Source organism: Passer domesticus, chromosome Z (assembly GCF_036417665.1).
Source record: "Passer domesticus isolate bPasDom1 chromosome Z, bPasDom1.hap1, whole genome shotgun sequence".
Taxonomy (NCBI): domain Eukaryota; kingdom Metazoa; phylum Chordata; class Aves; order Passeriformes; family Passeridae; genus Passer; species Passer domesticus.
Window position 1 is genome coordinate 57,966,129 of NC_087512.1, and position 134,768 is coordinate 58,100,896.

At 39.0% G+C, this 134,768-nt stretch overlaps 3 protein-coding genes and 2 long non-coding RNA genes across 15 annotated transcripts; 3 read left to right on the forward strand and 2 right to left on the reverse strand.

Moving 5' to 3' along the window:
• Window positions 1–31,648: 31,648 nt before the first annotated feature.
• On the reverse strand, window positions 31,649–36,243 carry LOC135290495 (uncharacterized). The gene is made up of 3 exons (XR_010353267.1): window positions 36,123–36,243; window positions 34,679–34,843; window positions 31,649–31,901 (listed from the first exon to the last, which is right to left on the reverse strand). It is a non-coding gene; the product is annotated as an uncharacterized LOC135290495 (long non-coding RNA).
• Window positions 36,244–36,320: 77 nt separating this feature from the next.
• Window positions 36,321–83,014, forward strand: RASA1 (RAS p21 protein activator 1). Of its 5 annotated transcripts, XM_064404423.1 has the most exons (26): window positions 36,321–36,894; window positions 46,601–46,750; window positions 48,001–48,136; window positions 48,618–48,688; window positions 51,506–51,623; window positions 52,500–52,531; window positions 54,820–54,872; window positions 54,992–55,066; window positions 55,504–55,654; window positions 58,587–58,665; window positions 60,395–60,515; window positions 62,587–62,743; window positions 64,336–64,423; window positions 66,497–66,574; window positions 67,735–67,892; window positions 68,180–68,256; window positions 72,169–72,341; window positions 72,558–72,717; window positions 72,900–73,042; window positions 73,779–73,894; window positions 75,070–75,156; window positions 77,511–77,578; window positions 79,200–79,288; window positions 80,098–80,175; window positions 81,360–81,494; window positions 82,138–83,014. In XM_064404423.1, exons 1-26 carry the CDS (start codon window positions 36,518–36,520, stop codon window positions 82,219–82,221), a joined length of 3,054 nt encoding a protein of 1,017 aa, XP_064260493.1. In that variant the 5' UTR covers window positions 36,321–36,517; the 3' UTR covers window positions 82,222–83,014. The 5 variants fall into 5 exon arrangements, 2 of the variants coding, with proteins under 2 accessions (XP_064260493.1, XP_064260494.1); XR_010353265.1 differs by lacking the exon at window positions 77,511–77,578; XR_010353264.1 differs by lacking the exons at window positions 81,360–81,494; window positions 82,138–83,014 and adding an exon at window positions 75,823–75,901 and having other exon boundaries at window positions 80,098–80,146.
• CCNH (cyclin H) lies at window positions 80,478–93,345 on the reverse strand. 4 transcript variants are annotated; one of them, XM_064404426.1, is made up of 10 exons: window positions 93,159–93,345; window positions 92,959–93,072; window positions 91,736–91,809; window positions 91,263–91,473; window positions 90,805–90,968; window positions 88,988–89,058; window positions 86,389–86,500; window positions 85,811–85,871; window positions 82,233–82,344; window positions 80,478–81,245 (listed from the first exon to the last, which is right to left on the reverse strand). In XM_064404426.1, the coding sequence occupies exons 1-10, from the start codon at window positions 93,273–93,275 to the stop codon at window positions 81,166–81,168; spliced, it is 1,116 nt and encodes a 371-aa protein (XP_064260496.1). In that variant the 5' UTR covers window positions 93,276–93,345; the 3' UTR covers window positions 80,478–81,165. The 4 variants fall into 4 exon arrangements, with proteins under 4 accessions (XP_064260496.1, XP_064260495.1, XP_064260498.1 ...); XM_064404425.1 differs by having other exon boundaries at window positions 92,959–93,081; window positions 93,159–93,343; XM_064404428.1 differs by lacking the exon at window positions 82,233–82,344 and having other exon boundaries at window positions 92,959–93,081; window positions 93,159–93,341.
• A 15,627-nt stretch (window positions 93,346–108,972) lies between these two features.
• Window positions 108,973–110,858, forward strand: LOC135290319 (E3 ubiquitin-protein ligase Topors-like). The gene is made up of 2 exons (XM_064404248.1): window positions 108,973–108,991; window positions 109,725–110,858. The coding sequence occupies exon 2, from the start codon at window positions 109,766–109,768 to the stop codon at window positions 110,795–110,797; it is 1,032 nt and encodes a 343-aa protein (XP_064260318.1). The 5' UTR covers window positions 108,973–108,991; window positions 109,725–109,765; the 3' UTR covers window positions 110,798–110,858.
• A 200-nt stretch (window positions 110,859–111,058) lies between these two features.
• On the forward strand, window positions 111,059–126,062 carry LOC135290320 (uncharacterized). Of its 4 annotated transcripts, none has more exons than XR_010353063.1 (4): window positions 111,059–111,550; window positions 119,310–119,400; window positions 125,114–125,200; window positions 125,821–126,062. It is a non-coding gene; the product is annotated as an uncharacterized LOC135290320 (long non-coding RNA). The 4 variants fall into 4 exon arrangements; XR_010353064.1 differs by lacking the exon at window positions 111,059–111,550 and adding an exon at window positions 117,141–117,304; XR_010353065.1 differs by lacking the exon at window positions 119,310–119,400 and having other exon boundaries at window positions 111,068–111,550.
• The last annotated feature ends 8,706 nt before the right edge of the window (window positions 126,063–134,768 follow it).

The following is a 134,768-nucleotide window of genomic DNA, read 5'->3' on the forward strand; positions in this document are numbered from 1 at the left end:
GTCTAACCTTTCATAGAAAAGGAAACATACATGAGATTGTCTAGCACCCTGTCTACATCTGGAAAGCCTCTTGTGATGGAGATTCTTCAGTCTTACCATCTTCTCCAACCCTTTGACACATCATGGCTTAGCTCATATGCACCAAACAGCACAGCAAAGGCAGGCTTAGTGTATGTCACCATCATGGCTGAAGGCAAGACAGTCCCATGAGTGACACAGCTGTCATCCTTTGATTGCAAACCTGGGCATTTAGGTGGCTGATAGAATATCACAGATGTTCTATCAATTGAAATTCAAATATTTGAAAATTAAATATAAGTAAACTGCTACATTTTATGGCTCATAAAATTACTGAGACATGATGTGTGTACAACTTCAAAGTTTTCACTTTTCCTCCTCAAAATATGTTTCTAGAGTTGTTACCCCATGGCTCTAGGGATTCTGTTTAGTGTATGGTTGTCCACAGGCTGCAAATACTCAGAACAAATTTTTTGAGTAGTAACTTTTAACAGTGAAAGCACATCCTGCTTATCAACTGGTTGAGGCTTCAGAACAGGACAAGGGTAAACACAGGAATGCATTGCAGAGCTCTGGCCAGAAGATAAAATATTCATATCCTGATTTTTATGACATTTGTTGGATTATGCCCTTTTTGATTTAGAGATGGGGTAACTGAGAAGTGTTTTAAAAATTATTATATTTTCAGTGTCCTATGAAGAGTGAGACAATACAAGTGTTAAAATTCATGCTATTACAATTAGAAGTTATTTTTTATTACAATCCTTTATAAGCTTTTCTTAACTTATCAACCTTTACTACACTATACTGTAAATGTCTTAAAGCTAATAATCTAAAATTATCCCTCATAAGTCTTACTGCAATCTATCTTTCATAGTTTTATTTTTCTAAAGTATTTAGTCTTATTTCTAAAACTATCTTTTAAAACTTATTTCTACTTCCATTTATCTTTCAATAATATCTTATTCCATAACATTCCTAAATTAACATTTCTTATCTCAAAGCTTATATACAAATACATACTATATAAGCCTTCCATTAAAGTTTAAAAATTCTCTACAAATCCATTTCCCACAAAACAAAGCAGATATTTATTTATTCTTTGCAGATTACTTTGGTAACTCAGCTCTTATCATGTGGGTGTATTCAATACTTACACTAGCATTGCTATGTTCATATAACTCTGAAAGCAAGTCCTAATGCACAATATAGCATCAGAAACCATATGATTTCCTTTTCTTACATACATATCTAAACATTACATACATATCTAAACAGAAATAACTCCTCTTATTTTTTTTAAACTTTTTTTGTGTCTTGTGAGGGAATTAAAATGTTTTCGAAAGGACTCAGAGTTCTCCATACTGTGAATTGACTTTAATTCTTCCTCCTTCTTAAAAGCAGCTTTGTAAATTACGAAAAATGAGATCTTCCTGTCCACATATACAACAAACCAAAAAAATATTTTTCAATTATTGCAACTTGTAGCATCAGGAACTGAGGTTGTGAATATATATGTGTACAATGTGTACATGTGGATGTACCTAACTTGAAAATTCCACTTCATTTGCAATTTGCTTTTGCTGTGTACAGCAAACTGCTGTATTGGGATAAAAAACATGCATATCAAATGTTGTAATAATCTTTCATAGATGATAGATTTGTCAGTTGTCAGGTAAATAAAAAGCAGTTGTAACTTTTCTCCACTAAAAGGCCACATTGACTTCCTTCTCAGGGTCAGTAATGAATAGAACAATAAAAAAAGAAAAAATTTTTTTTTTCCCCCTGAGTTTTTGACAGGGTTCCAGATAGAATTAAAAAAGGATGAAAAATACAACAAATTTGAAATATCCAGGTCCTTCAAAGAAGGGAAACTATAGGTTGGGCATTGCAAATTTACCAGTTGAATTAAAGTAATTAAAAGACTCCAGGCAGTAGTGGAGATTGTTTCAAACCACACTTAAAACTATCTATCAACATGGAATTAAAAGTATCTGCTGTTTGAATAGAAATGTTCTGTGATAATTTGTTCAGCTTATTGTGAGTGAAGCCTCTTTAAAATTTTTCTAGTATATTCTTTGGATAGTAATTCTCTCCCGTCTGGCAATTTCCACTTACCTTCCTCTAGTCTTCCCCCGATCTTCTCATACGCCTAGATTTCTTTCTGAGAGGGTCATGGGGAAATTCTCGTACCTCCCCACCTTCGACTTCTGGGGTGCTTACCTGCAGCAATACCGCATTTCTACTCCACAGGCCGTATGGTTACTCACGTCCACAAATAGCTGAAATGGTCTGTCTGGGAGACTCAACACCGGAGCTGTCATAAGCATTTCTTTTAGCTCTTTGAATCTCTTCTCATCTTGCTTGGTCCACTTTTGTTTATCCATGGTGAGCTTTTCATAAAGAAATTTTACCTTTTTACTATGTTCCTCATTCCACTGTCTACAAAACCCCACAAGCCCCAGTACCTGTCTTACTTCCCTCTTCAACTGAGGAGGCGGTAAGGCAATTATTCTGGCTACTCTATCTGGGTCTAATTTCTTCTTGCCTTTTGTGAGCCAGTGCCCCAAGCACTAGACTTCAGGTTCCGTGAATTGTAATTTAGATTTTGAAACTTTCAAACCCTTGTCTCCCAAGAAGCTGAGGAGGGTTATAGTGCTTACCCTTACCAGTTCTTCTTGGGGACCCACCACCAGCAAATCATCAACATATTGTAGTAGTTTGGTCCCTTAACAGGAACAAACTCACTCAATACCTGCTCAAGAGCTTGGCCGAAGAGGTTTGGTGAATCTACAAACCCCTGAGGCAGGGAAGTCCACCTTAGTTTTTGTTTATGATTAGTGTCAGGATCTTCCCATTGAAATGCAAAATAATCCCGACTTTCCCTTGCTAGTGGGCAAGTCCAAAAAGCGTCTTTTAAATCTATTACACTGTACCAGGTATTCTCTGGAGAAATGTTATTTAATAGTGTAGAAGGATTTGAGACTGTAGGAAATAGTGTTTTAGTCCTTTGATTAACCCCCTTAAATCTTGCACCAACCTGTAACTCCCATCTGGTTTTCGTACCACTAGGATGGGAGTGTTGTGCCTGGACATACAAGGTTCCAGTGTGCCCTTTTTAATTAAATCCTTGATTATTGGTTTCAGCCCTCTCCTTCCTTCCGTCGGTATGGGGTACATCGGTATGGTTTGATCTGGATGGGATCTTCGGTTCTCTCAATTTCAATATAGATTGGTTCCATTTCTAATTTCCCTGCTTCTCCCTTTGAATGCCAGACCTTGGGATTGATTTTTCCCTCATCCTCCATGGTCAATTGGTACAAACTTACCATAAACTGTGAATCCTGAGCGATCAGGCTAATTCCTAGATCTACCATCAAATCCCGTCCCAGCAAATTATAATCTGCTTCTTCCCCTAAGAGGATGTTTCCCACACAAAACTTAGTTTCTGATTCAATTACCACAACCTTTATAACTGGTACCTTAAAGGGCTCTTCTTTTGCTCCAATAACAATAATGGAATCTTTACTTTTGGAACATCCACTAGGTAATTGTTGCACTATACTCCGCTCAGCTCCTAAATCCACCAAGGGTACCAACTCTTGCTTACAGGGTCCTATTTTTAATTTTATCAAGGGCTCTGTGGGTGTTGTGGACCCCAAATTAAAAAGCCCTGATACATCTAGTCCTCCTGAAAGATCCTTTCATCCCTCAGCCTTTTCTTACACTCCCTCTTAAAATGACCTCTTTGCTTGCAGTAATAGCACTCCAGTCCCTCCCCCTGCCTTTGGGGGTTGCTTAGTTTTCTCTTGAGGCTTGTGTGCCTGACTAGTCTTACCTGTGTTCATGTCTTTCTCTTGCTTCTGAGCCTCCCTTACTGCTGCCACCAAAACTTTTGCCTGTGCCTTCTGCTTTTCATCCTCCCTCCTCATATAAACCTTCTGTGCTTCCCTTAGCAATTCCTGCAGAATTCTTTCTTGCCAATTCTCCATCTTTTCTAGTTTTCGATGTATATGGTCCCATGATTTGGCTACAAACTCGGTTTTTAGCAAGACTGCCCCCACTGGGGACTCTGGATCTGTCCCACAGTACATGAGACTTTTTCTTAACCTCTCCAGCCACTCAGTGGGAATGTCATCCCTCCCCTGGCATTCTTCCAGTGCCTTGCTCAAATTTTGTCCTTTTGGAACTGCCCCCCTGATATCTTTTATGACCATATTCCTTAATTCTATCATTTTGCATCTATCCTCTTCCATCTGCGCATTCCAAGAAGGCCTTTGGTTAGGCCATTTGGCCTCCTCACTTGCCCCTTGAGGGTTTCTATGCTCCCAGTGCTTTATCGCTACTGGCCTAATCTCCCTTTCCTCTGCATTAAACAATGACCTTAGTATGGCACTAATATCATCATAGGAGTATATGCTGTTCCCCAGAAATTCATCCAGCCTCTCTGCCACCTCCAGTGGATCATCCATTATCTTTCCCATCTCCTTCTTGAATGCCTGTACATCCCCAGAGTTTATCAGCACGTTAACATATCTGATGACTCCCGGAGCTGTTGGAACCTCCCTTAGTGGAAAAAGACCTTGTTGACCATCCTTGTACTCACTATCCTCAAAGTTTACCTTCCAAGTCCGCCATCTTGTTCCACTAGCAGGCAGGAATCCGTTCCTGCCAGTGGGAACAGTGGGCCTGGTGGTTTCTATTTGTTGTGAGGGAGGAATGGACGGGGATGGTTCTTAAGAATGTTGCACCACTGAAGCTGATCCTTGTACAGGTAAGGCTTCCACTGGCGGTGCTTGGGGTACTGCGGGTTGTTGCGCAGGATTTACTGGTGCGGGGAGAGGGAGAAGGTCTTGTGGCATTGGGTAAGGCAGTGGGAGATTATCTAAAGGTTCCCATGTTTCCCCAGGGTTTGCCTGATTTCTGTAGGTTCTAACTGGGAATAGTCCTCTGCTGGCATATTCCCACAGTCAGGCATATTCTCTTTCCTCACTGGTTGGCCCCACCTCCTCAGAAGCTAACTCATCCAAGGCTCGGCATGTCTCCTTTTCAAAGGTGCTGAACATAGGCCAGAACAAATATTTCTTTACCTCTGCGTTTGCCCATTTCTCCATGCAATAATGAATAATTTTCTCCCTTGACCCCCTCCACCTTTGCTGGGCACTCATCCCAGTGCTCTAATATCCACCCCAAGGGACTATTCCTAGGTATGTTCAGCAAACAGTACTTTTCTCCTTTTTCTGTCTTACCTTGGGTTTTCCCTAAGATTTTGCACTTTCTTTGCCCCATTCTGCTAAATTTAGCAAATTCCCTTTTACGTATCTTTTCTGTAAAGGAAAGATACTAGAAGAACAAAAAAATTCCCTAATACCCCTGGTCTTCCAGGGGGGCCTTTCAATCACACAGTGAACCGGTCTGTGCATTTTTGCCTGTAAATGAGCTCTCGTACTTATCTTTTCCTGGATTCAATGGAGTTACCAATTCCCTAATGTCAGAGGTTTGTCATACCCCTTCCTTTTCCTGCCCATGATCGATGCCCTCCCCTTCCAAATTTTCCTGGGTTTTCAGGGTTTTGGTGTGTGTGCAGAAACGAGTTTCTCAACCGCTTCCCCCTTGACAGACCACTTTCCTCACGGAAGAGTGGAACTGCGATCTTGGGGTCCACACTTGCTTCGTGATGGCGTCATGTTTCACACACCCCACTCAACCACACGATACTTACGGTCCTTTTTCCCGTGTGGATTCTTTGTGCACGTCGCTTTTATGAGTGAAAAAATTCCACGGTCTTGGAGGGTCCACTCTGATTTTGAGAGCTCTGGGGCCCGTTTTTATCTTTTTGATTGTGGCTTTGGCTTTTAGTTCATGGTTCTGATTGGTTCCATCGGGTTTCCCAATCTCACCCAGCAGCTGAAATCAGCAGGGCGCCACCTGGGCGGAGAGAAATGTCCCTAGTATACTGGATCAGATCATGTCGGGGTCACCAAGATTGCTATAGGTAAAAATTGATCCAGCCAATTAGATCAAAAATAAAAATTAAATTTATTCACAACTGATATACAGTCCCGATCACCAACAATCAAAAAGTAGTGCCAGCCTCGGGATCGGAGTGGGTGAACTATGATCTGGCCTCTGTCACAGCGAATCCCTGTTCACCACCGAGGCCTGGCAGAGTTTGAGTTTTATACTCTTTTTCTTGCCCGCAGCAGAGTCCCTTTGTCCCCTCCTGGAGTCCTCCATATTCATGCAGTGTCTATTCTCTGTCCTGTGCTGGACAAAGCCACATGTGGGAATTGATGTGTATCTGTCTCCAGTTCCCAGAGTCCTTCACTCAGATGTATGTCCATCTACATGGGCCATCATTGCTGGGCGTTTTCTCGTTCATGCCACTGGGGAGTGCCCATCTCCTGTGTGGGCTAGGTTTTCTTTGTATGTTAATGATGCACCTCCTATTTGGCTGCAAGCTGTCCTGTGTGGCAATCACCCTTTCCCCTTTGCTGGCATGATCTTAAGGCTTTATTTTATATTACATTAATAATCTTACATTTCCAGCACGAATTACCCCCTTATTAATAACAAACATCAATATTTGTATTCATTTGGATTTTTCCCATTTTAGACAACAGATAATTATATATTTTTTATTACAGTGCTAGTTTATGAAATGTACACTGTACATTGGGGATTTGAAGCGGCTTCCAGGCCTTAGAATTAGATTTTTCCTAATTTTCCATTGCCTTTAACTCCATTCTTCAAATTTCTAGCATTCAACACTGAAAGACACTTTTCTTTCACTGAGAAGCCCTAATACTGCTAGATGAAAAAACTTAAAGTATAAAAAACCTAGAGTATATATTAGGTCTGGTAAAGCTGAATCAGATGATTTTTAATGAAAGTTTAAAATTTTAAGTTATTAATTGTCCCTAGGTTAGCAATCAGGATGTTTTTGTAATAGCCTTCAACTCTGACATCAATATCTGTGGACCTTGCACAAAATTTAAATTGGATTACAATATAAAGCTATGATTTAACTGAATAATACTGAATAAATTACACCTTATCCTAAACAGTTTCCCTCTGTGCTATTTATATAGTTCTTGGGATGTATTTTTGTTTAGAGTTTGAGGGATTTTGTGTGTGTTTTTTCTTTAAAATAATACATTGCTTCTAGCTCACCTCGGAGTAAGGTAACTAAATTTAAAAGCATCCTCTTGCAAAAGTAATGAACTTGCTTTGCAATTTATCCTTCCTCACTACTAAGAAAATTAACTTTGTTTCAGAAGAAATAAAGATTTGCTGAAATCTTCCACAAAAAGATATTACTTGCAGTTGCCCCACACAAAGTGGATGGAATATATTTTCATTATTTAAAAAAAAATTAAATGACACATCACTAAAAAATAAATTGTATGGCTCTACATAGTTTCCTCTTCTCCCCTATAGTAAGTGATTTTTCATTATTACTGATTGGCTGGGACGGAGATTATTATCTTCATAGGAACCCATAAAGTCATGTGCTTTGGATTTCAGGCTAAAGGAGCTTTGATAGCAGAACAGTGTTAACAGCACTCACAGTATACTCATGCTTTCTCTGTTTACCCGTCTGCCCCACAACAAACAATCTGGCATGGGGCACAGCCACCACAGCTGACCCAATGTGACCAAAGTGATATCTCCGCACCATATGACATCATGACAGCATTAAAAATGCTTTAGCTCAGGCAAGAGAGAACACTTTCTGAGATGGTTGCATACCTGAAAACATGACTGATCCCAATGATCACCTAGCCTTACTAATCCCCTTCAAACAAACATTTTGTAGAAAAGCAGAGGGTAGACACTTGAGTCTATCAATTAATTATTTCATTGATTTCTTTTGCTAAATATTATCATGACTGTACTTAATAAATAAATATAAAGGGAGGAAGATAAATACAGGCAGAGCTCTTACACTGAAAAATGTTAAGATGTGGAAAGTAATGCTCTTTAAAAGAATAAGACCATGTTAACCTCAAGAACCTCACCACTTTTAGTTGGTGACTCTGATAGCTTCAGGAATACTTTCAGAGATATCTGTAGAGGACAAATGTTGCATCAGCAAAATCACTACAAGAGGCAAATATTTTTTGAGGTTAATAAATAAATAGTGGAAGTCAAAGCCTGAGAAGAAATGATTAGTGAAATATTAGGAAAGCAAGGGTTGCCTAAAGAAAGAGAATTTCATCTCAGTAACTGCTAAATAACACTTTCAAAGTGAAGAAAATGGCCAAAAGGTCCAGGACCATCTGATGAGCTTGTGGAATTTTTTTCCTACTTGATTACAGAAGTTTATTCCAGAGGTACTTGCATTTGAAAGTATTGGGAAAGGTCCAATGAATCTGCAACTTGTTTTGTCAGAGCTGCGTGCAGGCAGGGTATTTAAATGCCAAGGTGTTCTTTCCTGCCAGTCTTGTAAAACAAATAGTATTGTAAATCAACATTAGTATGACTAGACAGTCACATGAATGTCTGCTACATTCCAACTTAAGGCTTAATATCTTCTTTTGAAAACAGAACCCAAACCCCAGAATTGTAAGGAGCAATGACAGCCGAAATGTCTTGTAGTCAGTCCCAGAAGCACTGCTGTAGTAAGCCCAATGGGGTTTACTTGCCACACTAAAAAAAACACCAACAAACTCAAAGCCACAACTATCCCACAGTTCTTATCCAAATAAATCTCTTATATAACTCAGAGTTTGGTTGATAAGTGGTAAAGTATTGATAAACCAAATTTACAGTAAGAATAGCATCACAGAGAAGAAAGAAGTCTTCTGGTTGTTGGTTCTGTTTTTTTTTTTTTTTTTTAACTGCGTTCTATTAGAGCTAGTCTAGAAATATTACTGGTTCTTCTACAGAAAAAAAAAAATAGCGCAAGGTCTACAGGACTGCCAGATAGTTATGGCTCTGAAGAGCCATCCAGGCTGAAGAAGAAAAGAGGTAAATGAGTTGTGTATATATGCTACAAATGTACAAGAAAACAAGATCAGATTTCATAGAATAGGTTGGGTTGGAAGGGACCTTAAAGATAATTTTGTTCCAAAGCATATGTCATGGTAAGGGACACCTTCCACTAGGTGTGCACTTATTTCCAGTTAGTATAAAATAAATAAAATTAAAATCATACCATAATTCTGCATTGTGAAAGACACTGAATAGGAGAGATTGAATCTAACAGCATTACTAAAAAGTATGCAAGGCTGCATGTCAGGTTTGGAGCAAAGAAAAACACTCTCATTTTAGAAGAAGATGAAACATATCTTAAGGTTGCATACCTAAGGGATGTTATTGTCTGCTTCTTGACTTTGGTTCTTTTTAAAATACAAATATTTCTGATGTCTTTACAAAAAAAGTGAAGGAAGGATTGCTTGCTTTACATTTATTACTCTACTGTACACAGACAGCTCCTCGGTGACTAACAGACATTATTTGATTCAGCTTCACCCAGAGGAACATTTCCTCTTTTGCTGGAATATGACATTCTACTGTTCAAGCAATCTCACAAACCCCAAAACAAAAAGTCTCAGAGACAAATTATGTGATGAGAAGAAGCATTCACAAATCTTGTATAGTGAGTGCTAGCTACTTGACATTGTCAATACATCTATGCACATGGTGAACTCCTTTGGTAAAATCTGAAGACAAGATTCAAAGCCTGCTGAAGTCAATGTACATATCTCGTTTTTCTGCATTTTGTTGCAGTTATAAAATCCTAATTCCTACTTAGTTTTAAAAAAAAGTTGCTTTTTCTCTTTTCCTAGCATCAAAACATCTTGGCAGTAAGTGGTTTAGTGCTTCTGAATGAAAACAAATGAAGTTCATATTACAGCAAGCTAGAAGTTGACATTACATTACAGTGGTGCCCCGTATTGTCACTAGATAATCTCCAACGGGTGATTCACCCCCTCTTTAACATCTATCTCATGACACACTGGAGGTTCTTATGTGCCTGTATTGATTTTATAAAGAATTCCCCCAACTGCAGTGGACGGGATAACAGTCTTCTCTTTTCTGCCATTCAATTACAATATCATCTGTATACTTATATTTTAAATACATGTGTGATTACAATCTATGATCTTTCCTTCAGAGAACACAAGGGTGCAAAAGTCATACAGATGTGAAAGTTGCACATTCTGGTGTAGCATATGGGGTGAACAAAACCTGGACACTGGTCACAAGTAGTTTATGGGAATCTTACTCTGGCCACTCTGACGCAAGTCGTTCTGCATTTTATCTTACAAGTTTTAAACTAATGATATACTTTTAAGTCTTCCAGCATACACTGTGCATTTGAACTTAGATGATTTAAAATATGTAAATAGAAACAGCTGAATGAAAGTCACCAGAGAAAGATCAACCATGAGAACTTTGCTGCATAAAAATTATGCATATGAAAGGCAGAGATTTTTCTACTATAAATGTAATGGGTTCCTTTGAACAAATACAAATAGGCAAGAGTAATTACAAAGTAATTAATTAAATAGTGCCTTAAAAGTGGAAGTCACATAGCACTCCTCTGCATGGTACCTTTCCACTAGCTGGAAACTAAAAGAACATGATTTTAGTTTTGAAAGAAATCATTAATAGTCTAGGGCAGTTGGTTCATTCTCATCATAATGAGAAGCGACATCATGCACATACTGCTTCAATCTTCAGATTTTTTTTTTAACAAAAGAATCTAATAATATATTATTGCATTGCTTTAATACCACCTGATTTACTTGTTAGTTCTTCTTAATTCATAAGTGATAGATGTGTGGATCACAATAAGCTCATGCTTACAACTGCTGCTGTTCACAGACAATCTCTCTAAGTGCTAATGCCCTTATGAATAGGAAAAAGCAGTAAAAAAAATTAATGCATCTTTTTGCAAAACCCAAAAAGGCATAAATAAAAGGAGACTGCCAGCACATGTGGCCTCCCATAAATGCCTTGGAAGGCAGGTGAGGACAGAGATCATCCTTCAGTTATGACTGTCTAAAATGGCTGCTGTATGGGAAATCAGAAGCTGAATGGGATGCTAGCTTGAAGTTTGCATTAAACTGACAAGGGGGTAGGTTTACATTAAATATTAGGAAAAAGTTCTTCCCTGTGAGGGTGGTAAGGTCCTGGCACTGGTTGCCAAGAAAAACTGTGCCTGCCCCATCCTTTGAAGTGCTGAAGACAGGTTACACAGGGCTTAGAGCAACGTGGTCCAGTGGAAAGTGTCCCGTGGCAGGTGGGTGGAACTGGATGATCTGTAAGGACCCTTCCAACCCAAATCAGTCCATGATTTTATGTACACAAAACACTGAAATAGGAATTCTGACATGAGTCAGATAAAGACCTGCACTACTGAAAGATGCTAACACAGATTCCGAGATTTAAACAAAAGGACTTCCCTTCAAGGTCTGTTAGATATGGTTGTGCTCAAAGATATATCATGATAGATGTAAATATACTTGTATGCATAAACACACACACACACACACACACACACTCACACACACGCACACACACACAGAGAGTAGGACTCATTTTATTTAGTTGTAGCTATTTATGAATTTATGACATGGCATGGATGTCTTCCAGTAGACCAGGTTGCTCCAAACCTCATCCAACTGGTCTTGAGCACTTCCAGTATAACTCAATACACCACTGATGCAAAATACTATGTCTGTAAAATGGAGAAAGTCAAAACACCAGTTATTGTACTTTTTTCACACTTTTTTCCCTGGATATATCTCAGGGCTTTAATGTTTTTAACTATGCACTCAAAACACACAAACAATAGCCCAGGACATGCTAATGATTACTGCTGTCATGCATTTATAAAAACTTAAAGGCTTGTTAGTAAAATATTTTTGTTTCCTATGACATAGGTGAACTGAAGCTCCAAATGAGCTGAGAGTAATTAAAGCTTAAGGTATCTTAAGGAAACTCTGGACACCTGTTCAGCTCACTAGGATTTGAATAAAAGCATCAAAACTTTCTTTCATCTGGAACAAAGAAATAAATATCATTACTGAAGTATATGAGAGAAAAAGGAGGGAGGGGTGCAACATACAGCCCTGGAATAACAAAATACAAAAAGAAAAGAGCAGTACCTCAAGAATATTTCACACAAAGAGAAAAGTTAAACTAACTTCATTTCAGCACAAGTGGCAGGAAGAAATTATTGCTTTGCTCTTCCTCATCCTTTCTGTTTCAGAAACCCTAAATAAACTGAGAATGAGTTATTCAGGCTTCAAGCTCTAACTCATTAGCTGTAACAAAAAAAAATCTCAGATAATATGTCGCTACAGGACACAAGACAACACGACGCAGACACGCTGCTGCTCTCAGACAGGGAAAAGAGAGAGTTTATTTTCTGACTCCTACATTTATAGATTTCCAAAGGTGACAGAGGATTGGAAGGTGAAAGTGCCACCTGTGAAAGGGACACTGGACAAACCAACAGTCCATCAAATTTCTCCTCCTCCATAAAAGAATGCAAACAATAAGTTGTTTACAGAAAAGTGTGTGAGAAAGTTTCATACAAGAATGCAAACATCAGAAGGCTGTAGAAAGTCTTAAAAAATCAGGGCGACATCTCACCCTTCTCAGTTTTAAAAAGAAAGGAAAAAATAAACAACGTGAAAAGAAAGAAACCCATGAACAAAATTCAGCATCCATCCATGGAGGAATCATCGAAGTGATCACTCGTGTCATCTGCATCCGAATCATCACTCCATGATTCACCCACTTGACGCCTTTCAGGCTGGTCACGGCTTCTGTTTTGCCTGTCAGTCGGATTCTGTCTCTGCGGTTGCACATCAGGGCGAACACACTGTGAAGGTACCTAGTGCATCCCGGTATCTGTGGATACACAAGCATACCCACGCCCCGAAGCGATAAGATCATAGGGACCTTCCCACTCTTTGGTGACTAAATTCTGCACCCGAACCTTCGCTCGAGGCTGATGTGCTTCGTCCGCAGCCTGCAACGAGAGATGGTGATTCAAAACAACAGGGTTATTTGAGTTCTGCGGCACCGTAAGATGATTGATGGTGTACAATGCTTTTGCCAACCGACTGTGCGGGGTTTCACCCTGCATTCCCCGTTTTTGTTTTTGAAGAACCCACTTCAGAGTACCATGAGCACGTTCTACAATAGCTTGGCCAGTCGGAGAATGAGGGATACCAAACTTGTGTGACACACCCCACAGCTGCAGGAACTGCTGCACCTTTTGCGATGCGTAAGCAGGACCATTGTTGGTCTTCACAGCAGAAGGTATGCCCAGAACGGCAAAGGCCTGCCTCCAGTGGGCAAGGACATCACGGGCCTTTTCTCTGGTGTGAGCAGAAGCCCACATTGCAGAGGAGAATGTGTCCACCGTGACATGCACATACTTGAGCCGGCCAAACTCGGCAATCTGGGTGACATCGGTTTGCCAAAGCTCCAAGGCCCTAAGGCCCCTGGGGTTTAGCCCTGCCAGTAAAGGCGGAGCCAGTGCATGGCAGTCATCACATGACTCAACAATGTCACGAGCCTCAGTTGGCGTCAGCTGAAACTGCTTCTGCAGAGTATGTGCGTTCTGGTGGAAAAACCCATGAGATGCCTTGGCCTGCGCGAGTGTATCAGGTTGAGGGGCTACCCACGCTGGGTTAGCTAACTTGTCAGCCCTCGCGTTACCTTCCACTATAAAGCCTGGCAAATTGGTGTGACTCCTTACATGCAGAACGTAGAAAGGATGAACCCGAGCCTGAATGGCACACCACAAGGTCTTCAGCAAATGAAACAAGGCAGGGTTACTGACCTCTTTCAAGACCGAGTGACCCAACCGCTGTGCAATGTCGGCCACATAGGCAGAATCCGTGACCAAGTTGAAAGGTTCCTGGGAAAATTTCTCAAATGCCATGACAGCAGCCTTCAATTCAACCAATTGGGCTGACCCATCCTCATGACCTTCCAGAACCTGCCACTCAGATCCGTCCCTCCAGGTGACAATGGCCTTTCCTGTCCTCCCTGAACCGTCGGTAAAGACGGTGGGTCCTTGCACAGGTTCCTGACTATTTTTGGGCCGCAAAGAGATTTGTGTGGACTTTGCCATATGCAACAGCCTATGGCTGGGCAGATGGTAAGTGATCTGCCCTGAAAAATTTTCCAGAGCACTCTGCAGGGACACACTGTTTGCAAAGTTCCAGTCAAAATCCTCCCGCTGTACTGGGAGTATGATCTTTGCGGGATCTGCACCCATCAATTGCAAGCACTGTTGCCGGCATTTGATTATCAAACAAGCAAAAAGCTCAGACAATGGGGTCGCCGTCTTTTGCGGCTGATGGGGCAGGAAAACCCATTCCAAAACGTGCAAGGAATCGGACCATTTGTCACTTCATTGGCCAATGATGCCTGTGGGATGTGAATCTGGAGCAGTGATGAACACAGTGACATCAATGGAGGGATCAATGCGGTAAACTTGGCAAGCCAAAATGGACTGCTGAACCACCTCCAGCACCTGACGTGCCTCAGGGGTCAATGAGCGAGGCGACTTTAGATCAGAGTCTCCTTTTAGTAAATCATACAATGGAGACAGTTGTGCATCGGTTAGTCCCAGGTATGGACGTAACCAAGTGATGACACCTACCAACTTTTGGGCATCATTCAGTGTCTTCACAGAATGCACAAATTGCACCTCCTGGTGACAGATTGTCTGTTCCAGAATTTTGACCCCCAAATACTTCCAAGGCGGTTGTTGCTGGACCTTTTCTGGAGCCACCTGCAGTCCATGTGCATTTAAAGCATCGAGCAACCGAGGCTGAATTCTCAGCAGCTCATCCTGGGTGGGCGCAGCCACCAAAATGTCGTCCATATAATGATACAGACGTGCACCAGGAAACTGCTCATGAACTCCAGACAAGGCACGGGCCACATACCACTGGCATATGGCTGGAGAATTGCGCATGCCCTGAGGAAGGGTCCTCCATTGATACCTCTGTGCGGGCTCAGCGTTGTTAATTGCTGGCACTGAGAAGGCAAATTTTGGTCTGTCATTGGGATGCAAAGGAATAGTGAAGAAACAATCCTTCAGACCCACAATGAGGACCGGCCAATCGGCAGGGAGCATGGCAGGCGATGGCATGCCCGCCTGCAATGTTCCCATGCCTTCCATCACAGCATTGACCTTTCGGAGGTCTTGCAACAACCTCCATTTCCCAGATTTTTTCTTGATGCAGAAGACAGGAGTGTTCCAGGGACTGGTAGAAGGCTCCAAATGACCCTGGTCCAACTGCTCCTGCACCAGATTCCGAAGGGCGACCAATTTATCTCAAGGGAGGGGCCACTGGTTCTCCCAAACAGGTTTGTCCACCAACCACCGTATAGGAGGCGTAGGACAGTCCGCGCCCTTCATCGCAGTGGCCCCCATCAAAAACCCGTCCTGATGCGCACCCCCCACGCTGACAGAACATCCCTCCCCCAGAGGTTAACAGGAGTAGAAGTAACATGCGGCCTGATCCAGGCCGTCTGTCCCTCTGGGTTCGTGACCAGCACGGACTGCTGGCTCACGTAACACTGCGCCGTTCCCCCCAGCCCCCTGACAGGCGTCTCCACCGGATCCAGGGGCCAGTCCGGAGGCCAGGCAGCAAGAGAGAGAATCGTGATGTCAGTGCCGCTGTCAAGAAGCCCGCGAAGGCGAGTCTCCGACGGCGTCACACCAGGAATGGACAGGGCACACATCATCTCAGGACGTTCCTTGGTCAGGACAGCAGGCCACAAGCTCCCAGCAGGGAAGGGGGCAAACGGCACAATCTCACCCGACAGCCCGAACTCTCTGCCTCCAGCCTAGGCTTCAGTACACTTCGGCGGTCACCAGATGTCGCTACAGGACACAAGACAACACGACGCAGACACGCTGCTGCTCTCAGACAGGGAAAAGAGAGAGTTTATTTTCTGACTCCTACATTTATAGATTTCCAAAGGTGACAGAGGATTGGAAGGTGAAAGTGCCACCTGTGAAAGGGACACTGGACAAACCAACAGTCCATCAAATTTCTCCTCCTCCATAAAAGAATGCAAACAATAAGTTGTTTACAGAAAAGTGTGTGAGAAAGTTTCATACAAGAATGCAAACATCAGAAGGCTGTAGAAAGTCTTAAAAAATCAGGGCGACAATAATAGATAATTTAAAATAAATATATAAATAGGATCAGGTGCATGTTAGTCTTACAGATCTTGACCTGACAGTGGCAAGAAGAGGAACAACTAAATTTAATTTTTTAGTTTGTGTGTTATATTTGGTCCCATTATTAAAGCAGATTCATAGGAAAGCCTAAATATGAGTGCCATAACTTACATTTATAAAAAAATCCCAGACTTTACAGTGCACCACACACAGAGATTTGGTATTTAGTAAAACATAAAACCAATATTCCTTCAGCCCCCCCCCCCCCACCAAAAAAGAAAAAAAGATTGAAAAAAAAGAAAAATAAAAGAAAAAAAGGAAAAAGAGGGGGAAAAGGGAAAAAAGAAGAAAAAAGAAAAGCACCTTATTAATTTCAGGAAGTTATTACTAAGATTATTTTTACTCATTATAATCAAATTCAATGCAAGCTGGGTTTTTTCTTCTCTCTGAAGGCCATTAATAGAGTTTGAAATATGTTTTCATTGTACAGCAGCTGTATCAGCTCTTTGTGCTTTTTCTTTTGGTGTACTGTTTCTACATTTGAGGATTGTGAGTAAAAGCAGAAATGAAGTAAACAGAGTGCAATGTGTCACATTCTGCTTCACAAAGAAATGAGCTGCTGTATTTAACTCTTTGGGATTGTTCCTGGAATTTGTTTTGAGCAACATATACCTCTGGAAGTTGCTTCCATGGATTTTCAGCAGAGGTACTGTGCCTAAGTTTAGCTACTTGTATTAAGGCATACAGTAGTATTTGTGGAGAATAATTTACTTATGGAGATCTAACATGTTTGTTTCAGAGTGGAATTGCCCTTTCACTCTTTGATGCATTGCACCACTTTCTGCTGCCTTTAGAAGTCTATTACATTTCCAGATCTTGATTCAAGTTTAGCTACAGTTTGCCTGTCCTGAATCTGTCCTAAAATGAGTGCATGGTCATGGGATATATGCCTCAATGGCAGAGAGTCTATACTTGTACTTCTTATAACTTAAGGCTAAAAAATTTAAGGTTATACTATAAGTATTGGGGAGTTATGCTTTCAAAAAAATTCTCTTGTAATGTTATCTTGCACAGAAAATACAGCAATATAATTATAATCACACAAACTGAAATAACAAAGAGAAATGAGACAACTTTAACACCTGTTGACTTGTAGGTGGGCAAATGTTTAAGTAAAACATGAGATAAGGATCAGATCTTAAGCAGCTGAGTTATGTAACAAAGTGCAAAACACTTTCCTGGAAGTTGTTATAATCCTAAATGGAAGGTAGGGCAGGAAGTAATATAGAGAGAGGATTCAATGGCTGCACTACTTGTTTGTTTAATTGTTTTGGGCCTTTGATATGAAAAAGACAGCAAGGACACTGAACTCATGATAGGGGAAGGGAGAGAAAGGTTACTGGAGGAAATTAAAGGCAGTTTGGTACTATTAAGGCACATGTAATTTTTTGTTTCTATTATTATTATTGATAATTTATTATATAGTTAATAATGATGATGAGATTTTGATGATGATAGTGATGATGTTGTCAGTGATTATGTTGTCAGTACTAAAGAAGTTTAACTAGTAGTGCTAATTAAATCTATTTAAAATGAAATTATGCTAGTTGATTTGCTCAGTAGGTTTCGTGGATTATTTAAGATTACCTTCACAGTTTTTGTAGAGAACAGCCTCCTCCTCACCAGTCATTTGGTGAGAAAGCCAGATAACAATACTGGGGAGTGGAGGCAGGTGGGAAGAGAACAAATATCTACAATAATTCATAATATATTTTATTGAGTTTGGTCACATCCTGAATATTATGTTCACTTCTGATCTTCAGAGTACAAGAAAGAAAAGGAATTACTGAAGATGGTCCAGATGGGTCACCACAAAAGATGATGAGGAGTCTGGAGCATCTCTCATGGGGAGAGACTGTAGGATCTGAGCCTATTTAGTCTAAAGAAGAGAAGACTGAGAGGGAAGCTTGTGAATGCACACAAATATCCTTAAGTCAGGTGCTGAGAGGAAGGTGACAGACACTTTTCAGTGATGCCCAGTAACAGGATGAGGAATAATGGCCATGAAACACAAGAACATCTCATCACATCTCAACATAAGGAAGAACTTCTTTACAATGTGGGTACCAGAGCACTGGGAAAGACTGCCCAAAAAAGATGTAGAGTCTCTGGAGGTATTCAAAACTCACCACTGCCTTGCGTTGTCAGGGGGGTTGGACCAGGAGAGATCCCTTCTAACCCTAAATATTCTGTGAGTTTTACGGTATTTTGTTTCAAAATATTATCTTCTTCTTTTCCTCTAGAGATGACAAGGGCATGAATATAAAACTGAAGGAAAGCTAGTGTAGATAACTCACATGTTAGGCAAAGCACAAAAACAGTAACATGGTGGAAATAGCACTCTCAGACAGACCCTTAATGACTCAGACATTCTGAATTACTTTTAAAAAGGAAGTGGTTATTTCTGTATTGGGGGAAAAGATATCAACTGTTGCATGACACTTCACCATACTTGTACTCAGGGCTCTAAGGAAATCACCTATGGTTGCCTAATTATAAGCACAAAGTACTTAACACATTTCTTAATACTGCCATTACAGGAGTGGGAGAAAAACCCTTAAATTTAATTTAATCTTAGTTCTCCTGCAATAAAGACGTTATGTCTTCCCTTGTTTGTTTGGCACTGCCCCTCAAAGTTATAAAATCCTGGCTTTAAAAAAGAAGTGCCAAATTCTTCTGATGAAAAATAATTCTTCCCCCTAACCATTTGCTTGGAGAAAACCAGGATCAATGGATACAGCAATGGGACAGAGTTTACCTTGTTCAGTTGAATCTCCAGTCTGGTGGGTTTCAAATGTTTAAGCTCATAGTTTCGAATTAGATGGAGGACTTGCTGAATTCCCTTTTACACATAGACTTGGAGAAGTCAGGCTTTCACTCCCTATCATTGGACTGTGAGGGAAGACCATAGTAAGGTAACATTCTTATATAATTTTGTACATCAGACATTTGTAACATATTTTACTATTTGTAAAATTTGTACAATTAGTACATCAACAATTTTATATACAAACTATTGGAATTTACCAATATTGCTGAAGGGGATGTGTCTTGTCTTGTCTGGCCCTGCTCCTGAACCAAATAGTGGCAACTGTGGTGTTTCACTCAGAGACACCTTTGGCTAGCTGTGAGCTGCAGCTGAGCATGTGGAGACAAGTCCAGGCATGCTGGAAGTCCAGTGGTTGCAGGATGGAGCTTACTCTTGTAGAGGGTCGCTCCCCAGGTTTTCCTGTGCCCGGAGAAGCTTTAAGGCAATAGTGAAAGAAGGAGTCAGTTCTGATGGAGGGTTTCAATTCAGAGTATTTATTCTGGCCCACAGTTCCAACAGAACTCCTCAACTGCATACTCTGCTCACGCTTTTATTCTGGGGCAGAAGATGCGGGGAGGGAATTCAGGGACCACCAACCAGGTATGGGGGAGGAGGACTCAGGGGAAAAGGACGCCTGGATCCAATGCCTTCTAAAGGGTGGGGGGCATCTTTTGAATCTGCCCAATCACTTGATGCTCTCCTGGAATTCCTGGGTTGATAGACAGTACTTGGCAAAGGTCAGGGTGGGGGAAAGCAGAGGTTATTGACACAACTGGGGAAGGAAACTTAAGGGGAGGGACCTGGGATTCTGAGGTAAACCATGACATCACACCGCAACGACACACATCTTGTCAAACCAGCTATTTGTTATTCTTATATGACTTTATTTTTATGCCTGACCTCTTATAAAACAGGTAATAACTCATGAATTCAGTGCTTTCCTACCCTCAAATCATATGACACGAGTTAAAATATTTGCAAACTGGTGGTGGAAAGTGCACCCTCAATTTTCTGCTGATATGACACTGTGAGGATCGGCAGATAGTAGGAGGATATCCCGAGGGTTGTGCTATCATCCAGAGGGATGGAGAAATGGGTTGACATAAAGATTGTGTAGTTCAAGAAATGCAAAGTCCTGAAGATGGGAATAACAAGCCCAGGCACCAGTATATACTGGGACCACGCAGCTGGAAAGCAGCTCTGATAGAAGTCCTGTTGGACTAGAAGGTAACCATCAGTGAGGTTGCTGAAGTAAGCACCTAAGAGTAATAGAATGATAAAATGGCAGCATTTGGAGTATTGGTACAAACTTTTAAATTCTTTTGGGGGGGAAGGTGTGTGTGTGTATGATATGAGGTTGGTATTATTAAATACATTATACAGTTTCTTCCCTACCCCTTCTGGGATTTTATACATGAAAGCTACATTGCAGCATTTTTTGCTCAGATTTGTAAAATCCACTGATAACATTTGAAATAAAGAAAAACTTTTAATGATTACTTATAAATACATAGCTCTAAATACAAGAAACTATGGGATTGGTCTTGTAAACAAATAAATATAAGCTCTAATGCTACAGTACTTCTGCATTTTTTATTCCCTTGACAGCTCTTTCCTTTTCAGGTTAATCTCCCAAAACAGTCTGACAACCCTGTATTTCACTAGAAGCATTTGGTTTTCCCTTGCATTTGTTAAAAGCTGGATATATTTCACTCAGAATGACTAGATTTGCTATTTGTAGGAACTGATATTTCAAATTTATAGGACAAAACTCAAGGTTGAAACATGTACTTAGGAAAGAAAATGTAATCCACATAATAAGAGAGGACCTCCTTTTCTGCTTCCTTTTTTGCTTTTCATTTAAAAAGTAATGAGATAGATCAAACCAAGCCCATGAAACACAAAAAATTGAAAGAAAAATCTCTATATTGTTAGATTAGCAATCAAACAGTTATATTCATAAGTATATCCCTGAACAAATCTCTCCCTTTTCTATAGTACTAGATCTTATTGAACAAAAAAAAAAGCTTAAGTAATGACCCAGTACTGTAGTAAATGTAAAATACAGACAAACACATAAAAGCTGTGGTCTTTCATGGGCAAATGTTAAGCCTTTACAGTTGCCTCTAGAACTAAATGGGAGAGGAAACTTTGAATACAAAACTCACTAATTCTCTCATCAGTGAGACAGAGTGGCATTTTTTCTGGAAGATAAGCAAAAAAAAAAAGATACTGAGGTTTTCAGTGAAAAATAATACTTTTGTTCAATAGCATAATACCTAATAAATGACAGTTATGTAGAACATCAAGAATACTTTGTGTTTTTACTGAAAATTAAAAAGCTGATATAAGAGTATTCCCAAATAAGGGATGAGCTAATACATTAACTTTAGTGATGGTTTCTGTTTTGAATAGAAAATTGTATTTTTTTTAAGTTTCAGAGTTAAAAAGAAAAAAAAGGTCTAACCGGTCAGACTTCTTTGGGTGTGCTGCCAAAGAAAAAGTTCCTAATTACCTGTTAATGGCCGGTGATTAACTATTGTTCCTCTGATGCTGGCCATTTGCCAAAAAGCTACCAAGGGAAACCCTCCAGGGTAAAGAGAATGGGCAGTGACACCAGAGACAACATGCAAATGAGAAATGCATTGCACCCTGGGTTTTTACAGTTTTACAGTTTTTACAAGAAAAACCCCTAAAATCACGAGCCAACAAGTGACTTAAGTGACATCTAAGGATGGGAGCATAGTCCCGTACCTGCTTGGACCTTTTTGTTTTCTCACCCTAACCTGAAAAGAAACTGATTAAAGAGACACCCCGGGTTTTTAAACAAACAAGCTAAGGACTCCACGACTCTCCCGTGAGGACAGAGTCCCCAGCTCTGTCTGCAGACCAGTGGACAAAGCTGCATCATCCTCCTTCTTTGTGCCACGCCTGGGAGCAACGGCGGTGTGGGTGCAACCCGTCGATTTCTCCCCACTTGAGCTGATTCTTCTTAATAAAGGCATTAAAAAGGAGAAAGATCTCCTGCCCATTTATTTCAGTTTCCTCTACCAACAGACAGTGTGGGATATGGTTCTGTCAGAAAAATGCTGGAGGGGCAGCAGAAAAAAGTCTTAAACACTTTTATTATCAGTCTATTTTTCAGTCCACTCACCTTCTACACAAGAAAACTTCACATGCCTCCCATTTTAACTTTAATATAACTGAGTAGTTATATTGAAGTATAGCCATGTACAAGTTTATATATGAAGTGTGTCTATATATATAGATATATAAACATAAAGTATGTATAGCAAAGAGCTAAAGAGAAGAGATACAATCTTTCTTTTGTGTAATGTGATTTTGTCTGAGTGAGAATGCTTAAAACCCCAATTCCATGTATCTGTTATCATCTATATTAAGTAATTGCAATAACACTTTTTAATTTAAAAAATTATTCACACCTTTTGTTATAGGTAAAAAATTGATATAGCCAATATAATAAAAATAAAAATAGAATTTATTCGCAACCAATATACAGTCCTGACAGCCAACAATCAAGGAACAGCACCGACCCCAGGATCAGAGCTGGGTGAACACGGAATCCAAGCTCACTAGCAGCAAATCCCCAATGTTCACAAAGACAGCCTGGTAAAGCTGGCTTAAATACAATTTTTCTAGCCCGAGGCAGAGTCTCTTGTCTTCCATTAAGGACTCTTGTCTTTTTTCAGGTTTTCCCATAGCTCATGTAGTTTCATGTAGTTTCTTTTCTCTGTTCAGAAGTCCAAAAAAGCTCATCCAGAATTGATGTATTTTGGCTGCAGAGTTCCTGGAATACATCTTTCAGATGTAAATTTCTGATGGCACAGATTATCTAGGTCAGAAATCTTAATGGGCCATCATCACTGAGTGGCTCCTGGTTCATTCCAGAGATAACACCCATCTCCACTTTTTTTTGTGTGTTAATTCAGATTCCTTTCCTCTGCTGCCAGCCATGGTTTCGTCACTCCCTGCAGCAATCCCTTGTCTCTGCCTAGTGTGCCCTTCATGATTTGTTTTATTAGAAATATATAATATATATATAATACTCATACCACATCTCACAGAATACTCATAATGTATGAATTATCAATATACACATACGCATACAGTCTCAATCAGCACAAATTACCAAAATACACATAACACCTTTCAATGATGAAACTTTAAACATCCTCTTATGCAACCAGAACTAAGTCTTAAATGTCCAAAGCAGAAAATTAACTTGATGTTAGTCATTCAATATATATAATTTTGCTGTTGTTGTTCTAATAGCAGGACATAGATTTAAAGCACTTTATCCAGCCTCTTCTTCGTCCTTCTCAGTTACCTCCTTTTTATGTTCATCTCACAGCTATTCAAACAACCATTGTTTTTCATATTGGTTTTAGGGAATCTAGCTTGCTTTTAGAGGAACAATTTCAATAGACTTTAGTGCCATGTTTCACTGCACAGGATTTGAATGCTTTCACATAAATTAATTGAGATTTTTGTTTGTTTGTTTAAATAGGTACTTGCACTCAAATAATTTAGTTTTTTAAAGGAAAGACTGCAATATGGTAGTTCAGATGGAGTATCTGTAAAATTTTTCTTCCAGGCAGTATTTAGGATTATTACAATCTCTGCTCTTACAACTATCTCTTCTTTTGTTTCTATGTAAATGCCAGCCGATATGACATGTGGGGAGACATATTCATGGCATACTACTGTTATAGATATGGGTAGTAATTCGTGGGAATAAAAGGTGTATCAAAATATATATGTATAAAATAAACTACTGGTGTACAAGAGGGGAGGAGATTCTTCCCCAGGATGGTGAAACCACGGCAGATGGACAAAGAGGCACCACCTCATTTGCATTCGAAGAAAACTCTGGCTGCACAGGAGATGGGCATTCACAAGGACCTGCACCCAGTGACGCCCAAGTGATGATGGCCCAGACAAGATACCTATCTGAGAGGACCAGGGTCATCAACACCTTCCATCTGAATGCCAGATTATGGGAATCGGGGAAGCATATTATTCTATTCCTGGACAAAGGCTTTGTGCAGCCTGGGCCAGAGAAAGAAACCAACTTGAATATGAAGAACTCAGAAAGAAACAAAGACATCCTGCTGAGGGCAAAGTAAACTGTATAAGAACTGCTGCCTTGGAGCAGCCAGTGTAGATGGGGTAGAATTGGTACTAGCAAGGCCAATCTCACGTTCACCCACAACACCTTCTGGGGGTGGTATGCTGTCCGATTTGGTTGGTGGCTATTGAGACTGTATTACGGTTGCGAAATAAATTTTGGTTTTTATATTTTTATTAAAATTGGCTATTTTTAGTTTTTCATCTATAACAGTACCAAGCAGTTTGCATACTATGAAAAAAAGACACACTGATCTTCATTGAAAAAAAACCAAACAAACCAAAATCAAAAAGCATAATTATACATTCAGAGGGCATTAACAATTGTGCAACACATACTCTCTAAGTGTGAGTCAAACTGCATGTGGTTTTCACTACAGAGAGCCTGTAGAAAATAGGATCCTATTTGAAAGCAAAGTTGTAAAAGCAGCTTATATCAGGATGAGACTAAAATGCCATTTTTGTGTACATTGAGTGGTGTTAGGGATATAGCTAGTAATTCGTGAAGATAAAATATAGACTTCTAAAAAGTATATGAACCAAACCAGATGTACATAGTGGAGGCGCTAGGAATTTCATTCTCAGAATGACGAAACTGTGGCAGACTGGCAAGGAGATACCATAACATTTATATACAAAGAAAACTTCGGCTGCACATGTCGTTCACGGAGGCATGTATCCAGTGACGCCCAAAGATGATGGCCCGAAAAGATACCCATCTGAGATAACCAGAACCATCAACACCTGCCACCTGAATACAAGATTCCAGGAATTGAGGAAATGCATTAATCAATTCCTGGATGAAGGCTTTGGGCAGTTCAGACTGAAGAAAAGAACCAACTTGAATATGAAGAACTCTGAAAGGAGACCAAGGGACTCTGCTGCGGGCAAAATAAAGAGGATAAGAACTGCTCCCTCGGAGCAGCCAAGGTGGACGAAGGGGGATTTGGTACGATAGAGGCCAGATCTACGTCCACCCAGCCTATCTCCCGGGTGTGTTGCGCTGCCAGTTTGATTGTTGACTGTCAGGACTGTATCATGGTCGTGAATAAATTCTTTTTTGTTTTTATCAGAATTGGGCATATTTCATTTTTACCTATAACAGGTGGAAATCAGAAAAGGTTGAAATGTTTCTTAAAATATATAGAGGCTTTGGCATTTGGCTTTGCTCTGTGTTACCCTCTCAAAATATCTGAAAAAGAAAATTCAAGGGACTGAATTAACCTTGTTATAGGTAAAAATTGATCCAGCCAATTAGATCAAAAATTAAAATTAAATTTATTCACAACTGATATACAGTCCCGACCGCCAACAATCAAAAAAGCAGCGCCGACCCCAGGATCGCAGGATCGAAGCTGGTGAATGATGATCCAGCCTCTATCACACCTAATTCCCCTGTTCACCACCGAGGCTTGTCAGAGTTCAATTTTTATCTCTTTTTCTTGCCCGCAGCAGAGTCCCTTTGTCCCCTCCTGGAGTCCTGCATATTTATGTAGTGTCTATACTCTGTCCTGTGCTGGATAAAGCCTCATCCGAGAATTAATGTGTATCTGTCTCCAGTTCCTGGAATCTATCTGAGATGGACATCTACATGGGCCATCATCGCTGGGTGTTTTCTCGTTCATGTTATCAGGGGTGCCCATCTCCTGTGTGGCCTAGGTTTTCTTTGTATGTTAATGATGCACCTCCTCCTCAGCTGTGAGTTGTGGCTTTCGTCATTCTGTGTGGCAATCTCTGTCTCCCCTTTGCTGGCATGATCTTAATGCTTTATTTTATATTACATTAATAATCTTACGTTTCCAGCATGAATTACAACCTTATTCATAACAACCTTTTTAATTATGACAAAGTTATAATGTGGCTTTTGGGACTTTCGGGGTCTCCCCGACCCTGGCTGCCCTGGGTGTCCAGGACAGAGAAGTCCAGTTAAGCACAACCTGTCCAGCCCCTCAGGTAGGCTCCCAGCTGCAGGCAGTCTTAACAAGCTCAGCTCTTAAGTGAGATCAGCTCTTAGTGATTATCAGCTCATTAGCGATTTCAGCTCTTTAGCTTGCTAAGTGCCTTTGGCAGATGCCAGGAGAGAGAGGAGAAGGCTGTATGAGGTTCCACAGAGATGTCCGTTATTGATGTCTTCTGCAAAGGTTCCAGTGACAGCTCTTCTAGCAAACTGAGCAGAAGTAGGAGTTTATATAGGGTAAAGGAGTTTTAGAAAACAGTCCAATAGTAAGGGTCGAGGTGAAAGTGACCTATCCTCTTACAGAGAGATAACAAGGGTCTGAAGGCAGAAGAGAAGCTTCTTAGTCATTATGACTCAGCATTTCTCAGCTGCTAAATGCCATGGAGGCATTGCAGGCCCTGTGCCTGCTACACAACGTTTTGTACTTACTATGCATCATGAAAATCAGAACAGAACGAAACTATTTCAAATTAACACAAACATTTATTTCCCAAAGCAAGAGTCTCTTAAGCAAACAAAACAACGGTGAATTGATATTCCTCCTTTGTTCCATATCTTGAAAATGTGATGCTCCCACAAGCTTTTAAAATATTCAGTATTGACTTCTTTGCATTACTCTGATGTTCCATTGAAATGACTCTTCCAAAATGAGCGGGTCTGTACAGGAACGCTGTTAGCAGGCTTTGTTCCTTATCTTACCTAAATAAGTTTTAAGGAATGACACATTCCATCTGGATTTCTTAGGTTTCTTTCACCTTTCATCCTCCATGTCTATGTGCAGAGGCAATCAGTTCTTGAAAAATGAGATTGTTTAGAATAGGTTAAAAAAAAAAAAACTTCCCGCTCTGTGCTGGTGAGATCCTGCCTGTAGTACTGTGTTCAGCTCTAGAGTCCTTATTATAAAAAGGATGTGGATCTGTTGGAGCAAGTCCAGAGGAGGTGACAATGAGGGTCAGAGGGCTAGAGCTCCTCTGCTATGGAAACGGGTTGAGAAAGTTGAGGGTGTTCAGCCTGGAAAAGAGAAGGGGAAACCTTAAAGCCCCTTCCAGCATATAAAGGGGCTCCCAAGAGCTGGAGAGGAAGTATTGGTAGGGGCATGGAGTGACCGGACTAGGGAGAATGGCTTTAAATTGTCAGAAGACAGGGTTAGGTTAAATATTAGGAAAATATTCTTCTGTGCAAGGGTGGTGAGACCCTGGCACAGGTTGCCCAGGGAAGCTGTGATTTCCCCATCCCTGGCAATGTTCAAGGCCAGGTTGAACAGGCCTTGAAGCTACCTGGGATAGTGGAAGATGTCCTTGCCCATGGCAGAGGGGTGGAATTAGATGATCTTTGAGTTCCCTTTTAACCCAAACCATTTTGTAGTTCTATGATTACATGAACTGCTGAGTAAACTTTCCATGTTCTTAACAATTTTCAGAATTTCTGTTGGCCTTTTCTTTCATGCTTTTTAAAAACAAAATAAAGCAGCGAGCTGCAGTTAATATCAGTGACTTTCTGGATTTGGAGAACAGTCTGCAATATTAAATTTCCATAACACTAAAGGGTCTGGAGAATGTTAGTACAACTTCTGTCTTCCCAGAATGCTATTTGTGTAGTTCAGTTCTTTGGTTTGTTTTTAAATATTTGAGGGGTACATCCCTTTCTTCCTCTCTTTCTGTGTACTTTAAAGCATGCTGTGGAACCATTCATCTCCGAGATAACCTCCATTGGCAGAATACAGCCTATTGGATACACTTGATTATAGATGAGCTATTTTTCATTGAAAATAAGGATACAGAAAGATGGCATAGGTCTCTGAGTGCTATCTTTCAATTTAAAAATAATTACAGCATGGTATTGCATTAAGAGACGTTTTCCTTTTGAGGCTTGTTTAATTCATCATTATACATTATTCTTAATATCAAAAGATATTTTGCTAATCTGTGCAACAAAACAGCAAAGGAAAATGTAACTCTTCATGAAGGCAGAGGAAGACATGAAAAAAAAAAAAAAACCAACTGAAGATACAACATACACAAGCAAAGCTACAAAAATAAAACTAAGAGAACATGTTTCCCATCTCCCTTCCTCTTCCAATGGAAGAAAGTGTGAAAATGGGTTTCATGACACATCTGAGCAACCCTCCTTCCAGGTGTGGGCATCTTGGCCCTTCATACAAATTGCTATTACCCTGGAAGGTATTTGAGAAAGCAAGATGAAGATTGGCAGTTCCTACTACTTTAATATAGCAATTTTTACATCTTAAACATGGTATCTTGTACCCTGTGGCTGGATTAAAGTCTATGTTAACAGGATTGCTGTTTTTCAATGAGTCTCAGCAATTTAAGATCTTAAGCAGTTGGCAACGTGTAAGACTCTTGATGTTACACTGATAATAAAGTTTTCATATTGCTGCTTATGGAATTGTTGGTACAGTACTCTCATTATAGCACTGCAGATCAATTAATGTGAGACCTTGCTTCTCCACTGACATGATATTACTCTCAAATATGCCATATTTTCTGTACCTGAGAGGTAGGATTTACTTTAATTTCTTCCTAGAGTCTCATATCCATAATCTTAAGTTAGGTGATGAGGCGTGGTAAAGCTCTAAAAAAATAGTGTATATTCTTGCTATGCTGGCATCCAAAGTGAGGGATAGAAAAGGCAGAATATTGTGTCAATATGGCCAAATGCTGGTATTGACACAAGGAGATAATGTCAGCATTCCTCTTGTCCAGGTACTCTATTCCCTGGGAAACAGAGGTGATGCCAATAAGTGGATTGGCTGGTTTCGACAGTAGAATGGAAGAGTGAGAAAGCAAAGGAGGAAGGCAAATGCAGAATTACTAGATAGTTTGGCACAGATGTAACTAAACAAATTTATGTTGATGCAAATTTTCATTCCCACAAGAATACATTATCCAGAAGAAATGTGAGTTACAGATATGCGAGTTCATTTGTAGACTGGAACAGTATCATGTGCACTGCTGTAAATCACATACACAAGCCCATAACTTTTTCAATTATATGCTTTAATTGAGGCATGGAATACCCAGGCTTTAAAGGCAAGCCCAATTGAGACTAGTACCATAGGAGGTGATCTGTCAGTCCTCCACTCCCCTCCTAATACACTAAACCTCAGAAGCACCAATACTAAGAAGCATCCTTTCTGAGTGTGAAGGGACGCTGTCTTTTATGCAGAAGAAACATGAGCTAATCTGCTGGTGTAGACAGATCTCTCTCTACAGTGAAAACCAGATTTAAAAGATGGAGCAGTAGGCTCAAATACCTACATAGTGAAGACCAGTGAAGACCACTGCCAGCTCTAAATCCATCCAAAAGGCACTGTAACCTTGTCTGAAATCTGCCAGTCTGCCTTTGTATCTCTGGGAATTGCTGACCACCATCTGGCATGAATTTAAGCTGAAGCCAGAACCCTTTATTCCCATCATGGTGGCCCTATGCCTGTCTCCTGTAGGGACTAGATGTGCCTATTCCTTTTGTACACTGCAATTTCTCATTAGTTAGAAGGATACTAGTATTTAGTCTTCCCTAATTTTCTATTCACTGTGCTAAAACCTGCTACTGTTATAAGCACATATACTGGTGTTTACACAGTACAATTTCCAAAATACAGCCAAAGCCTCGTGTATTCATATTATATACCCTGTGATTGATATACTTCTCCAAACAGCTCATCTTTCATGGTTTTACAGAAATAAAGTTAGAAAAATCTGTGCCATTGCTCATTATGAGGAAATGGGTATCCCTGCAAATTGTGCAATATCAGTGAAGGCTGCAAAGCTTTGCTGAAAAAGCAGCAAATGAACAACTATATCCCAGCACATCTTGGAAAATCTTAGATTAAATTTCATCAGTGTTAATGAGTTACCATTTAAATGTCAAATGAAACTAGTATTATTTGTAGCTAACTGCTGCTACAATAATTGCCCCTATATAGCAGGTGCCATACATCAGATGCAATGTTTGAACTTCCCCTTTTTCCTAATCATCATGAATGTTATATTGAAGCATATATATAATACTTCTATACCTTTCAAAGTATTATCACCATTAAATATTTAGGTACCTCGGATTTAAATAGAACAGTGAAATGACAGCTAGTTTAATTGTTTAATACCTTTTAGAATTCAATCCACAGTAAGTTAAAATTGAATAATCACTGTGTAAGTATGTTTAGGTTATTCTAGAATGAGTTACATCACTCCTCAAAAATATAGACTACATATGTTCCTACTCCTAGTAGTTTCATCTTCTGGAAGTGATTTCAAAATCAACAACAGAAATACAACCAGCTTAAACAAATTGTTTCATACAAGTAAATTCTATCACAAGAAAAAACACAATAGTAATGGAAAAAGTGATAAATAGACTATGTGAGAAGTAAATGTTTAAATTAACACATTATAAGGTCAAGAAGTTTAGGTGTCTGGGCAGTTACATAATACAAATCACAGCTTTTTACCTATTAAATCTTGCAGTTAGATTTAGTGTCTTAAGTCATAGAATTCTAAAACAAAAATTTTAAGAATTGGAGTTAGCATATTGGACTTTAACAATTAATTTCTTCTTTCTAATTGAGAAACATGTCTTGATGGAAAAAATCACCCCATGATGGAAGACATGTAGAAAATAAAGTGTAAATAGAACAATAGGACACCTAAACTATCCCAGAGTAAAATATAAGGGAACTTGTTCCATGTGAGTATATACATAAGGAAATATATATATATACATACATATTCAGAATGGATGGTTTAGATGTGTAAATATGACCTTAGAAAGTTACTAATTTTGCAAATACATTTTGTAAGTCTCACATGCAAATACTAGTTTCTGTACAGTCAGTAAGTGCATACAGAAAATTTGATGGCACCACATGAGCAGACATTTTAAAATTTAATTGGCTTCATATAGATCTGATGTCCAGGAAATTAGATCTAGCTACACCTTAGATAAAAAAAGTCTGTTACATGAATCAGTATTTTCTCTCCTTACTTTTCAGTTTTCAGTAACACAATTCATAGAGACAGTAATTTAAAAATGTAGGTCAAAAAGATTTTTTTTTCCTGGTAAATGACATTAATTTTTTCCCCCCGGAAACTTACATGAAAATTTTAAATTCAAAATAACTTCCACTATTATAATTTTATAAGCTTCGTTATATAAACACTCCTTGAAAAGACCAATCTATAGTTTATATATTACACTACATTTTATTGCATCTACATCTAGAGTTTTACTCTTTAATTGTTCTATTAAGCAGGACATAAATTTCTACCATCAAGATAGAATATGATTAATACATGCATTAAAGAATTTTGTTGATTTTTATATGTTATACATATAGCTATGCCTGACAGAAATATTCTTTATTTAAATACAAAATATAGGTAGACTCTTTATATTAAGTCATTGGAATGAATAACCACAAACTGAGAAATTATTTTATTGAAATTATGAGACTGATGCATTCTTCAACGGTGTTATTAATTGTTTATTTAAAGAGTTCAGAGTAAACAGCACAAAAAATTAGCCAAATTTGAAATGAAAGACAGTCCTCCATGCAACAGCTGGGTTTATCCTGCGCAGGTTACATCACTGTTCTCAGAGGAAGTTCTGTAGGTATTAAGAGTGTAGTTATATTTTCCTGTTTGTTCATTCTTATAATGTGTTTGCCTTTCCCTAGCTTCTGTAGAAGCACCATCCAAAGGATACCTAAGCAGCTGCAAAAACATGAAGATGTTTGTCAACATGTAACTTTTGTCCATCAACAGCCAGAAATATACTGTAGAAACCTAAGCTCCATCATTACTGAGAACCCTTATGGAAGTTAGACATAATTAACTAAACGTGGAAATTATTACATGCAAATACCGTCACATTTAAAATTGAAAAAAAAAAGCTGTCCTTTGCAACTCAGTTTTTAATTTCTTCATACAGAAAAAAAACACCAAAAACTCAATAACAAATCAGCTTCCAAAGATGAGGATAATTTTAGTGTTTCTTAAAACCTAACATAATTGTTCAGTGTATCTATATTTCGAGTCAGTATACACAGGCTCATGGGAGAATGCAAACACGCTTTTTATAAAGGCATAAATTATAAATATAGCTAAGTATAAATAGTAAGGTTTCTCTTGCATTTAAACACAAACAATAATATGGAATTTTAGTAAAAAGATCACAGCCACTAAAAAAACTGATAGAGCAATCATATAGCACTTTTTTCTATGCTACTACAGTTAAAGAGGTGTTGAGTTGACAGGGCATCATGGTTTAAAAGCCCAGCCAGAAGCCAAGCCCTAAGCAGATGCTTGCTTACTGCCCCACCAGTAGGACTAGGGAGAGGATTGAAATGGTAAATCCAGAAAACTTATGGGCTGAGATACAGTTTAAGAGGGAAAGCAAAACTCATGCCCACAGGCAAAACTCATGCTCACAGGCAAAACAAGGAATCAATCCACTGCTTCCCAAGGGAACACAGTTGTTCAACCATCTCCAGGAAAGAGGGCCCCATCACATGTAACGGTGACTTGGGAAAAAAAAATGTCATCACTCCCAATGTTCTCACTTCTCCTCTTATCTCTATATATTGAGCATGATGTCATATGTTCTGGAATACACATTTAGTCAGTTAGGGTTACCTGTCCTGGCTGTGTCTCCTCCCAGCCCCCATAACCCACAACTTCCTTGCTAGCATGGCAAGTGTACGAAAAGTGGAAAAGCAATATATGTAGCATGACAGCTATGCAGGTAGGGAGAAGCAACACTCTCTGTAACTGTTAATTTTATACCTGTGGGAGTACAAGGGGAAGAACTGGAATAGTTGGAGCATTCCAGGTTCTTCAGTACAGGAAAGCTGCTTTTTTATCACTCCATCCTATGACAGAAAGACTGAAATTCCTGTGCTGCTATTAATTTCTGAAATGGGACAAAACTTTAGAAAGGCAGAAATAAATTGTGCTCAGGCAGAAGAGAGAAGCAGGAAATAAGGAGTGAAAGGAATGTTTTGTGGTATCTGTATCTACTATAAAAGTAACACCTTCCCTTTTAATAACTGAAAGCCACTTTATGTAGCTTTACACCTAATAATTAGGGTGTTTAACAGCTTTCAAATTTTGTAAAAAAACCTAATTGATCCTCTGACATATCTGTGAAATAGATTTCACTGATGGAGAAAGAATAACCTTGCTGAAATTACTTGCACAATGCCACACAAAACAGTGACAACCCCAGCCCAAACACCTGAGCTCCTAATCAGGCATACATCTGCCTGGAATGCCCCACCCCATCGCCACTATTCTCACAATATGTACTATTATAACATGTTCAAATGTTATAACATAGCTCAAACTAGAGAACATGAAAATGTACTTTTCAGGGAATCTAGCCTGACACCATTCCAGCACAGCAGGGATGAAGGACTGACTATCCTAGTGTCATTTATACCAGGGATTTTAGAATAAGACATATTTACAGAAGCTCAAGAAGTATCAAGAAAAATATCGTTATGCTTGCCCCTTCATCAAAAAACATCTATTTATGAAAAAGTCCCATGAAGGCTTGTAACTGTAGTTTTGAGTAGTCCTGAGAGGAACAGGGAGTTGGACTCAATGATCCTTATAGATCACTTCCAAGCCGAGATATTTCATGATTCTAAATAGGCAATTTGGCTTGTAAAGTGAATAGAAAAGGTATGTCAGGTGCACACAGAGATAACAGCTCAGCTGATATTACTAGGAACTCTTTCTCTGCAGAATCCTTTTCAAATTTAAAACTGTTCTCACCAAAATAAACCTCCTGAAAGAGTGTTGCAGACACATTACCCCCTCCTGAGTAAAATTCTTAGCACAGCTGTCCGTCCAATCCCCATGTCCCCACACACATGCTGCTTCCCTGGAAGGCACTTAGAAAAGCTTGCCTCATAAAGGGAATCTTTAAAATATTAACACTGCATTTCTATATTTAGGCTTATTGCTACTGCTACAGTGACAAGGTTAAAATTATTTTGTTTAGAAATCTGTGAGGGAAGCAAGAAGCAGTAAAGGGAAATCCACAGAGAGAGCAGCCTACAATATTCCTTGAAATAACAATTTCTTAAAGCAGAAAACCAGCAGTAAATGGGTGTATTATCATGATATAGACTGAGGGCTAGAGCCAGCTTCTCTTTTCACTGTGATCCTGGGCACAAAACTGAAATAAACAGGGCAGGAGATCTTTCTCCTTTTTTAATGCCTTTATTAAAAATCAGCTTGGGTGGAGAGAACCGATGGGTCGCGTCCATGCTGTCGCTGCTCTGCAGGAGTGACAGGGAGGAGGAGGATGAATGCAGCTGTGTCTGCTGGTATGTAGGCAGAGCTGGGGCCCCCATCCTCACAAGAGCAGCAGGAGATTCCGATTTTTCAGTTTGACATTTGAGGTCCTCTTTCTAGCCAACATCCTTTTGGGTTAGGGTGAAAGGTAAAAAGGATCTTAGCGGATACTGAATTCAGTTCCTCACCTTTAGACATCACTTAGATCTCTTAATTCCATGGTGGCACGTTATTTTAGGGGTTTTCTTGCAAGATTTGGTGAGGTGCTTCCTCATGTGCATACCAGCCCTGATGTCACTCCTGCCCGCAGTCTCAGGTGTCATCCTCCAGGAAGCAGCTGGGAGACACTTGAGCTGATTTCCAACCATCAACAGGTAATTGAAAAAAACTATTAACAACAGGTGATTACAACACGAAGTTATTAACAACAAATAGCTAAAACTCTAACTTAGCAGCAATTGGTTTAACTTGTTAACTCTGCAACTTGAAAAACAGGACAACTTTTCTACTCATAATAAAAACCAGCATAATTCCACATGTCTTAGTAGTGTAAGTTGGAAGCAGAGTTTGCCCTCAGAAGGAAAGATATGAAAGAATTTCAGTAGATAAAAAGAACGTGAGAGCTGCAAAAATGGAAGCAGTAGTTTGTTTTAGTGGCCTCAGGAAAAATTCACTTAATACTTTTGGGTAACACAAAGATTTGAAAACCTCGGTGTTTAGATGCCTTTGGAGAACTGTAGAGAAACATGCAAGTGTAAGTGTGCTGCTATTTGTAAGCTCTTTTAACACTGTGAGGAAAAAAAAAATATCTAAAATATCTACATACTGTACTGCCTGGTAATGGCAATCACATGACATCTTCTGAATCCCAAACGTCTTTAGGTATGAAGCGAAGTTGTTGTACCAAATAAACACTTTAGTTTAGGAGGAGAAAAATGGTTGATGTTGAAGGTAGGTATAGGTTTGCATAAGGTGGGACTGAGAGCTTGCAAGCTTGAGTAACATGACAAAAATACAGTTTCAGGGAAGTACAGAGTAAAGTAGACACACAGTCACAGTTCTTACAAGGTAAACAGTACCACCAGGATGTATTTTTAAAATTTATTGTTAGAATTTAATCAGAATCATTAATGTTGGAAAATACCACCAAGATTATCGAATCTAACCATCAACCTAACACTGACAGGTCCACCATGAAACCATGGCAAGTCCACTGTTTCCCCAGGAGCCTGTTCCAGTGCTTAACCACCCTTCCAGTGAAATATTTTTTCCTAATATCCAGTCTAATTCTCCCTTGATAAAACTGTTTCCACTTGTTCTATCAGTACTTGAAGAGAGGCCATAGTGAGGTGGGGACTGGTCTCTTCTACTGTCTGCAGTGGCAGGGCCAGGGAACCGGCTTCAAACCGAGACGGAGCAGATTCTGATTACACAGAATCACACAGAATAAGCTGAGCTGACACTCAGTGGCTTTTCTTCACTGTTAGGGTGGTCAGGCATTGGACCAGGTTGCCTAGGGAGGTAAATGAAGTCATCATCCCTGGAACTATTCAAATGGCATTTGGATCTGGCGCTGGATCATACGGGTTCAGAGTTACAGTGCTCATGTTGGGTTGAACTAGAGAATCCTACCCTACTCACGCGCGTTTCCAGCACCTCGGCCGCGGAACGAGCCCTTTGTCTCCCGGGCCCGTATAACAGCCTCCCTCCACGCCCGCAGTCCAGTACAGCCCGGCCGAGGCCGTGCCTCTCGCGCAAGCGTAGAGGTGCCGCGCAAGCGCGGAGCTCCCCGGGAGGGCGGCGCTTCCCTGAGGCGGCAGCGGGCCGAGGCAGCCGTGCGGGGCCCTGTGGAGCAGTCCAGCCCCCGCCCAGCCGGGCATTGTTCCCGGCCCGTCGCCGCCGGGAAGTTTTAGCTGCGTTCCGGGTCCGCTGCCTGCCGCGTCGGGGAGGGGGGGCGCGGTGGGGGCAGGGGCCCGGAGCCCCTTTGTCACCTCCTCCCCGGCGTGAAGCCGCCGGCGAGGCTCAACATGATGGCGGCCGAGGCCACGGGTGAGGAGGGCGGCTCGGGCGTTGTGGCCGGGACAGCGGGAGCCGCGGCCGGGGAGCTGGGGCATTGCCCCGTCTTGTGCCGTGGTCGGGCGCCGGAGCCGCAAGGCCCCTTCCTGGTCGGCGGCGGCCCCCCAGGCGGGCCGGATTTGTGCTCAGTTCTGGAGCTGCTGGAGCTGGGCCCGGGGCCAGCCCCTCCAGCGGCCGCTGGGAATGCCGATCCCGGCTTCCCTCCGCTGCCACCCCCCCCGGCGTTGGCCGGGGGGCTGGGGACAGTGGACGAGGGAGACTCACTGGACGGGCCGGAGTACGAGGAAGAGGAGGTGGCCATTCCGCTCAACGCGCCCCCCACTAATCAGTGAGTACCCACCGCACCCGCCTCAATCCCTGTGGGGAGTGGGTACCGCGCGGTCGGGCCCCCACCGCTAGCCGGGGAGAGTGTGTGTCAAACTCGGCTGGAAGTCTCGCAGAAGGTTTGCGTCCCACCTCTTCACCTTCCCTCCCTCCTCCGCTTCCGTTCCAGCAGGAAGTTTGCTTCACGAGGACAGTGCCCGGGGCCTGTGGAGCGCAGCCCTGCCGTAAGTCGGGACAGTGAGCGGCGGCAGCAGGGAGGTCGTACTCCTTCCACTTGAGGGGGAGCTGGTCCTCCCCCTCCGGTACTGGGTGGGGTCAGCTCACGGGAAAAAGGCGGCTGAATTAGTTTTTTGTAAGTTTTCGTAGCACTACTGCAGAGGCTGCCGGGAACAGTGAACTATTCCGGTTGTGGTTTAAACTAATTGTTGGGGAAGACTTTTTCAGTCGCTAGTAGCCCCTACTCGGTAGAGTCATAAACTTAATTTATGTAAATAGAGTAAAAAAAACTGTCCATGGTGTAAAAGACTTTATCTGCCATGTCATCATTTTCTATTGCATTGCTTTCTGCTGAAAAAAACTTATCTTTTCCAAACAACTTATCTTTTCCATTTCATATAGAAACAGCCAAAGTAATGCCCACTTGTTGAATCTTTTTGAAAATTCAGGCAGTCTTGAATCATGAATTTAAAAGGAATTAAAATAATTTCTAATTTTAAAAGTGTTAACAGAGGGATATTTTTATAAATGTTTTAACTGCCTTGCTGCTCAGCCAATTTAAAGTTGTTTTTATGTAGGTTATGCTTGGAGAGAGGAGACACTTGGAATAAACTGTAGACTTATAGTTAGGTTTTATTGTATTTATCCGTACATCGGGTTAATTTGGATTCCTTTAGTGCTGGTAATAGAAAGAATGTTCCACTAGAGGCAGACTAGTTCTTTGTTTAAGTTGTGTGAAACATAAGATCAGATAATATTATATAGAGTCCATGTAATTAGTAAGTACTCTAAATACAACCTTTGGATTTCACTGTAGAAAATCTGGAGGTTTACTCAAAGCACTTCCAAGGAGTGTGTTAGAATAGAAAATAAACCTTTCTTCCATATCCTTATAATATTCTCCCCAAAATGAAATGGTTTCAGAAGCTTATATTTTTTCATTTGTATAATTTCTATAAATATGTTGTTCTTGTGTGTAGTGGATAATTTAGGGAGTAACATACAGTTGTATTTAAAGATATATATATAGATAGCTCAGAAAGTTAACCTAAAAATCTGTGTGAAATATTTGATTCATTCTTTATATTCTGTCATAACTTGACTGACAGAGTTAACTTTGGCATTATGTTACATACTCTTAGGATTTCAGGAGCCATTGTCATTTTAAGTAGGACATAAAATTATAATAGCTTCTATAACAAACTTCTCCGAACTTGTTTTGCAAATTAAAAAAACAAGCCCAAAGCAAACAAAGAAGCTCAAACACAAACCAGACACAATATGAGTTCCTAGTCTTCCAATTTTTAGGCTGTAAAGATGTTACAAATGCTTTTTTAAACACGAGTATTCTTTTAAATGGTGTAAAGTTGGCATTCTGGCTTTTGTAGTAATTAATACAAGAGAGATGGGAAATGAAGCACCTGCAGGTTCTGAACTTCCCGTAAGGATGTTGTAAATATAGTTTGCTCAGGGAGATCTGGGGAATATGTCTTCTATTAGTGTGTATTTTCAATATTCAAGCAGTGGAAGGATACTAGCATATAATCCCTTCTCTTTATTCACAAACTCAGAATCCCCCAGTTGGATTGATTTTTTTAAATCTTTGATCTGGAGTGAAACTAACTTGGGGCTTGTCTATTCAGCGTGTGCGTTTTCATTTTTATGCAGTGCAGCAGTGGTGTGTTTATGTTGCAGCTTAATGCTAGGTGGGATGCGCAGGATGTTAGGGAATAAAGTGGGCAACTGTATTTGTTTAGGTCATTTTTCCCCTTGCTTTCTGTCCTGTTTGCAGGGCTCAGTGACAGAGGTTCAAATAGCATAAGGAAATGCCTTTGGATTTAATGAATGAATAAATGCTGATTCTGTTATATATTTGATTTAAAATCTTAGTTGACAAAATCATTTTCTGTCCTAGTGTTGCATTAATGTGGCAGGAGCCATTCCAGTATTGCAGCAAAACTGGCATTTTCATATAGTGTTTTTTGAGTAGTGCTTATTAGTTTGAAATGGAAATCAGTTGGAATCTGAAAGTGATCAACCACACAAAATGAAATAGGCTGTCAAAATACTCTCTGGTTAAAACAAATCTTGCCCAAAGCAGATGTATTCTTACAGTCACTCTTGGAGCTTGTTCAGGCAGCATAAGAAAAAGCACTGAAGATGAAGACAGGTAGAGAAATATTAAATAAGAATGGATTGCATTAAAGTAGACCATTTTTCTGCCTGATTGTAGAGTGAAGTTCTAGTATCTTCACTTGAGTGTTCAAGGTGGCAAGCTGAGAGTTCTGCATTTGTTTCAGTAACTCATCAAAATATTTTTTTCTGAATAATTGCAGAAGGCCTTTTTCCAGACTAATGAATGAATCTGTTGCACTGCAAACTATGAGGAAGTAATGTTGGCATGTTCCGTTAGGTACTGTATAAAGAAAATGAAATGTGATGTCAATAGATTTTAGTGTATGAGCTTTCTTTGTTTAGCAGTTAATGTAGTTAGCATAGAATATTGTCTTTATTAGATAATGAATTTCTTCATTAGTTCCGGTTGTGTGGAAGACAACACCTTATTTTTCAAAAGTTGGTGAGTAGTGTACTCTAGGCCGCTCCTTATTTTTCAAAAGTTGGTGAGTAGTGTACTCTAGGCCGCTCCAGCTGGATGTGTGATGTTAGAAGTACTGTCTTAAATGAGTGGTTAAACACAGTGACACAACATTGTACCTAGCCTGCTACAGCAAGTGAAGCAGTAAGTAAACTGAGTGTGTTAGTTCATAGGTAAATGAAAACTTCAGAGAAATAAAACCAGAAGTAGGACAGCATTTGAAGCCAGAAGTTTGAAGATGACTTTTCAGTAGTTTAGTCAGTATTTCTAGTTAACATTAGATAATGTAATTTCGTTTAAACAGTAACTAGGGTTTCTTGACCTGCTCTTTATTTAGTTTTTATTTTGTGTCATTGATTGAGTCCCATAATACCAATGTGGGACTTTGACAGTTCATCTACTAGCCTACCCCATTGAGAAATGTAATACTGTGCTGTGTTCTTTCAAGCTTTTTTGTCTATATGTTCTGTGGTTGTGAAGGGAAGATGAACACAAATTTTCTAGTGAAGGCTTAGGTCTGTTAAGAATAGGACTCCATATTTTGGTTCAAGCATACATTTGTAAAATTCCCATAATAGTTTTCCCATTTCTTTCATATCTTTCTCCGCCAAAAAAATAAGCATCTTGTGATATGTCTTGTTGATAGGCATAGTAGAAGGGAGGAGAAGGCATCTTGTTTTAACATAGTCTTTGTGCTGCACTTAAGTATTGCAGGGTTGATTCCTCAGTGTCCCTCCAGAGTATGGTCAGTACTAGTAAAATGTTCAGTGCTTGACAGAGTTTATACACTTGACCTGCTTTATTTACTTTTATGCAATATTTAAAGACTGAAGGCGGTCTTTAATAGTTTTTATTTTTATATAAAATACCTGCTCTATCCGTCTTGTTAGTAATAGAGCAGAAAAAGGTTTCTGTTATTAAATTAGTTTATCTTTAAATCATATTTAATGCTGAAGGTGATGAGGAGTAATCAGCATGGATTTATAATGGGAAAATTGTGCTTAACCAACCTAAGAGCCTTCTGTGATGTAGTCATTGTTTCGGGGAGAAAGGAAGAGAGTTTACCATAACTTTAGTAAGGCTCTTGACATTGTCTTCATAGTCTTCTTACAGACTATGAAGTAGTCTTCTTCTTACAGAGTATAGATTAGGTAAAAGGACGTGAGGTGCATTGAAAAGTGGTTGAATGACTGGGAACAGAGCATGATGATGAGTAGCTCAGAGTCCAGATAGAGGCAAATTACTGGGGGTATTCCCTAGGGTGCCTTCAGGATCCAATACTGTGTCCTGCTTGGACAGAGTGCATGCACCCTTAGCAAGTTCACAGATAATGCGAAACTGAAAGAGGAGCAGCTGAAACACCAGGTAGTTGTGCTGACATCCAGAGTGAAGTGGACAGGCTGAAGAATTAGGCTGTGGGAGATCTTGTGTAGTTAAACAAAGGAAACACAGAGCTCTGGCACTAGGGAGTAGTAACCCTAAGCACATGGTGGGGCTAAACAGCTGGAAAACAGCTCTGCAGAGAAGCATGTGGGCATGAGGATATGAACAAAGCCAGCAGCGTGCCTGTGTGGCAAAACTTCACACTTGCTTTTCCCACATGTAAAAAGGAAATATGTAAATAAAGATTTAGTTGTACAATGTGACATGCTTCCACACTAATAGCAGCTGCCTCCTTCCATATAGTAAATTCACCATCTCTTTACCTCTTTGTGAATGGCTTGTTCCTTGCACAGGCCTTGTGGTATTGGGGCTGTGTTAGGGACCAGAAACCATGTAGCTGTACTGTGAACTTGCTGAGTGCATCCGTCCTCACAGTAGAAAGGGCTGGCTGGGCCTAATGGGGCTGGTGTGACTAGCCAGCATCTTCCATGGAGCATGGAAAAATCTCTTGTTTGTGTGTGGACCGGAGGCCGGAGGCCGCAGCTCTAACTGCAGTGCAGCTCATTCCATGTGGTTCATGATGTGACATATGGTTGTCAGCCACTCAGCGTGGTGGTATAGGCACCATTCTTCTGCACACCTGTATGTTGCTTGTGTGGATGTAGAGGCTCTTTGTGATGTTGTTGTCTTTGTTCTGTCTGCATGCATGTCTGCATGCTGTAATTAAATTGTAATAGATAAGATTGGAGTTTTGAACATACTGCTTTTGAAATAAACTGGCAGATGGGAGTATTTTTATGAACAGTTTTGGCAGTTTTCTGAAAAATGGAAACCTTTTACTGGTATTCTCTTGGAAGCAAAATAATGAACAATTACACAGGTTTCTTAAAGCAGGCAAGTTAAGCAGGTAGTCACAGAAAAAAAACACCTGAATTGCGATGTGTAACTGATAGGACATTTTATAGTTAAATAATTTCATGACATATGTTTGTAAGGCTACTTACTCTCTATGCATGTTATAACAGCAACTGCATTGTTAGAGTACTAGCTGTGATTCAGAATGCAAATGAATTATGTTTGCTTAAAACACAATGAAAGGAGTGGATTGTCAGCATTTAGAAAAATACGAAGGTAATTTTAGAAATACAGAAGTGTTCCTAGGTAGGATCAGGAAAACAAGCAGAGGTGACTGATGAGAAATTATATGGACCTTGTCTTTGGCACTGATGGAGGATGTACATCTAAGTAGTAGCAAGTTAGAGTTTTGAGTGTAAGCACTTGCAAGTCACATTCATTTGGCAACTAGCTAAGCAGGTTTTTAGTGTAATAGCTTCCCATCCAAACTTTAATTCCTTTCATCAGACTTACAGTACATCATACATAGCAATTCCTTTTGCATCAATTAAGAATCTCTGGTTGGCACTGCTTTGGACTGAAAAGAATAAACTTGAAACTGTTTTGATTGCAAAATATTTAAGTTGTAAGTCTTGACATAGAAAACTCAGAGAGGTGGTTTCTTGTTTTTGCAGAAATAATCAGGCTTCACTCAACTACCTGATTGGAGGTTAAAACCAAAGGATCTGGGGGTTACTTTATTTCATTTCAGAAATGATGGTAGGCTGTTTATATCCTTCAGAGTATTCTGTGCGCTATTCTCTGATGAAATTAGGAGTATGGCTAGCTCTGTAGTTTACTCATTTCTGTTGTGCTTTCTTTGGATAGCACTGACTATTGGATGGATCTTCCTTTGTAATGCAGCATAAGAGATCTTAAAATCTTTCCGTAGTGCTCGTTAGATTAGTCAATACCCTTAAATGAGATTGAGTACTGCAGTTTTACAAAACAGTGTTTACTGTTTGCTATCAAAGTCCTTGAAGATTATGATAGGAAGTTGCAGAATGTATCTCTCTATAATACTGAAAACTGGTGATAGTAGGATGGGTTATAAGACATTGATTTTGACAATGATATCTTTCAGTGGTCCGAGATTGTATGTTACGTGAATAAACTGTTTTTATGTATTGATGAAACTCTGCTCTGTGAAAAAATGCAGTTATTTCTTGATAACCATTTTGCATACTCTAAAGATATTATACTAGAGTTTGCACTTAATTGTGTATCCTGTTTTTTTAAAGATGTATAAAAAATACAGAGGTTTCCTGATGATATCAGTTGAGCTGTTTTCTCTTATCATGGCTCAATATTGACTGCTTTACTGTCGTTTGTTTTAAATTTAGCGTTAATATTTATTTCTGCGGCTAATACTATAGAGTAATTTGGTACATTACACTAATGCAGAGTGAGCTGTAAAATACCGTGGTTTTTTGCCATCTGAAGTTAACATTTTATATGTGAGCTCACTGAATTTAATTGCACTCAGAAGTTAACTTAATATTTTTATTTCAGAAAACAAACCTTTCCTTAAATGGTTTACCAGGTAATAAATGTCTTCTGATACACTTGATATAAAAATGTTGAATGGGACAAAATATAGTCTGTTCAGTGATGTTCAGATATGATCTTCAATATGTGGCATATACCAGTATATATATTACCATCACCAGCAAGGAGAGTGTATTTTTTGTTTGAAGCTTCTGGACTGAGAATTGGGGCACCTAAATCTGTGCTGTTGTTAGAAATCCTGGTCCCTTACAGAAAAATTATTTTATTTGCATATGATCCTGTCTTTCTGTTTATTCTGTAATTTATTTTTTTGTAATTTGAATTTATACTAAGACTCCCACTTCTTCATTGTGAAATTGTGCCTTTCTTTAAATTTGACATTTTAATGCAATGTATCTCTCAATAGAATTAAGATTATTTTCCTCAAGTGGGTGATAAATAGGAACAAATAAAAGCTCAGTGAACCTGTTATTAGTCTAAAAGAGATTTCATGAAATGGAATGTTTGTTTCTTCATCAGGGAAGTTTATTGGGTCTCTGAGGGAGGAGTTATATACTTGACACGATCCGTCCTAAGGACGTGATTCGTGAAGGTTCTTTTTCACTGATCTCAGCGTGCAAACACTGACATGACAAGGGGATTTGCAGTAAAATCAAAACAGATATACTTTTATTGAATAGCCACAGCAAAGATGTGTTAGAGAGAAGGGGGAATGGAGAAAAGGGAAAGAATAAGGAAAAGAAGAGAGGAAAGGCAAGGAGGTGTATAGCTACCAGACGTGCGGATGACAAAGTCCCTCGAAGTCCGGTCGATGAAGAGCCTGTTGTCTTCACATCAGGGGAGATCTCAAGGGTATTAGTCAGCTCTAACCTTTTTTATAGTCCTTTTGAAATGGGGGAATTTCAAAATAGTCTATTGATAAAGGGTACAAAGAGTCCATCAGGTGTCATCAGCAGCAGATGTTGTAGGCAAGAACCATTGTCTTCTCGGTCCAGTGGTTGCTTGCAAAACTTGCTGTGGTCCCCACGCATGCCTTCCCTCACCCTGCGGTAGGGATTTCAGTCTCAGTCCTTTTGGGAAGAAGAGGGGAGCTTTTCCATGTAGGGGTCGCATGTCTCAGTCCTTGAGGGGAGAATCTTCTCCCATCTCAGTCCGTCTGTCACGGTGGTTGATGTACGGTGAATGGAGGGTCTTTTAGTGGTGACCTCCAGGAAGGTCATTCCAGAGAGAAAGTCCAGCCAAGTCAGAAGGGTGGAGAAATTCCAGCACTAGCGTTGCTAGGTGGTGCAGGCGAAGGAGAGCACACTGCCTCTTCTTGGGTGCAGTGTTCCATGAGTTGAGCAAATACACCCGTAGGCGATAATCTGGCTTGGTGGACCAGACAGACCTGGATTTTCAGAACAGGATCTTTTCCGTTTCCCAGTGGTCTTGGCTTTCATGATGATTGAGAGGCACAAAATGAGGGAGGTTTCGGACAGACACAATACTCACAAAAGTCAGTCTATCCAAGAAGGCAATGCCCTGTTGTGACGTGTTGGGAGCAAACTCACTCAGGTTTCAGCTGTGCTGTGCACACTGACACACAGAATATTTCATCCTATAATTGACTTTATAATCAACTGTCTTAATTTTGCTTCATTTCCTAAAAGACTCCCCTCGTCCGGAAGGTGTGACCACTTTGTGGACTGTCTTTGAACAACAGGTTTCTGTTCATGAAGCTGCTTTGCTCTGGAATGGAATGACACAGGCTCTTGCTAATATAACTAGGCCTGCAGCACTTTCAAGTTTTCAATGTTGTACAGACACGACAGTGCTTCTACTGGTTTAGGTTGTTTTGATCAGGGTGAGGAAGAGAAGTAAAGGGGAGCAATACCAGCAAGTACCCAGTTCTGTCAGGTTAAACTGTATTTATGCTTATGCTGCTCCTACTGGTGAAATGGTGTTTTTTGGTTTGGTTTATCAAGGTTCTGTTCTGATAAAAGCTCTCAAAGCTTTTGTTTCCATTTTGTAGGAAAAAAAATTGCTTATGTTCAGATTTTATCAAGAACTCAGCTTTTATTTTTTTTTCATTTTTTTGAAGCTGTATGCTGTGAAATTTTTTTTTTTTTGCATATATTAGTTCAAGAGATCATTTACGTATCTTTTAAATTGCATGTTTGTGAATGTTACAAAACAGTCTGTGAACTGTTAAAACTAAATCATATGTGATCTGAAGTGGTGGAGGATTTTAATTGTCTAAAACACTGGCTATTTTGAAGCTGACTGTTTCTGAATGTAAAAAATTAAAGGTTTAATGAAGCAAAATTAGGTGGAGAAGCTAATGAGTTATGGCAATATATAGCTCTGGAGCATGGTGTGGCTTGGTGAAGGTGATGAGAGCAATGACTGTCTTTGCAAACTGCTCTCCATCACTACTTTCTTGTAAAAGTTATTCTTGATCATTTGAAGTAGAACAAGTGTTCTGACAAAGGCTGTGTAAATAAACTGAGATAGGTGATTGAATGCTTGAATGGCAGCAGTAGATTAAAGATTTCTTATGTCATATTTTGCAATTTGTGTTTTGCCATGTATTGACACTCCCTTTGATTGAGAGAGTGCACATTGTGATTAGGAAAGGTGATTTTGGGGCTGGGTGGTGGCCTGGTGACTGCTGTCCAGTTCTTTACCGGCTTTGCTGCAGCTGCATCTCTGTCAGCTGAGGAACAGTCTGATAGAATTCACTTCTCCATTTGTGCTTTTGAAATACTGAGCCTGAACTGACACCTTTGTAGGCTTAAAATACAATAGTCTTCCAAGTCAGGTCAGTCACCTCAGTTTCTGTTTTTTTAAAGTAAAAAAATCAGGGAGGAAATAAAACCAATGATATGTGTAGAGCCTCTGCCTCTTAGGGTTGTTCCTTGGGAAAAGTAGGTTATCTGAAAAACTGCTGTGTTGAAAATGCTGTTTATTGGAAATAAGTAAACTAGGAGGTTGAAATTGTAACAATGTGATTGACCAAGTTTTGGAGTTACATGGGTTTTGACTGAAAGATTTTCTTTATTTCATGGGTCTGTTTTGTGAAAGTAAACAAAACCCTTAAGTTCTAAGGACACCCATTGTAACTTTTTTTCAGGTGGTATCATGGAAAACTTGACAGAACAATTGCAGAAGAACGTCTTCGACAAGCAGGAAAACCTGGAAGTTACCTTATTCGAGAGAGTGATCGGAGACCAGGTTCATTTGTGCTTTCATTCCTTAGTAAAACAAATGTCAATCATTTTAGGTGAGAATTAAGTGTTTTATTTTTAATATTTTGATCTATCTACTTTTTGTTTCAGAACACAATAAAGTGAACAATGATTGTATTATAATGCAGTATTTTTGACTCTTAATGCTTTAATTGTACAGGTTTTTACTTGCATTTGATTGTTTTAAATCATGCTACTTAAAAATTACTTTGTAAGGTGGAGAACTGAAGTGTGAGGAAACCAAAAATATATGGATAGAGAAGCTTGTCTAAAGTGGTTTGAATAGATTTAAAGTACCATGCAGGTTTCATTAGTCAGTGAAGGAGATTGTGTCTGTTCCATAATAATGATTGTAGTTAGCACAGTTAAAGTGCTAGCAGATCTGGTTGCTTCCTTAATTTTGAGGGAAAAAGCCCCACTCACAACAAACAAACACCCCCCCCCAAACAAAAAAAAAAACCCCAAACAAACAAAAAGAAGCCACAAAAAATCCCAAAGCAAACAACACCAGTAGATTATATGCTTACTAATTGAAAGATTTGCTGGAAACAGCTTTCAGCATATGTCCTGAGCATTGTTTTCTGACTCCTGTTGCAGTGGTATATGCTTATGAGCTTGGACTTAATATCTGAAGATTCATCTTTGTATGCATTTTGCATTACATCTTGGGAGAAACAGCTTAATTCAAATTATGCATTAACTACTGAAATGGTTGTGTGAGCTTTTTCCCGTTAGATACCAAATTTTTTAATTGAGTTTCAGGAGATACTTTGATTATTCCAGAGTAATTTCTTAACTTTTGATATGGATGCTAAACTAACTGTAACAAAATGACTAATTTTTGATGGTGTTTGTTTTCTACATGGTATAGTTTTGAAGTGTAGTAATTTGTTAAAGACCTTTGCTACTTTATGCCTATTATAAAAGGTGTGTGTTGTGCATGATACAAGTAATAATGCGGTTGTGTAGTCATGCATTGTTTCAGTTTTCCAGGATGTTCACGCTTCTTTTTTTTTTTTAATTTTATTTAGTTCTGACAAATGTACTGTCTTTTTCTGTGAATCAGCACTTTCTTTGGATAAAAAACTGGTGGCTCATAAAATATATTTGCTAAAATAATCCTTAGGTTTATTTACATGTTTCCAGAGAGTCTGTAACACTATATTTTGCTGAATTTAGGCAGTGTTTTAAGAATGAAAAATTATCCTAATCTCCTTTTCTTCAAAAAAAATTGGTAGCAAAAATTTTTCTAATGTCAGGCTTCTGTTTTTTTTTTTATTAACAGGATTATTGCCATGTGTGGAGACTATTACATTGGTGGGCGTCGCTTTGCTTCACTCTCAGACCTGATTGGTTATTACAGTCACGTGTCCTGCTTGCTGAAAGGAGAAAAGCTCTTATTTCCAGTAGCACCTCCAGAGGCAAGTAAAAAAAAATCCTTAAGACTAACTTACTAAAATGTTTGTAACTTTAATCACTATTCAAAATTTTCTTTGGGAAAAAAAATTTAGAAAGTTTCGTGTCGTTTTGCATAGGCATACGTGGAACTGTAGGGAGTATAAAAATGCATCCTTAAAACAACAGCAGTAATTAAAATGAAAAAAACGCACTGCAAAATATCAACTGTAACAAATCCCAAAACCTGAATAAAGATGTTTCTTAATGTTAAAATTTTGGATATTATTTCTGCTCTAAGTGAAAACAAAAAAATTAAAGTAAGTGCTCTTAATCAACAAATTACATATTTCTAGCTGACTGTGGTTTTGAGCTTTGGAAATGTAAAACTGGCAAGGCAGTGTTCTTTGCCTCAGAATAGCATAAGGCTGGGGAGGAAGACTCTGCAGTATAGAATATACAGTGCAAAGTATAAAGAAAAAAACATTGCTCTTTTTTAAACTATAGCCTGTGGAAGACAGAAGAAGAGTTCGAGCAATTCTGCCTTACACCAAAGTGCCAGAAACTGATGAAATAAGGTATGTTTGAGTAACAGTAATAGCTATGAAATTCTCAAGAGTATTGACAAATAGTAATAATTTAGGTAGGTGTATGCAAGTATTTTCCAGTTCCATATTAAACTTGACATAGTTCGTTTAACAGATGATATCTCTCTATTTGGTTGGGAATAAGAATAAGACATTTTGTTCTTAGTATATTTGTATTAATTGAACAGAAGGTACATAAAGGTACATAGAATTAAAATTCATAATGTGATGATTTTGAAATATGTTTTGTAAAGCCCTAGATTTTTACCAAAAGGATAAATTTATGTGTCAGATAATTCTGTATGGAAATGCCTTATCAGAGTGTGTGAAAGAAATGAGCTAGGCTTTTTTCTGAACTGCCACAGAATTATTGGATGTGTAGCTGAGGGAAACAATTCAGATCACTAGAAAGAGAAAGTGGGCCTTGTCTACTTACAAATTTAAGAATGGAAGAAGTGAGTCTTTCAGTAGAAGACCATTTTCTGTTTACTTGGGATTGATACTGCTTTCTTGAGAATTTTTTCCAGATGAAAATGTAGGAAGATTTGAAAGTCTTTTGTGGTGATTCCTAATCTGTCTAATGAGACAGGTTTCATAAGCTGATGTAATACACCAGTTGAATTGGGAATTTTCTTAGGTTTAAGATTATTATCTTAAAATGTAGAGGAAAGTATGAGAGCTTTATATCCTCACTTGGATGGAAATTTATTCCAAGACTCACAGTCCAGTCTGATTCTTTAAAGGATGATATGAGGATATTTGTTTTTGTAATTATGTGTTTTACGAAGGTGATAGACTGGGAAGGGGCTCTCTAATGGCACATTGCAACTAAGGCTTCCTACTCTGTGTGAGAACAACAACAACAAAAAAAGAATCCTTTATGGGCCTTATTGAACCTATCAGCTTAAGAGAAAATAGCATTTTATTGTTTGCTATCACAACAAAAATTATAGGCAATTAAACCTTTTCTTCCTCTTTTAGGATCGAGCTGAAATGCAGAGTTGATATTTATGTTTTGAGGTCTACATGGTTAAAATAATTCTGTTTGTGGTATAGCTGAGACCAGAGTTCTCAGATTTGTTCTGGATTGAATTAACATGCTCTTGAAGAAATTATGTATTTCAGAGAATATTGACTTAGAATTTTAATATAATAGTAAATATGTTTATGTTTGAGGTATTACTGAATTAATTTCAACATGTCTTCCATGTAGTAACTATGCAGTGATGGAGTGTGCTCTTGTTGTTTGTAATTTGTTAAAGCTGAATAGCAGTTGAATTTATTCTTTGTTTTTGATAGTGGTTTATTGCGTTTTGTTTTTTCTGTTAGCCTACGTTAAATGAGAGCTGTGCCATAGACATTTGCTATGCAATTTTGAATTGAAATGGTAGTTGATGAGCTTCTCTCTTTATTGTTTTTCCTGTACCTTGATGCATCATGAAACATGATCAAAAATTCTGTGCTGCAGCTGAGTTTGTGTTCTTAACACTTAAGGAGTAACTTATGCTAGTCTTCCAGAAATGAAAACTCCCTTAGACCTGCTGCTAGTTCCTGCACTTTGGCCACAATAAACCCTTTGCAGGGCTAGAAAGCTGCCCAGTGGAAATGGACCTGGGATTGCTGGTCAGCAGCAGGGTGAAGATGACCCAGCTGTGCCCAGGTGGCCAGGAGAGTCAATGGCATGCTGACTTGGATCAGCAGTGGTGTAGCCAGTAGGACTAAGAAAGTGATTCTTTCCCTGTGCTCAACACTGGTGAGGCCACACCTTGAGTACTATGTCCAGTTCTGAATCATTCAACTCAGGAAAGACACTGAGGTCCTGGAGTGTGTCCAGAGAAGGGTAATGGAACTGGTAAAGTGTCTGGAGTACAGGTCCTATTATAAGCGGCTGCAGGGCCTCAGCCTGGAGGAGTCTCAAGGGAGATCTCATTGCTCTCTACAACTCCCTAAAAGAAGCATGTAGCCAGGCAGAGTTCAGTCTGTTCTTCCAGATGGAAGAAGAGTGACAGGATAAGAGGACATAATCTTAAATTCCCCTTTAGTTTACAGGGTGGCTTTAGGTTAGGGGAAATTATTCAGAGAAAGGGTGATTAGACATTGAAATACTGCCCATGGAGGTGATGGAGGTGTCTTGGAAAGTGTTTACGAAAAGACTGGATGTTGCACTTAGTGCTGTTGTCTGGTTGACATGTGGTATTTGGTAGTAGGTTGGACTCAGTCATCTCAGAGGTAGTTTCCAACCTTTTTGATTCTGTGATTCTCTGATTTTGAATGTTAATGCTTCTTACACTTGTACCTAGTTGCATGGTATCTCTGCTAACTGCTCTGTATTCTCTTTGCATCACTTGTCTTCATGTATGAGAACATAATGAACAGGTATTCCACAACTTACATTATGCAAAGTAATTTTTCAATGAAAGGAATATTATTTTCTTATAGACTGCTAAGGGTTATTTTATTTGTGTTGCATATTTGATCTCTTGATAAAAGAGCAATATTACTGCATATTAATATTGCTGTGTTATTTTTGTTTTATACATTAGCACACTTTGAAGTTGACAACACTGAAGCATATATTACATACTAAACATAAATCAAAAGTATGAAAACTTGTATATAGTAGCCACTTAGCTGTGAGGAAAAATACACATGTGCTTGGACTATCAGTTCCTGCCTTATTTACAAATCGGTTTTCCCAAATATTTTATGGAAATTATACTCAAGAATTCATTGTGTTAATTAAACATTAAACATATATAAATATTATGATTGTATCTCTGATTTAAATGTTGCTGTAATCCTCCTCAGTTTCCTTAAAGGAGACATGTTTATTGTCCATAATGAATTGGAAGATGGCTGGATGTGGGTTACAAACCTACGGACAGATGAACAAGGTCTTATTGTGGAAGACCTGGTAGAAGAAGTGGTAAGTAATTTTTGTATTCAGATTTCTTAAGTGAATGGGATTTTTTAATAAAATAATACTGAACAAAAACTAGTGACAATTGCCTGTTTTCTAATTATGTGCTTTTCTGAACCTAGTAAATTCATCTAGTAGTTCTAAAAAACTAAAACCTTTAAGCATAGTTTGTTATCAAAAAATGTTTATTCATATGTTGTCCAAAGATAAGTGCAAATGAATGGTACTGTAAATTTACTAGGCATTTCCCGAAAATCTACTGTCCTGGTAGATTATTATTATCATTAAATTACATTTCTTTCTTGCAATTGCTGTGAAATGTACACTAACTCAACAGAATGTAATTTAGCATTGTGGTAGGTCTTTCTCTTTATTCTAGGATGAAATTTGGGTTAAAAATATATTGGTGAGAAGAAAAAAAGGAAAAAAATAGATTTTTTTGTAATATCTTCTTACACAGTATGTATGTTTTGCTAATAGCAATGTTACTTGAGATGCTTCTCATAAATGACCTGTGTCAGGATGTGAATAGCTAAACTGAAGTGGCAGTACTAGACTGTTGATCTGTCGACTGATAGGTCAGTGTTAATTTAGTGTTTGGAAGGCTGAGAAGGTTGAAACTTTCTAAAAAGTTACCACTTCTAAAAGACTTGGATCATGAATGAAGTAATTATCAATTTTTTTCTGAATTTTTTCTGAATTTTCACCTAGTGAATGAAGAGGAAAGCTTTTCATAGAGCTGCAGTAAGCCCTTTAGGTAAAAAAATGCATCAGATTTCTAAATGTATTTTTTTTTTTCTACAGAAGGTCTTAACTTAAAAAATGTTTTTTTAAATTGAGTTGTACTGTTTTCATTCACTTGATACCTTAATTTTCTCACAGGGAAGAGAAGAAGATCCCCATGAAGGCAAAATGTAAGGATTTTTGTTTTGTTGTTTGAAAGCAATCTTAACTGTTTGTCAAGTTCCACCGTGAGATTTCTACTTGTTGAGAAAGTGACCAAAGAGATTTATTTTTTTAATCTCAAGACTTCTTTATATACTAGCTGCTGCAGATGCAGGGATAATTAACTTGAAAAAGTCTTGTAATAGGTGTGTCTGTTGTTAATAGATATTGGAGTGCTGAAATCTTAAATGAGGCCATGTATGATCACTTTCAGCCAAAATGTGCACTTATGGAGTATTTCTTGAAACACAGTTGCCTTGGAGTTAACAACTCTAAATACTGTTAGAACAATGTCTCCTGTTTATGTCATGGGTGAGAGTGCAGATCTTCTGGAGAGTAGGAGTGCTCTGCAGAGGAATCTGGATAAGCTGGGTCAGTAAGGCCAATGGTATAAGATCTCACAAGGCCAAGTGATGGTTTCTGCCCATGGTTCATAACAACCCCTGCAGTGCTGCAGGCTGGGGCAGTGGCTGGAAAGCTGCTCAGCAGAAAGGACCTGAGGTGCTGGTCAATAATGGCTGAACAGCACTAGCTAGTGTGGGCCTAGGAGACCAAGAAAGCCAATGGCATCCTGGCTTGGGTCAGCAATAGTGTGGCCACCAGGACCAGGGCAGTAACTGTCCTGCTGTACTCAGGATTGGTGAGGCCACACCTTGAGTTCTAGGTTCAGTTTTGGGTTCTCATGGCAAGAAAGATACTGAGGTGCTGCAGTGAGTCCAGAGGGGAGAAAAGAGCTGGGGAAGGGTTTGGAGCACAAGTCTAATGAGAAGCAGTTGAGGGAGCTGGTGGGGCTCAGCTTGAAGAAAAGGAGGCTCAGGGGGACGCTCATTGCTTTCTATACACGCCAGAAAGGAGCTTGTAGCTAGAAGGGGTCTCTTCTCCCAGGTAGCGAGTTATAGGACAAGAGGAAGCTTGCTCAGGTTGCACCAAGGGAGGATTAGATTGGATATTAGGGAAGGTGCCTTCACTGAAAGGCTTGTCAAACCCTGGAACAGGCTGCCCAGGGCAGTGGTAGAATTACCATCTGTGGAGGGATTTAGAAGGTGTGTAGATGTGGCACTTCGGGACATTGGTTAAGTGATGTCCTTGGCAGTGCTGTGTTAAGGATTGGATATGATGCTCTTAAAGGTATTTTCCAACACAAAGGATTCTGTGTTCCTACAATTCTGTGATTCTTATAACACTTAAAAGTTTGAAGAAAAAGTCACAGGACGGTAAGTTTCCTTCTATTTGCTTAAAAATTTTTAAAAATTCAACTTTGAATCAGCAGTATGTTGATATGTCAGTTTGTTAATAGATTACATTCACAGGTGAAGATGAGTGGCAGATAGTTGTGAAAAATGTCTAGGGACTTGATGACTTATCTGATGTCCTCATTTGCTTGCTGGTTTTTTGCTGTTTCCCACTTTCCAAGAGGCTGGTGGCAGAAGGAGGCATTTCAGTGGTCTGTTTGGTTTACTGTGTTCTGCTAGTCAGTTTGGCAGTATGGATGTCTTCAAATGTGGAAATTTCATATTTGGAAAGTAGCTTGTTAGGGGATTGTGTGGAGCTTTGATTCTGTCTTTCAGTTTACCTTTCAGAGGAATCCACATTAATATCTGAAGGTAATACAGAAAGAAAGCCAAAAATTGGGGTGTATTCTTATAACAGCACCGTATCTTCAGCTTTCCTTTAAATACAGATTATTAAGTTGCAGCAAGTCAAGCTTTTCTGAATAGTGGTAAGTATCATGCCAAAACTAGGCAGAGGCTGTGAACTTCTGTGGGGTACTACCCTGACACAAGACTCTGGGAAAGTACAAGGTGTGAGATCAAAGTAGTTTATATTCATTAATCTAACAAAGCTCGGTTTTGTTTCTACAGCTCTGGCAAATTTGAGATTGAGGTTTTCTGTGTATAACTTCTTGTTTGAACTTCAGATTTCATGATTCTAGTACATTGCTGTATGACTTAAAATAATATCTGTCAAATTACCTACTTTTTGGACAATTCATATTAATCTCTAAATTTGCTTGTATTTGAACATCAGCTGAAGTGTTTCACTGAAAACAATTTATTTATATACCTCTTAGTGTTAGTCTTTTCACGTTGGGAGGAGAGAATCATTAAGTAGCATAGATTTTGATTGTCTCATGTATATATGTTGAGTCTTTTAAAATAAAGATTAATTCATAGGTGCCAGAACCTTGGATGTCAGCACAACCAAAAAAGAGAGCTGGTAGTCTTGCTTTCTAATTTTTTTCTTCATCTTTGTTAAGATGGTTCCATGGGAAGATCTCCAAACAAGAAGCTTACAATTTGCTGATGACAGGTATGTGTCTTTCTGATGTGAATTACAGTGATAGGGAAATGGCACAAAGTGATCCTGTTAATAGGATCACTAAACTATGGTAAAACTTCCTTTAATGTCTAAACATAAATGTGTTTTAGATTCCCCAGTCTCTCTGTATGCTACCTCAGTAGAATACTACATCGGAGGAAAACTTTCATGGCTATCAGTACTGAGTATGTTCTCAAGTAAAGTTAATCTACTTATTTTTGATTTAATGAATTTTTAAATTGTTATATGTGGAATCAATTATTTCACATTCATAAAGCAAGTATCTCTTTAAATGAAAACAGTACTTCTGACCCATATTGTTTAATACATTACTTTAAATACTGGCACAGAGATTTGAAAATGTTACCAAACATTTTTTGTATGATGTTTTAAAGAGATGGCAAAAGATGTGGCTGGGTTGCAGGCTACAGCTGAACCATATTTTGTTAATTTTGGTGCTTGAGTACTAGTTCTTCTAATTTGAGATCACTACTGGAGTTTACCTCTATAGGGTTTGTATTTCTTCCAAGTGTGCGGTTCTTTCCAGTTTATGTAGAAATAGATTTCGTAAGGGTTTACATATATCATTAAGAAAAATAACACTTTTATGATGTCTTTTCAGTTGGTCAGGTGTGCAGTTTTCTTGTGAGGCCTTCAGATAATACCCCTGGTGATTATTCACTTTATTTCCGGACCAGTGAAAATATTCAGCGTTTTAAAATATGTCCAACATCAAACAATCAGTTTATGATGGGAGGCAGATACTATAATAGGTGAGTTCTTGTGGCAAAAGGAATTATGCATATTTTGTGCTTGCATAACTTGCTCCTGATAATTATTTACTATTATGATGTTAAGACTGTAGTTTCCTTTATACTAAATATTTTCTCTAATTTCCATAGTAGTTACTTCTAACTGAGCAGATTCTTACAGTTTAAATAGCCTAAGTGTAACTTGTTTCTCTTGAAGTATTTGTGCTTGTTGTGCTTGTTCTGCCAACCAGTTGTTTCACTCTGTAAATTGTGGTTTGAATGGATCGTGTGGATCCATAAATTCTGTATCTGTAATTAAGAGATTACTCTATTTGAAGCAGCTTGGAAGCTTCTACATGCATTCTTGTCTGTTTGAAACGGGGAAAATAAAAATGCAAATTTTATCTGAGACAATCAATAGAGTTTTCAAATAATAGAAATGGGTATTTTCAAGAACGGGGAAAAATGCCTTAATTGTTGGAAAAAGTTACTAAATTACATTGAAATATGTGCATGGTACTTGGAGCAGAAATACTGATCAGTTCATTTAGAGTGAACAAACTTAAGATGCATTTCTTTTGCCATTAGTGCAAAAAAAATTAGTAATTTGTAGAAAACAGAGAAATAATGAGGTGTTTCCCCTTTTGTGGGAGAGACTATCAGTACACCTTCATCTTTGATAGTATTTTTTTAGAGTTGTTGTATCTGGAAGACTTTTCAGTAGTAAAAACTCACCTTCCTCCTTAAACAGAGGCCACTGTCTGCCTTAAAAAAAAAAATCAGCATTTTTCCAGTCCTGCTCACTTAGAACCAGGGCATTCTTACCCCAGTCGAGAATTTCTGTCACTTCTGAGTGTGTCTGAGAAAATATCACGATCTCCTCACTAAGTTCAGTGGACTTGTTCATATGACTTCACTCACATGATGCTGTGAGGCTAAATGGATCCTTATGAACCTAGGCCCATTTCACACCCAGGCTGCTTGAATACCTTCTTCATTAGTCAGTCTGGCCTCCAGCCATCCTCACTGAAAACTAGGCTAGCTGCAGGGTCAGCCTTTCATGAAGGTAAATGCCAATTTCTAGTTGTGTGGTTTGGGAGGATGATAGGCCAGGAGCCCCCCACCCTTGGTGATATCAAATTAATCAACTTAGAGGAACTCTTATTAGTCTCAAATGGGTTTGTAGCATTAAATAGTACACTTTCAGAAATATATTACCTTGTTATTGCTTCAGATTACTTTATAATACAATGCTGGATTCACTTGGTATGTAGATTACATTTGTCTGAAAGAGATTCTATGCAGCCAAACAGAAAATAAGATTTTAAAGTTAAGCAGCAATAAATTATGATAAAGTGCTTTAAGAATTTCTTTCAGTATTTTGTTATGTAGTTTTCCAGAGATCTTCCTTAGTGTCAACGAATATCTTTGTTTTTGTTGTATGTTAGGGAGAATTATCACTATATTCTTAAGGTGATATTCAGTTCAAATTTCTGTGTGTGTAAGGTTGGTAAATCTGCTGGAAGTTCAAACATATAATGAAGAATGCAGCCCTTGGGTGCTCCATCAAGACTAGTCTAAATGTTACTCTAACTACAGAAGGAGTTTTTTAAATACATCTGAATTTATTTTTGGCCAGTATTACAAAATTGTAGAAATTTTGCAGGCACCTGCTCCTTACATTAAGAAACTCCTAATAGCATTTTTAATCAAGGAAGCAAATGATGCATTGAAGGTCAAGGTATTCCTGATTTGATGAGTGAGAAAATTAATATAATGCTGTTTGATTGATTAGAAAATGTTGGTAGTAGCTATTCAACCTGTGAAATGTAATGCCTGAGTCAATGTTTTTTGTAGTGTGACGCAGTTGAAATTCTTATGTAGAAAACAGCATGTGTAGACAGCATCTCAGTAAAAATTGAAATTAATTATGTGATTTCATTAAAACTGAAATAAACATTAATCTCATTTTACATATCTGAAAAATAAAAGTGCTCATGAGAAGATAATTTTATCAAGTTTCCTAGTTCATAGTTTCAGAATGGAATAGAAAAGCTAACCAAGATACCTTGCTTTATGTAGGTTTTGAGATTTTTTACAGTATCAGCTATTGTTCCAGTGTTGCACACGTGCCTTATTTGTATCTTTGAACACACAGCTGAGTATGCATAAACTGAGAAGTCACACTGAGTATATATTTATCTATTTAATTACTTAGCTCTTTTTCTAGATGGATATTTGCATGTAAATGATTAATTTCTGTTGATGACCCTGTTGCTGTTATTACAGTGCAAAAATTTCAGTAGTGCAAAAATAAATTAGAGCAACTTAAATGTCTTGAATGTCAGCTTGTATCTGTTACTACTTCTCTCCTGAGCTTTCCAAATGCAATTGCAGTCTGAATCTGATGACTATAATGAGTGCATCCCTGTAGAGGAATGCTGCTGACATGAGTGTTTGAAAGGATAGCTCAGTGATGTCCAGTTGTAATCTTTATAAGCCTGCTACCAACCTTTTATGTTTTCTATTCCTGTGCTCATAGAAGAAGATTGCACTTCACTCAGAGTATGTCCCATTCCACTTAGCTAGTTACTCTAGGACTTGGAAAACTATTGCCAATGAAATAGCAATTTTTCAGCCTGGTTGGAAAATGGTAATGCACATGTACTACCTGAGTGTGCAAAGTGCAGTGTCCTCATTTGACATTTTAAGCAAGTCATTAAAATACTTTGCAAAATTTAGGATTAGTACATTCTGAATACAGTTTTGTAAACCTTCTTGACTTCAGTATATTAGTAAATCTCATTCCTTTCAAATAGGATTATGATGATTAACACTTGATTTTATTAAAACTTTGAGGGAATGTTTTCTGTGGTTTTATGGAAAAGCAGATTCTCAAACAATGGAAAAATTAATGTTTAACATTTCGATATTCTTTTTGTTATTGGAACAGTATTGCTGACATCATTGAGCACTACAGAAAAGAACAGATTGTTGAAGGATATTACTTAAAAGATCCTGTTCCAATGCAGGTAGGATTTAATCTCTGAGCCTTTGATGTTGAAGTCAGAGACTGAATCACTATCAAATCAATTTATGAACTAAATTACAGCAGAGATACCAGTGGTAGTTAAACAGCATCATCTCCAGTAGTCAGTCATCAGCAGTTTCAATGTTTTCAGCTCCTCTGTTTCTTTTGTTTTATCCTCAAATACATACACTTACTGAAGACTGGCTTGTAGTCAACAGGAAGTATGGTAAGTTCTGTCTATGCGATGAGGTGTTCGACCTCTACTCTGCGCCCCTAGCTCTGTTCCTGGGCTAATGATTTGATTTAATCCCATATTAAGGGGAGCCTGTCTGGCCTTCTCTCTTCTGTGTCTGGGGTTTTTCTCCTGTCACAGGAAACCTGTACACACCAAAAAGCTTCAGGAGTGATTGCAGGGAGTTTAAAAGCTTCAGGAATGACTGCAGCACTTGTTCTGAAGTGCACTTGCCTCATAGCAGAAATTGATTCTAAGAGATCACCAGTTATAAGCATACCACATAATTTAGCTTTTCATGAGCTTATATAGCTAGTTATAAAATTTAATACCTATTCTTTTCTTTTTCTGTTCCCAAGCTTTCCTGTTTCATCAAATCAGTAATTTGCTCTTCCTGTCCTCCCTAAAGAGAGTTGCAGTCAATTCATACCCCTTTGTGCCATCTTTTTTATTGAACAGAAGCATTTCTTCTGTTCACCAAGCTAAGCACACAGAAGCTGATCCTGTCTCTTTGTAATGTTTTCATAGTTGCCTTGCTGCTACCAGTTTTGGTGTGAACTTGCCTTTCTTGAACATTTATCAGAACAATTTTGGAATATTACCATGTTATGCATAATTCACTCTGGAAAGCACTTAATGAACATACATGTAATTTTCTGTGGTGGGTTGACCCTGGTGAGCTGCTAAGGACCTGCACCTTTGTTTTCATCGTGCTATTGTTGTTTTGATCAAAATCATAATTACTGCAGATATATGCACAGGAACAAAAGTAGAATATTATATAAAAACTAGTTCATATGTCTCTCTTCATTTCAGTGATGTCCTTACTACTTTATAGTCTTGCTTTTCTTTGTTTTTTATGGCTAAAGAACTTTTGTTCATCATCTTACTTAGTAAGGTCAGACCTGGCTTGGGTTTTGGTCATATTCATTACTTGCATTTCTAGATAGTATCATTTCTTGTATGAATTTATCCTTTTTCTGTTTTCCGTTTCTTTCTTTCTTCTCTTGTCCTGAATTCTGCTCAGTTACAACATGTGGGTTCTAATGAGATTAATGAGGGACTGTGCCCCTCATTATTAATTATGATCTGCACCATTTTTGTTGCTTCAGAGTTTATCCATGATATCACAGGCCTATGAGCTTTGGTAGTAGAAAGTTAGAAGCTAGATAAATCTTCAAAGACTGGCATAAATTTTAACACAGTTGAAATCACAGTGAAAGATAATGTTTTTTGTTTTTCCATGAAAAAGACTTACTTTGTAGAAGTTGGTCTGCATTGAAAACCCTTATTTTCTTTCAGTTTGGGAAATATGGAAAGTGTTACATTTGTAGCATGTGTATTGTATGAAAAATGAATGCTTTAGTAAAATGCATGAGAGAAAAATAGTAATGAGTTAGGTAGCATTCAGTAAGATGATCCTGATTCCAGCTTCATAGGATACATTTTTAATGGTGATTTCTGAGCTTAAAGTATGTTTTTCTGACATGTTTTCTAGCACCAAGAACAAGTGCTTAATGATACAGTGGATGGAAAAGAAATCTACAATACAATTCGTCGGAAAACAAAGGATGCTTTTTATAAAAATATTGTCAAAAAAGGTTATCTTCTGAAAAAAAGTGAGTTATGATTGCCTCTATTATGTTTTAAAGGAAGAGAAAAAGCAGATAATGATCATAGAATCATACAGTATCTTAAATTGGACAGGAGTCATAAAGATCATGCTCTTTGCAGGTCCACTGAAAGCTAAACCACATGACTAAGAGCATTATCTAGGCACTCCTTAAACCCTGACAGACTGTGAGCATTTCCTGCCTACCCTGTTCTAAGGACCAGCCACCTCCTCAGTAAAGAACTTTTTCCTAAGGGAAAATCTGAAATTTCCCTGCATCAACTTTGTTCTATTTCCTCGTGCCCTATTGTTGGTCACTAGAGAGCAGAGATCAGCACCTCCTAACTGAATTTAATGAATTTAGTGGTACTAGAAAGAGCAAAATTGAAGTGGGCAAAAGGTTCTAGCAAGTGTATAAGGAGTGTGAAAGATCTCTTTCCATAAGTAGTAGATGAATAGATCAGTGTGATGCATGAAATTACATGCAGCATGAAAATTTAGGTTGGCAGTTCTGAAAAAATCAGCACAGTACAAAAAGTGGGCATCCTTGTCAAAGGCAGGGTTCAAAGCATGAAATGAAATATATTTTCATAAAGTGCATGTAGTTAATGTTGAATTCACTAAGTTTCTAGCTGATAGAGGTTTGAGAGAGCTAGAGTAGTGTAAATACGTACATTCACCGCAGAGAACAGCTGGTTTCATTTTGTTATTCCAAGTGAGGTTGTATGTTTTCAATCTTAAATTTAAAATGCACAGTCTGCCGTACAAAGGATATGGTGACTTTTTAGGGTTCTAATGCTGACACAGCATAACATACAATAAGCACATTAAAAGCTGACAGCTTGACTTATTTCAGTGTAACCTTCAGTATTACCCTGAAGAATTTCCATTGAACAAGTCTTTCAAGTTTTGAGGAAGCTGGTCCCTTGCCAAGTGTTATAGTTCTACTTTTTGGAAAAATCAGCATTATTTGACCCAGAAAAACCGTATCAGTAACAAGATTCCTGCAAATGACAAGAAGGATAAGTTACAGGTGGTAATCTGGATAGTGACCAAATGCAAGAAAGAAGGTATGAATTTACATATAGCCTAATACAAGAGACATTAAAAAAATCCCAAACCACCCCAAACTATACCTTCTGAACAGAACAAGGGAAGCATCTCATTGGTTGAGGAGGTTTATTCTCAGAGGTGTAGAGACATGTCATGGGGTAAGGAATGAAATTGGAATGACTTGGAAAAATTAGGCTAAAAGAGGCAAATCAGAGTATTCTCTTGTAGAGGGATGCGCGTAATACATATGGACTGAATGCAATAAAATCCCTCTTCCATCTAGGAGTCATAGTATAATAAATTAGTGTTACATTTGTATTTTGGAAACAATTTAGCTACTAGTTTATTAAGGCCCCAGTGGATTTATGATGATTGAAGTGTAAAATAAAGGCTGAAAATTTCTTCTAAATGGTTCCCTGATTTAAGCATTAATTTGTTGCAGAATGCTCCTAATCCATTGTAATTCAAAGAACCTTTCTCTGCAGCAAGTGGAACCAGCCAAATTCTTTCATAAGGTTGTGCTTGTGGGTTGATTCTGATTTAAGTTTGCATATAAAATATTTCCTTTTCTGTTCTTCAGCTATATGTTTTTAGGTATTGTAATGCAATCAATGGTCAGAGTTTAGGAGTAACTTTCTAATGTTGAAAGTCCATTTCTTAAAAAAAATTGAATGAATGGAGTCCACATTGTCACTATTTGCAATCTGTGTAGATACAGGCGTAACACTGAGAGGAGTTCACTGTTGGGGCAGTTCATATGCACTTCCATAATGCTGCTGAAAGCACTGAGGATGTTTGAAGAATCTTTTGCAACTCTACCTGCATCTGTGAAGAGGATCTGGTTTTTGTCACATGTATAAAATTGAATGTGTATATTCATGTTATAACTCAAGTGTGATTATCTGTACATTGTTCTTTTCTTCGGAGTTTGACAGAAGCTTTACTGCCCTCTTCTGTATTTTAATTTACAAAATTTACATGTTGTTTTAGACAGTATTGTAACCATTTGCTTGATTCTTGTACAGGTAAAGGAAAGAGATGGAAAAACTTGTACTTTATATTAGAGGGAAATGATGCCCAGCTTATTTATTTTGAAAGTGAAAAACGAGCCACAAAACCCAAAGGACTAATAGACCTTAGTGTGTGTTCCGTCTATGGAGTACATGACAGTTTATTTGGCAGGTAGGACATTGGGGTTTTTTTAATCATATTGCACCAAGAGTTAATAAGATAAAGAATTTTTGTGAATTCTAAAAGTTCTGCATCATTTTGGTAGGTATTTGAAAGCTAACTTGGTTAGAAGTCTGTAGGTGCTTTACTATTTAAAAACAAGCACTTTGTTTGTAGCACACTAGTTCATATAAGTAAACATCCTCAAAGATTGTTTTTGCACAATTACTATACTCAGAGTTACTTACACATCAAATCTTACTTACTCTAATATTTAGATATTCAAAATATGCTGACCATGTGGGACGTGATTATCAGCAAGAAAGTTGAGAATCAGAAGTGTTAGATATTGCTAGAAATTAAGAAGAGCATTTATGTATTTTTTCATATGTAGTTACAAAACTCCACTGGCCTGTATTTTATAGAATTTTTATAGAAGAAATAACTATATTTACTTATATAATAAGTGGTAGAAATTCTGGCTATCCTACAGATCTTAGTATTTATTGAAAAATTATATATAGACAACTTCTAGTTCCTTTGTGAAAAAACTAGAGATAAATGTTTAACATTAGTGGTATTTCTTGATCTACAAGGACTGATGCTTTGCTCTGTTTGTGGGTTTTTAAAGTCTTTAATAACTTTGAAAAAAACTCCAACATCTGACTACTGGAATGAGGAGCACAGATAGCTAAAGATTATTTTTAAAAAATGCTGAAATGTTCCCTGTGTAGTTGACAGTTAGGCACAAAGCTTTGGTATATATTGTAATCAATAAGCATTCTGTTTCCTTCTTTTAAACCCGCGTTGTGGGTTGGAGCCAAGTTGTGTGCTAGGTGGTACTTACAGGTGTGTAGGAGGACATGCATGGTTGCAGCAGCTTAGGAAGGAGTTAGTGAGGAACTGCAGTTGAGACAGAGTTCCTCCTGCACTTCAAGTAGCTCATTAAAAACTCTCTGCATTTTCCTCAGAAGTACAGTGAAGGCTGTACTTCTTCAGCACTTAAGGTTGTAGAGGTTTGTGTCACATACACTCAAATGTTTCGTGTGTGATCTAGTACACATCTTACTGGTCATGAGAGCTGTGGGACACATTCATCTAGGGGATTCCTTAGGTTAGCACTGTTTCCTGAAAGAAAAAATCCTTAATGTATGATTAACTGGTTGTGAAATAATGCTGAACTTCCACTGTTTTTAAACTCTCCAGGAATAATCCTTGTTGATAAGTGTTTTGAGATGGATGGTTTATTTTGTCTTAACTGTAAGCCAGCATACATGTCTTTTCAGTACACAGCATTCTAAAGATGTGTCAGTGTTCTGAAGCAGGCTGCATGTTAGTTTTCTTAAAATGACACAATACATTCAAAACCAAAATGCAGTTTTTGAAGATCTGATGAATCTTGTTGGAAGTCTTCCTCTTTCCATTTGTGATGGTAACATGTAGATGAACAAGCACTGATGCAGTTATTCAATGCACCTTACAGAAAACCAGGAGAAATCTGTTAGTTCAGTGTAAACTTCATTTTGGCACAGATCAAGTGAAGGTATCTGTTAATATGTGAAGATTAATTAAACTTAATTTTTGTTCTTTTTTTTATTTTTAAGGCCAAACTGTTTTCAGATAGTAGTTCAGCACTTTAGTGAAGAGCATTACATCTTTTACTTTGCAGGCGAAACTCCAGAACAAGCACAGGTGAGAGTTTTTATTTGCTAAGTGTAAAAAAAGTAACTCTTAATCTTGTGTTGTTCAGTGATGTTGGCCTTCTGAAACATGAAGCAAATGCATCACAAATATTTAGTGGTTATATAGCAGGTGTTAAAATGTACTGGTAGCAGATCTCTGAGTGGGAAGGTTGGTGCTGAAAATCCAGCACTTGTATTACCTGTTCTTCAAGGTTTTAGTTTTGACAAATTCCAGTCAGGCCCCATGCACAGAACTTCCATTACTTTCTGTTACCTGTTTCTGGAGAACATACATGTTTTTTGACGTAGTTCAATTTAGAAGAAGAAATTTACTCTCCAGGTCTTTTCCGTGATATAAAACACAGCACAGTAAGTTAGAGTTTTACTTCAGAATAAAATAAATAAAACGCTAATGCATGTATGTCTGGCCAGTGACCAAAGTGCATTGAACTGCCTTTTCCAGTTATTTGCTGTGTATATGAACTGGTAGTCATGCATAGTCTTTGGCCCTGATGGTGCACAGTGTAAGGTTTTCTGGGTTTATATACTGTCTTTAGTTACTAGCTCTCTTAACAGTTATGTTCAGTGATTAAGAATTGTGGGACAGAAGCTTTCTTCTTAGAATTAGTTTACCAGTAGATTGTATCCCAAATGATACTGTGTTTGAGTTCTGCAAGTTCACAGCTCTGATGTGTATGTTGCATTAGAAGTTAATCTTTGCATTTGCTGTTATTTGAATGGCATGAAAGCTTTTTAGAGCACTCATAACGGGCTGTTGTATTCACCAGAGCATGAAGTCTGTATAAATACAGTATTTTTTTGTGTGCTGTATATAAAGGAAAGCACAGATTTTCTTTTTAAATTAATGCCATTTGTTAAATTTGGAGAGATGACATAAGAATTATGTAGTGGAATTTGTCATACAACTGTCAGTATACTGTCTTCGAGCAGCAGTATGCTGTATCATAATTGAGAATATATAAGTTAAATTCCATGCTCCTTAATTTTTGTCATGTCTGTAAAATCTTTTGTTTTCTAAAAAATAAAATAATTAAGAATGTGTAGAAGATAGAATGTCCTGTTTTGTTTCCTGAACATTTGGTTTAATTAAGTTTTGAAACTGCTTAACAAGCTGTTCACTGCTTTTATACAGAACGCAGTTGTTTCAGATTTCTTTATAATATGGCTTTGGCCCAGAAAAGTTTACAAGTGTTTATCTTTTGAGAAAGCTCAGCTTTTTTTACTTTCTGACATTTCATAGAAAAATAGAAATTTGGTGGGGTGTAGCTGAAAGCTTTTCCTTGGAAGGATTTGAAAGCTGAAGCCTAACTCACAAAGCTGAGAATAGATGCAGTACATATTCCTGTATTTTTAAGATGTGTAAGATGCTGTGAAGAATGATTGAAGCACTGTTGTGGGGGTTTTAATGACATTATTAAATTGTACTTTGAGAGTATATCTTTGAGATACTGACTGAAGAGAAGACTGTTGGTCAAAATCTAAATTTTTTGTTTTGCAAGAAATGTGCAGGATTTAATGGTTGTTGGGAGACAGTAACTAGTGAATGAGGCTATAATACATATTTCACCTTCCAAAGACAAACTAGAGAATGTTGGATATATGCTCTATGTTTCTCTGTTAATTGTTCAGTTTTTGTTTGAAGTATACAGTGTTACGACTGCCACATGGCAATACTGGAGAGAATAATCAGACCAGTTTGGCTTGTTAAATGTAATTTTATCAGAAGCAAACAACTTTTTATTAATTTTATATACAATTTGCAATTTCTTGTAGCATCACTACACTGGAAAATTGGCAAAGGTCCCACTGTATATCCATTAGTAATGCTTGATAATTCTAAAAGAGAAAGTGGTTCATATTTGCAAGTTATTTATGAGGTTTTGCTTAGTAACGATAATAAATTTGCTTTAATATTCAGACTTTTGTAGTGTGGAATTACAGAAGACTTAGGTTTTGCCAAGCTAAAGTGAAAAGTCAGATACTTTTTGCAGATACATCTCTTCCACTGCAGAAAGCTGTATGACTTGGTTTCATTACATTCTACTGTATCCTTCTCTCTTAGGACTGGATGAAAGCTCTGCAGGTGTTCTGCAGTTTAAGAAAAACCAGTCCAGGAACATCAAATAAACGTCTACGTCAGGTGAAACTAATATTGTGGGTTAGAGGTGCATGTGGAGAAGTATTTTGCCTCCTCTGTGCAAAATGATACTAATAAGTCTCTCTGAAAGAATTTTTCCTTTCAACAGCAGCAAATCCTGAATAAAAGTCTAAAGAAGTCAGCAGCTTTTCAAATATGCCTCACATGGGAAATTAAAAATTCATATGACAACAAAAAATGTTATAAAAAATGTATGTGTAAAATGTTATATTACACATACATAAAATACCCATTATTTACATTTTATTTACATGTAAATACATGTTATTTAACTAATGATATTCATTTTATGTAACAAATACATGCTGAGCCAAGCTTGTGTCTTAATTTCTCTTGGCCTCTTGAAAGTGCCATATACACCAGAATTTCTTCAGAGAGAGAGAGGGCTATTAGTCTTAAATAGCTATATCTGTAATGATTGGAGAATAACAGGGAAATACTTTAAGAATTCCTGATATGATTTAATCTTTGGAACATTGAATGTAGTTACTTGTTAGAGGCAGTAGAGAGTGGAATAAAATGGTGAATAAAAAGTAATAAACGACAACTGTTTGGTTGTGAACATTACAGAAGTTTGGATACTTCTGAATAAGTGAACTAAATTAGGTGAATTTACAGATGAAGTGACAGGTGAAACTGGGAGCTGCACTGTGCAAAAGCCAAATAAAAAGGGAATTCTTTTCTTCAAAAAGCAAAGACGGTGTTTTTCTTTGTAAGAATACAATGTAATGTGTTGTACGAGAGAATTTTACATAATCTGTTAGGAAAGCACCAAACAATAAATGACTGTATTTGGAATTGTTCATGGCTCTTACTCAGAGTGCCAGTCTTCCATTTCAGTAAAATCTTCTGTGTCTGGAAAAGTTATTTGCAAATCCTAATGCCTCAAAAATGATTGTAAAATAAAACCCCAAGATGCCTTAAAAACATGGGTCTAGATATTTGTTTTCAGTAGTTATTTGAGTTACTCTTACTTTGTTCTTTATGCTTCTTAAAAATGTTCCAGTACCTTTGTCTTTACTCTTCTAATAAGGAGTTTGGTATTCAGTATTCACATTAAGCCTCTGCATAGAGGATTAAAATAATTCATTCATGTGCTTTGTATTTTAGCAACAAAAAATAAATTGTTTATTTTTTTTCAGGTCAGCAGTCTCATTTTGCATGTAGAAGAAGCTCATACACTCCCAGTAAAGCATTTTACAAACCCCTATTGTAACATCTACTTGAACAGTGTCCAGGTAGCAAAAACACATATCAGGGAAGGACAGAACCCTGTGTGGTCTGAAGAATTTGTCTTTGAGTAAGTTTTAATTATCTTGAATTAGTGAATTACACTTTTAATTTGTATTGGATTTAAGATTCTTAACACTCATTTATAGTTTTACAGTATTTAAAAAAATACTGTATATGTGCTTATACAGCAGCAACATTTCAGACAAATTCTGCATGGGTAGAATTTTCTGTAGGCATCTATCTTTGCTAATATAAGTGGCTGATAATGATAACTTGGGATTGAAATGAAATTTGGAACAGCTTAAGTGCCAGCCATGTATTGTATTAATTGAGGCTGTCTGTTTTTTCTCCTAGTGATCTTTCATCTGATATTAATAGATTTGAGATAAGTCTTAGTAACAAAACAAAGAAAAGTAAAGATCCAGATATATGTAAGTATTTTTCTGTAAAAGATATTCATACATTACAGCAATGGATACTTTGTGTGGTTATCATTGATCTTGTCAAAGGTTGTCATAAGAGAAATAAGTAATTTTTTATGTTCACCATACTGCCTGGGTATGTTTTTGATGTCTGGTACTGGCTTTCCATTAATGTTTTTATAATGAGAACTTCCACTGATTTTAGTTGTAAAATGCACTATGCTAGTCCTGTATGTCTGTTATATGCTCTATGGTAGCTACTGCTAGATAATGACTGTGCTTACCAAAAAGGAAGAGCAAAGAGAAATTTTCTTTATTAGTATGCTCCATAAAATGGTAAGTGTCATGGAGTCTGACTACCTAGAATTTCTTTCCAGGTTTTTGGTTGCTTCCAGTGAGACAGGGAAAGGTGCAATTCTTTATTTAAAAAAAAATAATCTTGGCAGTCTCTGAAGAAACCTTCCCTTTTTTTCTTTCCATTTTACCTCGACTGTCTTCTTCCCTTATTACCACACTTTGGCTTAAATCTGAAGTTACCTCAATTTCCCTTTGAATGGGAAAGGATCTGTATTTTCCTCTCCTTGTGTTAGCCAGATAGGTGCTCCTTTAATGCGATTTTCTGTTTCAGCAAATCAACAGCAAGGTGGTAGAATCTGTCAGTTTCTTAGAAAAGAAAGAGTTACAAGAGCGTGAATTAGAAGCTGTTAGGTAGAATTTTTTTTTAAGGTCAGGTCTCTTCCCACACAATACTTTCAGGTTTCTTTTTTTTTTTTTTTTTGTGGGTTCCCCCCCAGCCCTGTTCTTCAATGTATCTTGTTTCCTAATATACCTGTTCTGGAGCAGCTTCAGCCCTGTGCCCCCTCTTTGCTCCTTGCAGGGCAGGATGGCTCTCCCTGCCCTCTTCAAATTTGTTCCAAGATAATTTTTTTTTCACATTATGTTCCAAGCTGTCTGTTCCAAGGCAGTCAGAGTATATATCACAGAGTTCAATTGTTTTCAGTTTGCATATATTGTGTTATTGGTCTGTAACTTACGGCAGTACTATTTCATTGATTTTTGGTTTTATGGGGTTTATTAAGATCTGTAGGGAAACCTTAGCCAAAGTAGGTATGTACAACTCATTTTGCATGGTCTTGCAGAACCTGATTCAATTTCAGATCTCTTTATCCTTCTCTCACTAGAAAAATTTCTGCATAGCAGGAGGAATAAAGATACATTCTCTCTGACAGACTAAGGGGTAAAAATGCCGTTGTGAACTTCGTCGTAAATTCATTTGAGCTGGAAAACTGATTATGTCTCTACACCAAAGCCTTGGTTAGGAAAAGAATCTTAAAATGGTAATTCTTGAGAGGGATACTTCAGTAGTTTCTTTGAAAGTATTTTTGTATTTTACTCCTCTCTGTCCAGATTAAGGAGATGCTGTTAGTTCTGTGTATTCAGGTGATGATGGAAAGCTTCCTGTTCTAGGTCAGTGGCAGGATTGGCTGAATTTCTTTACTGCAGTTACCTACACTCCTACAGCATAAGCATAATCCAGCATAACTCTTTCATTTTTAGATAAAGATTACGCTAAGTCAACTTGAATGAACATACTCCTTACTTACGTTCCGAGCCCTATGAAGTATGTGAAGTTCATTGGGGTAAAATGAGTTAAACCACATCTTCTCTGACATACATTGTGTTGCACTGCCAGAATAAACCTGTAACTCTTCAAAAGCAAGATAACTGGTTCCTTTCCTTAACCAATCATCTTTCCTTTCCTTTTCAGCCACAGATGTTACCTGTGGAATGCTATGAAGTGGCAGTCCTGTACAGCTGATGCTATTCCTCTTGCCAGTTTTTAATTGGGTTAACTCACCTTTTCTGCTTGCTTTTCCTTCCATGTAATGCAGATTAAAGGTCCAAAATGTAATTGTTGGATTCACTGCTTTCTTTCATTGTAACACACAAAACCTAAATACCAAAGTAATACATTAATGAAGGCTACCTTTTCAGTATTTTAAAATATTTCCTGAGTTTTCAAGTCTTTACATTGAAGTTTGTCTATTGCAAATGTTACTTCAGAGTTTTTTAAGCATTCCAGATAGTCAGAAATGATACTAAACAGTTCAGCATAAATTGCATTAATTATATTAACTTTTTTTTTGTTTCTCTAACTGTAAATTGCTTAAGGACTTACTCAAATAAATATATGATATGGCTTGAAAAATCTAAAGTCCTAGAATTTATTAGTAGACTTCCATGTGCTGCTATTGATAGTTGAATTAGTAGGTGCTGAAGGACAACACTATAAAGTGCTGAACTGGAGTGGAGACTCTGGTTTGGTTTTGCACTACGGTGGTTAATTTCAAATTAATTAATGTTGAGTAGAAGTCTCTTGCTGAAAGGAGCCTACCAATTCAATGTAACATTATAAACAGGAAAAAAGTCTTACTACTCTAAAGTAATTTAATATAAATTATGATAACTATTCTGCAGTCATTGTACAGGTATTTGGTATGATTTTTTTAAAAATCAAAGTAAAGTCATATTATTTATTTTATAGCTATGAAGTGCTACAATGACCAGAGAAAAAAAACAAAATAATGAGTTTATTCTGGTAGTTCATTCCCCATTCCTCTCACTGTAGTACATGTGTCTTATATGTGCAAGCAAATAAGAACATTGCTTAGTTGTGGAAACTGAGCTTTGATACCAGAGAGAAGTATGCTAAGAAAGTAAATTTATTACATAGTCTAATGACATTCCATCCACACTGGTGATAAGTAGCAGGTGGTTTTTCGTGCTGACTGATACAAATGCATTAACTTACCAGTTCATCAGCTCCAAAGAATATGAAGTAGGCAGCAGAATTGTCCTGAATGAGGCACTATAAATATGATCTTCTTCTGTTCGAGTGTTAAATTGTATCCTGCTGTGTATTGCAGCACTGGGGCAATGTGAAATCTGCTGGAACTGTTTACAATTTCTGCAAGGCAGATTGGTGTACTGGCTTTGCAGAAATATAAAAAAAAAAAGCTCTTGGTTTTATGGACTTCCTTGTTTTTTCACGTGAGGAACGTAAAAGCAAATATCTTTCTCATTGAAAGAGAGGGTGTTTGACTGAGAGGTGCAGTCTGATAGGCTAAATATAAAACTAATTGCGGACTCCTCTTGGAGCATGGTGGGTATTTGACAGACACAACGTTGTCTCTGAAGGTCCTGGGCCTTTCTTTGAGGAAAAAAACCCCTCCACTTGGGAGCACATGTTCCTGCTCTGGATGGGCCTGCGTTCCCTCCCAGCTGCTGCACCAGACTTCAGCTGCAGTGCAAGTCATTGCTTGGCAATTTTAGCATACCATCATCACCAGTCAATGATTTGGCTATTCTTGGGTTGACTTTCATTATCTAGTTAGCAAGTGTTTGGGAACACTTTTTAACCTAATACGGATAAACTGTTACTTAGACTGGAATTATTATAAAAGTAATACATATGTCAGTGTTTGGGAATACTGTAGGAGCACTCTTAATAACAAATAGGAGCAGACCCTGATGGTAGTGTCAGGGTGGAAGGCAAGGCTGGAAAGGGAGTAGTGAACTCTAAAGATTTAACCTGTATTTTAGTTTCTGACTGCTACCTGGATTTGCATCCTACTTGGGTGTTACAAGGAAAGCTATGTCAATATTCATGTGGCGTTTTTGAATTTATACATTTTTAACAGATTGCCATATATTTCTTCTTCGGTTTACAGGACACTGTTAGGCCACTGAAGAGAGAATGAATCCATTCATATATTGATAAAAAACTTTTTGTTTACTCTTGGTGGTATTTTTTTCCTGAAATAAGATGATATGTTGAAAATAAAACTGTTTTTTAATTTAATAGTAGTATCGTTTTGGTGGAGATAACGTATACCTGAACAACGCTTTTTTTCTTTTAAGTGTTCATGCGTTGCCAATTAAGCCGATTACAAAAAGGACATGCAACAGATGAGTGGTTTCAGCTCAGTTCCTATGTACCATTAAAGGGTATTGAGCCAGGATCTTTGCGTGTTCGAGCGCGGTATTCCATGGAGAAGATCATGCCAGAAGAAGAGTACAACGAGTTTAAAGAGGTATGAACTTAACCATCCATTATTTATATGTCAAAACTAATACTTTTCCTTGGTTGAGAGGGATCTCAGTAACACTGGTTGATGTAAATCAAATAATATTTATAGGTAACAGCTACAAATAAATAAATAAATATAAAATACAATTTTTTTCCAAAACTGTTATACTGTTATATGGAAGGAGAAGCTCTGAATATTTTAAAATTGTTTTTCTTTCAGCTTATACTCCAGAAAGAACTTCATGTGGTCTATGCCTTATCACATGTTTGTGGACAGGATAGGACACTGTTGGCTGGCATTTTACTGAAGATTTTTCTCCATGAAAAGCTTGAGTCCTTGTTGTTACGAACACTAAATGACAGGGAGATAAGTATGGAAGGTACTGCACTAAATCCCACAAAAGTTTACTGGAATTCTGGACAGGTGGGGAGAAAATGGTTCTGGTGCTATCTTTTTTTTCTCCTCCTTTAGTTGCAGCTTATGTTACAGAGTAACCATGTTCTTCCTCTCTTTTTGATGTCTCCTTTTTTCAGTTTTTCTCTTTCCAATTTCTTTTTTCAGATGAAGCTACTACCTTGTTCCGTGCCACCACTTTAGCAAGCACACTTATGGAGCAGTATATGAAAGCCACAGCAACAAGTTTTGTTCATCATGCGCTGAAAGACTCCATATTAAAGATCATGGAGAGCAAGCAGTCCTGTGAGGTGATACCTTAAACTGTGTTTTTAAACATTTTCGTTTGTTGACACAGTAATCCATTGGTTTTCAACTGTTATGTTTACATTAAACATTAGTTGTAGAGATATTTAATAATTTTTTAGAATGAGACATTTTTACATCAGAAATACAGGAACTGAATTCATTAAGAGATGTTTTTATATTTTTTCCTGGATTTTGGCTTCAAACATTATTCATAGTGGAACTTACTAAGTTTTATAATCAAGTTTTTTTAAATTATTTAACAGGCATTCTGCAGCTCTTACTGAGTGTCCTAATCTAGGTAACTTGTTGAGCTCAAAATATTGTAGAAATCAAGATCTGAACTTCTGTTTTAATTGTAAAATTCCATATTAAATGGTTGTTACTGATCTTGGTACTCTTTCTAAAATTACCCTCGTATCTCCTGTGTTTCACTTTAACTTCATTGTGGAAAAGATGGGAGTCATCAGAAATTTGGATTGAGAGAGACAAAAAGTCACTCGGGTGAAAAAATGGTGAATATCCAAGCTGATAAAAGCCACATATGTATATTAGAACTTAAAACTGTTGCTTCGTGTTCCCTGACAAGTTACTGAAACATGACTGAGTTCTGTAAGAGACTTGTACAGCACCAGAATATTTCATTTGCTTTGAAACAGTACTCAATGTGTAATATTCAAAAACTATATATATAGATGTAGTTCTAGATGGAAGAATAAACATATTCTTTTTTTGTTTTAGTTAAATCCCTCGAAGTTAGAAAAAAATGAAGATGTAAACACTAACTTGGCACATCTACTCAGTATACTTTCAGAATTGGTGGAGAAGATATTCATGGCTGCAGAGATACTGCCCCCGTAAGTTTGCACTTTTCTGTTCTGATTTGTATTTGAAAATTTGTGTTTCCATGAATAACACTGCACATTAAAATTATGTTCTTAGTGATTTATCTTAGTGTTGCTGTATAGACACAGAGAAAAATAGATAGGGGGAAAATAACACTTCTGGCAATTTATCTTAATAGTGTTTTACAAAAGCCTCTGGCTGGCACATTTGGTTTTCTTTTAAAGGAGAAGATACTTGACTTGAGATCAGGGACAAAATAGTAATAAAATAATTAATCTCATATTTTTACAAAAAGGTAGAAGTCAATGGTAGTTAGCAGACAATGACGTGTATTTGTCAGTCTTTCTCCTCTGAGAAAGACATGGAATTATTAACAGCATATTAAAAATACAGATAGGTAGTAATAGTGATACCATTCTATGCCTGGTTTTGTCTGCTAGGGAAATGCAGAGGCTATTTTTTCCCTGCTTCTTTTAATTGATAAAGTAACTTGTTTTCATACCTCAGATTTGAATAATCTAATAATAAGTGGATAGTATAGAGTTTCCTTTCATAGCTTTTAAAGTATATGAAACCCTCAATTTTCAGTCATTGGAGTAGCATGGAATTTTCTTTTGTGTTAGTGCTGGCAAGGTTAGCATTGAAAATTGCAGTCCTTTTAAGTATATGATGCAGTGATCAACATTTTCTGCAATACACCACAAATGTCCTTTTATTTATATTTTTTTAATGGGAGAGAACTGTTGCTGTGGTGCTTAACTTTCTTTTTTGACTTTTTTCACTTTTTTTTTGTGTGTGTCATGTATGGTAAGAAAGCTTTTGTTTAGTTAAGAAACACAAAGAAAAATCAACCATCAAAGTGGTCTTTTTTCAAAAAGGGAATACTACTTAAGTAAACAGTTAAAAATATTTAATGCACATCTGAATGATCACAGAATTGCACAGATTAGTTTTGCTTTGTAATTTATAAATTTACTTTTTAAAACAACTTATTTTAAAATAGAATTCTTATAAATTTGTTGACTTTAACTAAGAGTTAATTGATAATTTAAAGATTTGTCTAAGTTATTAATATAAAGTTGATAATAGTTCTGCATCAAGTAGGAGGTTGATCTAGGTCCCTTCTGACCAGCTTTTTTGATTCTTTAAGTTTAATGGAATGAGTAATTGGCTACTATTTCTGCAGGACATTGAGATATATTTATGGTTGCCTACAGAAGTCTGTTCAAAACAAATGGCCAGCTAATACTACCATGAGAACCAGGGTTGTTAGGTAAGTTACTTGTCAACCTTATTCTGGAAATATTTATTTGAAGCCTTGTTGGAGACATACTTCAGTGTGCTTGTCTATGTTTCTTTCAGTGACAAAACTGTGTGAACTTATACAGGTTGCTGCAGTGTTTTAAGATATTTATGATGATGACGCACAATGTCCCAGTTAAAGACTGAGCTTGCTGGATTCTTGGTCTTGTTCTTAAGAGCCTTGTGAGAATAAAATGATGTAGTGTAGAGGTCAGTATAGCTTTACTTAATGGTTCTAACTTTGAATTTACAATACTGCAGCCCAATTACGTTTAAATAATCTGGAGCTCCTCTGAAAGTGCTGCTGGAGGTTACAGAACTTGGCTCTTCTGAACTCACACCAGCCACCAAAACTCCAACCTACATTATTAGACCAGCACAATACAAAACTATCTCTCTGTTCATTGCCAGGGCAGGTCAGACAAAAACATTTGGCAAAGCTGTGATCTTGACACTTTTCTAAATGTGGCAGGGATTTTAAGTGATTCAGAGCCTCAGCTTTCCTTTTTGTGGTGTCAGGCAGTTGTATGGTTAGCAGAGGTTAATCTCCCATGGAGGATCTTTCAGAGTATTTGTCTTTGGCTTGTATTTATCATTTTGACACCAGAAGCCTTACGTGTTTCATACTGTGATGCAGCATTGCCTTCAAATGGACATTGCTCCGACTTGAGAGCTCCTTTTACTCTGAGGGGCTAAGCTGCTGGAAGGCTGTAAAGGTTAGTAGTGAATTCCATATCTCTGGCTGTTCCTCCCTAGCTCCAATCTCTGGCTGTTCCTCCCCAGCTCCAAAGAGGACCATGTGGCATTCCATAGTGAACACACAGCTCACTTTCAGAGTTTTCCCAGTGTCTCCACTGGATGCTAAAAATATTTTATCACTTGCTTTTGTGGTGTTCCATTTTCACAAGTGGATACTAGAGATTTCTCTTTGGAGTGCAGTTTCACAGCCTTCAGTGATGTTTTTTACCTTCCATTGCGCTATTTTTGGTTTAAGAATGATTCAGTATTCAGAGCCACATGGGCAGTTTTTGATATCTGTGTATCTTCTCTATTGTATCAGTCATAATATGCTACCATTTCTCTCTGGTTTGAACCTCCCATATAGATATTTGCTCATTCCTAGTTTAGGCAGGTTGACAAAGGTAAGGAATATCAGATCTTCTCTACCAGCAGGGTCTCTGCTAGATGTGTACCTTGTTGGCCTTTGAATTTGGACACTTTTAAAAGAGTGACTGGTGTATGTGCCAAAACTTCAAAATTAATGACTGACCTGTAGCTTTGAATTCTCACCACAAAAAGTATTTTAGCTTAACCTCTGACCAAGGACTGTTTTCTTACCAGCCCATAACTTGTGTTTCTTAGAAATAAGATAGAACTGTATAACAGCATACTAGATATCTTGGACTTACAGAAGGTGGATCAACCTCACTACTATTTGTCACTTCAAAGAAATGTGGACATTTCCCTACCTGTGTACTTTACAACAGGCAAGGTTCCCTTCCTCCTTTTATTACAAATCAGGCTCTGGTATTGCTGTGGTGAAATCCAGCCTACTGGTGGTGTCCAAGGACAAAATTACAGATATTTGAGATTGGTCTGTATTTCACTTCATTATACAGCAGTTAGCTGGAGTTGAAGTTAACCTGAGTGATGATTTTTACGTCTGGTATTAACAGGAAAGTAGATTTTTCTCATGCTGCTGAAGCCTGTTCTGAGTTCCTGTTGAATTAATTCCTAGTTCTGCAGTCAGAACAGAGCACTCTTTACCCAATTTTTAAAATGGCAGCAGTTCTTTCATGGTGGAAAGCAGCAGATCCTTCATTTTTCTACTGAAGTGTAGATCATCAGGATAATGGATAGGCTGAAGCTGACCTAAAGGTGTGTTCTACCAAGAGAGATCTTTTTGCTCATCCACTCCTGTGCTCCAGCTTAGAGTGGCTTGGGGAAGTGGCTGGCTGTGAGATGGATGACTTGCAGTAGCAGACAGTGGAGAAATTTTTGGGAGGTCAGAGACCAAGGGTGGCTCCTTTTTGAGACAAGCATGGTCTGGGATGGACTTATTACTTGGCAATTAATTTCTTCCTACATGATTTCAACAGTTTGTTCACCTTTATTGGGAAATCAATGTGCCTCTCCTTTCAGATTTCATTACAGTTCATAGAATCGTAGCATGATGATCTTGATTTATATTTTTACAGAGCACAGGCCAGTTTCTTGGTGTTTGTCTCAACAAGATCTCACATTAACTTTATTGCTGAAAGACTACACAATTTTACTTGCATTTTCTAATGGTTTTGAACAAAATACAATTTTATTTCATTTCAGTGGCTTTGTTTTTCTTCGACTGATTTGTCCTGCTATCCTGAACCCAAGGATGTTTAATATCATCTCAGGTGACTATGTGCTTCAGATCAAATCTATACTTTATGCAGCAGGAGACATGAAATCACTATAGTATTTAATGTAGCAAAATAGGAAGTTTTTTTGAATGCTGTGTTTCAAGTCATCCATGTCATTTGGCTAACTTCTTCTTCGGGTATATGCTTTTTACCCCCAACAGCTTGATTGTGGATATCCCCAATATAATTTTAAAGTCAAAAAAACCATTGATTGTGATATCTAATAATAACATTTTGAGTCAAGTCTAGCATTGTTTAATGTATTTTAGCACTGTGAAAAATGTAATTATGGGATCTTCAGACATCACTTTCATTGCAGAATACAGTGCAATGCCAGAGTTAATAGCTGAATGCAGTGGTATCTCTGAAATGTACAAGATTTATAAAGTTGGTATGGGTGTCTGCAGAGCTTGGAATACATCTGTGCACCTAGAAAATTTTTCTTAACAATTTGTTTGAATGTCCTGCTTAGATGGCTTCCAGCTATTAAGAGCTGTGTTTTGACTTATTAAATACAGTTGATCTTAGATATAGAATCTTAAAGATGAGAGAGGGATGGCGTTCAGAAAGGCTGAAAAATTGGAAATGTAGGAGAAAATTAAAAAATTTGGTTCAGAAGAGCTTTTTTTGTTATTCAAAGACAGTTTTTAAGACAATGTAGCTTGTTTTCTGTCTTCAGTCTTTAAACTACTAAAGAGAAGGACTGTGTCAAAGTTCCTTTCTCTCACACAGTAATAATTTCTGTACATGTTTTGGAGAGAGCATTTGAGAAACATTGCCTGAAACCAAGTGATAATTTCTTTGGCATTTTATTATCTTTGGGTACTTTGCAAGTTAGGTACCCTCCACTGTGACTGCAGGTGTAAAAATCTACTTAAAAATTTGAGTAATGCCTTTTGAGTTTGTCCATTACAATCCTGCTGAGTTACCTCAAGCTAGTATTCTTGACTACTGTTAAGGGAAACTTACAGACTATATAACCCTAAAACTCTGTCAGTGGAATGTTTTCAACCAGGTAATTTACTTTAACTGGAGAGAAAAGTAATTTTCTAGGTAACATCACTTTTCCTTGAAAAAGGAAGTTCTAACTGACTTCAGTGATTAATGTGAAGTGTTTATAGTCACAGTCATTACAGACTGGAGTTTCGTGGAAATACGGGCTATGGTTGCATGTAACATTCACTTTGTTTTCCTGCTGCCAGTAACTTAAATAACTTGTCAGTGCCCACTTATGTGGGTATAAGCAGGTAAACTTTCTTTTTTTTTTCCTTTCATTTCAAAGGTAAAATGTTTTAACAAGTAATCTTCGTTTCAACAAAAATCCTCAAGTTTTGAGCAAATTATTACATTTCACCTAACTCCTAGTAACACTTACTTATTTTGTTGTCTTGTTCTGTGTGCTACTTTTACAGAAAATAAGATGATCAGAATTAACATGGCTTTTGGCATTTACAAAAGCAATATATTTTACTTTATGAAGTGACATCTTTCACATGCAGTTGTTTTATACTTAAAAAATCAATAAAATGTGAATGGGAAAAGGATTTATTTTCATGTGACTGCTGTTAATTTTAAATGTAATGGCCAGTGACTCTCTACTTTGCATTCCTGCCAGATTCTCCTTCCGCCACTGCTGCAAGAACACTGACGCTGGTCGCCAAGTCTGTGCAGAATTTAGCAAATCTGGTTGAATTTGGAGCTAAGGTGAATATAATTCTACATACAGAGAACAACCTACAGAGAACTGTGCTTCCAGTACACCTTTCCTATGTTCCTGTTCAATGCATGCAAAAAATGTGTTGTTATTTTCTCATGCAGAACCTATGACTTTCTCTTCCTCCACTTTGACCCTTGCATTTATCACTTGTTAGATTGGTGTTTTCTGTGGTAGAGCACTTCAAAGCTCTCTTGTTTGTACTGTCATACTGTTAGACATAATGAAAGCAGTAAGTCAGGTGTTACTTATTGCACTAATAAGCCCAAGCTTTCAGTAAAGTTTCTATTAAAACACGAAGACAATGCCAGCAGTGACTGGTCTCAATTTCCAGGCTGAAACATTGCTAAAAATACATCTGTTGATTTAAGCATAATTAACATGCCTTCAGGCTGATGTGAGAAGGTTGTTTCTCTGACACACAGAACTTTGAATGTAAGAGTTAATGACAAAACAGGAAAGAAGGCACTTGTTTCTGATGATACCTCTGAACACAGAGCATCTGTTCACTGCCGGTAGGTATTTAGAGATGCTCGCCTTGATGCAAATTTGTATCTGTATGCATGTGTAAGAAAAATCCTGAATCACAGGCTATCTTCTGAATAAAAGTAAACCAAATTCTGCAGTCTTTTGACTGCCTGCACACCAGACATTAGAAGTGCACTTGAAAAAAAGATAGCATTACTTCCATTTACATACTTGTTTTGCAGTGTTATTTGCTTGACTGCATTGTGTTCACCTCAGATGTGACAATTATCTTGGCAATGATTTGTTAATGAATACTTTTAAAAATTATTAGGAGCCATATATGGAAGGAGTAAATCCATTCATCAAGAGCAACAAACATCGCATGATCATGTTTTTGGATGAGCTTGGGGTAAGTGCTTAAAAAATATTTGCTGAAGTTACATGGCAGAATTGTAAATTAAAATTTTTTACACCTCTTATTAACTAGATCAGCAATGAATCAGCTGCCACATAATTTTGAATGCTTTTAGCTGAGTACATTTTTAAATACTTATTTAAAAGTTACTGGTCTGTCATACAGAGTTAAAACCATCAATTATCTTCTTACGACTTTATTAATTTAGTGCCTCTCTAAATGTGAGAAGCTGAAAGAGATTCTATAGGTATGAGATTAGAAATATTGGGTAAAAACACAAACATTTCACAAACAAGTTTTTAAACCAAAAGTTTTTATATATAACTTATTACATGGTTTTGATCAGTTATTGAAAGTAATTTTTCTTTAAAGAAGTAATACTAGCATGAATTTCAGTTAGCACTGGCAAAAGCTTCACTGTGTGCATTCTACATATTTTAGTTTGAAAGTGAAATGCTGTCATTGTATCCTTATAACACGTGACTATTTTGTGGGTGTGATTGTTGTAACAGGAATTAGGTTCTCATGTTTTATATATATGTATTTTAAATGAAATAATTAATTTTTAGAAGTGAGATGAAAAAAATATGGTAAGCATCCTGAATTAATCTTTTAGAAACGCCCTAGAAGACATCTCAGAATACTTAAAAAGTGTGGCATTTGGGTAGGTTCCAGATGTCATCCTTTTCTGATTAAATAGCAACTTCTGTATATTATGATACATCAGATTTCTTTAAATGACAGGTTTTACATGAGGTTTTGGCTAACTGTTGGTTTGAAAATACGTGTTGGATTATTCTGCCGTTTTAATTACAGCATTATTGATTTATCATCGGTTTAATGAGTAACTTGATAGGTAATAGTAGATTTTGCTGAATTTTGTTGATTTTCTCTCATTTAGATTAAAAAAAAAGCTCCTAATGGATGGCTCTTCCCTTCATTTAGAGGGTTCGAGTCTTGGAATGCTGTAGGTTTCTGGTCAGCTCAAAGGCAGAGCAATACCAGGTCTTGTAGTAAGAATCCTTCCAGCACTACAAATTGCAGTACCATCACAAAACACATGCCTGTGAAGGGGAGAAAAACAGATAATTAATAACAGAAAGGTGGACTGGGGGTTTATCTGGAAAGACCGTAGTTGGTCTTGGCACCCTAAATCTCTGTCTTCTACTTTGTTGAAGAATGTTCCTGAGCTTCCAGACACTGCAGAGCACTCTCGAACTGACCTCTCCCGTGACCTGGCAGCTTTGCATGAGATCTGTGTGGCACACTCGGATGAGCTCCGGACGCTCAGCAACGAGCGAGGGGTGATGCAGGTGAGTTAACACAATCACAGGTATGGGGTGCTTGTCCTGAATTACTCCTCAATAGGGAGGGATTCTTTTGTGGTATTTCTGTAGCAGTATGACTGATGTATTTCACCAGAGGGTTATTAGCTGTGAAGGAAATGCTTAATCCATAATTTTGCTCCCCCATGCAATAAAACCAACTAGGTTTGGGGTGGTTTTTTAAGTTTCTAGAGGAAGCTTTAAACCCATAAAATTACTGTCCCCTGACAGATTCTCTGGGTCTTAGTTTTCAGATTTGGATTTTTTTCCAGTTGAGAACCAAAAATCATTTTCTTTAGCTTTCTATTAATACCTCATTTCTGCTTACTAGTTTGCCAGTACACTTGTATGCTTGGAAAACTCTGGTGGTTAATTTTAACAGTGTGTTAGCTGTACACTTCCTCTTAATAACAAAGAAGCAAAAAGATCCATGGGAGGACAGGCAAAGTCCATAACATTGTTTTAAGACTACCCTTAATGGCTAGGGAATCAGACATTTTCTCTTTTTAGTAATATATTTCAACTTCAAGTGATAGGTCTGATAGGCTGATGCTGAAAATGCTGCTCAGGGAGGCCTTTTCTCTCTTCAGTAGCTAGCATGTAGTTTTATTGACTCAACTCTCTTTTACAGCACGTTCTTAAGAAGCTTTTGGCCATTACTGAACTGCTACAACAAAAACAAAATCAGTATTCAGTGTCTAACAACATCAGGTAGCAGCTCTCTACCTGAATTCTGCATGGATCCAGCACGCCCAACATGACAACTCTCACCAGTATCACTTCCTTCTTGCTTTTGCCAAAAATAGCACACCCTGTCACATTCCCAGTGATGTGTGAACTATGCAAAAGAAAACAAAGATCCTGTTGGTGAATGATTGTACCAGCAGCTTTTTTTAAGCTATCTGTGCAGGACATATGCACTTTTTTTTTTCCACTTGGAAACAATGAAATTTCACAACCTCTGAGCCTTCGTGTACAGTTCACCTTCTGCAGAGAAAATGCTGTGACTGTGTCTAGGACTTCGAAATTTTCAGCACCTCTGATTGCCAAAGTTTTTGCTGTCTGATTGGAAAAGAATTATCAACTGACATGAGAAGAAAGGCGTTGTTCTGACAACCACCTATAACTAACTGGATAACATTTCTTACTGTAATTTCTGACTGGTTACAATAACTATGACTTTTGACTGTTTCAACCACTTTTAACTTTTATTTACTTTTTCCAGAATTTGATGTTATGGTAGGAACAACCTTTACTGTACACGTTTTATACCATGCTGTTTCTCTTGCTGGAATGATGTTGAAAGAGAATATCCAGAATGGATCTTGTCAGCTTTATTTTTCTGATGTGCCACTGATTCAGTCAGAATAGTTTTTCCATCAAGAACTGTATATCCAGATAAATCACAATGCTTTTGTAAAACGTTTACAACAGTAAATAATTTGAATTCAGTAAATTTATTGATTATATCAGACATGCATGCATTCATTAAACCATTTTATAAAATAGGTATTGTTTGGTCTTTTTGTAAGTCTAGCATAAATATTTTTGTAAGTGAAAAGTAAGTTTTTAAAATAAATCAAGCTACATCTTTCTAACTCTATGGAAACTAGCTGAATGGCTACTGTGGAAATTTTATAGTGTCTGCAATGTGGCATACTTTGCAGTGGTTACAATGTGTCACTTTTTGAGCATGAGTCCTCAGACAGCATTACCTTCTCCTTATGCCTTAATTTGTACAGCACTGGGTGAGAAAGCAGATGCTAAAACTCCATACATAGGTTGAGATTTAGTAAAAGGGAATTCTTCCCTGTGAGTGGGGTGAGGCACTGGCAGAATGCCAGAGAAGCCCCAAGAAGTGTTGAAGGTGGCGTTGGATGAGGCTTGGAGCAAACTTGTCTAGTGGAAGGTGTTCCTGCCCATTGCACTGCTATAAACGGTTAAAAAATTGAGGAGTAAAATGTGCTGTTGATTTAAAGAGTACTTCATCATCACGGTGTCTTCTGTTCTAGGCAGTGATATAATAGGGAATAAAAGGATTCACTGACAAGACTGAGATAACTGCTTGAATAATTTTATCATACAAACGCTGTTGCAAACCTTTACAACACCTAGAGTGTTCCTGTCGACCAGAACTGCCACATCTCTGTCACATAAAATCAGAGACTTTGCTTTTGCACCTTTGCTGTAATATTAAAGTGGCTCTCCCTGTGTTGCCCTGGTCTCCAGCTGGAACAGCTTCTTGAAGGTGAAAGCTCCTAAATATCATATGTATGGCACTGGGCAGACAGACACATGTGATGCCCTTCCATAGTAACAATACATGTGTTTGCAACACCTTGTTACTAGAGAAGTCTTTTTCTTAGATTGTCCCATAACCATATCAAGTCTATGTTAAACTGCATCTCAGACGAGTAAGTAATTTACCTTTCAGTGTGTCCTACTTAAATCTTTGACAGAGTGTGTAAAAGGGATTATTTTGTGGATTTGGTTGCTATGGTACAGGCAATATAACATGGTAACTACAAACTGGAAGACAGAGCTGCCTACCTAATTTACCTGTTACACACAAAATGCAGCAAAGAGAATGAAACGGGGCTGAAATGAAACCCAAAGCTGCATGTAAGTGTGCATATTGTAGAACTCTTAACTGGGTGTATAAAAAATAAATCAGCTGGTGCTTATAACACTACACTGCAGACACAGCAAACTGTTTCTGAACCAAAAACAAGGGTGAGATTTCTCAAAGCAAATCTTGCTAGTGTTAGACCTGTAATGGATGAGGGTTTAATGGAACTACAACTTTTTATTTTAGGAAAGTAAAAGGCTTTAGTGCCAAGGTAACTAACAGCACAAAGACCTTATGACACATAATAAGGAGCCTGTGGCAGGCAGTCACACTTGACACCACAGGGTAGTTCCTGCAGTGGTAGGAGTCCGTCTTCCTTCAAAGTAATGCTGAATCCACAAGATCATCATCAGTCCACTCTTCCTAATAGAAGGAAAAAACACAGCACCTTATGTAACAGCTCTGTGTGGCGGTGTGCTCCTTATGGTCTGGATTTAAGAACTTACAGAAAAATTCCATGAACAGAAGACTAAAAAAATATTTTAACTTGGGGCAAGTTAGGCCTTTAACCTTAAAGCTACATTATCCATACCTATGCTTACAGTCCTGGACACAGAGTCATAAAGTCAGATAAAGCTCCTGAGATAAAGAAGCATGAGCTTTATATTGGATAACTATGTAGAGATTTCAAAAACAGCTCATACTGCACCTTCTACCAATGTCCTGTGCTTTTCATAGCTTTGCAGATTACAGTCTAATGTCAGCTAACTAAGTCATTTTGTCATAAAAAGTTTTCCAAGAGCCTGCTTTATGGAGTTGCCAGTTTTATTACATTTTTGAAGACTGGCATTTGGAATGAAAACTTATTAAAAGTTTTTGCAGGAATAAAATTATAAAATAAATTCAAGGTCCCACATTTTGTTAGAATACACTTTCACTGCCAATTTTATTATAATCTTGTTTTAATAATATTTTAGAGTCTAATTTGACACTATACTATCAACCTACTATGATAATCTCCAATAGCAAGACACAAATCTTGTCTTTTATCTTCAGATTTTGGTAGGTGACCCTCTTTAGATGTTAGCACGTTTTTCTAAATGCCATACTTAGTGTGTCTTAGACGATCAGTATCCAGCATCTTTAGTATCAAAATGAGTCCATTTAAAAAGGGTTCTGCACCTCTGCCAGTGTGGACTCTCTCCAATTTCCTGTCCATTGTCCAGACAAAAGCTCTAGAAGGTGTTCATCTCAGATATGAAGGACAACCTTAATACTGTTTGTATTGGTTGAGTCATGCTTGTCAGTTTATCTCACCTTATTTATACCTGGTCTTAGAACACAAAGTACGAGCAACCCATCTGTAATTCAGACAGCCTTGTAGACAAATTGTCTGACATAAATTTAGTTCAACTTTACACTGCTTTGAGCAGTGAAGAAACCAAATAAAGTAAATAAAAACTTCCAAAGCACAATAAACAGCAGGAAGCATGGTCTGCATGTTCATTCCTCTTTCCACAAAAGCCAGGGGTGTTCAAGAACACTTCCAAGCATAGTCAGGTATGAAATCTGGCTCATTTAAAGTGAAAAAAAAGGTTGAAAAAGGTTTAGTCTGAGCAACAAGTAAAATTATGTTACAGATGCATAAATTTATCTCAGTAGCTGTGTCACTTTTGTCTTGGCATTAAGAGTGAAAAAAAAAAACAGGAAAAACTTGTACAACAGGTTTACTAACCTCATCCATTTTACATTTCTTTGTGACATATTCATCATCTTCATAACCTTTCCTCTTCTTCCTAACCCAGAAGAAAAGTGAAATGCTTAGGTATTTTTTTAAGTTAAGATTCTCATTATTTGACCTCAGGATTACAATATGGACATACCTATTCCATAAAAAATATCAGAGCCTTGGCATGCAGCTTGCTGGAAGTTCAGAGTGCAATCCTTTGCCATCCACAAAATTCTTAAGAAAACATTAAGCCTTTACAACATTCTTGTTTTAATCACCTAATTTTGAAGTCCTTAGTTCTCATCACATACATCAAGTGGTCACACCTTAGAAGCCCCACAGTATTCCAGTTCTGCGTTACAAAATAATCAGCTTGCTATGCAGATCAGCACAAAAGAACTTGTTTATTACTGAAAGCACTACTTTGAATCTTCAATCTCAGCTTCCAGTAGATATAGCAAGCAGGCAAACACTGTGTGCACATTTAAGGGTTTTTATTTTCAATCACTCACATAGCTAAGAAAACATTAATGTTCCTATGCCAATAAAAAAGAGAACGTTTAACACATCCAAGATATACTTACGGGTTTGTATTAAATGAGAGGTCCAAGCTGTGACACTTCTCTAACTTCTGTTTTAGAGCAGCAATCTCTTCAGGCCTTGGCAGTTCATATTTTTTAATGAGATTTTTCATGCCTAAAATGGCAACAACACAGCTGTAAACACAGCTAATTTCTGCTCTGCCTTGTTTTGTTGGGTCTGCATGGCAAGATGTTGGTAATGGGGGGGCCTATAGGGGTGGCTTCTGTGAGGCGCTGCTAGAGGCTTCCCCCATGCACAACAGAGGCAATGCCAGATGGCTCTAAGATGTATCCACCACTGGCCAAGGCCAAGCCTATTAAGTGACACTGGATGTACATCTGTGATAACAGATTTAAAGGGCAAAATCCAAATCCTGGTGCAACACTAATGGCTGCTGGAAAAGAGGAATGAGAATACATGAGAACATCTACACCTTACATCTACCAGGGTCAGGGAGAAACATGAGGAAGGAAGTGCTCCAGGCCTAGAAACAAGATTCCCCTGCAGCTCATGCAGACCATGGTGAAGCAGTGGTGCCCATGCATGGAGGTCAACAGAGAGTGTGGAGTATGCAGATACAACTGCAGCCTGTAGAGGAAGTTACTGTGGAGCAGGTAGACGTGCACGAAGGAGGCTGTGACCCACTGGGAATACCATGCTATGTATCATACCGTGTAGGGAAGGGAAACCTACATTACAGAAGGCTTGCTGGCAAGACATGTGACCCCCTGGGAGACCAGCACTGAAGCAGCCTACTCCTGAAGGGCTACATCCTGTGTAATGGACCCACATTAGAGCAGTTAATGAAGAACTGTAGCATGAGGGAAGGACTCAGGTTGTAAAAATTTGTAGAAGACTATCTCTGTGGGAGTGACTCCACACTGCGACAGGGGAAGAATGTGAGGAGGAAGGAGCAACAGGAACATATGGTAAGCTGACTACAGTCCCCCTGCACTGGAGGGAGTGAAATTGAATCCAAGAAGAAGGGAGGGGTGGGGGAAAAGGTCTTTTTAAGATGTGGTTTTCACTTCTCATTACCCTACACTTATTTGATTTGTGATTAATTAATTTCCCCCACTTGTGTCTGTTTTGCCCATGACAGTAACTGGTAAGTGACCTCTCTCCCTGCTCTTATCTTAGCCCATGAACTTATTTTCTTTTCTCTCCCCTGCCCAGCTAGGGAGGTCAGTGATAGGGTCTTTGGTGGTCACTTGGCAACTTTGGTGGTCACTTGGCATTGAGCTGGGGTCAACCCACCGCACTTGTGAATCACACAATCCTATCCAGTCTCCAGTGTGGCTGAGTGCTGCTTATGTCATAGGCAGACTTGAGACAACAGTTCATCCTTCCTTTCCTCAATGTAACTACACTGAAACAAGTCGCCAGCATTACCGACTCCGGATTTCCTTTGAGGCAGAGTTCACACTACTATGCTAACAAGCTTCAAAATACACAGGTATTTTTTGCAATCAACATTGTACCTGCTGTCCTAAAAAAAACCAGTTCCAGTCTTTCTAATAATGCAAATTAAATTTACAAGATTTTTTCTCTACCACCAGTACTCTGTAGAAGTAATTTACAAATGTTTGAAAAATTTCCTTCCAGCCATCTTATGTTTACGCAAGAGCTGCTTTTGGGCTAAAGCTACCATCTACAATAACAGAAGTGAAGAGTAAGTGATTCCAGCATTCCCTTCCATGTCAGCAATGGAAGTCTGAAGACCCAATTTGTTAGAAGACCAGAAAGTAAAGGACATCTAAATTTTATAAATTAAAGGTAAATTGGATTTGTAGACCCTGGTTACTTGTATGGTGCATTCACTCCTCATGTCAGTCAGCCTAGTTTCACTGCCACCACTCCCATTTCAAGTGCATGCATTAATTTAATGCATTCAGTAACTGATTACTTACTGGGAATTTTGTATCACAGCCTTTTAATTTAAATACAAAAAGGTAGTAATCAGGGTACTACACTCTCTTTTAGCTTAGCTGAACCAAGGTAGTATCCTTAATATTTGTAAAATATACACACACAAAGATATTTCTCACACTAGTGAAACTAAGCATCTTCTGAAACATCTTATAGCTGCAAAACAGATGTGCAGTATAAATACTGGCATATCACATTAGTAATTTAGCTTACAAAACACACCTCTGGTGGTAGTAGTTATTACATGCAGGCTTTGCCTGAAGCTGTAATGTTTAAGATATGGTGACTTAAAAAAGCAATTTAGTTCTGTCCTACAAATACCATTATCTAGTTCTCAAAATAGATTTCTCACTTTTGAATCAGCTGCTAGCACTTAACTGACTCTAGCACTTACGTTGTGAAAACATCAGGCAGGTCCCCTGTCTGTTAATTTATTTAATTTGTCCATATTAATTTGTTTAATTCATTTGTTCATTTTGTCTCAGTCTTTTTTCCTCTTCCATTCATATGCTGGTAGTTCATTCTACTGTCTGCAGTTTACTTATGCATGCCTTAAGGTGATGAGAACCATTTGAAGCAGACCTTTCTATCTAATGCTTTTTTAGTTTGGAAAAATATGGTTTTTCCTTGTTTTGAGATATTCTTTAATATACTTTTCTAATGTTTACTTACATTTCATTTCATCTAGTAATCTGGATAAGATTGATCTGTCCTCTTTCAGCATAAGACTTTCTGATAAATAGCTGCAAACAGACATTGAAGAATAAATTTTTTAAGTGTCATAATAATTTATGGCAATCATTTGTGAGTTAGTAAAAAGTGTATTATTTATAATTAACATCTCCTAGAGCTTCATAATTAGATTAGTAAGAATGCTTTGTTTACTTAAGTGCTATAAAGTGATGAAAAAGCTAATGTGTCACTAAAAAGGTGACAAAAATATTCCCCCAGTCATGTAGAAATAACACTGCCAAATTAGGTGTCCATCTTCCTTCTAAGTATTTGTAAGCCTCACAGAGCTAAGTCAAATTAAGTTTATGACAACATCATGCTATGGTACAATATGCCCACAGGGCAAGCAAATACTATAGCAGTTTTCAGATTGACCAACAGCAGAGCCTGCAAGAGAGGCCTGCTTCTTTTGGCAGCTGAAAGCTATTACTAAACGCTGTCTTGCATGAGCCTATGGGTCCCTTCCTCTTTCCAATGAGATCAAACTTCTCTTTAGTAAGAACACTAATGCACACTGTCTGGATAAAACAGATATGAGCAGTCCTCTTTACCAACACCCACAACAACCAAGGAGTTATATCCCTTCCCCCATGACAGCAACAGGTTTTCAATTCCCACATGCTCTGTACCACCTCTGTAGCTGCACCTGATCACAGGTCCACAGACCATCAGCTGCACCATCACCTTTTCTCATGTCTGGCAGCAAAAACTCACATCAAACAGTAAATGACAAGGTTATAACAACTGTATAGGGCAGACAGGTTACAAAGATTTGAATTCTTCCTGAATGTGCCAACAAAGTTCAGACACCTTGAATCACACATTATCTACAAATTATTTTCATTCTTTTTGCAAGCACGGTTTTCTGAATTTTGGCATGAGCACTACAGAATACAGATCTAAGAATGAGATCAAGTTTCAAGTTAAAGTAAGCACCTGAATGTTTTTACACAATTCTCAGAAGACAGTGAATCCTGTAAAGAATACCCCCAATACTCCTTATTTTAGAACTAGAGAGATTTGAGATACATTTAGAAGAGACAGAAGATTTTATTTTAAAAGAACTTTTTGGATTCAGAACAGGTGTTACACTCCAGATGTGAAATGCTCACAGGCAATGGCATTATATTAAAACATGCCAGGTGCAGCTCCTTACAGCAAACACCTCAGCTGTTCATCTGAAGAAAAGCATATATTTTGTCCGTAGGAGAACTAAACCAAACAAACTACAGCAAAGTGTCTGACAGCGTTTGACAGTACCTCTGCAAACAACAGTGGCAAGGACACAGAAGGGAAAGAAAAGATTGATTTAAAGCAACACCTTAGCCCTGGTGCATATCCATGGAAACCGAACAGCTGCAGCAACCAAACACAGTATGATACAGCATGCCCATTAGCTGTCAGTTCAGTGTAATTTCAGTTGACTCTCAGTTTCTACCATATTTTCACACTTTCTTCCCTGTGTAACCTTCAAACTGAGTCTGAAAATCCTGTGCTGTTCTAATTAAGGCAAAGTCATCAGGGTTTTTTTTTAACTTCTTCCAAAGGAATATAAGAACCAGACAGCAACTAACTGCTTTCATCACCTATTTGTGAAAATGAACAGTACCACTGCCATTCTAAAACATAAAGAACAGACCAAGTGCTAGCAATCAGTAAATACACAATTCTAGTAGTTAAGAATGTCTAGAGCAAAACAATTTTATACAAGAAGCAAACTGATTGTTTAAGCACACATATAAGACAGAAAATACTACCTTTCCATATTAATTCCTGCTCTTGAGCCACTAGATAATATGGCAGTGAGAGCAATCTGTGAGGGAGTAAAGAGCAGATACGCATCTGTCAGAGCCACTCGGTTAAGGAAGTCATCAGCTGTTTTCCTCAAAACTTCAGGATTTTCCAGCACTGGATAGCGAGTCTAAAAAGTAGTAATTTAGAAAAAAAAGCAGCTGTTTGTCATTCCTGTTCATGACACAATTCAACAATATTTTAAAAAGCTAAAAAGTAGCAGACCATATTTTTATTCCAGAAACATCCTAAATGACTTAAAGACCACAAGTAAAACAATTATCTTTCAAGTATCTGTCTATCACTATAGAAATTAGATATTTTAAATCACAGGCACAAAAGGAAATAAATTTCTTGAAGATAATGCATGACAGACTTGTATTACTTTACTACACAGAGCATATAGCATATCAGAGAGTATTACCTTAATATCAATTAGAAATCCCTCAAATGGCCTGTATGGATTGTGAATGATGAGATGGAAGTTCAGTTGCTGAATAAGTAGCAGTTCATATTCCAGTATTTGTTCAAGAACTTTTTCCTGTCCAACAGGACTTTCTCGAAGGTTACCAACAAACTGTGCACTGGATACATTAAATTCATCTACTTTACAGGCCAAAAATGTGCATGTTAGCCTTGAGGAGGGAAAAAAACAAAAAAGCAAACAATTGACATATGCAGCATCCATTCTCCTACTGAAAGTTCTGCTCAGAAAATGTGTATTTTTAAGTATGTTCTGAATACAGGAAAAAGACAGTGAAACTAACCATATTTTGTCTTTACTCCTACTTAAGCTCTCACATTTTCTTGGGTTTTTTTTAAGGTCTTTACAAATATAAAGATCATACCTCTCATATCCCATTTGACAGAGTAATTCAAGAAGTGCTGGTAACTCACATTATTATCCGAGGATGATGCTCCATCACTGAGTTATTGAGGTAAAAACGTTTGAAATACATGCAAGCTGTTCCCTAAATTGAAAAAAAAAATGGGGAGGGGAAAAAATGAAAATGGATTAAGAAAAAAAGTACATAAAAAGAAAAAAACCCCACAAAACAGGAAAATTTGGATATATACTAAAGGCACACAGGATACACTGAGGCACTAAGACACATACAGCCATTATATGTCATTAAGTATTTCAAAGTCTTTATTTTTGCCCGCAAGAACCTTACACTACGACTGTAATACAAAATATTTTTCTTTATTTTTAGACATATTTTAGAAGACAATGCTTAAAAAATCAACAGTATCTTTATGAAAAGAACTTGGTATTAAAATTAAATTTAAAAATCAAAGGCTGAAAAAAATAATCCTGAAAGTTGCAAGCAATTCAAGCTATTTGATTTTTTACATCAGTACATTTTGCAGCATGTTTATCAGCATGAAAGCCGATGCTTCCCAAAATGAGACTCTGCAGGAGCTACTTCTCAAACATCAGTCTGTCTTCACAGAACATGCAATGGCAGCAACTGCCATCTTTCAAAGGCACCCTTAAGCATGGTACTCTTCACCACACCTGCTTGGAAAACGGAGGACTAACAGGGGACAATGTAAATCATATATCTTAATGTCTTAGTGAGAGAGAGGCGCAATTTCACTATGTTCTTCAGCTCCACGTCGCCACTTCTCCCTTCTGAATTCAATGCACATAACTTCAAGGTAATTTCATTTCTTCTTTACAGGCCAATATTTTGCCAGTATATAATCCAGCCTATTTTGTGGTCAGAGAAGCACTAATGCTGGAGAAACACTGAATGACAACCCAAATTTGGGACTGTCTCCTTTAGCGACTGGGAGATTGTTTCATTGTATCCTCAAACATTACCATCAACCATCTACGACTATTTTGCTCCTACTCTCTCCTAAGGCGAAGCAGAACAATTCAGCCACTCAAGCAAGTTTAAGCAAAAGATCACGTTGAAAAACATCAGGTTTTGAAATGGCTGCCCGTGTCAGAAAACGCAACAAGACAAAAAGCGGCCACAGATTGTAGTGCCAGAAGAGAGAAAAGAGATAAAGAGATTTAAAGATACCCGCGCTCTCAAGAACAAGCCAAGCAGGCAGCAAGCGAAGGAATAAGGAGGGCCGAGGCGGCGGCTCCTTCTCGCCTCGCTTACCACAACGGACCGCGGCATCGCGGGTTTGAATGCGGCGCAGAAGTCCAGCAGCCTCTTCTCGTAGTACTTGCATAGCGCCAGCTCCTCATGCGGCTCCAGCAGCACCGGGTCGCCCTGCGGCACCTTGAGAAAAGTAAAGCCGCGCCTGAGTCCGCCGCAGTCTCACCCTCCCGCTCCGCAATCCCTGCGGCCCCGCGCACCTTCCCGCTGGCCGCCGCCCTGGCTCGGGCCCGGCGGTTCCCCTCAGCGCGGCGCCGCGCCAGTTCCTCCTCGCCATGGAAGATCCAGTGCCGGCGCTGCGTGCTGCTGTGGAACATTGCCCCTCAACATGGCCGCATCCGCGCGCAGCACGCCGGGAGCCGCCTGAGCGCGTGGGGCGCGGCGGGCGGGTCTAGGACACTCCCTCCTGGGAGAGGGATGCTTCCGTTTCCTTTTCAGAATTTTCCCTTTTTAAGGAGGAGGTGTGGCAAAAGGGCGTGTTGTTAACTTTTGCAGAATAGCAGCAGTCTTTGTGTTTCTCTTTTGGTTTTATTAATGTATACTTGCAGATCTACATTGCACTTGTATAGCCTCACGTCGAGTGCTGGGGACAGTTTGGGCACCGCAATGTAAGACAGACGTTAAGCTGTTGTAGAGCATCCAAAGGAGGGCCATGAGGATGATGAGGGTCTGGAGCAGAAGTCACATGAGGAGTAGCTCGGATCGCTTGGATTGTTGAGTCTGGAAGAGACTGAGGGGAGACCTCATTGCAGCCTACAACTTCCTTGTGAGGGAAAAGGAGGGGAGACACTGATCTCTCCTCTGTGGTGACCAGTGGCAGGACTTGAGTAAATAGTATGAAGTTAAGTCCGTGAAGGTTTTGGTTGGGTATCAGGAAAAAGTTTTTGGCCCACAGGGTAGTTGGCCACTGAAACAGACTCCCCAGGGAAGTGGTCACATTACCAGGTCTGATGGATTCAGAAGTGTTTGGACAATGCTCTCATGCCCGTGGTGTGATTCTTGGGGTGTCCTGTGTCACACAGGCCCAGTGTGAAAAACGCATATTTTATGATTAGCTTTTCACAAATATTAAAATGAATATTATATATGTTAGAAAGTTATGCTGTATTAATTTTCTTAAGTAGTGTGTTAAATATAGTTTTAGGTTATAGTGTAATGTTAAAATAGAAACTATGTTTGTAATGTATGGATATTTTTTTAAAGAAAGGAATGAGGTATCTTGGTACTTGCACCAAGATGGCAGACATGGGACACCTACGTCTTTAGTAGAAAGATAATTTATTGCTCCATTATCAGAAGAAACTAACTTCTTCCCACCTTGCTCAGCCCTGAAGACGCCATTAGGATTAAGACGAAGGAGTTGACACTAACCAGACAAAAATTCTTTGTTTTAATGGAATTTTTGCATCATGTATGAGATGTATGAATGTGCAACAGGCTATTGTTTTTAAGGGTTAGTCCTCTGTTAATGTGTGTCCTTTTTTGGGCTTATTTTGTCCAGAAAGAGGTACCTGGACTGTCTGTAACTCTTCGGGTTTTTTGTCTAATATTGTCCTAATCTCAATTGTTCATTTTTTTTTTACTCTAATTATATTACTATTTTTATAACCATTTTATTACAATTAAAGTTTTAAAATTTAAAAAAAAGAAGGGATTGGCATTTTTCACACCCAGGAACTGGACTTTATGATCATGGTGGGCCTCTGCCAAGTCAGAATATTCTGTTATTCTGTTCCATTAAGTTCCTTCAGTAGTGTCCTGCTTTCCCACTAGATATTAAAAAGATAACCACTAGATATAAAATCCAATTATGCTTTTAAGGAAGCAGTATTTCATAGCCTCCATGCTTCAGCCAGAAATTTTAGATATTACTGTGTAATGTCTAATATTTGTATTTGAAGTATGTGAGGAAAGTATGTAAAACACACTTTTGTGGACAGTCACAGGACTTGTAGTTAAAAGTGTTACCCAACAAATTACATTCTTTTAAAAGGAGTTGATGCAGCAGTGGGAGAAAATTCTTTTAACCTTAGCACAATAGTGTTTGACCTCTATCTAGGATTAATGCTTTGTTTGTATCATACAGTGCTTACTACAAACACCAGGGAAAAATGTGGCTTTGTTTTAACTCTCTGCATCTGTGATTAATAAGCCTTGTGCCAATTAGTGTGGGAAATTATATAACTTTACTCAAAATTTTCCTACTAATTATTTTAATTATCTCTTCTAATTAATTGTTTTAATTAGTTTCAAGCAATGTAATTTTACACTCTGTCATATGCTACTGGAGCCAGAATTTAGCCAGGTTGTCATAAGCTGGTATTGTGGGAACATAATTTGGGAAAATGACTGAAACTTTCAAGTTTTGCTGAAACAAGTGTAATCAACACTTTGATAGGTTTCAATGATCTCAAAGGACATTAACAAAGCCTTGCAGAGACATCTATTGTTGAAACTGGACAAAAGTAATGCAAAATTCATGAACCACGAGGACATTTTGCAGAAACTCAAGATAAGGAAGAAAATAACTAAGTCATTTCAGCAATTGTACTCGATGTGCTGTTTGGGAAAAAGATAATAAAAAGACTGAAGAACTGGGCTAATTAGCATGAGAAGTGAGAAAACAAATAGGAGCTAGAATACTAATCAATGAAGACAATTATGAAACTTATAGCCGATGAACATTAATTTCTTTATTTGCTACAGTGTATTACTAGTGAAAAGTTTTGAAAGTGGATGTGAATATTAGGTGAAGCTATCATCATGCACCCAACATACTGAAAAAATATCAACTTTCTAACATAACAAACTGGTTAGAGAGTTTCTTTCCTGGATTTTAGTGATGAAGTGGTTCCTTGCAAGCAGACATCACAAAGGTCCTTCCCTAAACTACACAAGAAATAATGGTATTATCTATATTGTCTGAACCCATCAATATTTTGCTTTAAATTACAGTAATCAGCACACCCAACATATAAACAGTTTGAAATCTGACCAAATCTGCGTTCCAGGAGCCATATGTACAAAAAATACCAAATGGGTGTTGTTGTGCATCTGATTGTGACAGTTCCATCACAAATTAGAAACTCGTAAAGAGTGCACATTATTCTAATACTCAGTTTACTCAGTATTATTGTTAATATGTTATTTCGCATCATCACTCTGAGAGTAAAATGTAGGAATAAGAATGAAAATTTCTAAAAAGAGCAGCACACGGGATAAAGTAGATTTTTTTTCATTTTTTAAATACTCCATTTCTTTTACACCTATCACTTTTCAGAATCCGTACTTCAAAGTTGTATGGGTTTAAGCATACCAAACTACTGTGGACTTTGCTGATTTTAGTTCTTCCTTAACTTTAAATGGTATGATAAATTATTAGTGATTCTAAAATTCAGTCTAAAAGTGGACAAAGGCAGATTTAGATAAAATATCTGGAAATGTAATCATAAAATACTCAGAAAAACCTTCCTGTTCTTGGTCTGTGATCCAGCTATGAACAGAAACGGGAATTTACTGTTTCTACTTCTCTGTTGTTTTTTTTTTTCACAATTGTGCTTTTCACAACCTCCTTACCCACAAGACAATTTTGATATATTATCTTGTAGCCGAAGAGGTTAATAAAAAGAAGAAATACTGCAATGTGATTTTTGTGCAAGTAATAAGGTCTACAAAGAATGGTATAGAATGCACTAATAAAGTGCAGAGTGAGTATAAATTTTTTTACTACATTCAGAAAGATAATTACAAGAACTGAAAGGTTTTTTGGAAAGTGAAGATGTACGAGTTATTAATCAGTTGCTCAACTCAGTCAAATGTCAATGTTTGAAGTCTGTCCTTTATGCTAGTTTTAAACATGTTATGCAGGGATATTTGTTCAGAATTATGCAAGTAGCAAAGTAACCAAGCAAAACTTATGAGCTAATAAAAACCTTCCAGTGGCCTAGTTATTTTAGTATGTTCAGCAATTTCTCAGAAAAATTACCTGAAGGTGTAAATAAATATCTACCACCTTGTCCTGGCTTGTAAAATAAGCATGTATTCTATTTTGCCATCTGTTGGGGGTTAGGCAGTTTTTTCTTATCTCTTTCAGGAACAATGACACTGCCCGGAAGACAATGTCCTGCTGATGGGCTATATAATGTCCTGGCTTGTAAAATAAGCATGTATTCTTTTTTGACATCTGTTGGGGGTTAGGCAGTTTTTCTTATCTCTTTCAAGAACAATGACACTGCCAGGAAGATAATGTCCTGCTAATGGCCTATTGAATTACTCACTGTGGCTGGTAAGATTAGTTACATCATCCCATTGGGAGATGCTCCACCCAGAGGGAGGAGCCAAGCATCCCTGCCACCATAAAACAAGCATTTCTGAGACCACAGACAGCCTTCTTCGCTGGATTTCCGAGAGGAATCAGGAACCGAGGCCCAGCTGCTCCTTCGCCACATTTTCGGAAGGGATCTACACCCTTCTGCAGATCGCCGCTCCAGGAGGAGCAGCCACCATTTGGCTGGACTGCTATCAGCACCCTGACTTCTCAGGGTGCCAGGTTTTTCTCACTCTGCCAGTGGTTGTTTTGCTTGTGTTAAATTACATTGTTTTTTTTTTTTTTTCTTCCAGTAAAGAACTGTTATTCCCATTTCCCATATCTTTGCCTGAGAGCCTTTTTTTAAATTCTGAAGTTGTGATAATTCGGAGGGAGGGGGTTTACCTTCTCCATTTCACAGGAGGCTTTTGCCTTCCTTCACAGGCTCCTGTCTTTTCAAACCAAGACAGATTTTGGCGCCCAACGTGAGGCTCGAGGGCATTGAGAAAAAAAGGGGATTAACAGTTCTTAGGTAGCTTAATTTGTAAGTACCACCATGTGGTCCAGTTTTCCCTGGTTTGGGTGGCATGTGGTCGCAAGTGTATACTTCCCATTTACAGGCCCTTATCTAAATATGGGTCCTATAACTAAGGCCACTGTGTCTGTTATCAAGTTTGTCCTCTGGGTGAAGGATTCATGGATCTTTAATTTCCTCTGGATGGCAGGTACATGGATTCAGAGCTATCACACACTAACTGCATGTTTTTGGAGTTACTTTAATAATGGTACCTACTGTGAGGAAATGACACGGGGGGAAACTTTCTCCCAACCTTTTAACCATCTTTTTGGGTCTGCACCACCAGTTTTCGAAGGGTTAAGATCCACTTTAAGTGCTAATGATATCATACAATGGGTGGTGTTGCTGATATGCCTGTTATGTTTAGCACTCAGAGATAAGAGAAGATTAACCTGGATAACTACCCTGACACCTACACCAGAGACTAGGGGTGCTGCTGCAGAGCCTGACACTACCCCAGAGACTGGAGATGCTGCTGCTCCAGAGCCTGCCCCTGCCCCACAGCCTGCCTCAGAAACGAACCACCCAGATTGGGTGAGGGTGCTGGTTAAGGAGATGCAGGAGATGCAAGCGATGCTGAAGGAGTGCATTTCACCAGCTGGTGAGAAGCCTGCCTTTTGCCTTGAAGAGGGACAGTCTAATAGTACAGCTGTGGAACCCACAAATGTTACAACTGTCCAGGTTCCAACTGAACCACAAAGGCAGTCACAGCCAGCAGCAGTTGCCCCGGTAGAAACAAGGAGGTCTAAGATGAAAGCAGAGCACCCAGATAGAGATAGGAATGGAGGAACCTCACAACCCACAGGGGAGCCAGAAGTTGCGATCATCACCGAGTCCCTGACATACGAAAGTCTCCATAATCTGCACAAAGACATTGTGCGACGAGGGCGTGAGGCTTATACTACCTGGCTACTCCGGGTCTGGGACCTTATGGGTACAGGTGTGCAGCTGGACGGTGGTGAGACAAGGAACTTGGGACCCTTAACCCAGGACTCAGGTATGAATCAGATTTTTGTAAGGGAGCCAGGATCCCTTTCTCTCTGGGAGCGGCTTTTAATGAGTGTCAGAGAGAGGTTTGTCCACAGGGAGAGAATGCAGGAGCACCACCATAGAATGCGTTGGAAGACCCTGGAGGAAGGGATCCAACAGTTAAGGGAAGTGGCAGTATTAGAGGTACTCTTTGGGAGGGATGGACAACATAATAATGACCCCGACAAGGTCAGGTGCACTCCACAAATGCTGTGGAGTCTGGCAAATCTGGGGCCATCTCAGTACACCACTTTCATTGCAACAATTGATGCTGACACTAACCGAGAGACAGTGGGCTCTGTTGCCAACAAACTTAGGAATTATGAGATTATGATTAATGGCCCAATGCAGGCTCATATCTCAGCTGTGATTAAGGAGTTCAAAGAAGAGATGAGGGAGGAAATGAGGAAGGCTAATGCAGCACCCGTACGAGTCACAGGCCCCAAAGTCAGAGCCCAACATTCCCCAGCTAGAGAGAGAGGGTACACCCCAAGGGCTAATCTGTGGTTCTTCCTGCGTGACCACGGGGAAGACATGGGGAGGTGGGATGGGAAACCCACTTCTGTCCTGGCAGCACGGGTCCGTCAACTCAAGGAGGGAAACTCTAACCGGGGGAGTTCCACCAAGGTGAAGGTAGCCTCAACCTCCCATGACCAAGCTTTTGGGTACGATCTGTCAGATCCCCTTGAAGGGACCTCTAGTATGTATACCCAGGAGAGGAATAATAACCAGTGTTAGAGGGGCCCTGCCTCTAGCCAGGGAGAGGCACGGGAAAACCGGATCTTCTGGACGGTGTGGATCCGATGGCCTGGCACATCAGAGCCACAAAAATACGATGCCCTAGTTGATACTGGTGCGCAGTGTACCCTGATACCATCGGGACATGTGGGGGCAGAGCCTGTTTCTATTGCTGGTGTGACAGGGGGATCACAGCAATTGACCCTGGTGGAAGCCGAGGTGAGCCTGACTGGGAAGGAGTGGCAGAAACATCCTATAGTGACTGGCCCAGAGGCCCCGTGTATTCTGGGCATAGACTTCCTCCGGAACGGCTATTACAAAGACCCAAAGGGACTCAGGTGGGCTTTTGGCATTGCTGCTGTAGAGGCAGGGGACATTAAGCAATTGAACACCTTGCCTGGACTGTCAGAAAACCCGTCTGCAGTAGGACTCCTGAGGGTGGAAGAGCAACTCGTGCCAATTGCGACCTCGACAGTGCACCGTCGGCAGTATCGGACGGATCGAGATGCCGTGATCCCCATCCACAGAATGATTCGTGAGCTGGAGAGCCAAGGGGTGGTCAGCAAAACCCACTCACCCTTCAACAGCCCCATCTGGCCTGTGCGCAAATCTGACGGAGAATGGAGATTGACTGTGGGCTATCGTGCCTTGAATGAAGTGACTCCACTGCTGAGCGCCGCTGTACCGGATATGCTGGAACTCCAGTACGAGCTGGAGTCCAAGGCAGCGAAGTGGTATGCCACTATTGATATTGCTAATGCGTTTTTCTCCATTCCTCTGGCAGCAGAATGCAGGCCTCAGTTTGCTTTCACCTGGAGGGGCGTGCAGTACACCTGGAACCGACTGCCCCAGGGGTGGAAACACAGTCCCACTATCTGCCATGGACTGATCCAGACTGCACTAGAAAAGGGTGAGGCTCCAGAACACCTGCAGTACATCGATGACATCATGGTGTGGGGGAACACAGCGGCAGAAGTGTTTGAGAAAGGTAAGAGGATCATCCAGATACTGCTAGAATCTGGCTTCGCCATCAAGAAGAGCAAAGTCAAGGGACCTGCCCGAGAAATCCAGTTCCTGGGAGTGAAATGGCAAGACGGACGGCGCCAGATTCCTACTGAGGTCATCAACAAGATCACCGCTATGTCCCCACCAACCAGCAAGAAGGAAACACAAGCTTTCCTAGGTGCCATAGGTTTTTGGAGGATGCACATTCCCGAGTATAGCCAGATTGTGAGCCCTCTTTACCTGGTTACCCGCAAAAAGAACGATTTCCACTGGGGCCCTGAGCAGCAACAAGCCTTCACCCAGATCAAGCAGGAGATCGCTCATGCTGTAGCCCTTGGCCCAGTCAGAACGGGACCAGAAGTCAAAAATGTGCTCTACTCTGCAGCCGGAAACAATGGTTTGTCCTGGAGCCTTTGGCAGAAGGTGCCTGGTGAGACTCGAGGTCGACCATTGGGATTCTGGAGCCGAAGTTTCAAAGGGTCCGAAGCCAACTACACCCCAACAGAGAAGGAAATCTTGGCTGCCTATGAAGGAGTTCAAGCCGCCTCGGAGGTGATTGGCACGGAAGCACAACTCCTCCTGGCACCCCGACTACCAGTGCTGGGGTGGATGTTCAAAGGAAAGGTTCCTACTACCCACCACGCCACCGAAGCCACATGGAGCAAATGGATTGCCCTCATCACCCAGCGTGCCCGTATTGGAAACCTGAATCGCCCTGGGATTTTAGAGATAATTACGAACTGGCCAGAAGGTGAAAACTTTAGTCTCACTGACGATGAGGAGCAGGTACAAGCGAGAAGAGCTGAAGAAGCTCCACCCTATAACCAACTACCAGCAGAGGAAACACGCTACGCTCTTTTCACTGACGGTTCTTGTCGCATTGTAGGGATGAACTGGAAGTGGAAAGCAGCCGTATGGAGCCCCACACGACAGGTTGCACAAGCTACCGAAGGAGAAGGTGGATCGAGCCAACTTGCTGAACTCAAGGCCGTTCAGCTGGCCCTGGACATTGCTGAAAGGGAGAGGTGGCCAAAGCTCTACCTTTATACTGATTCATGGATGGTAGCCAATGCTCTATGGGGCTGGCTGGGAAGGTGGAGAAAAGCCAACTGGCAACGTAAAGGAAAACCAATCTGGGCTGCTGATATATGGAAAGACATTGCCTCTCGGGTGGAGAAACTAACGGTGAAAGTCCGTCATGTAGATGCCCATGTCCCCAAAAGTCGGGCTAATGAGGAACACCGAAACAACGAGCAGGTAGATCAGGCAGCGAGAATAGAAGTGTCAAAGATAGACTTAGATTGGCACCATAAGGGGGAGTTGTTCCTGGCTCGATGGGCTCACGATGCCTCGGGTCATCAGGGCAGAGATGCCACCTACAAGTGGGCACGAGACCGAGGGGTGGATCTAACCATGGACAGTATTTCTCAGGTTATCCACAACTGTGAGACATGTGCTGCCATCAAACAGGCCAAGCGGGTGAAGCCCCTGTGGTATGGGGGGCGGTGGTCCAAGTACAAGTATGGGGAGGCCTGGCAGATTGACTACATCACACTGCCCCAGACACGCCAAGGCAAGCGCTACGTGCTGACCATGGTGGAAGCCACCACTGGATGGCTAGAGACCTACCCTGTACCTCATGCCACTGCCCGGAGCACCATCTTAGGCCTGGAAAAGCAAGTCCTATGGAGACATGGCACACCTGAAAGGATTGAATCTGACAACGGCACCCATTTCAAGAACGGCCTTATCAACACCTGGGCCAGAGAACATGGTATCGAATGGATATATCATATCCCCTATCATGCTCCAGCTGCTGGCAAGGTTGAACGGTGCAACGGACTCCTTAAGACTACCCTGAAGGCACTTGGTGGGGGAACATTTAGAAACTGGGAAAATAACCTAGCAAAAGCAACCTGGATGGTCAACACCCGAGGGTCCATCAATCGAGCTGGCCCTGCCCAGTCTGAACCCTTGCACACAATAGATGGAGATAAAGTCCCTGTAGTACATATGAAGGGTATTTTAGGGAAAGTTGTCTGGATTAATCCCACCTCAGGCAGAGACAAACCCATCCGTGGGATTGTTTTTGCTCAAGGACCTGGTTACACTTGGTGGGTAATGCAGAAAGATGGGGAAACCCGTTGTGTACCACAGGGAAACCTGGTCTTAAGTGAAAACTGAGTATAAGATTTCATTGTGACACAGATGGAAATAGAATAAGGGGTGGATAATGTCCTGGCTTGTAAAATAAGCATGTATTCTATTTTGCCATCTGTTGGGGGTTAGGCAGTTTTTTCTTATCTCTTTCAGGAACAATGACACTGCCCAGAAGACAATGTCCTGCTAATGGGCTATATAATGTCCTGGCTTGTAAAATAAGCATGTATTCTTTTTTGACATCTGTTGGGGGTTAGGCAGTTTTTCTTATCTCTTTCAAGAACAATGACACTGCCAGGAAGATAATGTCCTGCTAATGGCCTATTGAATTACTCACTGTGGCTGGTAAGATTAGTTACATCATCCCCTTGGGAGATGCTCCACCCAGAGGGAGGAGCCAAGCATCCCTGCCACCATAAAACAAGCATTTCTGAGACCACAGACAGCCTTCTTCGCTGGATTTCCGAGAGGAATCAGGAACCGAGGCCCAGCTGCTCCTTCGCCGCATTTTCGGAAGGGATCTACACCCTTCTGCAGATCGCCGCTCCAGGAGGAGCAGCCACCATTTGGCTGGACTGCTATCAGCACCCTGACTTCTCAGGGTGTCAGGTTTTTTTCTCACTCTGCCAGTGGTTGTTTTGCTTGTGTTAAATTACATTGTTTTTTGTTTTTTTTTTCTTCCAGTAAAGAACTGTTATTCCCATTTCCCATATCTTTGCCTGAGAGCCTTTTTTTAAATTCTGAAGTTGTGATAATTCGGAGGGAGGGGGTTTACCTTCTCCATTTCACAGGAGGCTTTTGCCTTCCTTCACAGGCTCCTGTCTTTTCAAACCAAGACACACCTAAATACAGAACACAACATAATTTTCCTGCTTGTATCAGCAAATACCACAGAAGTTTTCCTCCTGACAGTTTTTATGACAGCCATGACAGCCATGGCTGCTGTAAGTGTTCTTTATTCTTCTGTTTGGGGGATATAGTGAATCAGAATTTCTTGGAGGCTCTAAAGAGGACCAAAAAGAACCAAGAGGCAGAACACACATCCTCTAAGAAGGCAAAGGTACCCGAAGCACAGAGGCTTAGTAGAGTTTATGTTGAAAATAAACATTCATAAAATCATTCAAATTTGATGTTGGTAGTGTCTGCTTGAGGAAGGGGATTGTGAACACAAGAGTACAGCCCTTCAGCTGAGTTTTAATTAATACAACTAAATTAACATAATCAATTTCCTGATTCTTATTAATTTTTATTATCATTATTGCTAAGCCTAACTGCATATACTCAGTAGCCTAAAACATTCAAAGAAAGGGTTAATATTGCTGATGGCACTGCAGAGGTTTTAGAGGTGAAAACATTGATTTATTCTCATATGATGTTAATATTTGCTATATTTCATGCTGCTGAGAATTTATCAGTAGAACTAAATATAAATACTAATTTTAAATACTATGTTTAATTCTTACTTTTGGAATATACTTATATCACAGGGACTTCTTGATTTTGCAGTGTTTAGCTATCAATTGTCCTAGCAGCTAGTTAAAATCAAATTACCTTTCTTGCTTTTGCTAAGTAGTATTTTACATTTATTTGATCTCACTGATATCAGTGAGATTATTTAATTGAAGGAACATTATTATAATTCTTAAAGTGTCCTTGTCATTCAAAGCATTAGAAAATATGCATATATAACTATAACTCCTTATATTGAATATGCAGTTCAGGGACATAAACTTTATAATCCTCAGCAGAAGCACAGACTTTAAATAAGCAAAAAAGTACGAGAAACAACAGTTTGGAATTAATGACCTTTAGATTTTTAAATACTAAGGAAAATACTAAGACATCACAAATTGTAATAGCAAAACTGAAATATGAGGAAGTAGATATATTTGTTTGTTCTTAAATTTGGAGCATTCCATTAATTCAGCAGGGAGGGCTGAATTCCTACAGGGCAGTCAGAATTGGATATTCCTTTTGAGACCATGCAAGACATCTGTTGGAGTCAGCACAAGATTTCCCTAAAGCCTAAGAGCCAAAGCTGGCTTTTGTGGAGAAGAGTGGTTATTTTTGCCATTCTTCACTGGTGTGTCTTCAGTCATCATGGAGAAAATTCTGTTGCTTCTGCTTCTGTCCTTTGTTTCTTATTTTTCCTTCTCTGTTTTTCCCATACTGAATTTACCTTGGTGTTCTTGACCTTTGTTTTTAATTTCTTAACAACTGCATTCTTCTCACACACTTCACTCCCAATATGTCATCTTGTAAGAATATAATATAATTATTGATACCGATGCTAAAAAGTCATCACTGGATTTCTGGATGGGTTAAGAAACTGAGAACTCTCTGGAGTTAAGAAACTGAGAATCTGGACTTCTGAGTCACTCATGCAACTGTATTCATATTCACGAAGTGCAGTTGTGGCATGTTTGCAAAGATTTTTGGAAACTAAGTGTCCCTGAAATATACTTTAAAAGTGAGAGCCATCCCTTTAGCAACCCCTCACTCTTTCCCTCCCTCCCCCATTGCCGCTACTCAAACCTGGCCACACGAACTGAATACATAAGCATACTTCCAATACAAAGTGAGTAAATTAATTAGAATTATCTCCTTCTTGAGCACCTGGATGCAGGGTCTCTCAGCTTAAAGGACACGAAGAGAGCAGCTTTCTGAGGGTTATGGTGGGCCCGGGCAAACGTCAGACGCTGGCAGAAATCAGATGACAAAAAAAAAAAAAAAAAAAAAAAAAAAAAAAAAAAAAAAAAAAAAAAATTACTAAGTCAGACATTCCTTCTCGTTCGTTGAGCGGAGCGGCTTGGGACCGGCCCGACCCGCAGCAGGGGCCAGATCTCGGGTCTCGGGGTCTTCTCTTGCTGCAGGGCAGCTGCAGGGCAGCTCCAGGGCAAAGGAGGCCGCGGGGATCCGGCAGCTCTGGGGGAGCCCCTGAGGAAAAATCAGGTCTGCTACAAAAATGCTGTGGACAGCAGAGGCAGCTCCGGAGCCTCCCGCACCGCAAGGAGCGGTGTCTGCCCGGCCAAGAGAGGAGGAGCTTGCAGATCCTGCGGTCTGCAAGTGCAGTGGCTGAACCGGCAGTCGCCGTCCAGCTGCCTGCTCCTGGCAGTGACTCTGTGTTTGCTTCCCTGCTAAAAGAGCTTCCTTGCTACAGAAACTCAAGTCATGCTGCAACACACTGAATGTTTTACACCCGTGTGCTTTGTTCTAGAGCACAGTTTCCTCAGAAACAGATGCCATCTGTAAGAAATTGTAGCAGATGCTAAAACCTCTCACACTTATTGGCGCAACATGACAGTGAGTGTTCCCCACAGGGATTAATTTAAAGAAAAATGTAATGGCGAGAAAAGATATGTGGTCTGAACTTACTGACACTGCACACATTCTTCCATTACTTCAGGGCATTGTCTTATAACACTCTGATTCCCTCTAATCAGGTATTCTAGAAAAGGACATTCCATGTAATCCAGAGACAGATACTTCTTTTCTAGGTTTATCCAGTTCATGTTCTACATCCTCATACTGAGGCAGAATTCCTGATCTGAGACTGAGAAAACATTTATGAAAAATTCTCTCTTAAGTGTTTCAAATGACAGCTGTTGTCTCTTCATTTTCCCTGGTGTAGGTACCTCAGTCAAGTGGAGATGATTTGGGAAACACTAACAGATTAAAACCATGGTTATTATTTTTTTTTGGTGAATAATTAATTAATTGCTTTCACCTCTAGTAAAGGTCTAGATGAATTTGGATTAAAACAATTGTTTAGGACTACAGAGATGTAAATTTTAGTACTATCTGTGGTGCAGAAATGCTGTTCTGACATATTTTAGTTTTTCAACTGTGAATCTCAAGTCCTTGTTTACCTTCAGAAGAATGAAGAATGAGGGCATGAACTATTATTTTACTATGGAAATGAGTGCCACAAAAGACTCTGGAATAAATACTGGAAAAATATGCAGCTATTACCTTATCATCTCCTCAACCATACAATTGGGCATACCTCTCCCACCCCATACAATTGGGCATTAGTATGTTAAGGAAAGATATACACACTTCAAATGTTGAGCGTTAGATAAGGCAATCCCATCATACATAAAGACAAACTAATAAGAACATAAAGAATTTGTGTATTCTATAGAATATTGTCAATATGCCTAACTCTGGTACAAACACAGCAATATGTAAACATACTAATTATCAGCCTTTTGTTTAATGAGGAAGATAAATAAAGCCTTAATTTCAAAATCTACCTCAAGTTCTGCTAATTCCTGTGCATTCAAACAGATTGTTCAAGCTAAATAAATTCCCTGTTTTTCTTAGATTATCTTACATTGCTCTGTGCACTGAGGTTCATTTCAGTGAGGAAATATCCATGTATGATTTTCAGTTTCTGTATGGAAACAGTGGCCAATGGTTGCAGTAAAACATGTCTGAAGTCAAGGCCTGTACATGGTATTAGCAAGCAGCTATTCCCACTCCTAACCTTCTTCAGTAAATTCACAGGCCTCCTACCATGTGTACTAAAATATATGGGCTTTTCAATTAGGCCTGTGCTTTAGAGATGAATACAAAGTGAATACTATTGCATGTTTAAATGAAGACAGTGGCTAAATTCTATCAGTTGCTATTGGTATGTATCTAGCTGCTTAGGTAATCAGAATGAATTAAGCTACAGTCATCTCAGGTAACATGGCAGTCAGCACACTGCACAGCACCTCAGCTTTTTAAACAACACAAAACATTCAGCTGGTCTCGAGTATTAAAGGTATATCCTAATGTCAGAACAATATTAATTTGATCTAGTTGAATACCATAATTATTTAAGGACCTTTCTGTGTTTCCAGTGATATGTAACTAAATATACATTTATATAACCATAAGATAGGTGACTAATTATCAACAAAAACTTGGAGAAGAGTTATGAGTACTCTAAAGTGCAATGTTTACCAAAAGCTTTATATACTTGAGTAATAACAGAGGCTAGTTTCATTATAGAAGAAAACTAAGAATACTTCAATTTCTCTATAGGTCCTGCAGTCTTAATAAATGAAAAAAAAAAATTAATGCTGGGCATTTCCCCATCATGTCCTTCTACTATGTCCAGAACTGGCAAAAATATGGAGGAATAATTAAAAATGCATCTACAACTTCTCTGGGGGTTAGATCTATGCTTAGCATTTGGAGAGTTGCAGTCCTTTTAATATTTTATACAATAAAGTCTGGAGATATCTATATATAGATATATAGATATATAGATAGATAGATAGATAGATAGATAGATAGATAGATAGATATATAGATATATAGATATATCTCACTAATACAAATATATTTTTATTTCACAATGCAAAAAAAAAAAAAAAGAAAAAGTCTTTTTGGCTCTGAATTCACACATGAGGAGGGGAAAGCCACCAAATACTTCAGTTTAGAGAACAAGTTTCCTTTAATTTCAGTGAAGTTTGAAACTGTCTTCTGTCAAATCAGAAGTGTATTAAGAACCTCTTAATTTGCAGTCTCCAACAACAATGAAGGTGAGTGTTCCCAGCCTTGCAAGAGGCCTCATGGACTCCTGCTAAGTGTGTATATAGGGTCTGGATGACTGATCCATGATCTTCCTAGTGATGGTTGGTGCATTGGAGGTTGCCATCAGCTACCAGTGCCCATCCAGGAGCCATTGTTTCTGTCTCCCTAGTTCCGGTAGCCAGGTACCACAGAATGCTTGTAACATTGCAGGTGAGCTGTCCAAGGAAACGCTTCCATGGGGCTGGCCTTGGGGTGAGTTTGAGGTTTGGGGAACCAGGAGGATGTCATTACTGAGGGTCTGGACATTTCTTGAATTTTTTCCATTCCCAGGACAGCTGGTGACCATGAGTAGACCATGACCCTTCAGCAATTTGTGATACCAGTGATGGGTAGCAGCTCTTCATTTTCTACTCTCTCCAATCTATCAGAACAAACAAGGCAAGGAAGAAATGCCGCAATGCTCCAGATCATGAAGTGTTTCTGAGAAAGCACAAGGATGATACTTGGAGAGGAGCCATGAGCAGCAGAGAAAATTAGGCAGGTCAGTATTGTTGGAGATCCAGGCTTTGGAGGGTCACAGTCTGCCACTCTGTGATGCCAGCCTCCACAGTTCAGTGATGCACAAGGGAGCACGAGGGATATCTGTCCCAATGTTCCATTGCATGTCTGCACATCTGAGGCTACTGCAGGTCCACTTTCTACTTATCTTCTTCTCATCCATGTCTTCTGCTCACCATAGGTATTTCATGCCAATCACCAAAGGCTCTGTCTTCTCTTCCCCTCCTCAAATGCCCTTGCACTTCACTTTCTTCAGTCCTGCCTCTACTGACATAAACAACTCCACCCCAATGACCCTTTTCCCCATTGCTTCCAACATGGACTGATCTGGTCCCAGACTTGGGATCTGGGACAGCATTATTTAGGCAATGTCAAACTTACATGATGTTGTAGATATAGCTGCACTGATGCTTTTCTCTTGCAAGGGTCCCCTTCCCAATATGTCTCTAGTTCTTCTATCCAGGTTATCTATGCATTTTGGGAAACACTCCTTCATGGATTGTGAAATCCATCCATTCCTCATAGCACCATCTGAAACTTTTCTTGGTTTCCTGAACCCCCAGTGTTGAATTTCTGATCTGTGATAGACCAAACTTTAACCTTGCTGGTTTTTCACAGCCATGGATCCATTAACTCATATCTTATTGGTTGGTGATTCTGTCCTTTCTGGGGTGCAGCAGAGACTCCTGCAGAGGGCAGCCTCCAACTAGCAGTGTATTTCCAAGAGCTACAGGGGCAGAGATCACTTTGTAGCATTATTGGGTGGTGGAGGTGATAGTAATCCTAATAATAATCCTAGGAATAATCATAATCCTGGTGTTAGATTATGACTGTGACCTCACATCCGTTGCTCTGTAAATTCAGGTGCTGTCAGAGCCTGGGCCAACCTGTGGGAACAAGCACACATGGCCACAGGGAAGGAGTGGAGCTGCCCCATATGCTGCGATACACCAGATGACGTCGCTTATGCCATGCCTTGTGGCCATCGATTCTGTCTTGGCTGCATCCTGCGTTGGGCAGAAAGAAATCCTGCCTGCCCACTCTGCAGAAGATCCATCTTGACAGTGAAGTTTTCTGATCATGGTGGAGATGACTACCTACACTGTCTTATCACACCTCCCAGAGAGTTGCCAGAGATGAGCAGCCAGGCAGCAGGAGCTCCTAGAAGCCTGGCTGAAAACAGACCCCCCAGCCCTGCAGATTCCCTTGCTTCCTCTCCACAAGGAATAACAGACCCTGCTCAGCAACAGGCTTCAGGACCAGAAGCCGTGGGTGGCATCCTGCCTGAGCTTTGGGCAGAACTTTTCCGAAGACGACGGAACCTCCTGGACCCTGTGAGGCCATGGCTGCACCAGGGGCTGGAGATGATATATGGGGGTGAGTGGTATCAGGTGAAGAGTGCAGAGAGCGGCATTGTGCTCGCTCTCTGTGTCTATGGTCCAGACAGAGAAGTCTTGGTACAGAGATTGCAGCCCCGTCTCCAGCAATACACTGCATCACTGGTCCATGGCATCCTCAATATCATTGAGACCCAGTGCAGGGAAGAGGTTTGGAGGCTGCGGCACTCTCACACTGCCAGGGAGGAGGATGAGATCCCTGCTGCCAGCTCTGATTCCCCTGCCTCCCAGGAGGGTGCTCCCACCCTCAGCCAGGCCTCATCCAGTGGCATCGCAAATTTCAACATGGAGGAGGAAGCCAGCACGTTGGAGACTGCCCTTCATGGGCATCTCAACCACTCCTCATCTGTGTCCATCCCTGCAGAGCAGGAGCAGCTCCAGGAAGAGCTGGGAGAAACAAGAGTGGCTGCAGTTTCCTCTGCTCCTAGCCAGGGCAGTGACCCCTCACCTGCAACACCCCAGCACCGCCGAAAGAGGAGGACCCCTGGGTCCCCAGATGCCTCCCATTCCAACAAGAGGCAGCGCCATGATCAGCTCTAGAAAGGCCACAGCAAGCCTTTACTTGAGAAAAAAAAAAAAAAATAAATGGCTATTTCCTTAATGCAGTCTCAGGTTGCTTTTTCCTTCCTCTTCTCCTGAAGCAGTTTCCCTTTACCCTTACATCCAAGTGTCAGCCAAAGGCTTCTGGAGAAAAGCTTGTCTTGCTGAACATCCTTTGTTTAATAGAGACCAGGGTCCACAATGGCTACATGAGATTCAGAGGGAGGAAAATCATTGCATCCTCATTTTTGTAGCTATGTGTCTTGTCTTGTTTACTGATGAATGAGAGTTCTTTTGTGTGTGTTTGTTGATTATCCCTCTTAGTCTCAGACTAGGGATGTCCAATACTTAAGATGCTATGTGGCGTTTTTGTATCCAAAAAATGAGTCAGGATTATAAAAACTCACTGGCCATATTTTCAAAACTGATTTTTTAGCAAGTAATAGGAGTAACTCTTTATCTGTTATTTGGTCTGGACCTTTAGAGAAGCTCTTATTCTCTTGAACTTAAGAAGGTGAAGAATGAGAAGTTCATAGAATTCCTATCTGTGCTGGAGGCTGGGTGAAGCATAAGAGGCTTTTCCCTCACAGACATAATTTCTGTGGTCAGCCAGCAGAAGAGAACACCAGGAAGGCCAGTATTGTTGGAGAGCCAGGCTTTGGAGTGTCACAATCTATCCCTCTGTGACACCACCCTCCACCATTCAGTGATGCACAAGTATCTTGATTTGAAAAGATCTGTCTGCTAAGGAAGGTAGGAGCCTCCCTTGAAATGGAAAATGTAAACCCCCTCCCTCTGAATTATTATAATATTTTGAAATTAAGTGGCTTTCAGGTAAAGATATGGGAATAGGAATAACAGTTTTTTAATGGGAAAATACAGTTCTTTTCTAGGAAAATTAAAAATACAAATGTAATCATACAAAAAAACCCCAAAAAACATTGACAGAGTCAGAATACAACCTGACACCCTGTTGGTCAGGGTGCTGGTAGCAGTCTGATTGAATGGTGGCTGCAGTCCTCCTGGAGTGACAAATGTGGGTCTGTTGAAGCAGTGATCCTGTAGAAGGATGTAGTTTTCCTCTGAAGGTTCAGTGGTAGTGTTGATGGGCCTGGTCTTCCTCTGGGAATCCAGTGGAAAAGAAAGATACTTCTCTGGGAATCCAGGCAGAAAAGGCTGACTGTGGTGTTCTAAATTTCAGATTATATCCAGGTAGGAATTCTTGACTCCTCCCCCTGGGTGGGGCATCTCACAATGATGATGTAATTTTATCAGTCATGCAGTGAGACTCAATGGCCCATTAACAGAAGATATCTCCCCAGAGGGAGGATGGGTTGTGATGGGAAGAGATAAAGAAAACTGCCCCACCTGGTTTCAACAGGTACCCCAAAACACTGCCCCACCTCTAACAGACAGCAATAGAATACACACCCCTAACCACATCGTGCATTTGCAACCTAAGACAACAAGTTATATCATGTAGCAAAATGTAATGACTTTTTTTTTTTTCTGTGAGAAGGTATTTGTGACACAGACTACAGGTTATTAGGATACAAGTAGGTTTCTCCTTCACTGGAATTTAATTTCACTGTATTTTGCAGTCATTTTGTAGTTTTGGAAAATCTGGATTTTGCAACATAAATGTGACTCTATGGTTGGATGAATCTGTGGCCTTTGAAGTATTTTATCTTCTGTCTTGCTGCCAAGCATTTAGTGAATTCACAGAACGGTGAAATAAGATTTTTTCAAAGAGGGAATTGAGTTTCCAAAATGGTTTTGCTGCAGAAATTTCAGCTGTTATAGACCTCAGGAGATATCAGCTGTTATGCATTATTGAAAATCTGTAGAAACAGGTTATATGACACGTATATTAAAAAATGTGTTGTAACCTATTCACGCATATTCAAAAATTTCTCTACATGTTTTCTCATTGTATTAAAATTCTAACATTTTCCACACTTTTTATTCTATTTTCAAAAGAAAAAAAGTGAAAAATCTAGGCAGTGTCTTGCATGTAGTTGTCTATCACATGAAGGATTTTAAAAACTGTGTTTTGCAGTGTTATTATTATGGAATTTGTTTTACTGATACTGTGAATAAAGCAAAATTTAGTGGAATCTAAATTCTGTACAACAAAACTATAAGCCTGATACAAACCTAATTCAAATAAATTTCTGCTGTCATATGATTATTCTGTGTTTTTTATAATTGCTGATATAAATGTTCTGGTAATTAAGCATGCTAAAAACATTTTTTAGATACAATGAGTTCAGTTTAGCTGTGCCTGAACCTTTTTCCAGGATAATTTCTATGACACTGTGGACTGCATTAATTATTCCCAGACTTCTCAAACTACACACATTTCCTTACAGTTTTGCTCTCTATGATCAGATTTATCCCTGCCCTCTCTTGGAGAGATCTCAGAAATTCTGCTGTCCCATACAGAGACTTGAAGAATGAAACAGGTTTCCCTAGCACCTACCACCAATTTCCACCTGCTGGGTCAGGATAGCCTGCAGCATCTGAAATGCATTGGACAACAAAGCGTAGCAGATTTCAACCAACTCCCTTTTCATATAAATTTTTGTTTGCTTGTTTGTGGGTTTGTTTTTGGTTTTCTTGTTTTGTTTCAAAATTGAACTTGCACTGCCCTTTCACCCCCACTAGTCCATGCTGATGCTGTCATTTGGAATGACTGGAGTCTGGAGTATTGATACTGTTAAATAGAGTTACATCTCTGTTATGGTGCTGCTCGAATGCTGCTGCAAATGAAAAAAACACCCTTCAAAATCTGTAAAACAACAAAAGGGAAGAAATTATTTTACTTCTTCAATGGTAACACTGTTTAAATTGTGTTTATGGTGTTAGAGGCTGCTTTTATTGAAGCTACTGATCTTTATGCCCAAATTAAAATGGGTTTATATGAAATGAAAACATGGGGTTACTCCTTGTGTGTTGGAAGGCAGGACAAAAGTGCTACTAGTCATCCTTCCTCCATGTACAGTTATAATCATTATGAAAAATTAGTAAAATTCGGGAGATACTGTAGGGAATAATATTCTTTAATACAGAACCACGGTACATGCATATCTTTGTATTCAAATTTATCCCCAAAACATGGAACTGTGAAGACTCATTGTCAAAGCAGGTGGTATTCCAGATAATCCAGGAGGAATAACTTTTAGTCTTCAAAATTCTTTTCAATTTATCCATGGGGAAAAAGCACATTAGGTCCTTAAAGTGACCTAGATTGCAAGAAGATTAAATCAAATGGGTTTACTGGAAAAAGAAAATCCCATTAAACTCTGCAAGCAAGAGATGTTACTATATGCATAATTTTATGTGTGTGATTTTAACCTAATCATTGTAGTACACATTACTAGTCTCCCTGAAATAGTATATAAGCATTTGTATCCCACAATAAAATTGGATTCTGATCACCAAGTCAGTCTTCCCCGTCTCTCCATCATTGACACTGTTCTGAGTGCTTTTCTGGATGTTCAGTTCAGAGCACATTTAAACAGTTCCAAGAAAAAGAAAAACCACAGTCCAGGGAACTTCTCTGCCTTAGCTAGCTAAAAGCTAACTAAAAGCAAAGGAGAGCTTTGTCCTGTCTGTCCATCCACAGACAACAGAGTCCAGGAGCCGGAATGTGAAGGAATGAGTGCAGTGTCTGAGGACAAACTGCACACTTGTCTCCACGGCCTTTGCTCTCAGAACCAGTCTTAAAGGTGCAAAGACATTGCATCTCAAATTTCTGTGTCCGTGAAATCCGGGACCACAGTCCCATTTAATCTGTTTTGTTTATGTCCCTGGGAACACTTTGTTGCTCTGAGCAACTTGGTCTAGTGGAATGGGTTTTGGAAACAGATGATTGTTAAGGTTGCTTCCAACCCAAGCCATTTATGATTTTCTGAAATTAGTTTAGGAATCATAGAGTAATTTATGCATCTAACATGGATTTATTATTTTATTTTAAGAGGTAAATTTAATGTGTTTTTCTTCTTGACATGGCATCAGTGTTACAGCATTCATGGATACTTTCCTAAAGCATAGTTTGGAATAGCCAATGCTTTGTAAAAAATATCAGCATATTTCAAACAGGACATTTCTGTATAAAACCTTGTGATTCATCACAGTGTTTCAGTGTAAGATGAAGCTGTTATTATGGTAATGCTTTTTACATAACAGTATGAGATGATGTATGTATTGTTCGGTCAGAGTATCCAGTTCCTGAAGACTTTTATCCTTTCACTGCACAATTTCTTGTTCCAAAAATCTTGTCAGTCTAATTGAAAATATCTCCATCTTCCCATGATAAATTGAAAAACATGGTCCTTTAGTTTATTTGAGACATTATTGCCTTGCTACATTGGAGTTCCCAGTTCTAATCCCGTTGAAAAAAAAGCCAAGTATTTTTAGAGTTTTAGAGTGAACACATAATGGTTGCAGTGCTGCCTTTGATCTATAAGTGGCAGTATTTATGCCAGTAGAATTTATATCAGGATTGTCTGATGTTTCTGAAGTCTTGTGTGTCACATTGTTCATTTCCAACCATATTACATGTAAATCAGCTGCACCTTTATGCCAGCAGAAGTACAATTTGCATAGTAATTGGTGGCATTTTGCAATAATTCCATTTTCACATTACTGCTTAGCATACATTTGAGAGAGACATTTTCATAAAGAAATCATCTCTCACCACCCTGGTGATTTTTAAATTTTTGTCTTAGTGTTTAGAAATACTTTTTCATTGATTAAGTATTCATTCAATCAATGACTGCAGCAGACATTGTTGTAATGCCACTGCACATATGTTTTGATGTACCTACGTCCTCCAATTTTAACTAAGCTACACTATCTGGATCTAACTCTCCCAAGTCATATGAAAGGATTGGAATAGGAGCCCCAGTCCATCCTTCAGCTGCTTTCTCGCCAAGTGTTTACTGACCAAAATTTTACGTCAAGTTATAGAGCAAGGTTTGTGCCCTAATTTGGATTATGTGTGTATAGAAGATCTCAATAGAGGTATGTGCTGGTAAACCAGCAGGAGAAATGAACCCCCACACAATCAGCTTGAGAAAGATTTCAGGTTGGAATTGCAATTTATGAGAATGATTGCAATAAATGCAATTACAATAAATGCAACAGAAACACTGGCTTAAACCAACAAAGTCAGAGTACATCCTCACACCCTGTTGGTCAGGGTGGTGGTCACAGTCCACTTAAGCTGTGGTTGCAGTTCCATTGGAGGGATGGTTATGGTTTTGTTGAAAGTGGTCATCCTGTGGAAAGGTCTGGTCCTCCTGTGGAAGTTTGGGTCCACCTATGGATGTTCAGTGGGGGTGGTGTCCCAAGTGCTCAAATGTCAAGATTATATGTGATCAGATTCAGGTGGTACCTCCCCCAGGACAGGGAGTTTCAGAACAGAATGATATAATCCTATGAGTCATAGGATATTTTTGGAGTCCTTGATAGTCATTGTAGCCCTGAGTTTTTGATGATCCATTAGCAGGGATGACCCCCTCAAAATGGGTGTGACTGTGCATCCTCAGAGTGAGCTATCAGGGCTGAGTCATTACCCTGCCTCTCAGGGTTAGCTCTTCTTTTTCCCTTATCTCAAACACCCAGGTCATAGTCTGAGGGGTAGAGTGTGTACCAGACACCTGTTGAAAATGACAGTTCATTATGTAGATGGAAGTAGAATACATAATTTGATTACACACATAGTGGCACCCTTTTTCCTATAACCACAACAAGATGGCAGTCCTTTTTACTTGAGCTGGCTAGGTCATCAGGAGTTTTAAGTGACATGTGCCAAGTGCTGTCGCATTGTCTAGCATTTATATTTTTATAGTGTCTTGTTTGCCACCCCATTTGGGCACCTGAAAGAGCAGCATTGGAGACTCCATAGTTATTCTGTACTAACAGCATAACTTGAAGTGATCCAAATAAAACCTCCAAGTCTAGTACTTCTGCAAACATTTTGAAAATAAGGCTGTGAAATTGTGCATAGAATACCTGTCCAGGTACTTTTAGATTACATCACTCACTAGTGAGTATGGAGGTAATTGTATTGGAGAACTGTTGAGTCCCATATAGCCCCAGAGAGTCTGCCTTGTACAAATAACCATCCTCTGAGATAAGTGCCTCTGAAGGGTATTCATTGGAACTGAAACATAAACTGAAAGAGGACCATTGCATAATAATTGTTAAATTACTTCTGTACTAAATGCCACTAATTTAAATGTCTCTGCTTTGTAGTCAACTATTGCAGTCTTCTAAAGCTACAGACTGGATACCAAGGAGACCTTTTCAAAAGAACAGAACTTCTCTTTCTAATTTGACATGTCATAGTACTTTTCAGTGAGGACATTCAGCATAAGGAAGGGTGTTATGTTTGAAGACAGCTGCTCTTTTGAACCATGATGAGTACGCTAATGTTGCTACTTGAGAGATTATTTTCAGAAACACACAAGAAACACAATCATTAACTGAAATGCCTCAGTAAGTGACATGTGATGGTCATGAGAGGGAACACAGACGATGTTGTTTCATCAGCCAAACAACCTGATTTATTGTTCAGGGCTTGCTTTTATAGGCAATTCAAAGCTCCCAGCTCTAAACAGTCATTGTTCTAATCCCCATTCCTCCCAGACTTTGAACCATTCAAATGCTTGCATTTTAGGAGAGTTGTTATTAGTTGAAACCTCTGTCAGGCACCCCAGATGCTGGTTTATGGAACTGGGCTGGATTTCTTTTTTATAACCAGATTAATGTTCAGTACAAGTCAGCATGTACTGCAACAAGAAGAACAAAGGCTGAAAAATTTTAGGACATCTATATCTCCCAAGGACTAAACTGATAATTTTTCTCAAAGAAACTTTGCACACTCTAGTCAAAACAAAATTTTACTGTGTTTCTTTTTCTTAGGGCAGCCCCTGCAGGGAATTAAATATCCATTTCTTCCTAAAAATGCATAATATAGTTTGGTCTCCTTACCTAATAAGTCCTTTTATAGTCACAATATTATCAAACAGGGGTATATGTTAATCTTCTGTTATATTACACAGCATATTACACATCTGATGTAGATAGATTTGATGTTTCTATATATAATATGCAGAAAATACTAGGGAAAGTCTGCAGCCAACCCTTTTATACTCTAGTATCAGAGATGTTGAGTACTGTGTCACTGGAATATTGTGAGATGCTTGCATCAAAAAATTGCTGTCTGAGATTTTGAGACTTGTTGTACAACATAGTTCTCAGAGACACAAAGTCTTTTCAGAGGGATCTGAAGACAGAAGGTTCTTCTGGAGAGTCTTTTGACTGGATCCTTCTTATCACTGGGTTAACAGTAAAAACTACTTACAGTGCTATATTCTCAGACTTAGTGACATTGGGCATTTCTGACTACACCCTGAGACATTAAAATTGATATAGTAGTACAGGTCCTCCTTCCCTCAGGGATTTTTTATGCTAATGCACAGGTAACAACCCAAACCTTTACTTATGTGTTTCATTATGGGCATTCTCAAATGATCTCTTTAATACACTTCTAGGAAAATGGTGATGGAGAGGTTCTTAATCTATAAGTAGGAAAATGTAGGAAAAAAAAGTGTTTGGAGGGAGATGTTTGGCATTAGAAGGCAGTTATTCACTGAGTGATTTTTGGTCCTGCAAGATTATGGGTCCAACTGCCTCCTGCAGTATTCTCTACATGCTAAAACAAGCTCAACAATAAAGTTTCAGAGATATTGTCACATTATAATCCTGATATTAACTTTCAAAAATCAGCACTGTGGTAGAGTAGGAAAATGTCTCTCTCAAACTTCTACTTTCATATCTTGAAACTTGAAACATATCTTGAACATATCTTGAAACATATCTCGAAACATCTTGAGACTAAGTTTCTTCTGTTTCCACCTCTGGTGTGTGTGGAAAAACTCATTACTCAAAATACCCATGATTTTAAAGAAACTCAGATTATTTGAGGTGAAAGTTACAAATCTGCAGTATTCTGAAAAGTGGTGGTTTTGTTATAAAGCATTAGGGGAAAAATGCAATACAGATGAGAAAAACAATTTCCTGCTCAGGTTAAATGTATAGCTGTAGTCACTTACTAAGTTATACCCTGAGCTTAGGATAAGCAATAGTTTTATTAAAAAAATTAAAAGGAGAATGATTTATGTAATGTAGCATTCACTTAATATATTATGTTTTATATTCATTTACATTGCTTAACATAGCATGTTAAGTTAGATCTATATTTTGAAATAATATAATGTAAAATTTAATTTTAGAAGGAAGATATTACATTTTTCATGCAAATATATGAATACAAGAGCAGCAATGTTTTTCTGCCATGTGTGCTACTCAGCTACAGAGTGTGTAAATGCTCTTCCTCATTTTGTCAAATGTACTTAAAATGTGTGAATGAAATTAACATTTTAATCCTTGCCTGCATTTGTGCCCTGAATGTGATCTTTTTTAAAACTCTTCCTTTCAGAAGATGGGATATGTACCTTGATAATAGCAAGTTAGCAAAAAGATGGAAAAAGCAGCTTTTACCTAAAAATGTTTTGGGTTTGTTGGAAAGAGTAAGTTTAAGATTTTTTCTATTTTTATAAATTTGCAGGTGATTTTTCCTGCACATTCCCTTATGTAGTTTTAAATACATATATATCTCTATATATCTCTATATCTCTAATCTCTATATCTCTCTCTATATATATCTTCTCTAGAAATAGCACTACCAAACCTTCCCAGTGCCTTTCTGAATGACTGAAAGGCTCACATATATTGTTTTATATTTATATACTTATTCCCATATACATTTTGAAAAATATGTCTGGTTCTGGAAGCCAGGAAATATGTTTTCTTTGCAGAACATGGCATGTGTCTGCACGCTTTTAATTAGGCAGCCTAGAAGGGGTATTTATATTTTAAAATTTTTCTATATACATATACATGTATACACACACACACACACACACCTCTCTCTCTCTCTCTCTCTCTCTCTATTCATATATATATCTCCCTGCTCATATTTTAACATCACTGTTTTACTTTTTATTCTGCTTTAGTATACTCTTGTGCTTTTGATAATTTACATAAAAATACATAGTATATGAAAAATGTGTAAGACTTATTTTAAAGGCAAGGCTCCTAGCCCCCACAGTTCAGTAGTTTATACAACAATATGATAGGCTCTGCTCTGTTCTCATTACGGGTAACTTCTGGGAACACAACAGAGGTTGAAAAGGCTGACAGGAATGGACAGTACTAATTTTGCAAGAAATATTTGCAGTCTTTTCAAGGCAATTGTGTTGCAAAGTTTTGTGTGAAATTACTGCTTCTTGATTTTGTTTCCCTGGGAAGAATTCATTAAAAGGTCTGTGACTGTTCCTTTGTGGATTAAGTCAGATCTATGGTTTGTTTTTTGGGGGAGTTTTTTTGAGGATACTGCTGGATTTTTTCACCATTTGTATAAACACGAGCATGAGCAAAAATAAGTAAAGAACCATCAGATTCTCAGGGTTTCTCAGTGAAAGTAACAAAACAATGCTAACAAACACTTGAAGAAATTGAAATATACTGACTTTTAAAAGTTAACATACAGAGATTTAGTTTAGTTTAGAGATTTTGATTTTAGTTTAGTTTAGAGATTTTAGTTTAGTTTAGAGATTTTAGTTTAGTTTAGAGATTTTAGATTGTTTTGGTTTTTTCCCCAGGAGAATGAAATGGCTTCTGAAATATACATTCATTATTTTCATTCAGGTTGATGCTGTTATAACATATAGATTATCCTTACATTAAGCCTGTATTTTTAATAAAGGACAGTGTTAACCAAGGTGCACAAAGGTTTTACTTTTATTTTTGCAATACCTTAGTTTATATGCTTATGCAGAAAGAAAATAGGGTTTTTTTCCTGATCCTCTCCTCTCCTCTCCTCTCCTCTCCTCTCCTCTCCTCTCCTCTCCTCTCCTCTCCTCTCCTCTCCTCTCCTCTCCTCTCCTCTCCTCTCCTCTCCTCTCCTCTCCTCTCCTCTCCTCTCCTCTCCTCTCCTCTCCTCTCCTCTCCTCTCCTCTCCTCTCCTCTCCTCTCCTCTCCTCTCCTCTCCTCTCCTCTCCTCTCCTCTCCTCTCCTCTCCTCTCCTCATTTATGAACAAGACCAGGGAAAGCTATTGCTATTTATGAACAATAATTTTGCAAGCTTTTCAGGCATGTTGATGAAAGTAGCATTTTTCCTGACATAAAATGAAGGTCAGTGTGCCAGCCTGACTATTCGCCCATAAACCTCACTATTTTTTTAGTCAAATGCACAAGAAAGATTTGTTTTAGGAATTTTATCTGTAAATTACTTGAATTATTTTTTTTTTTTTGCTTTCTTTTGTTATTATAGGAGAGTGTCTAAGGTTGCTATAGCAAACAGTTTCATAACATGCTTAGTTGTAGGTGTAGATGATTAGGTCTTGCACAAGTTCTCACAGTAAGACTTGATTAATAGTTTTAATATCTGAGGACACTGTCATATAACCATCTGCTACTTATATAAATAATTCTCTAAATTTTTAGTTTTATCTGCTGATTGCACACTATATCTAAGCAACCAAAACACAATGCTGAAACATCTTTTTTTTAACATCAACACAAGATGTCAAGCATTTAGTATTTCACATCCTTGACAGCTCATTTCTGATAGGTTGCTTGTACAAGACTTTATTTTTCTTACTCCTGTCCTGACAAAGACAAATAAGGGATTAAATCAATAAATAAACAAAACTTCTGAGCTCCCCAGAGTGCAAGACAAGTGATGATTTAAACAACTATGTTTTCTGCATATACCCCTGCACTTTACTATTTATTTACTGGTTTGAAAATTGATTCCAAAATATTGCTAATAAGCACCTGGAAATACTTAAAAGAAAGCACTCCTTTATATTCCTCTGCAAATTTCTAGTGCAGGGTTTTGTTTTAATTCTGTGATACCATCAGTTCTTTCATAAAAACACACAAATGTCCATTAAAACTATTTAACCAGCTGATAAAGCATAAAGCACTTTTCATGCTTTGAATCACTGCAGAAGAGAAGCTTTTCTTTCAAAGACATACATGCAAATCCCAGTGCATGGTTTGTTACTAACCAAATAGTTCACAAATACAAAAAACAAAACCAAAATAGTTTTCTGTTCAAAAAAAACCAAATAGTTTTCTGTTCACAAACTCAGACTCTTTTTTTAGTAAATCTTGCACTACATCAGACTTTGATGAGATTTTTTTGTGATTGAACTTGTTGGAAAGACAGAAAATTAAGTTAGCTTGTGATATTTGTCGGGGGAACGTAGGTTTTGAGGTTTGTTTTGGTTTTGGGTGTTTTTCTGTTGTTGCTGGTTTTGGTATGGGTGGGTTTTTCTGTTGTGGATGTTGCTCGTTTTTTGGGGGTTCTTTTTGCTGGTGGTGGTCTTTTAAATTTTTTTTTCCCAGATGAGGAGCAAGGGGAGAAAGTTCCTGTGCATTGAATAATTCTAAACCTTAAAAAAAAAGAAAAAAAAAGAGAAAACCTGTTTTGTTTCATTTGACTCTGATCTTCCCACAAATACTGTACATTTAATATAGTGAAAATATAATGAAGATGTTCTGGAAGATGATCCTTTGTTTCCTATAAAGAAGAATTCTTGAAAGATACTGCTTGAATAACAATTTCTCAGTGTCTATCAAACTGATAGTAAAAGTTATAAAAATCATAGAAAATTCGGGGAGTTAGAAAGAAAGCTAGGCTTAGTAGGCCCTGGGAAAATATTAAAAGTAGGCCCTGGGAAACGTTAGGCCTTGTGTTTGCCTGATCATGTGAAATTGTACCTGCGTAACCAGTATATGATAAATTATATAATTGTTAGATGTGATGATTATTCAGTAATTAGATATAATTATTGTTTAGTCATAAGAAGAAGAATGAGAAACTATGTTCAAGGGTTTGAGGGGGGATCATGAGAAACCTATGCTTGGATGAAATTAATGTACAATAGGACAATGTAGGTTTAATAATTAATATGTAAGTAGTATAATAATAGAATATAAAAACATGTTCATCCCAAACCCATGGCAGAGTCAGATTTGTACCCCTAACACCCAGAGCTCTTCAATAAAAGCACCTGCATATAATCATTCCATGATTATGTATTCCGGAACGCTAACAAAACCACTGAAAGGCTCTAAAGCCTGTATCTCAATGGGCGCAAGCCAGAAGGTTTCTGCTGGAGCCAGCAGAAATAGCTGAGGCTGTGGCTGTGCTTTCCACAGCTGGAAACTGGCATATCTGAGCACAAACACAGCTCCAGTACCCAAAGACATTTTGGATGTGCAAGATTATGGGTCCAACTGGATCCTACTGACACAGTGAAGTGCAAGTGGCTGGCCAAATCACTTGACAAATTGAGGTTCTAAGGGTGATCAAATCAGCTAATCCAGAATGGTCATGAGATATCCGTCATGGTAATTCATGACGGTGAACTGAGCTGAAACAAACCACTGAAACACAGGGACACGTGTTAAACTGCTGGTACACCGAAGATTAGTCAGTGAATGAAAATGCTTATCAAGAAATTATAAATAGGAATTTGTGAACTATTGGGGCACAGAAAACTCATAGATTCCACTGTGTCATTAGGTCATGCCCCTGATGTGGGGAGCAGTTGTATTAATTTCACAGTGATTGCTGCAAAAAATAATTTAATTTAAACATTCTTTTGTCATAAAATATATATGTGATACAGTAGAGGTAAACAACCTTAGTAAGACCTTTCCTTTAAAACTACTTTTTTTTTTTGCTAGTATTCAATAACTTGTGTGCAAAACATTGTTTAAGTACTTAGCATCTTACAAAGGAGCTCAGTCTCATCAGAAGTGGGTCATAAAGTCATTCCATCACATGTACCTTTTGTATCTCCATCCTGCATAAAATCAATAATGAAAAAAAACCCTGAATATCTGAAACTTTTTCTCTAATTGCAAGGATTTTGATTCTTGTGGTCCTCTCCTTTCTGAGAAGACTGTTTAGTGGGTGGCATTTCAGTATCTGTACAATTATTTCTATTGTACAGATTCTATTGTTGGCATATTGTGCTGGTGATGGCATGCTTCCTCACCATTAACTTCAATTCAAAGGCAAGAGGCTGTTAGATCTGGAGCAGACCTGAATGCTGAAAAGCTGTGATGTCCTGTACTGGGGTGCAGGACAGTGGAACAGAGCAGAAACATTTTCCTTGTAGAAGAAGATGCATTGAAGCTTCCAGAGGCTGGGTAAACTCTTGCTGTTGAAAAATCTCACACTCAGGAGAAGTGAGGTTTTCAGGATGATGCTGTTCCCAATCCCACTTATTACAATTTAGTAAAAACATTACTACCATGGAAGGAAAGTTAAATGAGAAGAGTCAAATGCTAATCCTGAATGTATCAGAGATGTGTTTTGTGAAGTCTTTTGTTAATTTTGCTGGTGGTTCAGTGCTGCCATACAACGACTTCCTTCATGGCAATTCCCTATGACTGACAAGTATTGTTCTTAGATTCAGAGTTTTTCTCCTGATTTACTTATAGGATGACTTCCTATAATTACTAACATTTCAGTATCAGTAGAAGTGACCGTAACTGTTTTTTAGTGCATACACACATGCATGCCTTTCCTGCATCTTAAAGCAAGCTAAATGATTGTCTGAATTAGATTCAAGAAAGCCAATACTTCATCAGTTCTGATTTGATATAATGTTTTTGACACAGTTCTACATTATTGTCACGGTTTGACACTGGTCCAATGCCAGGCACCCACAAGAGCTGCTTGCTTACCTTCCCCTGCTACAGCTGGGCAGAGGAGGGGAAAAGAGGAAAAAAAAAAATTAATGAAGTGAGTGAGATAAGGACTGGGAGAAGTATTTCAAGGGCAAAGCAGGCTCACCATAAGTTGCAAAGTGAATTTATTACTAACAGAATCAGAGAAGAATAATGAGAAGTAAAATAAGCCCTTAAAACACTGTTTCCCCCCAGCCCTGTCCCCCTTCCCACAGACTGCAGGAAGACAGGGTGTGGGTGTTTTCATCAATTCATCACCAAGATTTTCTTCTCCTGCTTTGGGAGAGGAAACCTTTCCCTGTGAGGCCATGCAGTTCCTCCCATGGGTGACAGCTCTCCATGAACTTCTCTGGCATGGGTCCACTCTCATAAGCAGCAGCCATACCTCACCTTCTGCAGCATGAGCTGCCCCCACAGGCAGACAGTCCTCCCAAAACTGCTGCGACATGGGTCTCTCTCTTTCCACAGGGTGCATTCCTCCAAGGACAGGCAGCTTCAATCTGGAGGCAGGGGCCCCTTCTTTCCTGTCTTCCACTGGATCACAGCCTCCTCCAGGTATTCACCTGCTCTGGCATGGGCACCTCCCCCATGGGCTGTGGGTGGATCTCTGCATTCCCTGTGCACCCATGGGCTGCAGGTACACAGCTGCCTCACCGTGGTCATCACCACAGCCTGCAGAGGAATTTCAGCTATGGTGCCTGGAGCACTTTCTCCCTCTCCTTCTCCACTGACCTTGGTGCCTCCATGTTGTTTTCCCTCACATGTTCTCATCTCCTCCTCTTTTCTGACTAGAAGCAAAAACCTCCTGACTTTTTTCAAATTTTCTTCTTCAATATGTCTCACAGAGGCATTACTAACCTCTCTCATTGGCCCAGTTTTGGCCAGCAGAGCCATCAGCCATTGGCTCTGCTGGACACAGTGAGAAGCTACCAGCAGCTTCTCGCAGGAGCCATCTTTGTGGCTCCCCTGCTGCCAAAAGCCAGACCTTGCCAAACCAATACAATTATCATTTTGAACTGGGAGCTCAGCTGCTCCAGTACTACAGAAATGCCTTCCAAAGTTAATTTGAATTGATGTCAGTATCAGTAGGATTTTTAAACAGAGTTATTGTTTTATGCATAGCCTGTTTCACAAAGGAAAATGGATAAACAAGGTATAATTTGTTCTACTACTAGCAGTGGCCCCATGATTACACGAAAGATGCTCGGCTTCAAATCAGTTGAAGAAGACTCAACCACTGGTCATCCTGTTGACATGAGGAGACCTTGCTGTGAGCACGAAAAAGACATGACCTATCAAAAAAGCACTAGCTTCTTTCTTCTGCTATGGAAAAATTGCTTTGCCACTTAGGTCAGCATCATGATGCAAATCTTAAGATTATGAGATATCTGAGTAAATAAAGGCATTTGGACTTTAATCTATCTCCCTGACTTCTTTTTCCTTGTACTTTTAATTTTTTATGTAACTACTAGGAGGATAAAACACAATTTATTTATAGAGAAGTAGCTACCACAACCACTTAATCTTTTCCTCTCTTTCAGCTTCGGAAGAACGTATCATCTTCTTATTGACTATTTTTTGATGAAGATGATGATAATGATAATGATGTTCATCAGATTCTTGTCTGTACTGGAAGTGGAGAAAAACAAATATTTTGAAAATTATTACTATCAATTCCAATTTTAGTCATCTGAGTCCTTGTCTTGGTTTAGAGACAAGTTTAGGTGAAAAACACTCTGGAAATGAGGGTTTCCTCTAAAGAAAGGATTCCAACAATCTCTTTCTGCCAATAATAAAAAAAAAGGAACATTAGTGGATGACAGTGAAAAAAACTCAACCATTTATTGACAAACAGAGTGCCCACATGGCTCAAAGAAGAAAAATTATTAAGTGCTAGATACTGAATTGTCTGACCAACACCCCCAGCACCCTCAAGGGAACAAACAAACAAACAAAAAAAACCAAAAAAAACCCCCAACAACAACAACAAAAAAAAAAAAAAAACCAACCAAAAAAACCCCCAAAAACAAATTTCCAGGCAAAGAGAAAAGAAAAACAAACAAACAAACAAAAAACCCCTGACAGCTGCAATGTAGTAGGGGAGGAGATAAAAAGGGCCCAGGCTTTTTTCTCTGGGAAGGAAAAAAACAAAGGGTAGCTGTAGGCAGGCTTACAGACCCTTAGTTTAGGTTACAAATGCATTATATACTTTTCTTTGCTGAGCATCTTAGTACAGTAGAACCAATCTATACTTTAACTTTTGTCTATAGCCTATCATAACTACTATAATTACCATATTCACGTTACTATTCTCTAGTCACTCAAAGTTACAACATTACAGTTTAAGGTAGAAGTTGTTTTTCAGCTATCTTGCAGTGGAAAATTCTGAGACCTTTTTCCTACTTGCAACATCTGCCGACTTGTTTGCTTGTGCTAACTTTCTGCATGGTAAAAACACCTTCTTGTTTGGGGTGGGTTTATCCTTTGCTCTAAGTCATAAAACCCCCCTTCTAACTAACATATCCTTTGCTTCCTTGGTTATCCAGTAACACTGGCTCAGCAATTCTTTTCTTCTATATCAAAACTTGCATCTCTATTCCCTCTTCAGATTCTACATTCAAAAATCTTTCTGCTAACCATACATAACTGTGAGACTTTCTTGTCAAACTTTCATCCTTCCCAACATGCATCAGCTCAGGAAAAACAGATGGGAACCTGTTGAATCTCTGGTGTTGGTCTACTTTTCAAAGCAGATGAAACTGGTGAATTCGGTGTCCTTTCTCTCATTGGTTTGCCTTTCCTGAGTTCTGGGGCTGGGACAGAGTGGCCCCTTGGCCCCCTGCCAGTCCCCAGTGAATTCTTTTCCTGTTGATTGTCCTCTCTAATCTTGGACCAAAACCAAACTGAGTAGTTCAAAAAAACAAGGCTGCTGACAGATTGCTGCTGCAGTCTGCCCAGTCCACGTGGCATGAAGGATGGCTGGGGAGTGAGGCTTTGAAGAAGCCCGCAAGAGAGCCCCAAAGGCTCTCCCCTATCCTGGACCCACTTTAAAGCTATAGCAACAATTTCTGGGCATAGAACAGACAATCATGGGAATAGAAAACAACTCCAAAACAATTCTGAAGCCCTGATGATATCCTTAGGCAGTCAAACTGTGCATTTGCCTGATTAAAGAGATTTTCTTGATCTGCATGGATGCCACGCACGGATGGCATGGCAATAATTTCCAACACTGACTTGTTGAAGAATACATTTAGTGCAGATAGCTGAGTCTGCAGCTACAAGTTAAACTCTGGATGGGGGAAATGCTGAAAACCTGAGACAAGAGGCTTGCGACCTGGCACTGAACATTTGTAAAGGCTGATCTCAAGGCCCTTCAGATCCAATCTGGCTAGCTTTGGACCCTGGCCCCTTGCAGCTTTACAAGGACAAAAGTAAAAGACTCGAGGTGCTCTTCTCCTTGGAACCAAAGTCCTAGTTTATTCCTTGATAGGAGTCACCTGGAAATCCAGGCAATATCCCTGGGGGAAAAGAGAGGGAATGCTTGATGGCAGGATATTTTAATCCCGGGGGGAATGGGGAGCAGAGGAAAGGAACCACCGCCAATGGGATACAAGTGGGCGAGGGGGAGGTGGCGAGGGGAGGAGTAACTTGGGACAAACCACCATGGGATTTGCGGGGGAGAGGCATGTGTGGAACAAACCATGTGAACTATTCAGTGCAAAATAACAAGACCACCCAGTGCAAAACAATAACTAAAGAAACCACTTAGTGCAATACAACACCTCCCCTTTTTCTGTTAAAAAAAATTAAAGGAAAAGTGTCGGCCTATTCTGATATAGATTATGAATTTGTCCACCACTCATGATTTGTGGGCCTGTCAGTTTGCTTTAGCTCTACAAAGTCTGTGTGGTTGACTTCTGCGGTAGTGGAGATTAAACTGTTGATAGCTTTTAAAAGTACGTGACATAGAGTTCTGAACGCTAACATGATTAGAAAAAGAACAGTAAACAATAGAAGAATATAGAACAAAAAACAATAGAATTGTCTTAATTATGGAAGCCCAGCACCCCAAGAGTCTCCAGTCCTTGAATAGTCTGCTGAACCAGTTCTCAGATTCCTGCTTGACTTGTCCAACCAGGCTTTTTACTTCTTGGAGAGCTGTGTGGATGTTGGGTGCTTTCAATGTTCAAGCATTTCAAAGTTCAAGCAGCAAAGTCCTTCAAATTCCTGGCACTCGTCCATGCAGCAGCAGGAGGAAATCTATGGCCGCACAATTCTGGAGTGTGGCCTGCCGGGTAATCTCCTCGTCCTCCAGGAGGGAGCTGATGGCCGTAGATGTCAAGTTTGCCTGTTTGACTACCCAGCACTCTGAGGGCCCAATTCACCTAGAGCTTTGGCTGCTGCAACCCATGGATAGAACAGGGATACAGCGAATTGCTTTGACTTGGCCCAATGAAAAATTTCTGAATCACAATTTGGGTCCAAATCTGTAGCAGGCACAAGGCCTGCACGGCCTCCTTGGCAATCAGAGGCCTGAGAGCTAGGAAATGCCAAGTCAGCATGACTAAGGCTTTAGAAGCCCCTCTCTTCCGCCTTTCGGACCCTGCTTATCTCCCTGTAAATCCAGAGGTCACTTTCCCCTGACCCTTACTATTGGACAGTTTTCAAAACCCCTGTAGGGTATAAAAACCCCTAATTCTGCCCGGTTCGGCAGAAGAGCTGTCACTGGACCCTTCGCGGAGACCCGAATAAAAGAATCCTGCGGAACCCATAGAGGATGGCACCTGGCTAGCTAAAAGGGCTGAAATCACAAAAGAGCTGACTGCAAATCACTATAGCTTGCCTAGGTTGCTTGAGCCCCCCCCGCTGAGCTATCCTGGCTGGCCGGCATTCCCTGATGGGCTCCTGCCCTGAGGGTAATGACCTGGCCATAGTTGGCGCACCGAACAGCCGGGGCCTCTGGACCGACATCTGAACTGCCGAGATATCCTGGCCGCGGAACTGAATGCTGGACCTGGCATTTCAGAGGAGCAGCATTTCTTCTTGAAATTGTCACTGCCTTCGCTCGCCAGTAATCCTGGAAGAAGAAGCTCTCTGTTTTAGAAGGACTCTTCTGGAAAGGAGGTCAGCCGACCTGCACACCAACACCTGGGCACGCAAGTGTCTGTGGAGACTGACAAGTAACTTTGGCAGCCACTCCTCTATGGGGTTCTTGATCATTACAGCCCACCGCTGACGGATATTGTGTGGTTGTATGTGGTGTGATCTGAGACCTGAGTCAGGCATAGGTGTGTCAAACTTGGCTGGAAACTCTCCAGTCTGCAACGGAATCTCTACCAGGCAGGTAGACTTAGGGCTCTCGCTGCTGCAGTGGACAGGCATATATTTTCCTGTTGGAGCATCCATGCCAGAGTCACCCAGATGTTCTGGCATGGCTGAGGGATGATCCACACAGCTGTCAGACTGCTCAGCACAGGAACAGGATGACAACTCAGACAGGGCTCATCGTGAGGCTAAGTGGGAGGTAGATTTTCTTCTCTAAAAGGAAAAACAAATATTTTAAAACACATTAAAGTTCAGGGGTCTGCCGGAATGTAGCTGACTCTTTTACGGAGATTTTTCCTCCTCTTTCTGGCAGTGTCTTCTCTTTGAGGTGACAGCTGCTTGCTTCTGATCTCTGTCTAACACGCATTTGCACAGCAAAGGGATGGGACTTCTGGCATGAACCATGGGATCAGGAGAGGGTGACTCACCAGAAAGACTCCAGACTACCACACACAGTCCATTATGGACTGTGAGGGTATAAAAGCCCAGAGGTTCCTTAGTTGGGGGACCCTCCTTTGAGACACCCACTCCAGCTGTTTACCTGTTACTCTGCTGTGGATAAATTGCTTTAAGAATGTGGACATCTGAGAATCTGCTGTGGGAAACCTGAGGCTGAACCACTGAGGAAACTTCATCTGTGTGAATGGGACGTGTGGGGATTCAAGAGGGGACCCATCAGGTCACTGGAGCCACTCTGGGTCGCAGCAGTGACAGTCTATGGTGGTGAAAATGAGAAGTAGAGAGTAGCTCCTGGATGGCCAGAGAGGAAAGATTCTCTAACAGAACCTGCTATCTGTTTGCTGGAAGAAAAGGTTATTTTCTTTTCTACTGGGGAGCCACCCACATTTATATATTTATGGTATGACAATCTTTTCTAGCAGTTTTTCAGAATGCTGGTAGACAGATATTTAGCTTGTGAATTCATGTGGTAAACCTGACTTTAATGGAACTGTATGTTTTTTACTGTTGCTAATTATCTGTCCTTAGTTTTAGTACCCTTTGTTGAAGAGGTACAAACATTTTCTGTTGACTGATGCTTACATTCCTCAGGAAATATGTGGCATCCTAGATTTTCCCCATTGTCTTGCTAACAAAAACCTAAGTGGGTGAAGATTTGTATTTGCATCCAAGAGAAGCTATCCTTACAGGTTTATCCATCCATCATTCAGTTAAAATTTCCAGATTAGTTCAATTAACTTGCAGTTATCTCAGATTTCTTAGCTTTCACCTTTTTATCTTCCTCTTCTTTCCAAGATTTTCATTTTGTAACAGCTTGGTTAGTCATGAAAGAGACTTTAGTGAAAAAGATGGAATTTCCTCTGATGTGTCCCTGTGAATAAATTATACTTTGTAAATCCTTTCAGGACTTTAGAGTAAGAGCCAGGATTTTTTGGTTGGATGGTTCATCATTGGCATGTGTATGCCTAGGGAAGATTATATATATTCAAATATCAGTTATTTCCCTACACTTTCTTCTGCTGCTTTAGGAAGTAATTGTGGATGGATTCTCAAATCCCTGGAACTATTAATAATAATACGGACTTGTTAATAATAATATAGACTTGCAGTATTTCTCTCTTTCAACTAATATTTTAAGGTCAGAATTTGAATCTGAAACAGAAATCTGTTTGTGTGATTCAAGAAATAGAGATCCAATAGAAGACTGGACTTTGTCCAGTAACATCTGTGCATCAGATTTCCATCTATCATGTCAATAACTATATGCGAAAATAAATATAAAGCTTTCATTGTCCCTGTAGTCAGAGGGATGACTGTGCATGAGGACTGCCTATGCTCTACTAGACTATGGCTAGACCTCCACTTTAAAATTAATTAACAGCTTTAGTTTGACATATTCAGGCTTATATGTCTGATTTGGGGACATTTAAAAAAAGATCAGGCTTGTTTGCCAGGTAATTTTCTGTATTTAAAATGTGTAATAGAAATTATAAAGAGTGTAGATTTTTGGTAAATTAATTGAGAGATTGTTCCTCTACATCTTCAGCAGTAACAGCTGAGGTCAGTAATTCTGTAGTTTTATTAATAAGCTTTGGTTTGGGAGGTATATTTTACAATAAAATAATATTTTTAGAATTAATCTTTCTGTGAAATTATTAGCCAATATCTTTGGATGTCTTGTTTCCTTTCTGCAAGAACATGAATATGAACCTAGACCTCTGATCCATCTACATTCATATTTCAGTAAGGTACTTAAGACTGAATGCTTTATTGATATTCCAAGAGTTGCTTTGAACAGAAACAAACAAGCAAAAAAGGGTTTGATACTATTAATATTTTCTTGAAAAAGAAAATAAGGAAATAGGTGCTCCACTGCCTATTTCACCTGAATTATTTCCTATCCCTCCAAAGAAAAGCATTTAAAAGCAGTCCTACTTCCTCTGTACAGAGTAGATGTATCTTTAGTATAATGCCAAGCAAATATCCTTTAAAATATTTTTTTTCTTTTTAATCACAGTAGCTAACTGCTGTATATTCTGACTGTACAGATGGCTCAAATGTAGGATATAGAGGTAGTTCTCATCCAGATGTACTTAGGATAATTAGAATTTGACTACAGGGGCTGCCTTTTTAACATCTTACAATTTACCTGGAGGTGAATTTTTAAGACATGGGAAACCAGACTTTATGCTTATACATTATTGGCTCCTTCAGCTGGTCAATTCTTTCCTCAGTCCATCATGAGTCTGATTATTCCTTCCGGAGGACAACACTTGGCATTGGCCTATAATGAAGATAATTTTATTGCTTCTAGTCATATCTCCTACTCGTTAAGGTAATTTTGAAATCTGATCCTGTCTCCAATCAACTGGCAGCACCTCTCAGGCAGAAATTGCCTGAAGATGCTTTAACATACCTTATATTCTGTCAACCAAGTCCATAATGAAAATTAAAACTCACATGCTATCAGATCCTAGGCAGCAATTTCCAAGGTCTCACAGTTTTTATCTTCCTGGTTTGACAGGAGTACATTGATAGCTGTTTTCTGAGTACCTTTCTTCTGCCAACTTTATCCTCCTTAAGTGTACTGACCATTCCTACTTACTTATAGGGACAGTTTATGTGCCAGTTATGGCAGTAAGATGGAAAGAATTTAATAGTAAAATTGATAAAATGCAAGGTGGAAAAAACTTGCCCACCTTGTGTAAAAATCTCTCTGTGGTGCTTTCAGAGGAACAGATTTGTTCATTAAGAGGGGTGTTAAAATGCACATTGAATACAGCTGAATCTTTTGCACTGTGGGTTAATTACTTCATGATTGGAATGGGCAAAGAGGATACATCTGATTAGGGAGGATTGGTCAGCCAGCATTTGGTAGCTCATTATGCTGCCACAATTCATTTTAGGTCCTGTCTGTGTGTCTGCTCAGTTATTAATTTTTCACAGAGCTCAAGTGCTTCACAGGCAGAAAAGCTGGGTTTTTCTCATTTGAACTGAATTTAGTATGATTCTCCTTGTAGGGTTTACCCAAGACCTGCTACAATACTAACTAATAGTCTATGCCCATGTGAATGACAAAAATCCTCTTGGAAAATGTAATTCCTAGAGTTCATGTCCTAAACTGACCTAATTTTCTAATGAAAAGGACTTTGGCTTCAGATTATTTGTGAAATGATACAAAGGATGTTATCAGATTTTTAAAATATGCATTCTTATCAGGCTGGAAGCCTCGTGGGGGTCTGGTTTGGCTAGCTCTGGACCCCAGCTTTACCGACAAGGACAAAAGCAAAAGCCTAGAGGTGCTCTTTCTTCTCGGGACTAAAAGTCCCACAGTTTGTTGTGGAACCACTCCAGGGACATCTGGGAAGGAGCCATCCAGGAAAAGAAAGAGAAAGAATGGCTAATGGCAGGAGAAGGGGGGCAGAGGAGAATGACCACAGACGATGGGATACAACTGATGGGAGGGGCAAACCCGGGGCAAGACCACCACCACAGGACTTTGGGGAACAAACCATGTGATACAACATAAACCACTTCAGTGCAAAATAGTAACTACTCAGTGCATAATTCCAATCACCCACTGCAAAATAATAACTAAAGAAACACCTCCCCCTTTTCTGTTAAAACAAAGTTAAAAGAAAAGCGTCTAGCCTATTTTGATCCAGAATATGAATCGGTCCACCACTTATGATTGGCAGGCCTGTTAGCTTGCCTTTGGTCCACAAACACTGTGTGGTTGACTTCTGAGGTAGTGGCGATTAAACAGTTGATAGCTTTTAAATTATGTGATGTAGAATTCCAAATACTAACATAATTAGAAAACTATCAACAAAAAAACAACAGAATTGTCTTAATTATAGAAGTCTGGGAATGTGTGTAATGTCTGTTTGCCACACTTTGCAGCTTCCAAGGCCTCAGAGGTTAATGCCAATACCCAACAATGGTGTAGCCTGGAGCTGGCAACTTGTACCAATAGCCACAATGGCTCGAGCCTGACTCCGTGTTAGTTGGAACTGACAGATTAGGCCTGGCACATTCTGATAGTATTGCTGGTGACTTAGGTTGCTTCTTGCAAGATGTCCAGAAGGTGTGCCATTTCTGCTGGGGTGGCAGGGAATCTTCTTCGTGATTACCTTCTGTGACCTTGCCTGGCAAATTGGTATGTGACCTCACATGCATTAAATAGAACAGATGGTCTTGACATGAAACTAAATAAATTAGTTTTGAGAGCAACTTGAAGAGGTGCTCGTTGTCAATGTCTTTGAGAACTGCCTGCTCCACCCTGGACACTACTCCCACACACATAGAGGTGACCAGGCTTAGTTGGTGACCAAAT

Excerpts from the sequence above, each read along its gene's own strand:
- CCNH (XM_064404425.1), bottom strand. The coding sequence starts at position 93,275 with ATGTTCCACAGCAGCACGCAGCGCCGGCACTGGATCTTCCATGGCGAG. Across the intron at positions 90,969-91,262 it reads GATTTCTAATTGATATTAAG|ACTCGCTATCCAGTGCTGGA; the intron begins GTAATACTCTCT and ends ACTACTTTTTAG. Across the intron at positions 81,246-82,232 it reads TGGATCCATGCAGAATTCAG|GCATGTGTTTTGTGATGGTA; the intron begins GTAGAGAGCTGC and ends TCCCCTTCACAG.
- LOC135290319 (XM_064404248.1), top strand. The coding sequence starts at position 109,766 with ATGGCCACAGGGAAGGAGTGGAGCTGCCCCATATGCTGCGATACACCA.
- RASA1 (XM_064404423.1), top strand. The coding sequence starts at position 36,518 with ATGATGGCGGCCGAGGCCACGGGTGAGGAGGGCGGCTCGGGCGTTGTG. Across the intron at positions 58,666-60,394 it reads AAGATCCTGTTCCAATGCAG|CACCAAGAACAAGTGCTTAA; the intron begins GTAGGATTTAAT and ends CATGTTTTCTAG. Across the intron at positions 66,575-67,734 it reads CAAATAAACGTCTACGTCAG|GTCAGCAGTCTCATTTTGCA; the intron begins GTGAAACTAATA and ends ATTTTTTTTCAG.